This window comes from Manihot esculenta, chromosome 3, assembly GCF_001659605.2.
Source record: "Manihot esculenta cultivar AM560-2 chromosome 3, M.esculenta_v8, whole genome shotgun sequence".
Lineage (NCBI taxonomy): Eukaryota > Viridiplantae > Streptophyta > Magnoliopsida > Malpighiales > Euphorbiaceae > Manihot > Manihot esculenta.
Window position 1 is genome coordinate 816,123 of NC_035163.2, and position 125,282 is coordinate 941,404.

General features: G+C 32.6%; 10 protein-coding genes across 20 annotated transcripts; 4 read left to right on the forward strand and 6 right to left on the reverse strand.

The window, feature by feature from the left end:
• Positions 1 to 17,637: 17,637 nt before the first annotated feature.
• Positions 17,638 to 28,533, reverse strand: LOC110610911 (altered inheritance of mitochondria protein 21). Of its 5 annotated transcripts, XM_043954740.1 has the most exons (16): positions 28,337 to 28,532; positions 28,120 to 28,226; positions 25,631 to 25,834; positions 25,328 to 25,509; positions 23,458 to 23,647; positions 23,130 to 23,357; positions 22,405 to 22,452; positions 22,169 to 22,216; positions 21,146 to 22,096; positions 20,852 to 20,962; positions 20,287 to 20,360; positions 19,481 to 19,532; positions 19,102 to 19,188; positions 18,984 to 19,027; positions 18,664 to 18,741; positions 17,638 to 18,580 (listed from the first exon to the last, which is right to left on the reverse strand). In XM_043954740.1, exons 2-16 carry the CDS (start codon positions 28,219 to 28,221, stop codon positions 18,019 to 18,021), a joined length of 2,961 nt encoding a protein of 986 aa, XP_043810675.1. In that variant the 5' UTR covers positions 28,222 to 28,226; positions 28,337 to 28,532; the 3' UTR covers positions 17,638 to 18,018. The 5 variants fall into 5 exon arrangements, with proteins under 5 accessions (XP_043810675.1, XP_043810674.1, XP_043810677.1 ...); XM_043954739.1 differs by having other exon boundaries at positions 20,852 to 20,956; positions 28,120 to 28,533; XM_043954742.1 differs by having other exon boundaries at positions 23,458 to 23,584; positions 28,120 to 28,531.
• Positions 28,534 to 44,833: 16,300 nt separating this feature from the next.
• LOC110611981 (stromal cell-derived factor 2-like protein) lies at positions 44,834 to 49,060 on the forward strand. The gene is made up of 6 exons (XM_021752573.2): positions 44,834 to 45,218; positions 45,539 to 45,679; positions 46,037 to 46,177; positions 47,736 to 47,785; positions 47,906 to 48,035; positions 48,739 to 49,060. Exons 1-6 carry the CDS (start codon positions 45,108 to 45,110, stop codon positions 48,820 to 48,822), a joined length of 657 nt encoding a protein of 218 aa, XP_021608265.1. The 5' UTR covers positions 44,834 to 45,107; the 3' UTR covers positions 48,823 to 49,060.
• A 3,129-nt stretch (positions 49,061 to 52,189) lies between these two features.
• On the reverse strand, positions 52,190 to 55,443 carry LOC110610735 (U-box domain-containing protein 15). 3 transcript variants are annotated; one of them, XR_002487264.2, is made up of 3 exons: positions 54,687 to 55,443; positions 53,171 to 54,152; positions 52,190 to 52,411 (listed from the first exon to the last, which is right to left on the reverse strand). XR_002487264.2 is itself a non-coding variant. In XM_021750792.2 (2 exons), the coding sequence occupies exons 1-2, from the start codon at positions 55,289 to 55,291 to the stop codon at positions 53,222 to 53,224; spliced, it is 1,536 nt and encodes a 511-aa protein (XP_021606484.1). In that variant the 5' UTR covers positions 55,292 to 55,443; the 3' UTR covers positions 53,037 to 53,221. The 3 variants fall into 3 exon arrangements, 1 of the variants encoding a protein (XP_021606484.1); XR_006350114.1 differs by having other exon boundaries at positions 53,062 to 54,152; XM_021750792.2 differs by lacking the exon at positions 52,190 to 52,411 and having other exon boundaries at positions 53,037 to 54,152.
• A 6,609-nt stretch (positions 55,444 to 62,052) lies between these two features.
• Positions 62,053 to 69,639, reverse strand: LOC110611309 (chaperone protein ClpB4, mitochondrial). The gene is made up of 10 exons (XM_021751548.2): positions 69,203 to 69,639; positions 68,231 to 68,449; positions 67,905 to 68,142; positions 67,408 to 67,603; positions 66,701 to 66,755; positions 66,186 to 66,336; positions 65,588 to 65,896; positions 64,608 to 64,873; positions 63,594 to 64,523; positions 62,053 to 62,699 (listed from the first exon to the last, which is right to left on the reverse strand). The coding sequence occupies exons 1-10, from the start codon at positions 69,467 to 69,469 to the stop codon at positions 62,397 to 62,399; spliced, it is 2,934 nt and encodes a 977-aa protein (XP_021607240.1). The 5' UTR covers positions 69,470 to 69,639; the 3' UTR covers positions 62,053 to 62,396.
• Positions 69,640 to 72,460: 2,821 nt separating this feature from the next.
• Positions 72,461 to 93,515, forward strand: LOC110611943 (CHD3-type chromatin-remodeling factor PICKLE). Of its 3 annotated transcripts, none has more exons than XM_021752528.2 (31): positions 72,461 to 72,613; positions 73,834 to 73,983; positions 74,216 to 74,353; positions 74,447 to 74,601; positions 74,883 to 75,044; positions 75,891 to 76,132; positions 76,239 to 76,334; positions 76,422 to 76,558; positions 76,647 to 76,859; positions 76,932 to 77,039; positions 78,189 to 78,239; positions 78,324 to 78,423; positions 79,293 to 79,435; positions 79,522 to 79,625; positions 80,092 to 80,230; positions 80,351 to 80,520; positions 81,415 to 81,481; positions 81,565 to 81,687; positions 82,570 to 82,679; positions 82,768 to 82,849; positions 85,357 to 85,554; positions 86,007 to 86,157; positions 86,248 to 86,353; positions 87,284 to 87,358; positions 88,679 to 88,740; positions 88,842 to 88,918; positions 89,706 to 89,836; positions 90,920 to 91,298; positions 92,084 to 92,216; positions 92,513 to 92,586; positions 92,755 to 93,515. In XM_021752528.2, the coding sequence occupies exons 2-31, from the start codon at positions 73,837 to 73,839 to the stop codon at positions 93,292 to 93,294; spliced, it is 4,413 nt and encodes a 1,470-aa protein (XP_021608220.1). In that variant the 5' UTR covers positions 72,461 to 72,613; positions 73,834 to 73,836; the 3' UTR covers positions 93,295 to 93,515. The 3 variants fall into 3 exon arrangements, with proteins under 3 accessions (XP_021608220.1, XP_021608219.1, XP_021608218.1); XM_021752527.2 differs by having other exon boundaries at positions 72,490 to 72,738; XM_021752526.2 differs by having other exon boundaries at positions 72,491 to 72,734.
• A 1,251-nt stretch (positions 93,516 to 94,766) lies between these two features.
• LOC110611775 (two-component response regulator ARR12) lies at positions 94,767 to 99,133 on the reverse strand. Of its 3 annotated transcripts, XM_021752244.2 has the most exons (7): positions 99,039 to 99,133; positions 98,615 to 98,782; positions 97,780 to 97,932; positions 97,065 to 97,439; positions 96,760 to 96,836; positions 95,422 to 96,675; positions 94,767 to 95,077 (listed from the first exon to the last, which is right to left on the reverse strand). In XM_021752244.2, exons 2-7 carry the CDS (start codon positions 98,742 to 98,744, stop codon positions 95,009 to 95,011), a joined length of 2,058 nt encoding a protein of 685 aa, XP_021607936.1. In that variant the 5' UTR covers positions 98,745 to 98,782; positions 99,039 to 99,133; the 3' UTR covers positions 94,767 to 95,008. The 3 variants fall into 3 exon arrangements, with proteins under 3 accessions (XP_021607936.1, XP_021607937.1, XP_021607938.1); XM_021752245.2 differs by lacking the exon at positions 99,039 to 99,133 and having other exon boundaries at positions 94,767 to 95,139; positions 98,615 to 99,015; XM_021752246.2 differs by lacking the exon at positions 99,039 to 99,133 and having other exon boundaries at positions 97,065 to 97,493; positions 97,780 to 98,758.
• A 3,697-nt stretch (positions 99,134 to 102,830) lies between these two features.
• LOC110611024 (zinc finger protein 3) lies at positions 102,831 to 104,075 on the forward strand. Its single transcript, XM_021751123.2, has 2 exons — positions 102,831 to 103,842; positions 103,969 to 104,075. The coding sequence occupies exon 1, from the start codon at positions 103,093 to 103,095 to the stop codon at positions 103,840 to 103,842; it is 750 nt and encodes a 249-aa protein (XP_021606815.1). The 5' UTR covers positions 102,831 to 103,092; the 3' UTR covers positions 103,969 to 104,075.
• A 4,912-nt stretch (positions 104,076 to 108,987) lies between these two features.
• On the reverse strand, positions 108,988 to 110,152 carry LOC110611871 (uncharacterized protein At2g39795, mitochondrial). Its single transcript, XM_021752404.2, has 3 exons — positions 109,787 to 110,152; positions 109,370 to 109,698; positions 108,988 to 109,266 (listed from the first exon to the last, which is right to left on the reverse strand). The coding sequence occupies exons 1-3, from the start codon at positions 110,075 to 110,077 to the stop codon at positions 109,107 to 109,109; spliced, it is 780 nt and encodes a 259-aa protein (XP_021608096.1). The 5' UTR covers positions 110,078 to 110,152; the 3' UTR covers positions 108,988 to 109,106.
• A 1,095-nt stretch (positions 110,153 to 111,247) lies between these two features.
• On the forward strand, positions 111,248 to 113,994 carry LOC110611872 (deSI-like protein At4g17486). Its single transcript, XM_021752405.2, has 3 exons — positions 111,248 to 111,738; positions 112,406 to 112,693; positions 113,488 to 113,994. Exons 1-3 carry the CDS (start codon positions 111,600 to 111,602, stop codon positions 113,745 to 113,747), a joined length of 687 nt encoding a protein of 228 aa, XP_021608097.1. The 5' UTR covers positions 111,248 to 111,599; the 3' UTR covers positions 113,748 to 113,994.
• Positions 113,995 to 120,759: 6,765 nt separating this feature from the next.
• LOC110611142 (ethylene-responsive transcription factor ERF003) lies at positions 120,760 to 121,850 on the reverse strand. Its single transcript, XM_021751285.2, has 2 exons — positions 121,628 to 121,850; positions 120,760 to 121,524 (listed from the first exon to the last, which is right to left on the reverse strand). Exons 1-2 carry the CDS (start codon positions 121,708 to 121,710, stop codon positions 121,002 to 121,004), a joined length of 606 nt encoding a protein of 201 aa, XP_021606977.1. The 5' UTR covers positions 121,711 to 121,850; the 3' UTR covers positions 120,760 to 121,001.
• Positions 121,851 to 125,282: the final 3,432 nt, after the last annotated feature.

Genomic DNA, 125,282 nt, shown 5'->3' on the forward strand with positions numbered 1-125,282 from the left:
CTTTGAAGCTGAGGATGAAGCATAGCAAGCAACGGTCAGAAATCTGCACAAAAATTTTCTGCAGTTAGAAATTTGTTGCATCTAAAGGTACTTAAATTTACTGCTTTAAGCTGCCAAGTAGCTACTGCTGTGTGATGTAGTTGGTGCCATGAACCCTAGACAACATGCCCTATTTAGTTTGATTTAACAAGACACAGTTTAGTTATATGGTTAGCGGAGGATTGATGTCTGAAATTACTATGGAGTTGTACTTTTCATTTGTTGTCTGGGTGTGCTTGGAAGTGACTCCTCAACTTGACACTAATTTGAACTGTCAACTGTGTTTGGATAGATAGACAGTACTGTACCTGAAGATGGTGATGGCATCAAAACCCCACTTTGGATTGCTTGATTGTCGTAGGAATAATTTCCTGAATCTAGTCGAAAATATCAAACTACATATATCAAGTCCATAACCAATTGAAATCTACAAGCTCACTGCACATATGGCCTGAAATCAAGTCTCTCTCTCTCTCTCCACCTCTCTTAAATTCAGAATTTTTTAAAGAAAAATATGACCTTTTCAGACCAACCAAACAACAAGGTTTTCTTCATGTCAGAGCATTGTCTCAGGCTGAAATGAACCGTGACAGGAAACATGAGACTTATAATTGATGTCCTATATTAATTTCTACATACAATAATACTACCAGTGCAAAACATCAAATTGCATTCTAGCCATCTGATCAATGCAAAACTAAGAGAAGGAATTAATTATTTCTTTTATTTCAGAGAAAATTAGAAGAGCACAGTTCATATTACTACCACGAAGATGTTCCTAGTCTAAATTGCTCAATTAAGCTGGCTAAGGTAAATACGATTATTCAAGTGGTAATTTTTTGTGTTTGCCTAATCAAAACCCTTAGGCATTCCTAAAACATGGCTGCTAAGGATATGATTTGTTAAACATAAACAAGCAATTTATTGAAATATATTATTGTGAATCTAAAAATCTCATTAATGACCGCCGGACTTCCTCTATCTAGGGCGAGGCCGGGTCCAAGAGAAGGATGCTAGCCCAAAGCCCATCAAGCTTTCCTTAAGCAGACCGACCCAGTATCTCAAGCCCTGATCCGAACATGCGGGGCAGGCTAAGCTCATCATAAACCCGGGACCAACGAGAAGTAATCTAGCCCAATGATGTGACGTGAAGGAGAATAGTTGGCCCAGTCACTTCGCAGCCTGTCCGCATGCGTGCTGGAAAAATTAAATGCGGAGAAATTAAATGGCCGCCTAACGTAGAGAGGGGTCTGACACACCCGTACGTACGGACCTGAGTGACAGAGACAAGTGGCACTGTAGCAGATAAACGGTTAGACGTCACTAGCTGACAAAAGGAAAAGGGGAAAAACGTCTTCCTCTTCATCTAAGCTTACACAACCGGAAAAGGAATAGGAAGAACGTCTTCCTCTCCATCTAAGCTTACACAACCACTGTAAATTCTATTTTCTGGATCTTAGAACATCACCATCACCCCATAGACAGACCACCCCCATAGACAGACATCCCCCTCTCATTTCAACTTTGGATCCTTAACTCAACATTCCTCAATTGATTCTACAAGTACCAAATTCTACTAATGTTGTCATTCTCCTCCAATCCTTTTTATTACTCCTCCTCACAACTTGTGGTGCATTGGAGTTTTGGTGCTATTGGCGTCAAAATCTGTGGAGATTGCCATCCTCCAAGTAAATTTACATATTGTCCCTCAACTTAAGGCATCGTAGCAACATGATTTTTGAACTTCAATTTGTAAGATAATTTCTTTTTACATAGTAAATTGCTTGCCTATAATGGTTGATTTACAGGTTACAAGCTGACATGGCTTGTCCTCTCTCTCTTCATCTTCATCTTCCTCAATTTCAATATTGTTTTCCTCATCTTCCTCACAAACAACAAAATAGCAAGCTTGATTTATCAAAGTATATACCCTATTCCACCAGCTTCAAAAACTTGTCATTGTTTCCCGACTTCTTAGCAACTAAAATCTCATTGAGGAGAGAGAAGAAAAAAGAAAAGGGACGGCAAGCACAAGATATAGAAGTTGATCAATTGATTCTTATGTTTATCAATGAGCATTGCCTTAGGTAACTTGACCATTAACCTACCAAAAACCAAAACAAATGGAAAAAAATCCATAATTCTATTGGAAAATCCTCAAAATATCATAAATAGGATTCTCAATCAAAAAGTGAACCAACAATGCAAAACCACCATTTGAAGATAAAATCCTTGAGAGCATCAATTCTCCTACGCAATATATCATTCAAATGGGATATATTCGAGGATCTTGCATATTAGATGTTTAAACCAAATGAATGCATCAATTCATTTTGATCTTTCTAGTTCAATTTGATTCTCAATTTCTCATACAAGCACCATATAAGTGTTCCAAATTGTTGTAATATCATTTGAAAAATCCATTTTAGAGGAAAAATGCAAATGAATTGTTGTAGAAATTGTATATTAGGTCAATAAATATGTGCAAACATAGTTGAGGAACTCGATGAAATTATAAGGGCAGTACCATAAGTTCCTACCGGAATAGCCTCCCCCCCTCCATCGATGCGAGTTAGTTTCACAATATACATTCTCTCTATTAATTTTAGATTGGACTTCTCTATTACAAATTGTTCACTTTAATTAGACATGTCTATAAATTAATCAAATATTTTGAAATTCAAAACAAAATTATATTTGGCTTGTAGATCCACATACCCAACATGGAAAATTGTTGACTTGAACAAAGGATTTATCAACAGGCTTGACATGAACCAACTCAATTAAATCTTGCTTGCAAGATGGGCTGAACTTGGGATTTATTTAGTAATAAGGCTGGGTATGGTGTGTTATGGTTATCAATTAATCAACTTTCATGTACTTGATAATAGACTTATACATGGATTTGTCAAGCCACCAGCTTGACTTAAATTATCAAGTTTTTGGATTTCTTTTCCTCTCCTTAAGACTCAACTTGATCCTATTGTCTGAAGCTTGCTAAGCGTGGTGTTACAGATTCACGTTTAATTAAGGCTTTGACAAACCCAATCCAGTTTGATAGAAAGTCATATATAACTTTTATAATTTATGATGACAATGATTTCCACCATTAAATTAGAGATCATCAATTTATCTAATGATAGTTATTGAATATTTACCTAAATGAACCTTAGAGTACTAGAAATAAAAAAATAACAATGAAGTTTTTTAAAAATTAAAATAAAATAAAATAAAATAAAACAAAACTACCATGATCCTTTCCTATCTTCCCCTAGGGAAATAGGAATAAAGTACTAGTAGCATGGCTTATGCCCATAGGAATACTTTGGAACATTATTTGAACCACTTTTTTTGCATATAATATTGGTAAATTTTCAATACTTTGTCTAATTCACATATCTACAGAATAACTACGCCATGCAATGCATCAAATAAGCACAAAGGGAGAACGGAACAAAGAAAACAATATTCACAATACTCGCATCTAGATAAGAAATCATGCCAATTTGCTTTGATCTCCAAAAGAGTTGTATCGCTTCAGCAATGTTGTGCATTTCATACTTAAGAAGCATATGCCATAGGATGATCTTATTAATTCATAAAGTAACATTTAAGTAGTTGTTGAAGTGCTAGAAACCTTAGATATCACTATCATCCTTGAACAACAAGAAACCAAGTGAAGAGCATTATTAAAGCAAACTAATTCATAAGGTGTTCAATGGTTATTAATTAATCAACTATGATGCACATGATAATAGATTTATCCAATGCATTTGGAGACCCCAATTGATTTAATTGAGGCTTGCTCCCATACTAGCAAAACTCATGCCTTAAACAACTTGTATTGATAGTAACAAAACAAATTAGTAAAAGAATAAAGATATTCTTTCATAGAAATTAGTGCATAAAATAGGACATAGGTAGATACTAAATAAGAATGTTTAGTTTAATATCTCCCATAAACAACATGAAACCAACCTTGATTCTTGAAGCAAGCCTTGCATCCCTTGTCAAACAAGGGACTATTGAAAACTCCATGGACTTGAATTGAAGTTTTTTTTTATTTTTTTATTAGAAGTCAAAATTTCATGTGGATTGTTGATTAATTGTTAAAAGTCAAAATTTCATGTGGAGAAGTATTGTCAAAGCCATCCACTTGCTGCTCAAACCACCAAGTACATTGACTGAATTAGATGAGGAAGCAATTAATGCTGCTATAATTTCTTCATAAACAACTCCAAACATTACTATAATACAACCGGTTTTATTAAGATAGAGGCCAATGATAAAAGAATTAAGGTATATCCTCCATTAAACAAAGAGACAAAATGGAAGGAAAATCCATGAAATAAATAATAAAAGAGAGAGTTGTTTATTAATGCAAAACAAAAGATGTGTTCTTGAAGTAGTTTCTGACCTGCTCGATTAGATATTTCTTGTGGGAATCTTTCGCAATGAGCTAACTTTTCCTCAATCAAATCCCACCTGCAAAAGCTCAAAACACAGGAGCAAAAATAGAAAAGAAAAAGTTGCAGCTAACTTCCCATATGAAGAAATAAACATTCCTTGTTTTACTTAATCTATGGAGTCCCCAACTACTTTGAACAAAAAATACAGAAAATCAAGAAAAGAAAAATAGAATCTTTTCAGAACCCACTTGAGCTAATGTGAAAGTGAATAGATAATGAAGAATGATCAGAGCAAAAAGAAGCCAAACAAGTAAAAGCAACCCTATTTAGATAGGATAGGGTTTTTGAAACCCCACAAAAGGGGGAAATCATTATGAAACCAGTAGATTCAGGTGAATACAAAAGTCCAAAATCAGAAGAAAAAATCTCGAACTTGGTACATGACTGATGACCATGCGCATGAATAAAGAAAAAGAGAATTCAAGTGCAGAGAAATATGAAAATGGAGAGAAGGTTTTGCAAGTGAGGACCATGCTACAAACTTAGATGACGTGAATTCCCTCGTGCTATTACATTATAAATTGCCGCTAAATCTGCACAGTAATCACGCCTACCTCTTAATCTAAAAATCATCAAAAGCCACGCTTTTCAAGCTATTAAAATATATAATTTAATGCTTAAAAAACTTAAATAAATTCAAACCAAGACAAATACATACAATCTGATATACCCTTCTGGTATTAATTAATGGGGTGACACTTGGCATCGTTTTTTCTCTGTTTGCTCAACCGTCATCTTCATCTTCATCTTCGAAAGAGAAACAAAAAGAAATAAGGGAGAGGTATCAATCTGGAACAAAACAGACCAGGAATTTAGGTGACCTGAGAGAGATCCAATTCCGGCGGCTGGAAGCTGACAGAAAGAGAAGTGAGCACGCAAAAGCAAGGGTATAGATTTATACAAATGCCTCTGTGTGCTCACTCTCTTCTGTCAATTTCTATGTCCCAGAAGATAAAGAGGAGACCAAAGAAGAAAGTAAAGACAAGCTAAGCTACCCAGAAATGGAAAAAAATATATAGAAAAGAAAGGAAAAAAAGAGAAGCATAAAATGTACAAAAGAATGGAGTCAGATCTGAGAATATAGTGAGACCCATTTAAGGAAAGTTACCAAAAATCCACAAATCACACTGCTTTATCTACAAGAATGAAACGGCTTTAATGACAGATTTAGGGTTTTGTTTGGGACCAAGAAAAGAAACTGTAGCCACCATAAAGTAAAGAACCCCTTCTCTCTTTCTCGACTCTCGAAAAACCCTTGTGTGTTTCTCTCTCATGCAAGACGTACAGGTGTCGGTAACAAGTAGCAGGTGTCCTCTCCTTATCTGAAACAAAACCTAACAGCGATGACTGACGACGCTTAACACTCAGCCATTGACTATGAATATAAATATGAACGGCGGGATCATGGGTTGGCTTCCCAAAGATTGAAAAACCAAAAAAGAAAGAAGAAAACGAGTGCAGAGAAGCAAACGATAAAAAGAAGAAGAAGAAGATGATGATCAAGAAGAAGAATCAGTACTCTGTTTTTTTCTTATCTGAGTGTGTTGAATATGTACTCTGTCGGGATGTGATTGGTTTGGCGGAGATAGTTGAGGGTACGTGTTGGTTTCATTCTGCTGTCACTTCCGATTGATCTCTTGCCGTCTGATTTAGAGTTTTTATTTTTTAAACTCGTAATCCCTGCCGTTGGATTGTGGTGATTGTGGGATCAGGACATTTTTGGTTCCCAAGTGGTCTCTGGTCTTGGGAATTGGGTCTGATGCGACTGCGTCTCTCTGGGAAACAAGCCTACTTCTCTTTCGCTCTTCTCCTTTCTTCTACATCCCGTTTTCTTTTATATTACCTGCATCCGCTGACACGTGGCATCTCTTTTCTCATTTATTATTATTATTAACATAATCGTGGATTAGTTGACTACGTGCACTTCAAATTGTTCTTTCAATTAATACATTTTTTAATACACAAATATATAAAAATAAAAAAGAAAAAGAAAAGAAATTTATTTTTAAAGAACAGAATATTATTTATTATTTTACTTATTACTATTATTATAATAATAGAGATGCAGAAAGGGGCAGAAGCAGAGGATCATAGCCCTCAAGTTCAAAGGTCCCTTTAAGCCTGCTAAAGGTGGGTGTATTCATTACAGTACAGCCTAGTGGGGCGGGGACCGTCTGTACCCTAATCTCGCTTCTCTATATTACAAACAGCTTGAATTTCCATTTTAGTAGAGGAATAAACAAACAGAAAGTTTTAAAGATTTTAAATTTAATTTGTTAAATTTTTTTTAAATTTAAATTAAATTTGAATTTTATTATTTTAAATTTAAATAAAATATTAAAAAATTTAAATTTAACTTGTTTAATAAATAAATTTAAATTAATTAAATTTTTATTAAATTTAATTTTAAATAGTTAAGTTTAAATTATTTACATATATAATAATTTTTACTTTAAAATTAATAAATTTAAAATTAAAAAAATTTAATTAAATAAATATATTTATAAATTAACTCGTAAACTCATAAAAATGAGCTTTTAAATTTTAATAATCTAAATATTTAATTCATGAAAATATATGTAGGATTTGAGTTTATATCTGTTATAATAATAATATCAGCTTACTTAATGTGATTATTTACGAGTTTATTCGTGAGTTTGCTCATAAACTCAAAAATGAGCCGAGCTCATGAGCTGAATACTACGGAGTTCAAACCTAAAAATTAAGTTTGAATTTGACTCGTTTAGAAATTTTGTCAAACTCGATCGGGATTTTATTGAACCGAATTTTGAATAGTTTATGAATTATTTAATTCATTTACATCCCAACTTATTCATATTTTTCAGTTTTATTATTTATTTATTAATATACTATTATTTATTTAATTGAGTTTGTTAATTAATAAAATTATTTCAAAATTGTTGACATGTTTATTTAATAAAATATATACCTTTAAAACCAAATACAAATAAAATCAATTGATTTTATGTGGCAAATTCTTAATGATTTGTTAAATTTGATTATTCTCATATTAGCTCCAATTTTTTTTTATTCATCACAAATTATGTCACTTTTCTTTTTTGAGGTGATAAAGCATTCATTAACTTCATAATATAATCCTATTTAATAATGCATCAAAAAAACAAAATTTATTAGTTTTAAAAATAATTTAATAATTAAGTAATTTAAGTAGAGATTATATTTAAAAAAATAATCTTATATTTTCATTTTAAAATTTAGGAAAAATTACTTTTTAGTTCCTGAGATTTAACGTAATTAACCCTTATATCCCTCTATTTTGGCGACACAACATTTAAGTCCCTTACTTTATTTTTCGTTCAAATTCATAGTTTTTCATCCATTTAAAGCCGTTTATTTGGTGAAAGAGTTATAGGTGAAAAGTGATAATTTTTTTCAAAAATACCCTCCTCTCAATCTTTCTTCTTTTTTATATTCCATTATTATTGAATATATTAATTAAATCTTTTTAACATATGTGCAAATAATTGTATAAATATTTTTAGACAATTTTTTGATATTTCAAAATAATTTTAGCGATTAAGAATTATTGCTAAATAAAAATAAAAAAAAGAAATGGAAGGAGTGGTTTTACGGGGAGCAGAGACCACGCCATTAAAAGGCCTAAAGGCACATCTAACTTCTCTTTCATATCAATTAAAACCTTGAAAGGTTCCAACTTTAGGATATAGGGAAGGGTGGTCATATGTCTAATGGACCACTTCTTCTTCCCAACCCAACCACACATTCTCCCACCTTTACATAACTTTGATAGTTACCCCTCATTCACTTATGGATAATATTTTTAATTTGATAGATACCCTCATTCACTTATGGATAATATTTTTAAAAAAGGCCACATATATATTTACACTTATAAAATACTAGATAATAAGTTCTCAAGAAATATTCTTGAGATTATTCACTTTTCAACATATAACTGTATTAAGAAATAGCGAAATTTAATTATAATCTTATCGACTACATGGTTAAATTAGATCATCAGCATAGTAATTTAATTGGTCGACCGATCTGTTGTCTATTTCAAGTGGACTAACTAGTCTTCTCAATAGACTCTTACATTTACTTGTTTAATTAAACATTATTAAAAGTAATTTTTTTATAATCAATTCTCTCAATTATTAAATATTACTGTTTTGACTGAATTTTAAAATTGTTATTAAATAAATATTTATTTTATTAAAAAATTTATATTATTTTCAAATTTTGAATATATTTCACAAATTATTTGAATCAGCAAGTAATATGTGTACATTCTAAGATCAATTTGAATTGAAGGAGAAGATTTTTTTCAAATATAAAAAATATAGAGTGGGTTTTAGTTTTAAATTTTGTATATTATATATTATTATTATTAGGGTATTGATTATTAATAGTGAATTATATAATATTTTATAATTCATGCTAATTTTTTATTAAGATTGTGAATTTATTTTAATATTAAGATATTTATATAAAAATTTATTAATAAAATTTATTTTTTAAATTAAGATTAAACTATAAAAATAAATTATCTTATTAGAAAATATTTTTTAATAAAAATATTTTACACAGTAAATATTTTTTAAATACAAATTATTTTTCATAAACAAATGAAACTTAATTATTTTTTTTCAAAAATTTTTGCAATTTAATTAAACCTACCTTATCACTTCTCTTTTGTTATTTTTCTAATGATAGATTCATTTAGAAAAATTATAGAGATTTGAAGTAATTAGACGAGGAGGGTAATTTCATCAAATTCAGGATTTCTTTATTATATTTTTAATGATTTAATTTATTTTTTAATCTCTGCTTGTTTGCAAAAAATAATTTCTATTTAAAAAATATTTTTTATGAACAATATTTTTAAAAAATATTTTTTAATGAGTTAACTTATTTTTTATTATTATTATATATAATTAATATTTATTTAATGTCTATTTTATTATCATATATATAATTAAAATAAATTATTTTCTGTCTTATTAGTTAAACAATATAATAATTATGATTGATTAAGAAGCAAGAAAATAATAAAAAAAAAGAAGTAAATACTTGTTATTTAATAAAATAAAGATATTAACTGATGTAAAATGACTGATATTAACATTTCTCTCAACAGTATAAACGAACCGGTAATGCAGTTAACTCTAAAATGATTAGTTTAAAGATAATAAAATTAGGAAAAAGAAAGGAGAGTTGATGTTACAGTTGGAAGGACAAGATTCGTTACTGGTTTGTGACCTATCCCGACACTCCATGTCAGCAGGAATCACGACAAGACAACTACTGGATCGCAGCCCCCATGTGCGAATTGTCACTTTACTCCGTGTTCCATCTACTTATGAAGTCATCTTTAATAACAATAAGGTTAATTAACTGAAAAATCTTATTTCTTATTTTAATATAAATATTTAAATTTTAAAATTTTAATTTAATCTTTATATTTAAATGTAATTTTAATTTATTTTTAAAAATTAAAATGTGAGATTTCAAATCTCATATTATAGGTAATATTTTACTATTTCTAAATATAAATTAGTTACATATATAAATAATATTAACTCATATTTATTAGAATTAATTAAAATATTTAATTTTAAAAATAATAATAATTTAATTATTAAATATGCAATTTACATATTCAATAATAAATAAATTCTATTTTCAATAATAATTATAAATATTTTATATCAGATATATTATTTTTAATTATTTTATACAAATTATTATTTTAAATTAAAATATTTATTATTTAGTTTATAAATATTATCAATGAGTCAATTTTTACATTTTTAAAAATTTATTAAAATATTTTTATCTATTTTTTCTATAATAAATCAGTTTTCCATATATTTGTCCCGTTAAAAATATAATAGAAGGCCAAATTCCATCTCTTATTCTCCTCCTTTTTATTTTTCTTTTTCTTCTTTTACCTTCTATTTTTTAGGATGAGAGATTATTTTATTAATGGAAAGAAACGATAAGAATATTTTAAAAGATTTAAGAAAAAATAAAAGACGTTTTAATAGATTTAAAAAAAATAATATTTTAATATATTTATGAAAATATAAAAACTGATTCGTTAATAATGACAATATCCTGAAACCAAATAAGGGGTTTTATTTGAGAAAATTTGAGTTTAAAAAATTTTCTCTCATTATTCATCTATTTTTAATAAAAGAGACAACTGAAGATTATTTTGTCGATAAAAAGAAAAAAAAAGAATATTTTAATAAAATTTTGAAAATATGAAGACTAACTTAGTAATAATGATAATATTTAGAGATTAAATAGTATTTACTATAAAACTTTTACAATTATATTACAAAATAAAACCTATCACTTATGAAAATGCAAATGATAAATTTAACAATTAAATTACTTATTTTTATTTTTAATTTTAAAAATTAGTTAAAATTAATTATATTTAAATAAAATATAATATTATTTAAAATTAAAATATAAAATAAAGTAAACATTTGAAATTCTGTAATGATAGTTGTATAAAAATAAAAAAAAAAATATTCTTAACACATATAATTATAAATTCCAAATTACAGATTATATAGTTTAAAAAAACATAACAACTACAATTAAAATACAGACAAATGAGAAAAGTTGTTATAAATTTTAATAATTTTTCACTTAAATCTTCATTTTTTTTCTTCTAGTTTTATAACATTCAAATTGAAATTAATTATTATTATTATTATATTTTTATTTTTATCAATAATTTAGAGATGTCCATTTCTTACTTAATCCATTTCTTCTAAGGTTCTTTTTCTTTGTATCATGCACAGGGACGGATTTAGGCTTTGGAGTAGTAAAGTAGTTTTTTCATATATTTAAATAATTAAAAAAATTATCATTAGATATCTAATTTTTAAAAAATTTATTAATTCTTATAAATTTAATTTTTTATAAAAAATCCATTAAAATATCTTAAATATTTATTATTTACTTTATAAATCATTTAGTTTTTATAAATTTAAATATATATAGACTATTTAGTCTTTGTGATCAAAAGATAAATAAGTTAGATAACAATTTAGTTGATAAATATATATAAATTTTCTAAACACTCAAAATTACTAAGTGGTTATTTTAATTTTTTTATATACATTATTTTTATTCATCTCTATTTATATGATTGAAATTATATATTTTAAATTATTTAAATATAAAAATAAATTTAAAAAAAATTAATTTAATAGATAATTTATTATATTATTTAAAAATTGAAAATCTTACATGATAAAATAAAAAAATATTTTTATATATATATAGTTTAGACTACTCATTATAAAAATAAAAATTCATGTTTTATATTATATGAGAAAATTAATTTAACTTGAAAAAAAGTTCACTGTATACAAATTTTTTTTTTGTTAATTTATTTAACTATGATTTTCAATTTAACTATTTTTTTTAAACAATTTAAAAAAAATTTGATATTTTACTTAAAAAAATAACATTGAATTGAGCTCAATTTTTATGACTAAAATTAATTTAGGTTATTATGATTATGTTTTTATTTTAATGAATAATTTAAAGATAATCATTTCTCTTATCAATTTTTTCAAAATTCACTCTCATTGTTATTATAATTTAGAAAAGTGTTTGATTGGAATTATAATTGAGGGAAAAAAGTATAGAAAAATTATTTTTTAAAAAAAATTAAAAATATGTTTTATTATTTATAATTTTAAAATTTTATTATTGTCTTTACCGAATATTTCTTTTATTTGGATTCATAAGCAAGTTAATAGTAAAACTCCATTCCTCCATTTTTAACTGAGTATTATTATTTTTAATTTATTTTTTTAAAAAAAATTATTTTATTATTTAAAAAAATATTATTCAGTCTTAATAATATGAATTTTTGGTTTGAATTTTTGTTTAGCTAGTAATGATTTTGTCAAGACTGCAATAATAATGAAAGCAATGATGTTGATATTGAAGATAATCAACCCCAGTAATAGTAATTAATAATAGTTTATGAGATCATAACTAATAACTAATATTAATAATAAAATAATAAATAATAGAGTAAAATATTTCATTAATCAATTTTTTTTTATTTCAATCTTTCAACCTTTTAGAAAAATTACATTGTTCTTCCTCAGTTTATTGTTTAAAAAATTAATTTTATTATAACTAGGGACTATTTATATATATTAGAAAAAAAATTACTGTTAGTTCTTGTACTGTAAAGAAATTCATTAATTAATTAAAAATATTAAAATATTTTTAAATTTTTAAATTTTATTAATTAATTTTTTATTAATTTTAACAGTTAAATATTAAAAAAATGACTAATTAATAAATATTTTTATAAATTTGAGAACTCCGTAACTAATATTATATTATAAAAATTAAATAATAAAATATTTATTGATTAAGATTAAACAACTATGAAATTGTGAGAATTCTATTATATATTGTATTTAATATTGATACACTATTTATATGTGTAGATAGTTACAAATGATAACAATAAATAAATTTATAAGGCTAAGAACGTATTTTGTGATTTTTGTCATACCTCCTCAATTCAAACATCCGTAGAAAAAGATTGAATTGTCAAATGAAACATAAGTATCCGATAATGAGTCTTAGGGAGCGGCTTTGTCATGATGTCTGCCGATTGGTGTTTGGAACAAATAAATTTAACCTTAAACTCTTTCTTTTGAACTTTGTTAAGAATAAAATGAAAATTAACTTCTAAGTATTTGGCCACCAATATTATCACAATACATATTCGATGTTTGAGCTTAATGAAATCCACTGTTACACAAATATGTAGCACCAATATTATCAAGTGGCTTTCATTCCAAGAAAGTATTATAACTTTTTAAGATCTTTCGACATGAATTCTTTCTGAAAAGATTGTTGTATCATATTTGTATTTGTACTGTCAAGATGATATCATCAATGTACACTAACGCAAAGATTGTAACTTTATCTTTAGCATAGTAAAATAAGGACGAATCTACTGGTGAAGCCCGAAAACCATGGGAAAGTAAAGTAGAAATAGACGATTGTACCATTGCCTTGGTGCCCGACGAAGGCCATAGAGAGAACACTGAAATCTACAAACATGATCAGGTTTCATTTGGTCTTAAAAGTCTGGTGGTTGTTCCATAAAGACTTCATCTTCTCGAAGTCACCATGCAAGAATTCATTTGAAATATCTAGTTGTTTAATCAACCAACCATGGGAAACAGCCAAAGATAGAATTACACGAATAGTAACAGGTTTTACCATAGGGGAAAATGTTGTAAAATTAATTTAGATTTTAAAAAGATTTTATGGTCATTAAAATTTGATGATAGTTGAAGATTTCATGGTAATTAGAGATTTTATGGTAATAAAGATTTTATAATCATTAAATATTTTATTTATGAGATTTAAATATAATATTAAATATGACTATTATAATTTTATTTCATGAATTTTATGACCATATATAGCGGTCAGTTTTTCCACGATAAAAAGCTTTTGTCTTTACAAAATAGTGACTCCCAATTTTTCTACTTTATTCTTTTTTTTCTCTGTATTTTCTGTTGGGTTATAAATCAGAGATGAATTATTGTTGTTCTGATCCTGAGAATTAAATCTCAGAAGAACTTATTTAATCCTGGAGAATTACAAAATAAATCTTTAAGGTCAATGTCCAATACGACTCAAGTTTTATTGTTTTACCCTATTTTTACAACAGAAAATGTCTCAAAATAATCGATACCCAGATGTTGATGAAAGCCTTTTGCGACTAGCCGTGCTTTATAATGGTCAATACTACCATCGGTCTTTTATTTAACTCGAAATATCCACTTGCACCCAACAACATTTTGTGCTTTGCAACGCGGAACTAATTCCCATATACCAGTCTGAATTAATACATTTAGTTCATGTGTCATTGCATCTCGCCAAAGTGAGTTTTTAATAGCCTCAATGTAACAAGTTGGAAGCATAAAGGGTGTAATAGTAGTATTTTTGGACTGTGGAGACCAAGAGATATCTGGTGATAAAAGTTCATGATGTAAAAGAGCATGTTCTAACTCAACAATATATCTGTGTTTTCTGACTGCACAATCATTCTATTTAGATGTGTGAGGACAGAAAACACGTTAAGTAATCCCGTTATCTTTTAGATATTTGATTAAAGACCAAAATTCACCCCCAATTAGATTGAAAACTTTTAATTGGAAGGCCAAAATATTTTTCAACAAGACTTTGAAATTGAACAAAGACATGAAAGACATCAGGTTTTTGCTTTAGAAAATACAACCAACAGTATTTATTAAAGTGATCATAGAAAATGACGTAATATCAAAAACCATCAATAAAAGCAACAGGTGAGGGTCCGTATATCCAAATAAATTAATTCAAGAGGTTTCTTAGCACGATAAAAATGAATCAGAAAATGGCAATTTATGTGATTTACTCACATTACAAACATGAGATAAATCAAATTGTTTATTGGAATCAAATGAAATTTTATTGGATTTAAGGAGATGCTTAACAACATGAATATTAGCATGACCCAAACGTTCATGCCATATCAATACTGTTGCGGAAAAGCTTGTGGAGCAAAAGACTGAACGGATTGCACGGGAAACAGGTACAGTGATGGGCATTACCTTGCAACATGTCCGTTACCATTACAATTGTAACACTGGAAGCCACAGCCACTGTTGAACCAGAAGGGTAATTGTTTGGGCTGGAAATATAAGAATTCCCATAACCACGTCCCTGACCTCCACGACCACGATTGTTACAGCCACCGCATCCAGTATTGCCATAGTGGGCTGTTGGTGGAACGACAGAGGTGATTTGCAAAGAATCAAATCGAAGCTGAGTCTCTTCACTGAGTAGTAATGCATACAGCTCATCAAATCCAATAGGGGAATTTTGAGGTTCAGTTGCTAGTGTAAAAGGTCTATATTTTGATCTAAGTCCCGCAAGAACATCACAGACCAAAGCTTCGTCAGAAATGGGGCTTTCTATTGCGCATAACTGATCAGAAATAAAACGGGATTTACGCATATAGGTATCAATGTTGTCAGTCCCACGAGACAGATGTTTCAATTGCTTTCTTAATTATTGAATCTTTGTATTTGAACCGGTAGAGTAGATGACTGCCAATTTGTCCCAAGCATCTTTTGCTGTCGGGCACCGTACAATCTGGTACATAATCGACTTAAAAACAAAACAATTTATCCAACTCTTGATTATTTGATCTTGGCAAAATCAATTAACAAAGGCTGGATTTGGTTTGTCAATTGGTAAGTTCTGTGGAAGAGCAATAACAGATCCATCATATGACCAGATAAACGGTAACCATATAAAAGATGTAGGGTTTCCGCTTGTCACAATAAATAGTTGGCTGAAGAATCATATCACCAAAGTATTTTCAGCCACCTCTTTCAAATTAAGATGCGTAGAATAAATTATTTGCTTTGCAGTAACCTTTGACCAATTGGATCCACAACCCACCACTCCTTTTTATTTAAAATATAAAAATTAATTATTTTTTTTATGAGAATAAATAATATAATGTGAAAATTGAGGTAACAAGGCCACTAATGGGTGCCCAAGTGGGGGGCAAGCAGAATAGTTGCATGTGGAGATTGGGACCAACCACCCATTTTCACATATCATTACTACAATATGCAAAGTCTATGATGTTGGGGAGAGAGAGCAAATCAATTATTACAGGAAAAAAAACAAATAAAAATAAAATCAATAACTAGTGGCCAACACACAACAATTAAAAGAATATTTTGGCTACCCAAATATGTCAATATAAAGTTGCTATCTACATATCTGGACACAGTCTGGTCAAATCTTAAATTGAAATTAAACCGATCAAATTCGAGATAAAAATTTAGTTAAATGGGTTTGATTTATAAACCGAATCTTTTTCAGAAGCAAAATGCTGAGCACTTGCTGCAATAACTTATAAGTTGCAATGGTTACTATCTATTTTGACAATCAATCTATTTTGTATATTATTGTAAATTACATTTTTTTATAAACGAATCGAATTTAATTATCATATAATTTATTAAAAAATATTAATCGATTTTATTTATTTATTACATGTTGCATCTCTATTTGATTTGTTAACATGTACACAAAATCACTTGGTATTTCTCCTTTTAAGGATGCAACGCTTAAGCTAAATCGGTTTTATTCATTTTCTATTTATGTGAGGATATTTAACTATAATCAAGTAAATGGTTAATTTTTACATTTTTTTTCTTCTAGACAGTGTTAACTGCTAAGTTTCCAAAACAGCTAATGGTTGAAAAATAAATAAAAGAAACATTCAATGTATTGCTGAAATTATTTGTGATGACATGAATCTGGGAGTGGTAATCCTACATTAACACCTGTTTGTAATGCAGGTGAGGTTTCCTGTTTTCACATCTCTTAATAAAATAAAATTAAGAAATTGAGTTTTTTTAATTTTGGGTCATATCAGGAAAATTAGCTCAAATTTTAATTGAGGTAAATTAAACTTTAATAAATACTTCTGAATTAGTTAATTTAAATAAGATGTTAAAAAATAAATAAATTTGTAAGACTAAATGGGCTTGATTTATAATGGTGTCTGATTGGGCTTTCGTAAAATCACGGAGGTCGACTCCAAACATCCCATTCCTTTTTGAATTGACAACTGCATCTTAGATTTAGATCCTCTCTATATTTTAATAATTTAGAAAATTTACATTGCTTACTGATTTTAGGTTATTTTAATATCACTTTTAAATATGCACAAGCTTTTCTGATAAAATTGAAAGACAAACATATATTCTGCCTTTTAAATTTACTTTTAATTTTACAAACTCGTAAATAAAGCAGTATTTCCTTTTCCATGCCAGAAAATAAACAATTTCCACAGCGCAGCGGCCCCTGGTTTCAAGAGAGGGTTTGTGATTCTGATTTCAATTTTGATTCTTAAAAATGATTAAAATCCAGCTCACAAACTCGTTTAAACATAGAAAAGAGAATGTGGATTAGTTTAAATCAAAGATTTAAAATAATATTATTTGAACTTTTATCCGGAATAATACTGTAATTAGAAGGCCAGAACAGCGAATTCAAGTAGACGACATTGCTCACAGCATGATCATTAAACTGTGACATTATCTATAAAAGCAGCACCTATTTAACATAAACTAACCCAATGTATTCTACTTTCGCTCCCAAACGACATAAAAATTTCCATCTACAAACAGCAGTAGAAGGAAAAACTACCCCTACGACCACTACAACTACTACTAAGAACACTGTTCGACATGGCCACACCCTAGCAATTATGTCAAAGATGACACCAACTACACAAACAGTGGCTTCCTGTGTTAATGTGGCGCTCACACATCCAAGCTGCTGCTAAAGGCCCTAAGGTTCATAATCATATGCCCAGAAACGACTCCGCTTTGCTCCAGTAAGTAGCACTTATGATAGACCCGTAAATTTAAACTCTTCGCCGCTTTTTCCCGCTCTTCGCCTCACTTCCCTGTCCTTTGGATGCGGTTACAGATTTCCCCTTTGTGCTTTCTTGTGCCTTTTCTGAATCGGATGAGTTCTCCTTGTCCTCGACGTTTTTCACCTTTGATGAACCAGATTTCAACTTTCCAGTACCATTAACACTAGATTTGCCACCACTCCTTGGGGATTTCCCCTTGGCATTAGAGCTAACCTTTGGGGTCTCTTGCTTGGATCTACCAGTCTTTGTGGCTTCTTGCTTGGACTTGGAGGTGTTAGGTGTCCTCATCCCATCGTCCTTGAACTTGCCAGTCTTGGTTGTTGTGATGTCATCATTTTTTGATTTGCTGGCTGTTTTTGAAGTAACCTCAGCAGATTTACTTCCACTTTTATTGGTATTATCCTTAGTCTTGCCAACATTATCATCCTCCTGCTTTTTAACAATTTTTGAATCATCCGTTGATTTGCCATCTGTTTTACCCACTTCCTTCGATCTTCGTCCAGATTTTGTTGCTGCACTCTTGGTTTTGCTAGAGGAACCTCCCCCAGCCCTTCCGATTAAGTATACACAGCTATCAGAAATCCATGTCCAAAAACAGACACAATTTCAGAACCAACAAAAAAAAATACTCACCTCAATGGAGAAGCATCCACCTTTCCTTGCTTAGTAGACTGATCAGGATTTGTTTTCAGTTTCTTCTTTGGGGGGGGCCTAGTTATAATCATCAGTCAAGTAAATGCTAATAGTACTCCAATATCAATTCAAAGCAGGGAGCACGACAAGTGTGAGATTTGGACTTGCAGATATGATTTTAATATACAATTTTAATATACACTTGTAACACGAGCCAACTAGAAACTCTGTGAACTAGCTATTTCCTCCAAGTTACATGCCCACAGGTAAAAGACAAAGAATTATAAAGAAAAAAGCATTAGTAAACAATACACACACACCTTTCAGATGGAACATCTGGACTTTGGGGATCAGTTGATTCTCCCTGTCAAAAAAATGAAATGTCAGCCAAAATCTCAAAAAGTCAGTAGAGTGCCAGTCAGGTAGGTAATCACTCACCTCATCGGGTGCAGACTCATCTTCAATAATTTCCCACTTTTCCCTCTTAAGATTTAATATTTCTGTATCACCATCGTCGTAGGCAACCTACACAAGTGAATATAAAGAGTCAGTTGTGTCTATGTGTGCATGCAAGTGTTTGCACATATGTTCGACTCCATTATGGGATAGATGTGAATCATGCATGCATATACAAATGAAAGATGGTGCTTTTCGTACATACAAAAATAAGCACACAATTGGAATTAACTGTTAGCTAAATATGTGTATGCATGGCATACGAAACAGAAAGAATACTTTCAGAAAGAATACAAAGCCCAAATAAAGCAGGAAAAAAATAGAACCCGTTTAAGAACAAAATGGAGATCAGTCTTTTCACCTCATGCTTCTTTTTAACAGCATCATAAGAACTTATCACACCTTCATAAAATCTGCAAAAAAATATAATGAACACAAGGATAATGAACATAAGGAATATAGCAACTTGTTTCATGAGGATAGAAATAGCAGGCAGCTAGAAAGGACCATGAGAAACAAATATTACTAAAAGAACTATAGCAAACTGCAGAAAGACCTTTGAGCCTTGCTCAATCCTGTAAAGGATGAGATGCAGTCACAATACATCTTTGCTGCATAATTTACTGACCTTCGTACACGGGGAAAAAAGGCGGGGGGGGGGGGGGAGAGATAACAGGGAAATTGGTGTAACGTGGTAAGCATATTAATAAACTTAAGTGCAAGCTCACTTGTGGGACAGCCCCGACTGGAAATTTATATTTGGCACAAGAAACAAAATTATTTGCAAGGACTTGATCTTACCACATAAGAAAACTAGTTAAAAAAAAATCTGGTAAGAACACGCAGTAAAAAATCATCATTCCCTACTAACACCATAGGTATCAAGATGAAACATCAGAGGCGCCATGCCAGGACTAAAGATAATGGAGTAAAATTTAACTTCTACATCAAAACATGGGCATAAAACCAACATATTGGCTGCTCCAAGACAAATTGAAACCAACATCAAGTCTGAAGAGATTAAACTCTTCCAAACTCAAAACAAAAATACCACACTTGCATACACATCCACATTAACATACATGCATTCACAAAGAGTCAATAATCAGCTCTAGCAATGACTAGTGGAACAAGATTGGAAAGAAAAAAAAAAAGGTCAATACTCACGTGCGATCTTTTGGCCACCAAACTTTAACTCTCAAACCAACCAGGCTAGCATCATATTCTCTAGTCCCGGATGCCTGACAAAACAATTGCTTAAATGAGAAATTCACTAGGAAAATCCAAGAGATTTCAAGCCAAGCCAAAAAAGTACCATTTAAACGTTAATTAAGACTAATTAAGACTGTCTTATGAACAGAGAGCATTAAGAAACTAAACAAAAGAAAAAGTTGCAAACATGAAACTCGTGTCCAATATTTCCTGAGACAAAAATAAAAATAGATGTCTTGCATCAGATTAAACAGTAAATGACAGGTTGTTATTTATTCATTTATTTTGGTGTTTGGGGGAGATCTTGGATGTTCACCCAAAGTGGTAATTTAGCCCATATTACCACATGAAGCACAACAGCATGCAGCAGGAGGCAAATTTCTAGAGAGCAACATAAGGCAGTGGCATCACCATTCCTGACTCAGCTATGCTAGAATATATGCAACCCTCACTAATAAGTGATCCACAAAAATCTAACAAGCCACAAAATCACAGGAGTTTAGGTTTTATAGATGCACACCTTTTCATTGCCCGATGCATGCTTCCTCTTGCTGTCAACCTTAGGCATCTCCTCCAATTGATGCTCATGTTTTGCTAGTTTTGCAGCCAACTTTGGCGAAGAGACCTTTTCCTATTTAAAAAAAAAAATCAGAATAGCAACAATAACTACCAATAACTACAATTGACTTCTTAATTGATGGTTCAGCAAAAAAAAAATTTAGATGCAACTGCATCTAAGAAAAACTGCAACGCATAATTGAAGGCAAACAAGAGAGGTTTTTTTTTTTTGGGGGGGGTGGGGGGGGGGAGGGACCTTGTCATCATCTTTAGTTGAACTTCGGGTCACATTCTTTTCTGGAATAGATTTTCCACGGCTGCGATGTTTCTTATCCTCAGTTTGATTTAAAGAGGATTCATCACCATCGTTACTGGTTGCATCCACCATCTTTGATGACTGCTTCAGTGGTTTTGCCTCTGATTCACTTACAGTGCCACTTTCCTTCTTGGATGCATCTGTCACGATTGATGACTTTTCCTCATTGGAAACCTTAGCAGGTGCCTTTCTTGCTGATCGTTTATTTGGTTTTGCTTCAGTGTCACTAATTCCTTCAGATGCCTTTTTGAGGACAGCATCAGAAGATGGTTCAGAATCTTTGGTAAAACTCTCTTTCTTCTTTGATTGCGCAGCCTTCTTGGGAAGACTTTCATCTAGAAGGCCTCCGCTTCCAGATGGAGAAGCAACAGTCATGGACTCAACCTCTAGAGCCTTGGGAGAGGAAGGCTGACTACTGCCAGCCTCTTTTTTATTTTCAGAAGACACAGTTGCCTCAACAGATGGTTCCTCACAAGGTGAACCAGGAACATTCTTGCTGTGTGTTCCATCATCCAATATTTTCTCAGCTTCCTTTTCAGCTCCGATATGAGAACTCTCAGATGGTTCTGTCAACTTTACCGATGTATTAAGTTTCCTCCCTCTCTTTCTGATTGCTCGTTCTGGCTTGCTTTCCTCGTTAGCTGGCTTGCTTTCCTCATTTGCTGGCTTCTCAGTATCCAAAATATTAGTCTCAACATTGCATGACATGTCAATGCTTTTCAACTGATCAGCATGATTACCATCATCTTGCTTCTTTAAGGAACCTAAATCTGCCAAGGAGTCTTCACCAGTCTGCACAACACCATTGCTCACAACTGATTTTGGGGAATTTTCATTTACAGGATCAGCTTGTTTAGGTGAACCAGCTTCAGCTGCTAACTCTTTATCAGTCTGGATGTAGATATAAATTAGAAAATAAATGTAAATAAATAATTTAAAAAAGGACAAGTAAAAATATCATGCCTGGCCAGCCTCATCCAATGATTCCCCAGCTGGATTGCCTTCTTCAACCTGCAGAAAGTTAACAAAGCTAAGCTGCCAGAACAATTGGAATTGAGCTGCATGATGCAGAGTTAGGCCAGTAAATAAGAGCCTACATAAACCATGTATACTTCAGCAAACTCTTCCAATAACATGGATGTAAATCAGAAAATAAATGTAAATAAACAATTTAAAAAGGACAAGTAAAAATATCATGCCTGGGCAGCCTCATTCAATGATTCCCCAGCTGGATTGCTTTCTTCAACCTGCAGAAAGTTAACAAAGCTAAGTTGCCAGAACAATTGGAATTGAGCTGTGTGACGCTGAGTTAGGCCAGTAAATAAGAGCCTACATAAACAATGTATACTTCAGCAAACACTTTCAATAACATGTAATCCATAATAAACTGTATAAGATACCTTGTACAACTACTAAGAAAACAAATATGATTATAAATAAAACAAACTTCGTAATCTAATCCCCAGAGAGTATTGTGGCCAAAGCTTTGCTAAGAGTTGCACGCTTGAGAAACAGGACCTCTGCCACCAGACCACAAACTAGGAATAAAGCAAATAAGACAAACAAATAGGACATCTTTTCAAATGTATAAGTTCTATAAATGATTACTTTAAAATAGCAAACATTATTATCTACCAAGATTTCATAGACCCATAATCAGTTGTGTCAAATAAATATTTCCTGTCACTAAATTGGCAAAATAACAAATCAGAAATAATGCAAAAAATATTCAACAGCTTTCATCAATCAACTTATACAAAGAAAACAAAATCATACAGCTTGGCATATCAAGTAATGTATAATTTACTTACTATTAGTAAAAAACATCACAAGTTCACAACATGATACTCTATATTTTCCATTAAATAAAATCACAACATCACAACATCATGCAATAAAATGTTATCTTCAGAAGGACGTTTACTTGATTTTCATCAGCAGCATGGGCATCATTTTGAACTTCATCAGTAGCATGGACATCAGTTTGCTCCACAGTACCAGAAATCTCTTGGCATATAGAGAAAACTATTTCATTGTACTCATCTAAAGAAATACCCAAAGATTTCACAGCATGTTGCAAGTATGGCTTAACCTTTGTAGCACAATTTTCAAGTACTTTCTCTCCCAATTTACGAGCAACAGGGAGAACTTCCTGTAAAACAGTGAATGCGAATAGCAAATTCATTAATAACTAAATTTTAAAAAATAATAATAATAAAAAAGAGACAAGTAAACAAAGAAATGGTGTTGACCTCATTGCCCCTTTTCACACTAGCTAAAAGAGGAGAAAGTAGTTCTGGAGAGATATCTTCACTTTCTTCTAAGACGAGGGTCATAATGGTCTCCATGGATGAAAAGATATTCTCTGGATGATCATCCCTGGGAGAAAAAAAGAATTGAGCACTTGATGCATAATGTTTTACAACACCCGAGTGCAATGAACTGTCATTTAAAAATAGTACCGAACATCAACATAGCAGAAATGTGCTTATGAAACTATGCTACATTAAACAAAGGGAACCAACTTTAATCAAGCAGATGTAGATCCTTGTTTTTCTCCTTTAAACAGGTAATGTTATTGTTCTCCCAAGTTCATCCAGCATACCTCCAATTGGGGCAATGCACCATATTGAGCACAAACTTCTTCCACAAATACAGTATGAAACAGTAACTAACATGATTTATCAATTTGAGACATACTTCATATAACTAACTCAAGAATCCAGACTCCAGACCTTCCACCTCACCAATCAAATGTATATAATGGAAACATAAACATATTAACATGCATCCAAAAGCATGAAGAATTCTAGCCTAGGGGTGAGAAAAGCGTCAGTTCAATCCCAAAAAAAAAAAAAAGCCAAAGAACCAAACTGATATATTTCAATGACTTCGATTCAAACTATTTCATTCCTGCAATTTTACCCAAATAGGGAAAAAAAATTGATATCCACACCCATTCTGATTCAACGCAATGCACACAGAAATTGAAATCAATACCATATACAAAATTATTACATCAATTAAAAAAAGTTACAAATTGAAAAGAATGCAATGAGAAATACCTATATACAAAATCACCCACAAGATTTTGTATTCAACACCATGTATGTACAAAATCACCATAAGATTTTATATTCAAACCCAATATGAAAGAAACGAGTTGAGATTTGGCCACAAAATCAATCACCCACAAGAGTTCAGAGTTGCAGAGTTGACCACAAGACATTCAACTACTGATGCGGACCGTACAACAGCAAGAAAGATGCCATTGAAGTTGTTTCTTGAATGTTTGGTAAGTATGGGGCTTTAGAAGAAGGTTTGGAGGAGTTTAGCTATATAGAATAAGTAAATAAAGAAAATGACATTGATAGGAAGAATGATGATGAAGAAGAAGAAGGGGAATTAATTCACAGGTAGAAGAAGAAGTTGCACACATGAAGGGGAAAAAGGGAAGAAAACTTCCTTAGTGGCATCTACTTTAGAGAAATAAGGGAGGCTAGGGTTTCAAGGGGAATAAGATTAATTTATATTACGGTTTCAAGGGTGAGGAGCTGAGGCTGACTTTAATTAAGAGTTAAAGAAGTTATAATAATAAAAAAAAAGAATAACAAAAGGCAAGTCAACCTTCATAAATTTCATTGTGAACGTGAATTGCTTATATTACAAAAGTGGCGCACTGGGTGGTTAGCTCAGACAGTTATGAAGGATCCACTTTAACCATTAAGTTGCAACTGGCTTACAGATGAAGACATCTTTTAAATTATATTTATTCAGTTTGACAACCAAACCAATTAAAAAATTTCAAAAAATTAAAATTGCATTGAACTGAATTATTTAATAAACCAAACCAACTTCTACTTCAGTTCACTTTGCTCAGTTTTATCCGAATTATTCTCCCCATTTCTCATCAAGCACTAAGAATCAGGTTACTTAGATCATGACGTCAAACACGGATGAAAAGTAAAAGACATTAACGTAATTGTCCTTGTGAAAATGACAGTATTTTAAGGATAAAATTCAGAGTCCGCAAAGATAAAAAAAACCAATGTGATAGCAAAAGTATATGACAAAATATCACCAAATGAAGTGATTATTTCGCTAAAGATATTTAGTTCATACCTTATAGCATTAAGGAAATGCTGGAACATCTCAATTATCAAAGCATCACACTCAAGATCCAACATCACCACACATGACCTAATTTTTGCAACAGTTTCAAGAATTGAAGTCCTTCTATTATATGATCGACTAGACTGATCAGCTAGATTTTCAAATGATGATACGATCAGCTGAAAAACATCCTGCATACACATGAAATAAAGATAGAAAAACATAAATCAGATGATTCAAAACAACCACAAGAGCAGATAAACCTTAAATTTATGGAAGTTTTAAGATGTCAAAACCACAACTCCAAGATACCTTCATCTGATCATCATCATAAGGTGCATCTGGAGCAGTTATTCTGGTTATCTCACTAATGCAAGATGCAACTGCTACTTTAACATCAACATCCGAATGCCTAAAAAGTTGTTCAGCAACCAGTGCTGTCAGAGATGGGGCAAGTGCACTTTGCATTGATTTTGTAGGAGACTGCTCCACCTTTGCTAAACAATTCTCGACTTGCTACAATTACCCAAAAGGAAAGAAAGCAAAGGATAAGCAAATGCAGCTGCTGCTTGAAACAAGTACATTTAGACACAACAGCATGCACAATAAATTCTGCTCCATAGACACTAGCTTAATGATAATCATAATTATTAAAGGCTCAAAGCTCACTAAAGCACAAAGCAGTCTGGATGCAGCAGGCATGCATGAATAAAATAAGGCACAAAAAATAAAAAAGCAATTTTAGATAACCAAGAAAAAGAGGACCTAAATAACATCATGTCATTTCTTTTCTTTAGAATAAGGCATATAATCTGAAATAAATTACTTAAATAGCATAGATCGCAATAATATAATAAATGACTCGCATTGCATTACCAGTCGTATTTGATAAGGACAATTTCAGATAAACTAGAAATAATGGATTAAAACAACGTACAAAGAGAGAGACTAAAAGTGACAAGTTATCACTAGCGATGCCAAGTCCAAAAACTTCTTAGTCATTAATATTGGATTCTGGTAGATCGCAAATCTCAAGTCATAGAAGCTTTTTTTGTCAACGGAAATACTAGTCGATGTTGGAAATAAGGTATGCCTACTTGGAGCCTTGCACCTAGAGCAAGGCACACACAAAGTCACTTAAGGCATTAGGGATGGAGCCTAGTGAGCTTTGCGAATAAGGTGCACCTTCAATAACTATGACCATAGTGAATGTTAACATTATCAAACCAAAATCTCAGCTGAAAGTCTGAAAACGATTTAGAAGGCACGTAAGTACATTATTCCAAAAATATGCAAATGAAGCAACATTATTTGGCAAGTAATACAAAATTCTGTAGTAAAAATCAACAGTTTTATGTTTCTATATCTAAAAAGTGCTCAAAAACATGCATATTGACATCCATAAAAAATGGATCTTCTGGATTTTCCATCGCCTTCATAACCGATATGGCAAGGAAAGAAAGACCACTCTAGCAGAACAACACCAAAGAAGTACATACCACATTTTGGACATAAAGCTTCCACGAGAGAAGATGGTGTGGGAGGCAATTGATAAAACAAGTCGAGCTATACCCAAGGATTAGTTCTTTCACATCATTAGACTCAGAATGATGCAGGTAGTCATGTTCATTGTACATATAGAAAATTCATTGATAAAATAACTAACCAAATGTTGTCTCATAAGGATATAATATGAAGGGGGAAAATGAAAGGGGAAAAAAGGCTAATCTAATTCCACACGAAAGGGAAATAGACACACACATACAAAATGATATATAAACGACGGATATTACTGCTTTAAGATTCAAAGGGCTACATATGGAAACAAGAAATGCTCAATTAATATAATCACCCTGTTTAGAGAGAGAGAAATTAATATAAAAACCGGCACCAATGATACTCTCTCCAGAATATCCTTCCGGACAAATATAAAGGTACGATCTTAAAACGCTTTCTTCTCTTTCTCCATTTGCAGCTTCACTTACCATACATAATATTAAATGAAGTTCTAGTTATCAACCAACACTCGAGTTTTGAATGATCATGTTTCCCATTAAGAAACTATAATATTAATAGCAAATTGCACGGGATAGTTATCTATGCTTTGTTTAGGTTTCTTCTTCAATCACATGATTCACTAAGATCTCCAGAAGTTACTGATATGGGCTTGTTTTTAATGCCAAATCCAATTTACACTCCATTATGGGGAAAGAACCGCTCATAACCACATTTACAAAATAAGGGCGAACTTATAGACATGCTCCTTATTTAATGCATATGCAAGATATAGTATACGTGAAAAATATAAGATAGGAACTGGCTTGCTTTTAATCTTCTCCATTAGAACAACTTCATAGTTTCATGGGTTCCCTTTCCTTCATGTCTACTGCATAACACAGTTTTCCCTTCAAAAAGTTATAAACGTTAATCTCTGAGCAGTAAACTGGTGAATTATTCAGTTCCCCTCCCCATAACATAATTCCCACCAATTCAAGAAACATCAGTAACAGTAATTTTTTATACGACACCTGTAGTAGTATTCTATACGTGTTATATAGCATCGTTAAACCCAATAGTCCAAATACACGAATATCAAAGAGAAACAAGAAAAAGGAAAAAGGAAAATAGTATAGACAAAAAAATACAAAACACAAATCCCTTTAAGAACGAAATCTTCAAGCATCCTGATGCAAAAGCTGTAGCTCATAAAAAAGAATGAATAATACCCCAGTAATTACGTTCAAACAGCAAAATAAAAGAATAGAATAACCCTGTTATACAAAAAAAAAATTAGGGCTTACGTTGAGAAGAGGAAGAAGTTCATCAACCGAAGAAGGAGGGTTAACAAGCTTAGTTCCAGCTTCCATAAGCTGTTGCTCAAGCTCTTTATCCGAAGACGCCATTGTCACTGTCATTTGTATGTAAATATAAAAAGAAAATAACTTATATTATCTACAGATCCTCGGAAATCTGAGACTCAGGCTTGAATCTCACACCATTGAAACCCTAGAAACCCACCTGAAAAAGAAGGAATCGAAGAAGGCAAAAACAAAAGATTTGGATAGCGAGATTTGGGGATTTAAGAGGGAGATAGAGAGTGTGTTTTAGGGTTTTTTTTTTCTTTTTCAATTAGAGGGGGGAGAGAGAGAGAGAGAGAGAGAGAGAGAGAGAGAGGAGAATAGAAGGGAAGGGAAGGGGAGAGTCTGAAGTGATGAGTTCGTTCGTAAAAGTTTGAAGAGAAATTTTAAAAGAAGCGTAAGGATTTATTATTTTATTATATGGAAAGTTATTTCTTTAAGGTAATTTTCTTTTGAAAAATCTTTATTTGGAGCAGGTAAAATGGGTTACAGTTTAATAATACATGCATGCATTTTAATAGAAATTATCGAATTTCCACGTTATATATTATACAAATTAAATTAATAATTATTTAATTTTATAACTTACGTTATTAAAGTTGAATAGGTTTTTTTTTTTATTGGATATTTTACAATCTCATTTAAAAATATAATTATTATTAATTATTTCAGTTCAATTAATTTAAAGTAAATTTAATAAATAATTTGATTGTTCATAATTATTTTATTTGTTAATTTTTGATATTTTTATTAGTAATAAATACTTTTCCTTTTTTAATTATTTCATTATCAAAATAAATTATTTATATCACTCAAATAAAACTATAAATTTATTAAATATTTTAAAAAATAAATCTAAAATAGTTATTTACCTACCTGTAATGTATAATTTATTTTAAAAAATACCATTGATTTTTTCAAAATATTTACAATATTATGAAATCTTGTAAAAAATAACTAAAATATAAAAAATTAAAACACATTATATATATTTATTTGAACAGGGACGGAGCTAGTGGCCAAGGGGCATTGATCTCCTGAAAAATTACAAATTATTTAGAAATATTTATATGTAGTAAAAAAAATTACTTTTGGTTTCTATGTATTTAAAAAATTTATTAATTAATTTTTATTTCAAAATTATTCAATTAAAATATTTTTATTTTATAAAATTAAATTTTTTTATTTTTTATTAAATAAATTTTCAATATTATTTAATTCATTTAATTTTAATTTTTTATTTTATTTTATTCTACTTATTTTCTATTTTTCTAATTTAAAAAATTTAGTTTTTATTTTTAAAATTTCATCTTCAATAGGTTCATTCATTGCGTAATTTAAGTCGGAATTATTTCACTTAATTAATTTCTAATCTATTTATATAATTAAATTATTTATTAAATTATTTAAGTTTAGAGAAATAAATTTTAAATTTTTATAAATAAATTTTAAATTTTTATAAATAAATGTGTTTTATAATTAATTTTTTATTAATTAATGAAATTCATTGACTATTTAAATTTAAAAAAATAATTTAATTTTAAAAATATAAATGTAATGAGTAATAGATTACATAATTTGAACTTAAAAATACTTAAATATAAATCAAGTATTATATTTTATAAATTGTAGGTTAGATTATTTAAATTTTAAAAAATAAAATAAAAATATTGTTCCTATAACCAATGCGTTAAATAATTTAATTTAAAAAATAAAATTTATAATATTTATTATGTTACTTTAACGATATTATCTTTTATGGATTTACATGTTATATTTATAATAAAAAAAATTATATCATAAATATTATTAAAAGTTATTTTCATAATATAACGATAAATAAACTATTCATCGGTTCATTATTAATTTATATTGAAAGAAAATATATTTATAAATATTAAAAAACAAAATTGTTATTAGAATATTTTATAGATAAATTATAATTTAATTATAATAATTTATTATTTTTTATAAATATTTTGAATAGATATTATAAAAAATGAGTTGTTCGGTGTGTATAAACAATAATTCTGACGCTCAAATTAATAAATAAATAAGATAGGCGAATGTAATAAATTATTTTGAATTTAGAATGAGTTTATAATAATACTACTTTGATCTCGTTCATATTATATTTTATACCGTAATGGGATTGAGTTAGTTATCAAATTTTCTAAAAATTTGATTAGTAGATAAGATATTTCACATTCATAGACGTAACGAAAATTTATTAGATTGTATTGTGCTAATGGTAACTTTCCATGAATACTTATTATATTTTAAAGAGAGCGAGTTTTGATAAAATATGAAATGTTACAATATTATGATATTCTCTTTTATGGGTGAAACTAGCACTAAACAGTTTTAGGTTTTAATTGATTTGATTTTTAATTAAATTGATGCAGTTTAATTAATTAAAAAATTAGGCATCGATACAATTCAATTTTTTTGAGAAAATAAAAAAAAAATTGATCCGATGTTACAAGAAACTATATCATTTTGACACTTTGTTATATTTCCCATTTCCCTAATCTTAAGCCTTATCCTCTTCGGTTTTCAGATTATCCATCAATAGAGACTCTATAGTATGATCTCTTTTTTTTCTTTTTCTTTCTATTTATTTGTTCTTACCCTGTTATTATTTTCTTTTTATCTTTTTTTTTTTGCAAATACAACATCATCTCTTCTCGAAAATCTCTTACTGTTATTATTTTTTTATTTTTTTTTGCAAATATAACGTCATCCCTTCTCGAAGATCTCTTTATTATTCTAATGGTAGACTTATCACAACTTTGACTTCAAGTTCCATATCGTTGTCGTTGATGCTGGATCATTGATCCAGGTGTGGAGTTATGTCAAAACCACAAAATGTTGCTGCAATCACCTCCTTGTCCTTTTCTTCTTCTGCATGCTTCATTTTGTCAATTTGGGTACTGAAGTATAAAATATTTGTTGATAGAATCTGTTGAATTTTTTCTCAATACTATATGGATGGTAGATTGATTAGATTTGTTAGGATCATATTATTTTAATTTGAGATTTTTATTAATTAAATTTAAAATTATTGATTTATTTATGACTGAAATTTATATTTATAGCCATATTAGAAATTTGTAATTTGGATATCGAAAATCTTTAGAAATTAGATCAGAGATTCTCATGATTTGAGTTAGGAAATCTCTGAAAATTTTATATCGAATCAAATGGTTGCTGAATTAGAGATTTGATTCTGAATCTGAATTTAAAATTAGACCGAACCGAATCGATTCAGTTTTATTCAATTTCTCTCTATTTCGATTAGATTTTAGTTGATATTTTTTATAAGTTTGATTCAAAATTAAACCGACTGAATGCCTAAATGAAATTTTTGTAATCCTGTGTGAGTTAAACTCTTGCCACATGTACTCGTACTCATAAAGCACTCTTAACTTATTTTAGGTGATTATCGCATCAATTATTATTATTATTATTCGTAATGATTTAAATTATTAATTATTTATATATAAATATAATAAATATAGTATTTTAAAGTTATAATTAATACTAAATATACCTTTTAGACAATAATCTAATAAAAATAGAATAAAAATTATAAAACTTATAAAAACTGGAAAAAAATTGAATGCTAAAAATAGTGAAAACTGCATGTATATTCTTAAAACATTATTATTGAGGAGGATATAATAAATTAATATTATTTTTTATACTCAAAAAACCATTTTAATTCAATTAAATTAAAAAAAAAGCTTACCCAAACTTAAAGTATTTACCTTTTAATAATTTATTTAAAAGTATTATTAATATTGATAATAGACTTAATAACTATTTAATTAATTATTGTAGGTGGACTTGGGGACAAGTTTCATAAAGCAGAAAATATGAAAAAGAAGGTCAAACTTCATCATTTTCATTTCCCCATCCTAGTCCACATTTGTCGTTATAAGGTATCATTGTTTTTTTCCATATAAAAAATAAATAAAAAAATTATAAACTAAACCCATTTATTAAAAATTATATATATATATATATATATTTTTTTTCTCAAAGGTGATTAAGGAGATTCATTAATTGAAAAGCCTTGTACAATCCAGAACGGAAAGGCTGAACACAAGTTACAAAACGAAGCCCAGTACAAACAAGGAGTTAAAAAAAAGCTCATTAGCCTGAACCCACAGGATCCAAACACACAAATAGGAATAAAATAAAATAAATATTTTTTTTAAATGAAAAAAATATAAATTTGTATATTCATTTTGGTACCTCTTAAAAATTGTGATTAAGAGATTAAAAATCAAAATTTTAAAGTAACAGCATTGTAAATATTATTAAAAATTTAATTTAAACAATCATCTATTTGTTTTGAAAAAATTATGATTAGATTTTAGGGTAAATTATATTTCTGGTTTTTAACGTAATTATTTTTATATTTTTTTAAAATTAAACACTTAAATTCTTATATAATTAATTCATTTAAATTTATATTATTTCGATTCATAATTCTATTAGTCAATCAGCTAAAAAAAAAAATCATTTCAAATACCTATACTCTCATGAACACTTAAGAATTTTATATTTTCTAAACTACACTTTAATTCCTAATTTTTTAACATAATTAACATGTCAATTTTTATATTTTTAAAAAATTTAATAGCAAAAAAATATTTACTTTTGATTTTGTTATAATTACACTCTTTTTTTTACCAATTAAAATCTAACTTTTTAAAATTATTCCAATTGTACTCTGCCGTTACTTATATCATTAAAACCTAATGAAATTAGTCACTCGCCACATCAATGTCATATTAGTATATCACCTCAATAAATTTTAAAGTAAAATTTATAATAATTTAAAAATTTATAGTATAATTACAATAAAATTAAAAATATAAATTTTTTTTGATAAATTATTTATTTTATTAATTTTTTTAAATTCACTCAAAATATTAATATAATTTAAAAAAACAATTGATTAATATTATATTTGAGAGTTAAAAAAATAATTATAAAATTATTTTAAAAAATTATTTTATTATTTTTAATATTTTTAAACTAAATCATGTTAAATATTATTTTAAATTATTTTTTAATTTTTTATAACTAATGTATTTAATAAAATTATTTTCTTAATGATATTTTGAAAATAATGTTAAATAATAAAAATATTAAACAGATTCAAGAAAAATCCGTTGATAATGATTTTAATTAAATTAATATAAAAGATAAATTAATATTATTATAAAATTATTAATAAAAATTTAAAAAATAATAATAATAATAATTTTTAAATATATTTAATAGTAAAATGAAGTAATTTGATAATTTTATAAATTTATAACTATACAAATAACGATATGTACATTTGGTCAGACATTAAAAATGTAGAATTTATTTGATTAAAAAATAAAAATATAGATTGAAATTGCAATAAATATAAAATACAGGATTTTTTAACAATTAATCATAAATTTTACTGATATGATATAGTGATATGACATTGACGTAATAATTTGGCTATTTTTTTAATGACACAGATAAGCAAAAACAAAAAATGCGTAATTATAACCAAATCAAAAGTATATGTTTTTTTTTATTAGTTATTTCATCTATATTTAATACGTTTAAAACTATTATTTTTTCATTTATTATAGATATTAGTTTAAAATTAGTGAATAGTTAAATTTCTTTTAAAAGTATAATTTTTTTAAAAAATTATTTTTTATAAAAATTTATAATTTATTTAAAAATTAATTGATACCATTTAAAAAAAAATTAAAGTTGTAATAAAAGTTATTTAAGTATTCTTTAAAATAAAAAATAAAAAAATTATAATTATAAAAAATTAAAATATTAAATTATAATAAATGAGAATATATTAATTATAAAAAAATTTAAATATATGTGTAACAGCCCGGAAACCGAACTGTCACCGGCACTAGGATCCAGATCGACTTAAGGTCGCCGGGACCAGTAGTAAGCCTGCTATCCTGACTGTGAACCTGTGACAGCCCATACATGATCATATATTTTCTGTAAAAAACATAAAACTTTTCTTCATTCCAAGGCTTAACCTGTGCATGCACTATCTCTGTTCTCTACCAATCCCTACTAGAGCTCCTCATTGCTCTAGGCGGATAAAACTCATAAGGTTAAGCCTGGTTTTCTCATAAACATACAACAATATATAAACATAAACTGATCATGTGAAAACACAAAAAGGGATTACAACTCTTATAATCAAGCACCATTTTATACACTGTACACATACATTATCTCTTTACATTTACATGTCCACACTGACTAACTATTACAAACTATATACTCTTCCTGTATCCTGCTGACTTCCCTCTGAATTATGAACCTGCACAACTGGAGTTAGGGGAGAGGGATGAGCTACTATAGCCCAGTGAGTAGAACAGTAATAAAGTACAGGTGCTAAAACATGCTCTCATGCAATGTATCACATCACAAGTAATCACATCTCAGCATGGACGGATCAACACTCCCTCTATACCATATGCCTGGTCCCCGTAGGACTGTTCCAGGTCTTTGTGCCTGGTCCCCGTAGGGCTGTTCCAGGTCTTTCCTCTGAGGGCTATTGAATCCTTACTATGTCCATAAAGTCATAGAATCAAGGATAAATGCAATGCATCATATTCGTGGACACTAATGCAATCACCCTATAGCATATTCATGATGCATGAAGCATGATAAAATACTCGTTTCTCATATTAAAATACTAAGTTCAGTTCCACTCACCTCGGGTTGACTCCGAACTGACTCTGCAGGTTCTGAAACTGGACTCACTGCTGACCTCCCTGATTCCTCTGGTCCGTACCTACACAGGTGGACTCAAATGAGGGACCAAACTAACTCAAGAACCTCTCGAAGACACTCCCCAAAAACCCTCTACAAGATCCCCAGACAATCACATAAAACATGCAAAAGAAAGCTGGACAGGGCACTTTCGGCGGCAGGTTCGGCGGCCGAAACCCCTCTCCAGAGACGAAACTCATGCATGTTCGGCGGCACCTTCGGCGGCCGAAAGTCTCATCCAGAGACGAAACTCAACCTTCGGCGGCACTTTCGGCGGCCGAACCTTGCCTCCAGAGACGAAAGTCCCAAGTTTCGGGGGCAAGCTTTGGCAGCCGAAACTGCCTCCTCAAGGGGTTCGGCGGCCGAACCTTCCTTCGGCGGCCGAACCTTCCTTCGGCGGCCGAACCTTCCTTCGGCGGCCGAACCTTCCTTCGGCGGCCGAACCTGGTTTTGCCCGATGGGCAGAACCCTGCTCTGTTTCATGCAAACTTTGCCCAAAAACCTACAACATGCATATCAACTACTCCCAACTAGCACATACACATTATATGCACAAACTATCCTAAAACCCCAAACAAACATAGCACATAACACTTAAACATGCTTGAACACCAAAGACCACCAAAAACCTCATCTCAACCTAATCATGCATACTACCCATCACCCTTTCATAAAACCTTGAAAAAACACCAAAGAAGGTCAGGATCCACCCTTACCTCCTTAAGAACTTGAGGATGAGTGATCCTAATGTGGAGATATGAAGAAAAGCTATGCAGACATCCGTAGGAAACAGATAGAGTTCCAGGAGGGGGATATGGTATTGTTAAAGGTGTCTCAAATGAAGGGAGTGGTTCGCTTTGAAAAGAAGGGTAAACTGACCCCACGGTACATTGGTCCCTTTGAGATTTTGCAAAGGATCGAAAATGTGTCGTATAAGCTGGATTTACCTACCTCTATGGAAAGAATTCACCCGGTATTCCATGTTTCTATGTTGAAGAAGTTTGTGTCAGATCCAGAGAAGGTTCTGAGTGAACCTGAGGTGGAAATCTTAAGTGATCTCACCTATGTAGAGCAGCCAGTGCGAATCTTAGACACCCAGATCAGAAAGCTGAGAAACAAGGAGATACCAATGGTGAAAGTCCTATGGAACCACCATAATCTAGAAGAGTGCACCTGGGAGACACGGGAGTCTATGCTCCAACAGTACCCATATCTGTTTTAAGGTTAGTTTTTCCCCTTTTCTATGTGTTTTATGTTGTGTTAGGGACATTCGGGGACGAATGTACTTAAGGGGGGGAGAATGTAATATCCGGCTCGAGTCCAGCCTCGGAATTCCTGTCGTCTGGTGGAATCTCGGGTGTCGGAACCCTCGAGAAGGGTAGGACCTATGTGTTCATGTGTATTTTAAGAGTTTTGAATGGTTTAAAGTGTTAAAGGAAATGAGTTTTGAAAGAAGAGCAATAAGAGAGAAATGCAAAGGTTCGGCCGCCGAAGGTCACTTTCGGCTGCCGAACATTGCATGGTTTCGGATTCACGTTCGGCTGCCGAAGGTGGTCTGGCCAGCCACCTATAAAAGGGCCAAGGGTCGGTGGAAGGAGGATATTTCTCCTCCACTTGCAGCCAGAGGTGAGTTCAAGCCTCTCCCACGTTGACTTTCATGTTTTTCATGTTTTTCACCAAATCTTTCAAGGGTTTTAAGCGTTTTGGTGTGTTTTGAAGGTTTTGAGCAAACATAGCAAGTTTGGAAGTTTGGAGCTTTCTTGATCCTCTCTCTGATGATAGGCACTAACTTGCTGGTAATCTCAACTAGCTCTGGCCCTGCAAGAGCCTTCTCTCCTACCTCTTCCCAGCAAACAGGTGTTCGGCACTTCCTCTCATACAAAGCTTCATAAGGGGCCATCCCTATGCTAGCATGATGGCTGTTGTTGTAGGCAAACTCCACCAGAGGTAGATGCTGCCTCCAAGAACCGCCAAAGTCTAACACACACATTCTCAGCATATCTTCTATGCTCTGGATGGTCTTCTCTGACTGACCGTCTGTCTGTGGATGGAAAGCAGTGCTGAAATCCAATCTTGTACCCATAGCAGCTTGCAGACTCCGCCAAAACCTGGAGGTGAACTGCGGTCCTCTATCTGATACTATTGACACTGGAACTCCATGCAGCTTAACTATCTCTTCTATATAGACCTGCGCTAACTTGTCCACAGAATAGTTGCTCCTGACTGGAATGAAGTGAGCAGATTTCGTCAGTCTGTCCACAATCACCCATATGGAGTCTAGCCTGTTGGACGTCGCCGGTAACCCCACTACAAAATCCATAGCTATGTTTTCTCATTTCCACTCTGGAATTGGCAGTGGGTTAAGCATTCCAGCCGGCTTCTGGTGTTCTAGCTTCACCCTTTGACATGTTTCGCAGGCGGACACAAATTGTGCCACTTCCCTCTTCATCGCTGGCCACCAATATACTCTTCTCAGGTCTTGATACATCTTGGTGGCGCCAGGGTGAACGCTATACCTTGCACTATGAGCTTCCCTCATAATGTCTTCCTTCAAACTGCTATCATCTGGTACACATAATCTCTTACCGTGACGAAGAATTCCCTCACTGTCAAATCTAAACTCTGCACTGTTGCCAGACTGAACAGTCCTGGCAATCTTCACTAACTCAGGGTCTTCGTGCTGTTTCAGAGCCACTTGCTCTAGAAACACTGGTGTAACTCTCATCTGTGCAAGCAAAGCACCTGTACCAGATAACTGCAACTGTAGTCCTTCATTCATGAGTCTATAAAAGTCCTTCACCACCGGTCTTCTCTCTACTGCAATGTGGGATAAACTGCCAAGTGATTTCCGGCTTAAGGCATCAGCTACAACATTAGCCTTACCCGGATGATACTGGATCTTACAATAGTAATCACTGAGCAATTCTACCCACCGTCTCTGCCTCAAGTTTAACTCTCTTTGACTCAAGATGTGCTGCAGGCTTTTATGATCCGTATAGATCTCACACTTTACCCCATAGAGGTAATGCCTCCACATCTTAAGTGCAAAGATAACAGCTGCCATCTCAAGATCGTGTGTCGGGTAGTTTAGCTCGTGCTTCTTCAACTGTCTAGAAGCATAAGCTATCACTTTGTCATTCTGCATTAACACACAACCTAATCCCACTCGGGATGCATCACAGAATACTGTGAAGTCTTCATCATTAATCGGCAGAGCTAACACCGGTGCTGAAGTCAACCGTCTCTTCAACTCTTCAAAACTCACATCACAATCCTCTGACCATACAAATTTCTGATTCTTTCTGGTCAGTCTGGTCATAGGAGCAGCTATTTTTGAAAAATCCTGAACGAACCTCCGATAGTAGCCTGCCAAACCCAGAAAACTCTTGATCTCGGTCACTGTCGTGGGTGTAGGCCAATTGGCTACTGCCTCTACCTTCTTGGGATCTACTGCTATTCCTTTCTCTTAGACTACATGTCCCAAAAAGGCAATGCTCCTTAGCCAGAACTCACACTTGGAGAACTTGGCATACAAGCCATGCTCTCTCAACGTTTGCAAAACTATCCTCAGATGCTGGGCATGCTCCTCTGCATTCCTGGAGTACACCAAGATATCATCTATAAAGACGATCACAAAACGATCCAAGTACTCCCTGAAAACCCTGTTCATGAGATCCATGAATGCTGCAGGGGCATTAGTCAACCCGAACGGCATTACTAGGAACTCATAATGCCCATATCTGGTCCTAAAAGCAGTTTTGGATACATCTCCTTCCCTGATCTTCAACTGGTGGTATCCGGATCTCAGATCTATTTTAGAAAAACAACCTGCTCCTGCCAGCTGGTCGAATAGATCATCGATCCTGGGTAAAGGATACTTGTTTTTGATAGTGACTTTGTTCAACTGTCTGTAGTCGACACAAAGTCTAAGTGGTCCATCCTTCTTTCTGACAAATAAGACTGGAGCACCCCAAGGGGAGGTACTCGGGCGGATGAAACCTTTTGCTACCAAATCCTGTAACTGTTCTTTCAACTCTCTCAACTCTGTTGGCACCATCCTGTAGGGAGGAATAGAGATCGGTCTGGCACCGGGCATCAACTCTATCTCGAACTCTATTTCCCTATCAGGTGGTAGTCCTGGAAGCTCTTCAGGAAACACATCTGGGAACTCTCTAACAACTGGTACTGCGGATGGTTCCCTAACCTGACTGTCTAGCTCTCTCACATAAGCTAGGAACCCCTGACACCCCTTCCGTAACATCCTACGAGCCTGGAGTGCTGATATCAAACCCCTAGGTGTCCCTCTCTTGTCTCCTCTGAAGACACACTCTGACCCATCCTGGTCTCTGAGACTCACTACCTTGTCCCTGCAGTGCAAGGTAGCACTATAGGTAGATAACCAATCCATCCCTAGAATGACATCAAAATCTGTCAACTCTAGAACCACAAGGTCAGCTGGAAGGCATCTATCCTCTATAAACACTGGACTGAACTGACAGACTGACTCTGCCAATGATGGGTCACATCTAGGTCCACTGACCCAGAGAGGACACGCTAACTCGGATACAATCAACCCCAATCTCTCTGCGGCTCTAGAAGAAATGAAAGAGTGAGAAGCACCGGGGTCCATCAAAGCATACACCTCTGAACACCCAATGATGAGATTACCTGACACCACTGTGTTAGACGTGTCTGCCTCCTGTTGCGTCATGGTGAAAATCCGTGCTGGAGCTGACGGACCTGCACCTCGGGAACCCATCCCTGATGAAGAGGCTGCCCCTCTTCCTCTACCTCTGCCACTGCTTGGTGGACGGACTGAAGCTGCTGACTGTACAACACTACCTGAGGTCATCTGCTGGGATGGTGCAACCAAAGTCGCCTGAGGACATTCCTGTGCATAATGTCCCTCCTGCCCACATCTATAGTAGGCTGAAGATCCCAACATACAAGCTCCTCTGTGCGGTCTCCCACACCGATTACAAACTGGAAGATCTGTGCCAGAGCTGGAGCCGCTACTCATTCCCAGACCCGTCTTCATCCTGCTCCAGAACTTACCTCTCTTTCCTCTAAATTTATCCCATCTCTTCTTACTCGCACTTACTGTACTCTGTGAGGAGGAACCTGGTTTAGTACCAGAAGACTGTGCCTTTGGTTGATTGACTACTCCTTGACTTATGGCACTGGCCTCCATCTTTCTAGCAGCATCCACAATGGAGTGGAAACTCTCCTTCTCCGCGTGGAGAATCAAAGAGAAATACCGGGGATGAAGCCTTGTGGCATATCTCTTTGCCTTCTTCTGATCTGTATCATACGCCTGACCCACGTATGGTAACAATTCCAGGAACTTATCTGTATATTCATCAACACTCATCTCCTCCGTCTGTCTCAACTGCTCAAACTCCACAACCTTTAGCTCCCTGGAACTGTCAGGGAAAGCCCACCCAGCAAATTTGTTGGCGAACTCTTCCCATGTCATACTGTCAATTCTGGGGTCCACATAGTTCTTGAACCATTCTCTGGCTTTCTTGCACTTTAATGTGAACCCTGCCATCTCAATGGCCCTGCTATCATCTGCTCCCAACTCGCTTGTTATCATTCTGACTGCACTGAGATACTCAAAGGGATCATCTCCCGTATTGAATTTAGGAGCATCCAACTTTAAGTACTCAGTCATCTTCACCTTAGTTCCCCCTGAAGAACTGGGTTGTGCTTCAACAACAGGGGCTACTGGTTCAGGTGGTGGTGGTGGAGGTACTGTTTCTCTGGATTCAGGCGATGCTGAACTTGGCTGAAAAGGTGGGGGTGGATACATATGATATGGTGGATAGAAGGAAGGATAGGGCATATATGGCATGTAGGGTGGATATGGGGCAAAGCTGGAGTAATCCGACGTGCCTCCCATCGGATACTCTGGGCCCTGAGGAAAGGGTGGATAGCCAAACCCTGAGGCATATGCGCCTCCCTGGGACTCCCCCATACCTTCTTCTGACCTTCCTACACCCATACTTACATCTCTACTCTGAGCTTCCTCCACAGCCACTCTCTCTTCTTCTGATCTTCCCCCTCTGCCTATTCCTCTTCTGCTTTCGTCAGAAGACCTTTGAGGGTCTCTTGACGTTCCCTCCCTGCTTGACCTAGGAGTCCTTGCCCTTGGCAAGGCAGGTGGACGAGCAGCTGTACCCTCACTTACAGGTGGGACTCCAGTCAATCTCGCGGATCGACGAGTTCCTCGCATCTTAACTCTCTTTGGAAAACAACACATCACAGAGCACATAAGCAACACATATCAGCATACATCACATATAAACTAATGCACATGTATGACTCATGGCATTGCACATCAGCATATAGCGACAGGACTGACATCCTATCCTAGTGGACATGTTTCCCTATGGTGCCTGACCTGCTAAAACCTCTATAGGCCCAACTCTGTCTATATAGGTCCGACCATGTGAACCTAATGCTCTGATACCAATCTGTAACAGCCCGAAAACCGAACTGCCACCGGCACTAGGATCCAGATAGACTTAAGGTCGCCGGGACCCGTAGTAAGTCTGCTATCCTGACTGTGAACCTGTGACAGCCCATACATGATCATATATTTTCTGTAAAAAACATAAAACTTTTCTTCATTCCAAGGCTTAACCTGTGCATGCACTATCTCTGTTCTCTACCAATCCCTACTAGAGCTCCTCATTGCTCTAGGCGGATAAAACTCATAAGGTTAAGCCTGGTTTTCTCATAAACATACAACAATATATAAACATAAACTGATCATGTGAAAACACAAAAAGGGATTACAACTCTTATAATCAAGCACCATTCTATACACTGTACACATACATTATCTCTTTGCATTTACATGTCCACACTGACTAACTATTACAAACTATATACTCTTCCTGTACCCTGCTGACTTCCCTCTGAATTCTGAACCTGCACAACTGGAGTTAGGGGAGAGGGATGAGCTACTATAGCCCAGTGAGTAGAACAGTAATAAAGTACAGGTGCTAAAACATGCTCTCATGCAATGTATCACATCACAAGTAATCACATCTCAGCATGGACGGATCAACACTCCCTCTATACCATATGCCTGGTCCCCGTAGGGCTGTTCCAGGTCTTTGTGCCTGGTCCCCGTAGGGCTGTTCCAGGTCTTTCCTCTGAGGGCTATTGAATCCTTACTATGTCCATACAGTCATAGAATCAAGGATAAATGCAATGCATCATATTCGTGGACACTAATGCACTCACCCTATAGCATATTCATGATGCATGAAGCATGATAAAATACTCGTTTCTCATATTAAAATACTAAGTTCAGTTCCACTCACCTCGGGTTGACTCCGAACTGACTCTGCAGGTTATGAAACTGGACTCACTGCTGACCTCCCTGATTCCTCTGGTCCGTACCTACACAGGTGGACTCAAATGAGGGACCAAACTAACTCAAGAACCTCTCGAAGACACTCTCCAAAAACCCTCTACAAGATCCCCAAACAATCACATAAAACATGCAAAAGAAAGCTGGACAGGGCACTTTCGGCGGCAGGTTCGGCGGCCGAAACCCCTCTCCAGAGACGAAACTCATGCATGTTCGGCGGCACCTTCGGCGGCCGAAAGTCTCATCCAGAGACGAAACTCAACCTTCGGCGGCTGAACCTTGCCTCTAGAGACGAAAGTCCCAAGTTTCGGGGGCAAGCTTTGGCAGCCGAAACTGCCTCCTCAAGGGGTTCGGCGGCCGAACCTTCCTTCGGCGGCCGAACCTGGTTTTGCCCGATGGACAGAACCCTGCTCTGTTTCATGCAAACTTTGCCCAAAAACCTACAACATGCATATCAACTACTCCTAACTAGCACGTACACATTATATGCACAAACTATCCTAAAACCCCAAACAAACATAGCACATAACACTTAAACATGCTTGAACACCAAAGACCATCAAAAACCTCATCTCAACCTAATCATGCATACTACCCATCACCCTTTCATAAAACCTTGAAAAAACACCAAAGAAGGTCAGGATCCACCCTTACCTCCTTAAGAACTTGAGGATGAGTGATCCTAACGTGGAGATATGAAGAAATCCTCTTCCAAAGCTCCAAACTTCCAAACTTGCTATGTTTGCTCAAAACCTTCAAAACACACCAAAACGCTTAAAACCCTTGAAAGATTTGGTGAAAAACATGAAAAACATGAAAGTCAACGTGGGAGAGGCTTGAACTCACCTCTGGCTGCAAGTGGAGGAGAAATATCCTCCTTCCACCGACCCTTGGCCCTTTTATAGGTGGCTGGCCAGACCACCTTCGGCAGCCGAACGTGAATCCGAAACCATGCAATGTTCGGCGGCCGAAAGTGACATTCGGCGGCCGAACCTTTGCATTTCTCTCTTATTGCTTTTTTTTCAAAACTCATTTCCTTTAACACTTTAAACCATTCAAAACTCTTAAAATACACATGAACACATAGGTCCTACCCTTCTCGAGGGTTCCGACACCCGAGATTCCACCAGACGACAGGAATTCCGAGGCTGGACTCGAGCCGGATATTACAATATGTTTTTAAAATTATTGAGACCAGTATATTAATCATGTTAAAATTTAAGGATTTAAATATAGTTTATTCATTTAAAAATGGTAATAAAAATATTTTCACACGTTTAACTATAAAAATAGATGAAGTGAATTTTAATTTAGACGGACGGATTATAAATAAATTTTAGTATTCGATTTTAAAAATACAGGGATTAATTTATTAATTATGTTAAAATTAAAAAATACATACAATTTACCTTAATTTTAATATTTTTATTTGAATAAATTATATTTTAACCCATAAATTTTAATATAATTAATAAATTTATCTTTACATTCTTAAAATTGAACAATTAAATTTTAATATAATCAATCTGTTAAAACTAGAAAATTTTCTATTCATAATTCTAAATTTTAATGTAATCAATATGTTAAATTAAAATTTTTTCTATTCATAATTTTATTATCGTTTAAAGATAAAATAAATATTATAAATATTTAAAATATTTTCGTGTACCTTTAAATTAGAGAGAAAATTTTTTGTTATGTAAATTATATTTTAATCATCAAGATAATTAATGAATTAATTTTTATATTTTTAAAATTAAAATTTTAAATTTAATTATATTTAATCTATTTAAAATCTATTATCGATATTAATGTGAAAGATGAAAATTTTTCTAAACGTATAATTTATTTATAAAAAATATAAAATACTTTTTATAAAAATAGTTTATAATATATTTAAAATTATTTAGTACCACTGAAATGTAGTTAAAATTATAAATATTTTTCTTAAAAATTTTAAAATTATAAGTATTAAAATATTTTAATAAATAAAAATTAAATAATAAAAATATTAAAAATTAATTAAATGAAATATTATAATTAAAAATTAATAGAAATTTAAGTTTTTTTTAAATAAAAAATAAAAAATTATAATAAATAAAAATAAATAGATTATGAAAAAATTTAATTATATTATTTTAAAAATATAAAAATTTAATTTATTAATTATATTAAAATTTAAAAATTTAAATATAATTCATGACGAATTATAAAAAAATTTAAATAGCTGATTTTGAAAATATAAGATTTATTAATTATATTAAAACTGTGACTTTTTATTTGAACAGCAAAGTTCTTACCCATTTCCTTAATCCAAACACAACCTTGTTTGAAGTTCTAAAGCGAGTCTTGTGAAATAGAAAACTGCCACGTCATAATAAGCACAGCTGTAGGCCTCCTATTGGTCATAACCGTGTCACTGAGCGTGTCCCGTTCCATTCTCATAAATTCGGTTGCTCTCTCTCCTTCATCGTCTCCGAACCAAACTGAACGCAGAATTCACAGATCCACAGAAAGGACACGATTCTCATCTACACGTATTTGATTGATAATTCATCTAACCGTGGCTCCCTCAGCTTCGCAAGCCCTTTCTCGAAGGAAACCCTCTTCTGCTTCTGCTTCTTCTTCGCAATCGCAATCGCAATCGCAATCTTCTATTGCTCCTACTAGAATCGTGTATAGAGAACCTATACCTTTCTGGCAGCAGAATTGGTTCATTGGATTGCTTTTCGCCATGGCGATTGCCTTTTTTTCTCTTTCAATCTTCCTCTTCCTCAACCTTGATATCGAATACGGCTCCTTTTCCCCTGCCTCTGCCGCTTCCTCTTCCTCTGAGGGCCCCGAGGTTCGTTTCTTATCAGCTGAGTACACTATTTCCTTTAAATAATTTGATTGATATATTATTTTTGTTTGTCTAGTTTTTAACTGATGCTTGGTGTACTTAGATTCCTATAGAGGAGAGAAATTTAATTGGACATCAAAGGCATTGCTAGGTTTTTGCAACCCTTTAATGTTAGACATCCATTTTTGGTGGGATAGTGTAAAAATCCTGAAATTGGATATGGGCAGAAATACCAACTTTCATATTTGTTGACGTTAAAAAAGTGATCTTTAGATCTCAAGTGACGTGCTTTGTCTTTGTTTTTTAATTTTTTATTTTTTCAGATTACATACGGAACCGTTCTCAAGCTGATGCATGAGAGGACAAAATTTCGACTGCATTCCCATGATGTGCCGTATGGCACTGGCAGTGGGCAGCAATCTGTTACGGGATTTCCTGATGTTGATGATGCCAATAGTTACTGGGTAACTCTCTTCTCTACCCGTTTACATGTTTTTTTTTTCTCTAATCATTTTATTTATTTATTTATTTATCAACATCTTAGCTGGAAATAGATTGAATTCAAATTAGTGATTTATTAGTAAGATAATGGCGGTTCAAATTTGAGTAGGTTGTGATCAGTGCTGCTCTTATTAGTAAGTTAATAAGTTCAGGATATGGTTGGTTGGCACGCAAATCTTATCTTCGTAAAATTTAATTGCATTCTGGTGAAATGTGTAGTTCACTGAATTTCATTGAAATGTTTCTTTTTAGTTCTTCCAAAAAGACTGGTTACCATTTGAAAATTGCGATAGATTTTGAAATGGCATTTCTTTTTTTAGATTGTTAGGCCTCAACTAGGTTCAGATGCCAAACAAGGTGATCGCATCGAAACTGGGACAGTTATTCGCCTGCAACACATGAAGACTAGAAAATGGCTGCACAGCCATTTGCATTTATCACCAATATCAGGCAATCTTGAGGTTAGTGTGAGTTTTAATTTTCTGTTCCTATTTCATCCGCATAATGTGTTCAATATAGGATATATCTTTATTGTCTAAGTTGACAGAGAATAAAATCGTTGAATGCTTTCCTAAGATATAATATATCTTTAGTGACCTAGAAGAAACAATGAAATGTTTATTCATGACCAAAAATTATTATACAAATAAATGCAATGGATGTCATAAGTCATTTTTTGCATTCTTATCAAGAAAAGATTTCATTGATCTTTAGGTGTTAAAGATTTGTTGAGTTTCCTAGAATTCTCCTGTTGGGAATCTGCACTTAATGTGGTGAAACTATGTACAGACCAATCATCACAATAGCTTGAAACTCCCATCTTTGGTGAAATGTGAAACGGCTTTGTAAACAAGGTAGCTAGTTTGTTGTTGATGCTAATCGGATACCGTGCAATAAAACCTCACTTCAATGACCTTAAAGCTATATTTTCATGGGCTTTGGAAGTTGTTGATTGTCTAATAAGCTCTGCTATTTTGTATTGAGTGATGTTTGGTGAAATGTGAAATGGCTTTGTAAACAAGGTAGCTTGATTGTTTTTGATGCTAATCAGTGTACCGTGCAATAATATCTTACTCTCGTTGATGAGGTGAGATCGAGCGGAGTGTCTAGATGCGGACATCTAGGTAGAGGACCTGATATTGAGGAAGAGGACTTGTAAAATATGAGTAGACGGGCAGAGATGAGGGACCTGTGTCCAGGGAAATAAAACAAATAGAGGAGAAGAGAAGAGAAAAGAAAGCTCTCTAGAGAGGGAGGGGTTTTAGGGTTTCTCTTTGTGTGTCGACGAGAAAGAGAGTCCATTCTGTTGGTTAGTTCAGATGTATATATATACCTCTTATCGCTTTTATGCCCCTAGTACCTGTCCCCATCAGACGGTGTCAGGTGGTATACTAATGATGGGCGACATGATAATAAATACAATGTCAACTAGTTTGTACGTTTTGCACGCGCATTTACAATCCTGTTGTTGTATCAAGGAGACCAATGCTTAGGAGGTCGGACATCAGATTGTGCTTGGCTTGCTCAGCTTCTACTGAGATCGGTGATCTCCATATTTGATTCCCATTTGCGTTACATGCCTTGGAGTGGACAGCCTGTCCGTTCCGGACTTTGGTAAAATCAGGACCGTTGATGGTCGGATTTTTGTACTTTATGGATCGGGCTTCTTACCATCCAATCCGACCAGATGGAAAGTTTCACACGACACTTCTGAATTTTGTGTACACTTGTCATGATCTTAAAAGGTCCTATTTTCTATATGTTATCACTCGTGACTTAAAAGCTATTTCTCATGGGCTTTGGCAGCTGTTGATTTTCTAATAAACCCTACCATTTTGTATTGAGTAATCTTTGGTGAAATGTGAAATGGCCTTGTAATCAAGGTAGCTAGTTTGTTTTTATGCTAATCAGCAGTCTATGCAATGAAATCTTACTTCAATGACCTAAAAGCTATGTTTCATGGGCTTAGGAAGCTGTAGATTGTCTAATGACACCAGCCAAACACTTTTCTGGGTGTAGGTTAGCTGCTTTGGAGGAGAGACTGAATCTGACACAGGGGATTACTGGAGGTCAGACTTTAGCACTCCATCTCTCTCTCTCTCTCTCTCATGAGCACCTTCAGTTTTTGCTTTAGCTTCATGTTTCCATCTTATTCTTGCATGGCAATTCATGCTGGGTTATTTTTTCAGGCTTCTGATTGAAGGCAGTGGGAAGACTTGGAAGCAAGATCAAAGGATTCGGCTGCAACATATTGACACTGGTGGCTACCTTCATAGTCATGACAAGAAATACCAAAGGATAGCTGGGGGGCAGCAAGAGGTGAACTACTGATCTTAGAACTAGAAAAAAAAATAGAAAAAAAAAATAGAAAAATAGGCTTGGCTTACTCCACAATTGAACAAAACATCAATCTACGTTTGAATTTTGTTCAAAAAATCCGAAAAAAAAAAATTTGATTTTCGTGTCGTAAGAAAAAACGAATTGGGGAAGAAGAAAGTTTGTTTATTATTTCTTTTCGAAAAAAAATGTTTTTGCTCAGTTTGACTACTTTACTTGATCATATTATCATTCTATTTTATCATACTAATTTCTATTCTACCTTCCCCGAAATCATTCTTCGCACACTGCTTTCCTGTTAATAATGTCGAGGAATTTTGAAGTTTGAAAAAGAAAGGTGTTAGCACCAATTTATTTGTCTCCAATGCTTTCTGGTTGGCATGTCATGTCTTTTCTTTGCATTATTATTATTTATTACCAGAGTTAGGAGTACAAGGCATGTTAATTCTACTGAAGCTGGTTAAACCCAAAATACATTGGAAATGCAAAATAATGAAATATAAAGCTAAACTAACAATGTTGGGATTTGAACATGGGACCTCTTGGTCTCGAGGTGTTGACCCTGTTTAGCGTGGCATAAGTCACTGGCATTATGTGTGTCTATCATACTTTGCTTAAAATCCTCTGACCTAGCTGACCTGGGGTGGTTTGTAAATTATACTTACTGATATCGGTGGTTATACAGGTTTGTACTTACCAAGAAAAGCGAGCTGATAATGTTTGGCTGGCAGCAGAAGGTGTGTACCTCCCAGTTACCCAGAGTAAGTAGAACATAGTTATACTGTTGGGCTTTACATGGTAAAACCGGGTGCATGGGTTTTGAATTTTGGGGGTGGCTGGTGCCTGTTATTACTTGTTATAATAGCTGTAGATGTTTTATAAAATGAAGAAATATGTTTCAGAGATCGGTTTGCAACATTGTTTATTATTGTTTCTTTTTCATGCATTATATGCAAAACTTCATTTGCCGGAAGAAAAAAATAACACTTGGGATTAACAGTGAGCTACTTCATTCTTATTCTGAGACACTTTCAGGTAATAAAGTAAAAAAATCCGTGTTATCATTTTAGTTATATAATGTATCACTCTCATCTACAACATGAAGATTCAACAAAGTGTGTGTGATCCTCAGTTAAGGCATGAGGCATTTGTTCAGTTAATGGTAACAAAAAAAATTATTGTGAGTTCTTCTCTACTTCTAATATTCTCGTCATCACACACGGACTTTACAAAACTTTCTCAAATAGATTGGATTCTCATATACGTTCTTCATCGTGTCTTTGAACCGTTATTAATTTACTTTTTTTTTTAAATGTTAATTATAGGGTGTTAAAACTTAAATTTGGCATGTTTTAGTTATAAAATTAAAAAACTCTTAAATAATTTTCAAGCTTTTTAGTTGTAACTTTTTTTTTTCCAAGAAATGTTCTTTTTCCTCCACACGAGGCTCAATTTGTTAAAAAAAAAAAATCTCTAATAGTTTTATGTTTTATTTAACTTATTTACTATTATTTAATGAGTTATTAGTAACCCTTGTAACTAAGAGAAAAAAATGTAACTTGAAAGACTATCGGTGCGTGATTCAGCAGACGAATCGGTACGGTTTCAAAATACAACGCGAAATAGCAAAGAAACCTCCCCAAATCAGAAAAGACAAGCCACCCAACCCCCCTCAAACGCAGATCTAAAAAAACAACCTCCATAGTCGACCATAAAGGACCTGCGCAAATTAAAGAAAACAAACCCAAAAAGAAGCCATCACCGCTAACCTGGGCGAAGGAGACCCAGAGGCGGAGATGGCTCCCCTACCCAAAAGCAGGGGAAAAGGCAAGAAAATAAAAAAGAACCAAACAAAGAACTGCAAACTCAAAAAACGGCAAGCACAAGCAGTACAGATCCTATCTTCTTTCTACTTTCTCCTTTCTCTTTCCGGTCGCCTTTCTCTCTCTCTTCTCCATTCTCTATCTGATGCAAGTTTATCAATTATTACAATATATCTTAATTAATTAGTTAATTTCATTACAGTTAAATCAGCCCATATAAGCATGTTTTAGAGATAAAATGATAAAAATAATAAAAAGATGAGGTCATTGCTTGTCGTTGGTGAACACGGGGGCGTTGCCGATGGGATGATGCCATGGTCGCCTACCTAAGAACAGCAGAGGCCACACCACCATTCACTACACGTGGACGGCTAGGAAAAAAAGAATAGTAAGCTTCTCAAAACATAGATAAACGATAGGCCCATCAATTTGAACCGTTAGATCAGAGAATTGACGTATCACGTGTACTTCACACGAGAATACCGGTGCTTATTTATGTAGACACTTTGTACTAGAATAAATATATAACCATGTGATCTTATTTTTATGTGAAATATATTTTTAATAATTTATAAAATGACCATATATATATGTATATATATAAGTTTTTAGTCTTTCAAAATACAGAATAATTATTTGAGGAACAGAGATAAAACTGAATAAAGATACATGTATCATTTTATTTAAATTTTGATTTGATTAAAATTATTCTATATGAAGTTAAATTCTACTAATATTTTCGGTATAGATCTGTTTCAAATGAAAATCAAACACATTATAGATTTGGACCCTATTTGATATTACCATTCAACTTTTATTTATATTTGACATATTTCAATAGTAACAATATTAAAATAAAAAAAAATTCAACAGCTAAAAATGATTTTTTTTTCTTGAAAAATACTTTTAAATAGAGTTTTTATTTTTTTTCTTTTTTTATAAAAAATTCTTACTTAAACAGAATTTTAATCTACATGAAATCTCGGACATATATTATGGGTTTATATGTTAACTTTTCCAGTAGGCTTGAAAGCATTCATTGAAATCCTCAAAAGCAGGGGAAAAAAAAAGAAATATTTCTTTTATATCTCACATTTTTTCATGAGGGCAAACTGATCTTTCCTTAAAATACAGGCCATGGAAAGTGAAGACACAACTAGACCTGCTCCTCTTTACTCTCTCCAAGAGTCCATAACTAAAGAAGCCATTGTAGTAGTGAGAATTATCAAGAGAGGTGTCTTGTCGCTTATGACTTATAGTTTAATTTGATTTATTTATCTAACTAATAGAGAACTACCATATTATAATTCTATATAAGATTTATTGTAATTTTTAACAGATTTATAGCAAGAAAAAGAAATCTAATAAATTAAATGAGCAAGCACAATCCGCAATGGATTATCATTTATTATTAATTTGCATAGACTTTTTCCTTTTTTCTTTTGGTGTATTTATTAATTAGTCAATAGTGTGGCTCAACTAATTTGTTCCCGTCTCATAAAGTATCCTACAAAATGGTAGTTCCTGCAAAGTTCCATTGATTCTACAAGGCATCAAATTCTGTTTTCATCAGGCAGTTGGGAGATTATCTATAGCCTATAGGTAGAGGGAGAGCCCTGAACTTTTAATCTAGGCCTCTGTTGTTCTGTTTCAGAGAGCTACCTATAAGTTGATTAAAGTAATAAATATGAGACTGGAACTTCACCTATATGTAGATTAAAGTAATAAATAAGAGACTGCAACTGGAACAATATGGATTAAAGTAATAAATATGAGACTGCAACTGGAACAAGATGGATTAAAGTAATAAATATGAGACTGGAACTGGAACTAATAACTTACCTGTAGACCTGCCACCATTATCGTCTCTCTTTTCACATGCTTCAGAAGTGCGTTATAGCTTGCCTCAGCATTAGGTGGAAGCCCCATTTTCTATTGGTCATGTAGAATGAAGAACTGCAATAACAGTAACAGTCATTTTATAATAAAAATAAACCTGCTGGCTACAGTATGAATGATTTTTATTGTCTTAGACTTAACCTTGCTCCAAGCAATGGATAAGGACGTTTCATATCTCATGATGCAAAAATAATCCAGCTTGAAGTTGCTTAAGACCATTTCCGGAGTTGTGAAGAATCCATCAAATGCTCCAACAATTGGCGGGATTTGTTAATTTAAGTTCCAAGTAGGAACTGTATACTGAACTAGATAAACCAAATTTGGATCTAAAATAATTCCCCATAACATCTTACTTCCATCTCTGATGGATGTTTAGTGTTTAGATTCTATTGCATAAACAGAAGTGACGCAATATTGCAAAAATGAGAATTATATTACAACAAAATATTTACATTAGAACACGCAACAGTGAAGTAGAAAAAGAACAAGAGGTAACAGGGAAATGATAAGCTTAAAAATTACAAAAGGACCCCACCACGTATTCGTCACTTAAAATTATAAAGCTCGTGGAGAGAAAAGGTGTATAATTTTTATCAGCACACAGCTCATCTCATATTCTTCTTCCTCTCTCCTCACCTGTAGATAGATAATAAAGAAGAAAACAGATCAGTAAACAAGGTCAATGCACATGTTATACAGAGATTTCAAATTAATCAAATAAAATTATGAAAGAGGTTAAAGTTAATTATCCACTTTCCTAATAAAAATAGAAACCATATACAATTCAACTAGTAAATCCAGCGGTTCCAGATGAAATCTGAGATTTTAATAGAAAATTAACAAAGTGAAAGATTCCATAGATTGAATATAAGGACTAACTGGTCCCCATTTTTATACAGTAGAAAACGACTTTCATAAACAGACATGGGGTATGGTGGAAAATTAAAAATAATCAAGCAAGGGCTAGAGGTAGACAAGAATGTACTAATAGGTTGAAAATGACCAATTAATTTATGGGGAATTTTGGGATACCCTACAGCTATATGACACAAATGAAAAAAATAAAAATAAAATTCAACCCTCGGAATTTTCCAAATTCGCAGTGCACACTACTGACGGAGAAGCACCCCAAGGAACAGGTTTCATCATTTTACATAAGTTTTCAACTGTGATCGTGTCACCTTTCAGCCATTCTATGGATGTAGCCAGATTCAAGCAAGAATAAACATCACCAGAATCATGCAACTCATTCACGCACAAATTAGACGAAAATTAAAAATATTTACCGTAAGATTCTGAAATTATACAAGATCAAACACAAGATGGCTATTTCATAAGCTAACAATGCTACTAAAGGACCAAAGTGGCAATCAGAACAATGATAAGAAGACTAACTTCGAGATGCTCCCTTCAATCGCCACACCTTTATAGCACCATTGAATCTCCTCAAAACGGTAAACTCTTGGAGGTTGAACTTGATGTGAGGGCCTTAAAATGTTCTGATGGCACAAAATCTTGCGGCAAATTAGCCCTCTTGACAATTTTCCTCATATTGTGCTGCAAGCTCTGTTGGACTAATTGTTTCACTGCTTTCTTTTCCTCGCTCATCATACCTTCCGCCTCCTCCAAAGACTCCCTTGAAACCCCATTTGGGTTTGTGGAAGATGATGAAGACCCATAAATAGGAGCAGATACTGCTGCACACAAATTCCCACCATAATTCTCCGAAACTTGCTTCCCCTTATCTACTCTTAAGAATTCCAGGATCCTTGAAGCCCTTTTCTGAGCTAATGTGCTACCCAAAAGCGTTAACTCAAGCAATGATGATACAATTCCAGCCTCAATCATCGCCTGTCTATCCCCATAGGCTTTGTGCGCCATCACCATCAATATGTAAGATGCTTTCTCTTGGCATCCAGGTGAGTCATTCCAATTCAAAACATCTATCAAAATTGAAAAAGCATCTGGCATACTGCTAATGGCCTTTCTACCTTCTGGAGTCGATGCTACATTGCTCAAAATTGAAAGAATTCTTTCACTTATTTCCATGTCCCCCAGCATATTCATAAGAAATGGGATCAAGTTTGTTTCTAACATAAATGAAACATTGGATGAGAATATTGAAAGATTGTACAGAGCTCTAAGAGCATCTTGTTTCGATTGAAGGCTACTTTTATGGTCCAAATCCTCAAGTGCATTTACCAAGAATGGGATTGCACCTGAAGAACCTATAATGGGTTTATTTGCATCCAAAGCGCTCAAGCCAAGAAAATTTGCCACTATTGCTTCAGATACAGATGGGTTAGGAGGACTTGGAGATTCTATGATCTTCAGCATTTTATGAACAGCCCCTGCTTTAACAATTGCAGCTTTGTTTCTGCAAAAGGTTCCAAAACGAAATTAATTCCATTTTCGATAACAGAACAGTATTTAAGAAAAACACAATTTGCCACGACAAGAAATGTAAATGGATTAACCATAGCAGACTAAATGCAACGCAACTGTTTCAAGAAGATAGCATGCGAAAACATTGAAAGTGACTTGTGGAAACAAATTATATAGTGAATATTGAAAGGAAAATGTTATTATCTAATAATAAAGGAGCAGGAAACCACCAAGGAAGAAAATGACGCCACATTCTCGATCTAGAAGCAAAACCAGTCCGCAAAAACTCAGTCATGTATAATTGAAGGGAACAACACCTTCCAAATTATACTCCAAGACTAGCATGACAAACGACTCCCCCTTGGGGGAATTACATCATAAACAAACAAGATTTCAAAATCACGAAATTAACGTGAAAAAAAAAGAATGTAAACATGAGGAAATTACTAACGTCTATAACCGATTTTTTTTTTAAGAAAAAAAAAAAGAATGACAAATGGAGAAAAAAAAAAGGGAGAAAACTCACGCATCATTGCCGATCCCAAGATTGAGCAAGGCATAGAGAGAAGCGATCTGAGACTCAACGTCTTCCGCATCAAGCATTCCAACTAAAGGAGGAATGGCTCCGAGCAGAGCCAGATTGGCTCTCGCACTCGCGTCTTCCTTAGAAAGTAACCTTACTCGACAAGCAGCTTCTTTTCTCTTTGTTTCACTCTCAACCTGCAGTTCCTTCACTACTAGTTTCAGCTCCTCCAACGCCTCGACTTTCTTCTTCATCTCGATTTCAGACTCAGCCTCGGCAATACTCAACAGATCCGATAACTTCCCCGACTTTACATTTCTCGCTTTCCCTGGCTTTTTCTCACTCACATTAATGTTACCGGACTTCACCGTGGCACTAGTAGTGATGTTACTCGTGTCGGAGCTGGCTGTAATGGAAGAGGAAAATTCATCCTCATGGTTGCGGTAGCGGGAGCTTCCACCACAGCTGACAGCATCAAAGATTTTACGGCGGAATGCAGAGGCAGAGAAGGCAGTCCAGAGTCGGAAATGGCTGCCGCCGGAGGAATTAGTAGAGGGGGAGTGATCAAGGATTAAAGATCCGATGCTATTCCGGTGACACTTGGCCATTTCGCAGCAGATTTTTGTCGTGGAGCTACATTGCTGAGGCGAAAATGCCAAAGTGGATGCAAGTTCTAGAGAGAGAGAGAGAGAGAGAGAGGTGAGCGTTTATTGAACTTCTTCTCCTGTGTATCTGTGGGGAGAGAAGGAGAGAGAGAGAGAGAGAGAGAGAGGGGTAATGTATATTTTGGGTTTTTTCTTGTTTTATTTATAAGAAGACGACAGTTGCTTCAGAGATGCTCAGCGAAATTCGAGAGCTCAGCGACTTCAGTCACTGTAATTTAAGGCTCTGTTTGGATGCTTTCTTTTGTCAACTTCTATCCTAAACATCAATTTTCGCTTTGGATATTCTAAATATGGATGTAGAAGAAACGAGTGAGCTGAAATTGACTCGTTTCAAATTTAAGCACAACATTAATAAGTTTAAATTTATTCATTTAGAAAATAAGTGTAATTTATATTTAGTCAAGTTTTAAATGATTCACAAGTTATTGAAATTATTTTTTTATTTAAAAATAATTCATATTTAAAAAATATTTTTTTAAAAAAAAATTATCTCTACAAAAAAAAATTTCTAAAAAACAATCTATTTTCATCTTTTTCATTGTGATTTTAAAAAGAAAGTATATTAATAAATTAATATATAGTGGTGCAAATAAAAATTTTAAAATTAAAAAAATGATTTTATTTTTAAAAAATAGCAAGTTGTTTTTTAATGACATAATTTTTATTTTTAATCATAAAAATATTTTTTATTATTTAAAATTTAAATTTTAACTTAATTTATTTAAAAAAACAAATTAAATCAAGTGAGTTTTCATCAAACTAAAAATCACTTACGATTCCGAATATAAAAGAATCAAACTATTTGTGAGTTATTTAAAATTTAACTCAATAAAATCTCTATCAATCTCAATTCGTTTTTTAAACGACTTGAACTCGAGCACAATTTTTAAACTCATTTAATCAACGAGTCAAATTTGAGTTTAACAGTATTCGATTCGTTTAAATTCGCGAGTTCGTCTCGTTTTCAAATTTATGAAAAGCTCATGAGCTACATATGATTAGACTCGCGAACAAGCTCGTGAGTAAACTCGTTTGCCAACACCAATCTCACGTCGAAAATTTAAATGCCATGGAGTATTATGTAGGGGTGAACAGTATTCGTTTCAAATCGAAAAATCGACCGAACCGAATTAATTTCAAAATTTAATTCGGTTTTTTATTTAATTCGGTTCGGTTTGATTTTTAATTTTAAAAATTGCAGTTATTTCGGTTCGATTCAATTTTGATCAGAAAAAATCGAAAAAACTGAACCGAACCGATTAGTATAATAATATATTATTTTCAATAATATAGAGAAATTAAATTATACTAAAATTAAAATATTTTAATTAAAATTTAAAATATTAAAAATAAAGTGTAAAAAATAAAAAATTTATTAAAAATCGAAACCGATCAAATTGAACCGAATCGAACCGAATCAGATCAATTCAGTTCGGTTTTTTATCAAAATCAGTTCGATTCGATTTATATAAATACTAAAATTTTGATTTTCGGTTTATTCAGTTCGGTTCGATTTTAAATCGAACCGACCGAATGCTCACCCTAGTATTATGATTTCTCTATAAAATTCTATATTATTTTTCATTAGTTTTGAATTTAAGAAATTTTAATTAAATAAAAAAATTTAATTTAAAAATCTCTTAATAACCTTATAATTTAAATTTTATTTTTAATTTAAAATTATTTATAATTTAAATAAATTTGAATTATATTAAACTCCTTTATAATATAATCGAACTTAAATTCGAGTATAAATAAAATTATATGCTTTTGGAATTTGAATTAGTTAATTAATGTGATAAATGAATTTATTATGAATTAAACTCAAATTAAATTTGAATTTAATATTTATTTTACAAATCAAACTCGAGTTTATAAATAAAATTTAATTAGATAATTTTTTTTTTTTTGAAATAGGGGTTGGGGGAGTCGAACCTTAGACCTTTCAAGGTTACAGGATGCACTTTCCACCAGCCCAAGTCTTGGAGTGCTCAATTAGATAAATTTTTAAATTTATTTTCTAATAAATTTAAATTTATCAAAATTTAACTCAAATCGATTTGATTACACCACAACTCTATTTTGTTTACAAATCAACGTTATTTATTTTTTTAGTTTATTTTCTTAATTTTATAAGTTCACGTGGGCTATCAATCAGGTGCTTAATTTGGCTAGCTTTATTTAATTTTAATTTAAGAATAAGGAAATTAATTATTTAATAAAATTAATTAAAATATTTTTTATGCACTCTAACTATGTGATTAAAAGTTTTTAAAGGTACTTTAATTTATCAAAATAACTTAAAACCCGTAATTAAGTATTATATTTATTAAAATTAGGATAATGTTTATATTTAAAAAAAAATATTAGGATGATATAATTTTTTTACTCAATCAAATATTAGTTTTAATTCATTTTAAATAGTTATAGTACTCGTTATTATGTTATAAAAAATTATGTATATGAACGACAAATAATTATATTTTAAAAATTATATTTTTAATTATTATATAGTAAATTAATATATAATTTTATTAGAAATTTTACATATTAACAAAAACATATAGATATAATTTTCTAAACCCTTTAAATATATTTTTATAGAATCAGTTATCAGCTCTACCTTATAATTAATACTCAATTACCAACAATTCTTTTGTATTCAATTTCTCAATTATATTGTGCGAATTTGATATGCTAGGTTATTTGTGAACTTTATAAACAAAGTAAAGCTTTAGTTGCTAAAATTCAATCGATAGTATTTTTCTAGAGAAAGGGAAAGAGACGGAAAAAGCGAGAGAGAGGATCAGCGTCAATAGTATCAGGCTTGTCTTCCTTTGGATTGATGATGCTCATCCAGATCAGTCTGTACAGTTTGTATAGTTTATTTTGATTGTTTTCTATATCGCTTTTTGTTTGTTTTTATTTTCAATTAGGAGATTGGACGATGGATTTTAGTGTTCTCTTACGTTAATTTTGCAAATAGAATGCTTTTATAATTTATAGACCGCTTTTATAATTTGGATATGTTGTGATTCACACAAAGTTAATTTATTATTCAAATAGAGATTTTTATTAAATTTAACTTGATATCTCAAAAGTTATATCACTGCGTCCAATGATTAACGATCTCATTGATCTTTATATGGATATGAGTTTGTCGAGTCACTTCTCTATATTTAGTTTGTTATTATTCAAATACTTTTTGCTTTTTGATGTTGGATTTTGATTTGTGCACGATTTTTAATTTGATATTTATAACCATCGGACTTTTGACATTCAGACTGAAATTGAGTATTGGAAAAGGTAATAAACCTAAAGTCAATTAGAGTTTATTTATCATACCGACTCATCAACACACCATTCAACATGCGATAAGAGTAGGCCGAGCTAACGAGACATACTTGAAAAGAGCTTATTTGTTGTGATGTAAAAGAAAATATGAGAGCAGGTCTATGCCGCGATCCGGTCGTCTGACGAGATAACAAAATAGGTACACTTGTACATACGGCTCTACATGACAGAGATAAGTAACACTGTAGCAAAATAGCGATTATGCGTAACTAAAAAATAAAAAAAATAAATAAAGAAGAAAATATTACCTCTCAAACTAAATTTACACACACTCAAAAAATTCTATTTTATTTGAATCTCGTAACATTAAAAAACATCAATATTCATATATCATTTCTTTTAATTTTTATTAATTTTATATGATATTTTTTTCGTGCGCTATTTTTGAAACATGTAATGAACTTCTAAGCCGTCGAAATTGAAAATGTTCGTTCTTTCTTCTGTATGTGATGCTATGGGTAGCAATGGTTTAATGAATTAGGTTTTAAAAGTCATCGAGTTGGGCATAGTGACTTTGGATGGTATGTTAGTTGGACAAATTTATCTTGGATTACCCTATATTTAGTTGCCAGACTTTTAATACAAGCTACTTAATTTTAAAAAAATTAAGTGAGAAATAAAATTACTAGTTAATTTGCTGAAGTTATTAAAATTGTATTAATGCAAGGTTAAAAAAATTAAGTGTGAAATAAAACTACTAGCTTGGTAAAATTATTAAAATTGTATTTTACCAAACAAGCCGCACAATAATTGTGTGAGGGTATCATAAGGCGGAGGCTTATTGAAGAAGCTAGGGACATTGTTAGGCATAGGGAAATGTGATATTGTGTGACTACAGTACATTGCATTGTACTGACCCCTCGTGGTCCTCGTTTTGTCCGTGCCGTCCAGCTAATCAATCAATCAAGGAAACTTCATGTGGGGCCTATCTACCATGCTGATCCTTTGGGCCCACTCGATTTCAGATTGGATGGAACATGTTAATCCGGTGGAGCAGAGCTGTATACTATCATAGTATTTCTGACTTCAATGAAGATGGATGGATGGATGGATGGATGGATGGATGGATAACCGTGCTCACCGCCTCTCTATGCGGCCTTCGTTTTCAGTATAATTACTATTTTGCCACCGTAATCAATTACGTCACCAATCCCTAATTAATTTTATCCCATAAATGCTTGAAAATGTATTTTACATAGTAATATACCTCTCCCACAATAATTCCCGTTTGAAATTTATAATTTAAAATTAATTACTCTAATTGATAAAAAAATGATAAAAATATTTTTAAAATTATTTAAAGTAAATAAAATTAATTTTGATAACGTTTATAATATGAGTTATTATAACACTCTTTAATTTTATTTTATTTTTAAAATATTTTTTAATATTTAATAAATTTTAAAATAAATATAATTATTTAATCCTTCGCTCCTGAGAACCAGCATCATTAACAAATAAAATTAACAAATAAATAAAGGAAATTTATGATATTTTGAAAAAATTCATTAATTAATTTTTTATTTTAAAAAAAATATTAAAATATTTATATATTTTAAAAAGTTTATTATTAACTTATCTATTAATTTTAATAGAATTATAATTATTTTGATTAATTTGGCTATCAAATCATAAGTTAATTAAACTGATAAAAGAAATAAAAAATTTAAAAAATTATTTTCTCATCTATTTAATTAAATTAAACTAATTAATAATTGACAAGTGTACTTCTTGCTCTTTGATTTAAATGAAAATTGCTAGAAATTGGTGAGCAAACGTCCCAAGCTTTTTCCGTACAGAAACCTGAAAACTCAAAAGAGTAACAAACATAATAAATGCATTAACCTAAGGTAGAGATTTTGTAGGCAGGAAAGAGATTTGTGTCCCTCCCATAATTAAATAGTTAGTCTTTTTTTTATTTTATTTTAAAAAAATATATTAAATTATTTTTAAAATATTAATTAATTGTAATGTTTTGTATTTAGAAAAATTACATGATTTTTAAAAATATAAAAAATTAATATGTAATTATTGGTAAGAAATATGCAAATGAGTTAGATAGAGACAGCTCATAGTATTGATTATGGTTTCAATGGGGATTCAACTTAGCTCACCAAATAAAGAATGATTAAATAGAGAAAGAATGTGTTCAGCCGCTTAGATATCCAACTCCTATAAAAATGGTAGTGGGCCCAACGAATTCGAGAAGATATTAACTCCATGTAGTATTCGGACCCAAAAAATTAACTAAATCATATTAATTTAAAATTTTAATTTAATTTTTTATTTATTTTAATTTAATTTAATTTTTAATGTTAAAAATTTAAATTATTTCGATTCGGTTCAATTTTAATAAAAAATAAAAAAATTCAATCAAATTAAATTGATTAGTATATTATTTTTAATAATATAAAAAATTAAATTATATTAAAATTAAAATATTTTAATTAAATTTTAAAATATTAAAAATAAAGCGTAAAAAGTTGAAATTAATCAAATTGAATCAAATTAAATTAAATCGGTTCAATTTTTAATTAAAATTAATTCAATTTAATTTTTATAAATATTAAAATTTTAATTTATAATTTATTTAATTTGATTTAATTTTAAATCAAACACAACCACTTCCCACTTCCCGCTTATTTTAATGATGAGGGCCATCTTCTTTTTATGTTTCGATACAAATATAACAATCTAATAAAGAATTTAATTATTTGTTCTAATGATTTAGTGAATCTAAATATTTAATTTTTTTTTTATTTTAAATAATATTTATTTTTTTCTACCATTATTATTAATTTAACTTATTTTTATTTCAAAATTTAAATCATTAATTATTTAATCTTATTATCGACCTAAATTATTGATAATGCTTAAATGGATAAAGCACTCTTATTTATTATTAGTACAATATGACTTTAAACTATAATTATTTAATTTTTATAATTTTAAAATAATAATTATTTAATTTATGAAAATAATAAATAGTTAACGATACAAAAAACAAGAATTATTCACTGTATTTTCCAAAAATAAAATGAATACGATAATTAATTTTACTAAATTAAAGGAATTAAATAGTAATTTTATTAGTAATTTTATTAATCAGGAAAAAAAAATAGTTTATGGGCGCTTGAGAAATATTTTTTTTTATTGGAGAAAAATGGACTATCAATTTGATTTTAAAATAAAAATTAATAATTTAAATTAAATATTTATATCAAAATTCATATGAATTTGTACATATCGTTAAAATAATAAAAATGTAAATCTCAATACAAACAATATCCAATTCCAAAATCAGTAACCAAGCTTATTATAACCAACTCCTTTTTCGCAAAACAAACAAATAGCTAAATGCTTCAATTTATATTATTCAAGAAAGAAAAGTAACTTCACCAATTAAGAGAACATGGGAATCTTCAGCCCTATCTATTCCTCCAAAAGTAAGGAGGGAAAGAAAAGGAAAAGAAAAAAAAAGGAGAGAAAAAGCCTAAACAAATACTTTTGCAAAAGCTTCCTAATGGAAAGCTGCAAGTCAGTACACATACATTGATGTTCTAATTTGATCACATCAGGAGCTGTCTGAAAATTGCAGGAAGAAAGCACAACCTCATCATTGTCTCTGCACTATAATATTTACAAATGCCAAAGTACAGCTTTTGTTGGAACCTTATTCACTACAACAGAAATATTAGTCATTGGCAACCATGGCTTCCATTGGAGAGGTGTTCTCTAGTTTCCTGACTCGCAATCTGCTCTGAGGAGGGAGGTCCGAGGATACATCCGCGTCGATGATGATTGAATCCTCATCCTTGAACTCTCCCCTCAGGACTCCCATTGCTATTTCATTCTCCACCAACTGCTGTATAACCCGCTTAACTGGCCTTGCTCCAAAATTTGGGTCAAATCCTAATGTTGCTAAAAGTTCTATGGCTTGCTTGGTGTAATGAAGATCAATTTTCTTTTGCTTGAGTCTCTCTTTCACCCGGTTCATCTAGCAATAGACAATAACATGTTAAATTCACGAGGCATGAGGAAGAAAGTACTTAGTAAAAGAAAATTTCAAGGGGCTCAGATGGTTCTGGACTTGTAAAGAATTAGAAGTAATGACACTGCAAAAACATTCATTGGTTGAACACTAGAGACATCTTAAGCAGTGGATTCTCTGCTGCAGCCTAAAGGGGAACTAGACCAATAACTGAATGAAAAAGGCAGCAAAACATTAAAACTAATTCTCTCTTTGGTTATATTTAGGCAACAAAGCAGTTTCACACATATAACAACAGAAACGTACTATTGACTACCTTCCATTTCTTTTCACTAAACATAAATGTAAAAAGCTGCAGAGCAAGAAAGATGCAACAATCAACCAAAAACTAATTCGACATAAGTAAATTCCAAAGAAATAACCTGTAGCTAAACATGAGAAGCAAATCAAATATTATATGAAAACAAGGCAGATTTCTTTTTTTGCAATAGAAGGCAATTTTTACAATAAGCAATTTATTTTCTTAAAGTACTTTAATGAGAAGAAAATGATCTAGACTAGGCATGACAAGGTTAAGATCTATGCCCTAACAGCACCTCTGATTTTGGTCATCTTATCATTGTTTCCGAGTTATTTGAGATTAACACCTAAGCCAGCTGACATCTCTATCAATCAGCACCACATGAGAGGATGATCAAAATTTTATTATTAAAAAAATTAATATTTTAATATAATAGGATCTAATATTGGCCTTTAATGTAAAGTTGTGGGCTTATTTGGCCAAAAAAATTAAAATGGGCTTATTTGGTTCTTGTTGAAAAGAATACGGGTGAATATGGACTTAGTGCCAAAACTTATTGAAACAACAAAGTAGAAAATAATCCAAGGGAATGTTAATACCTGTATCTCAACGATTTTACTGATTTCTTTGGAGTCCAAAGGCTGGAAAACAATATATTCATCAATCCGATTCATGAACTCTGGCCGGAAAGTTTGCCTAGCCAACTCAACAACTTGCCATTTCATCGTATCATACACAATTTCCTTGCTGTCTTGTGTATTGCGAAGAGTTTCAAGAATAAGATGTGAACCAATGTTTGATGTCATAATCACAACACAGTTGGTAAAACTAACAGTCCTTCCTTGAGAATCAGTTATCCTTCCATCATCCAACAACTGTAACAGAATGTTGAAGACATCATGATGTGCTTTCTCAATTTCATCGAACAGGACTACAGAATATGGTCTACGACGAACCACTTCAGTGAGCTGCCCTCCTTCTTCATATCCAACATAACCTGGTGGGGCCCCAACCAATCGTGAAACGGCATGCTTTTCCATATATTCACTCATGTCTATTCTTACCATGGCATTTTCTGTGTTAAAGAGGTAAGCAGCTAAAGCCTTTGCAAGCTCAGTTTTGCCAACACCAGTTGGACCCATGAACATGAAGCTAGCTATTGGACGATTTGGGTCTGACAATCCTGCCCTTGAGCGTCGGATTGCATCAGCCACTGATTTTACAGCAATATCTTGACCAACTACCCTCTTGTGGAGTACCTCTTCTAGGAAGACTAGCTTCTCCCTCTCTGATTGTTGAAGGTTTGATACAGGTATGCCAGTCCATTTGCTAACAATTTCAGCAATATCAAGATCTGAGACCTCTTCTCGAAGCAAAGATTTTCCAGACTTCCGGAAGTCAGCTAGGTTTTTCTCAGCCTCTTCTAACTGGCGTTGAAGGGACATAAGAGTTCCATATTTGAGCTCAGCAGCACGATTCAGGTTATACTCACGCTCAGCAGCTTCCATCTCTAGGTTGACTCTGTCAATCTACAAGCAACTTATGCATGTTCATCAACACAATATAGATAACAATATAACAACTCAATATACCACAAATAAAGGAAAATATACCTCTTCCTTAATTGATCTTATCCGAGTCATGAGTGCCTTTTCACGATCCCACTGGTCATTTACTTCTTTTTGTTTCTGTTTAAGCTCACTTAAATCACTTTCAAGCTTACTTAACCTCTCTTTGGATGCTTTATCAGTATCATTCTTCAGAGAGAGTTTCTCCATCTCCAGCTTTAAAACAGCCCTGTCTATCTCATCCAACTCTGTAGGCTTCGAAGTAATCTCCATTTTCAGCTTTGCAGCGGCTTCATCAACAAGATCAATAGCTGAAAATAAAGTGCTAATTAGAAATTTTAAAGCAGCAGTAAGAGTATCTAATTTTAATAGCAAACATCTATTTTTAAGAAATATATGCCCATGCTTGAATAATCTAATCCAACATGCACGATCCATCTAGAAAAACTACATTTGACAAGAGTGAAGAAAAAGGTATATTGTTTGTTATTCCTTCCTCCCAAATGCCCCCCTTCCCCTTTTCACTGCTTTTGGAGATAACTATAGAGTGAGCTTGTTTTCTTATTTATCAAGAACTATCTCAACAACTGAAAGGCACACAGCAAATACCATGTTTTAGCATATTATCACTATAGATCTAAAAAATTGCAACGCACCAAATAAGAACCAATGTGCAATAAGGATAAAACAAACAAGGGTAAAAGGACTAGAAAATGAAGAATTGGTCTACAAACCCATCCATGGCACAGTGATATATAATCCTTACTTCAACAAACCGAAACTCTTAAGAGACTCCAATTTCAATGAATTAGATGAACTTCCTAATTGTTTTACATCATGGATGACAAATGAGAATTTGAAATGGTAAAAATCTCAGGCTTGCAGCCCTAAAGTGCAATGCTAGTCCTGAGAGCAACCACTTGACTTCATGCTAAATGCCACTGAATATTGACTTATTAAACAAGCAGACAAGAGACCCTAAAGCAAAAAAATTTAGTAATAGTGCAAAAGAAAATTATTTAAACCTTTGTCAGGCAAAAATCGTTCTGTGATATATCTGTCAGCAAGGATTGCTGCTGACACAAGAGCGCTGTCTGATATTTTAACACCATGATGCAGCTCATAACGCTCACGCAGACCACGGAGAATGGATATAGTGTCTTCGACAGATGGCTGATCACAAAACACTTGTTGAAATCTGCGCTCAAGGGCTGGGTCCTTCTCTATGTATTTCCTGTACTCATTCAATGTAGTTGCGCCTATACATCGGAGCTCACCTCGCCCAAGCATTGGTTTCAATAAGTTCCCAGCATCCATTGCTCCAGTTGTAGCACCTACTCATCAAAAAGGCTTCCATATTAAAAATAAATGAATTTCACAATTACTATAACTCAACAGAACCTATTGAGAAATCTTGTAGCATGCCTAAGCCCAGTAACATATGATTACCCATACATGCATGCACCCATCCACCCATACACATGAGCTCATGGACACACCACACATGTTGCATGGGAAGTGTATATAATCAGCATTTCTAGTAGTGCATTCTTATAACTGTTATTTTAGGTATAGAAAGCAATTAATCAATTATGAAAAAAAGCAGCAGAAACATTGTATAACCTGCACCAACAACAGTATGGATCTCGTCAATGAATAAAATGATTTGCCCATTTGAAGCAGTAACTTCCTTTAGCACAGCTTTTAACCTTTCCTCAAAATCCCCACGATACTTGGCTCCAGCTACCAGTGAACCCATATCCAGGGAGATTAACTGTAGGTACAAGATACATTGTGAAACATAATATATTCCAAATGTTAAATACACAAAGAAAAGTAACTAAAGAGAAGTCTTAGGTAAGCTAATGTAGGCAAGTACAGAAAAAAATATATCAATCACTTGTAATCCAAATTCAACTCTAATATCTAATTCTATATCAGAATACTAGAGTTTGATACATTTCAGATCTCCCACTCCGGATCACAGGCCAATTGGAAATCTAAATAAATCCATTATAGAAGAGGATGGATGCATTGCATTATAACAACTTATAGAACAAACTATCTCAGAATCCTATTAAACAGTTCTTTTTTCCATAAAGGTATAATTGAGGACAAATGCAAAACGTAAATTCAACCTTCCGGTTCAATAGTGGTTCTGGCACGTCACCACGCACAATCCTCTGGGCTAGCCTACAAAATAACACACAATTTTCATTAAAGAAAACCACAAAGGAAAGGACAATAATTAAACTTGCCATTGGAACTTGGAAGTCTCCACCTTCACAGCAACATGTAAGGCATTCCTAAAGCCAGACACGTTAGCTGAGCTAATTGTATTAAAGTAGTGAGTGTCATCACCAGATTATTATAAATAAACTTTTTGAATGGCTAATGGAATAGATATGGACTTGGAATTCACTAGGAATATATTAATAGTGAGGCATAAGCTTTGATCCAGCATAGAATTCATAGTCCCCACACCAACATGTGCTAGAATTTCTCAAATTAATGTGATATTATTATCAAACATATTTCTGTATAAACAGTTATTTACAGGTTAAGGTTAAGGTGCATTCCTTATTTTATTTTTCCTTCTCTCTCTGTCTCTCTCTCTCTCTCTATACTTTTTATATCAAAGACTAATAATCAATTATTCAATTCTAATATATGCAAGATCATATTTTCTCCTTAACTAATGGTGTGGGGTGGCAATACCCATTCAATTGAGCTTCTATGTATAGATATATAATGCATAATGTCCATCAATAAATAAAATATCAAAAATCTCTAAGCACTTCTTGAAAGCCAAGGTGAGGCTTGAACTCCTCAGATATGAACATACCCCTCAGCAATTGCAGTCTTTCCAACACCAGGCTCACCAATGATCACAGGATTATTTTTTGTTCTCCTAGATAATATTTGGATACATCGTCGAATTTCATCATCACGACCGATTACAGGATCAAGTTTACCACGCCTAGCAAGCTCAGTCAAGTCATTCCCATATTTGTCCAATGCCTCGTACTTCCCTTCAGGATCTGTGCATTTTGAGAAATCAACATCATAATGGTTAGAAACCATAAAAGAAACGTTAACAATGCCAATTAGAAAAAATTTTCATCAAAAGCATATTCCTAGATTCAGAAATGGATTGTAAATTTCTAGAAGGGCATGCCTTATACAATTGACAAACAACAGAATTTCTCAAGAAGCTTAACATACTAGTTATAGTCCAAATATAACTTCGTGTCTTTACAATGTCTATCACATGAGCTTGAATGCCATTAATTATAGAACAATTGAATGTTTTGAGCAGAATATGGAAAAGCAAACTCATACTTTGATCAATTACTCTTTGACTTCCACGAACAGCTTGGATGGCATCCCGCATATCCTTCTCACTGAGTTGGAGGCTCCTCAGTAACTGCTGCCCAAACCTCTTGTCCAAATGGAAGGCTAACACAAAATGCTCCACTGACACAAAATCATCTCCCATTTCTTTCTTATGCTTTCGAGCATTGTCTAATAAGACACCAAGATATGGACCCATTATAGGACCACTAGTGTCACCCATCACCTGTGAAAAGAATATAGATGCTCATATTGTATGCATGCATACAAACTGGCATGTGTGTGCAAATGTTTCCAGGAAATAAAATAAGCACCTTTGGTTGTTGGGAAATGAAGTTATCCGTAGCCTGCAAAACTGATGTGTTATCAACCCCAGATTTTGTGAATATTCTCCTCGCCAATCCATCCTTTTGCTCTAAAAGGGATTTCATCAAATGCTCAGTTTCCACCACTTGCTGCTTGCTATTTCGTGCTGCATCAACAGCACCAACAATTCCCTCCCATGCCATCTCAGTGAATTCTGATGGATTAGCCTGCAGAGAAAATAAGATTAGGAACACATGACATGAAGCATAAAACGTAAAAAAAAAAAAAAAAGTAAGTAAATAAATAAACGAGAGAGCAGATGATGGTGAGGGTGGGAGAGGTAAGTTACCATGCAGATTAGATTTGAAGAAACACAATGGATGAAAGTTTTTTTTTTCTTTAAAAAAAAACACTTTAGACGAGCTGCAATTTTACGAAACATCAAATTAATTTATTATCAAGCTGAATGCAAGTCCCAGAATCTTAATTCCTATACGCAGATAAATCATGAGCAGAAGTCCACACTGACAAAAACTAAAACTACAAATAAAGTACAATATATTCACACAAAAAAAAAAGCAATAAAATGTCAATTGGTCGCTTCTATTCTCCGAATTTGCAATTCACTGAACTTCCACAGTGCATTCAATAAATTAAACAAATAAATACTTATAAATATATACACTGTAAAGTTACCATGGGCACCAAGATGAAGTTAAACTAACTGAATCACAAATTATTCATCAAACAGCAAAAGAGCAAAGCTCTTTACAGGAATAGTAAATTAAAATAAATGTAAAAAAAAAAAAAACAAATGGATTCCCCAATAAAATATTACTAATTGGATCAAAATATCACCACATAAACGAAAAAAAGAACAACGGAAATGATGCATAATTAGCTCAAACAAAAACGCAAACAAATTGAATGCGGAAACAAAAATTTAATAGAGCAGCATCCTGCTTGTGAGTTAAAGAGACCTGTGAAGAGCTAGTTGCAGCGGAGAAACGCGGAGTGGAAGAATGGAAGCATCGACTGAGAGCGGCAGTAGCAAAGTTGGCCAAAACGGCATTGTCGTTGGCTGCAACTTTCTGACCATTGGCAGAATTACCAAACAAAGAAGCGGAAGAAGAGATTGCACGACCACGCGAGAGCAAACAAGGAGATTGATAGAGAGAAGCTCTCGATGCTCTTGCAGATGATTTTATGGCTGCAAAAGCGGATTTTGTAAGCCTCCTTGAGGCCATATTCGTTGAGATTGAGACTGTAACTACGAGACCACAAAGAGATGAAAAGAGAGGTGTGTATATATTTGAGGGGTGCCTTCGACGTAGAAGCTTGGGGAAGAGGCAAGCCGAAGGTTGTAGAATGGCAGAGGAGTTTCGATCGATTCTCCTTTTGAACAATGAACGACGTCGTTTATTTGTGACCATGGGTTAAGCTGATTGTAATGATTTATATTAGGAAAAAAATATTTTTTCTCTCATCAGTACTTCAGTTTAATTCTATTAAAATCCCAAATCATTTCATGCATATCTATTAAGTCAATAATTTAAATTTAGTTAAAAAAAATTAAAATATAATTCCCATCTTTAAATTCTCAAACCATCTTCAAATTTTAATGGCTCGTCAAAAGTGATGGAGGAGAGGAGGGCGACAGTAAGTAGCAAGCAACAACCATTGGCGAGAAGCATGAGATGGCGGGCAGTTTGATGGCAAGCAATGCAAGCCACGCGTCCAGAGATGCTTGCCGAATGTGAGTGGCGAGCAACAATAATTGACACAAGCGACGGACAACAACCATCGACTAGGGATGCGAGTGGCAGGCGGCAAGCAACAGTGATCAACGGTGATGTAACCAGCAGGGTGATAGTGAATTATGCAAATAATAAGGAGAACTTCTATTGAATTTTGATTTTATTTTTAATGATTTATATTTATTTATTTTGGTTTTTTTAGATTTGTTGAATTTAAATTTTAAATCTTTAATTTATTTAAATTTTTATTTGTGTTGGGGAGATTAAAATTGAAATTTTAATTATTGATTTTGATTATAAATAGAATTTTAAACAATAAATAGATAATTTGTATTGGGAGTAAATAAAAAAAATAAGAATAATAATTTAGTCATTTCTTTATACACTAACTGTATATTTTGATAAAAAGACCATTATTTTTTATGAAATTAAATTTCATAATTGAAGTGTTGGGAGCTAGAGAATAAATTCATTAATTATATTATATTTTATAAATAAAAAATAATTTTTTAAATAATTTTACCATTAAATTTAAACTAATAATAAATTAATCTATTTAATATTTAAGTTAAATCCATAATTAATTTAATATTTAAACTCATGAATTATTAAATTCAGATCGGATGTATTCAGTGACTACCACTCTTATAAAGTTTATATTTGGCTAAATTTATTACGTCGTCTTTTCATTATTGTTGTTGGTGATTTTTTTTAATGCGCTAAAAAAAAATTATTTTTGATGTTTTCTTATTTGACTGATTGTTCTTTTATTGTATTGGTTGTTATTTTTTTGCTCAATTTGGATTGTCTTTTGTCCTGGATATGCTATACCGTCTACTGGATGATTGCTGAAGCAATGTGTCGATGTGGTTGAAGTGTGGTGGCTATTGTGGTTGGTTTGATTTAATTGTTTTTATAATTTGATTTGGGTGATTTATATTTCGGATTGGGTAATTTGATTTTGGTTTCTGTTACTTTTATTTAGTTGTGCTTCTATGGTTTATGAAGCTTTGGTATACTTGTGTAGCCCTTCTTCTTTATTTACCTCATGCACCATGAAAATGCAATGTTATTATATGTTAAAAAAATTATTATAATTAAATATAAATTGATTATATTATCAATGAATTATTAAAAAAATAAGATAATCTCACTTATTATCCACACTATTCTCTGTTTTAATAATGTGCAATGAATTTCAAAATATAACAATCTTATTTTAATTTGATTGAAGCTAACTTTGTTATTACCTAAAGACTTATTGTGCAATTATTAATTAAAGTTGAATCAATATAATTGGAAAATAAAATTTATAAATTGGTGCGTTTAATGCATTATAATTTAAATTTAAATATTTAATTAAAAAATATTTTAAATATTTAATAGTTTAATAACAAAAAAGTGTTACTATGTGTTTTAACCCTCAATTTTCATTTGACTCTTTTTAAACCTTGATTTCTCATTTTATGAATATAATTATAATTCAATCATTAATTAAAATTTAGTATATTCAATAATTAAAAAATAATTTTAATATATATGATGATTTCTTTGTTTTCTAATTTTTTTTTTTTGAAGATAAATAATGAATCATTATAAAAATGTTAGACTTCTTAATCTTTGTATATGGATGGTGAAAAAATCAAATTTGATTATTGATGATCTAAAATTTAAAAGAATACTCAGTAGTTTTTTTTTTATGTTTCTTTAATAAGTTTAGATCCGATTAGAATTGCGCACTAATGAATCAGTTTGTATAGTGAATTCTGATAGTTTTCTGGTCTGACTCTCGTATAAATATTTGACTACGATTTAGGTGTTAATAGTCCAATAATCATTAATTATATACTTTGAATATAGATTATGAATAAATGAACTTGACAATTTTTTAATTTAAATAATAAACATCAACTATTTAAATTTAAACACATTAAAAAAATTAATAAACTGATGAATTACATATAAAAAAGTTTACTAAGCAAATAATGCACCACTTTGCAAACTAGACGCAACAAACAAAAGGTAAAAAAACACTAGGCTTGAAAAAGAGAAACCGCAACTAATAAGGTAGCTAATAATATATACAACAAATAAGCACAAGTCTCACTTCCCCAAGATCTAAGGAAACAAAGAATGCTGGCTATGGTCGAGATGAAGGGAACTGCCAGATGAGAAAATAGAGAAAAATGCTGTTTTTTTGGGTTATAAAAATTATTAATTTCATAGGTTTACACTAGTCCCACTCAAATTAAAATATAAAATTTTAATTTATAAAAAGATCTAAATCTAAACCTAAACCTTATGTTAGGACCTTTGCCAACGTAATAAATATTTTAATGAGTTATGATTTTATAACGCCAAAATGACCATATTAACCCTAAAAGAGAAAAACCCCATTGTACACGAGGGTATTTCATAAATTTCTTGCAATTATATTCTCTATTTTTTCGCCATATGAACATCAACAACTGCTTTTATAAACAGTGGATTGGTTTCAGTAATAATAAAAATAAAAAATAAATTTAAAATCTCACGCCTTCGTCAGATTAGTATTAAAAGTCTGAGCTCCGATTTTAGATTCGGGTCCAGGAGGATTTTCGTCAAAAGTCGGTGCCCCAGATCCGTCTATCTCCGGTAATTCCCATCCCCGTCTCTCTCCACGCTGGTCAATCACCGTCAGCAAGAATTCACGCCATTTCTATCGCTTTTAGAGCTATCCCACACTTCACTTCACCAGCCACTGAAACCAACTCTTGTAGGTCGTCGATTTATTTATCTTTAGTGAATACGTGTTTAAGAGTGTCGTGAAAATGGTGACAGATTGTGATTTTTGTGCGCTATTATTGTGAAAATGGATTTTTTCTTTTTACCCTTTTGGTTTTGGTTTTGAGTTTGTGCTTGTAGTGTTGCTTTTTTGTTGTTTCAGTTTGAGTTTTAGCTTTCGTGGGCTTTTTCTTCTTCTCCTCCTCCTGGTTTTGTCTTTTTTAATTGTAGACGACGAAAAATGTAGACATATTGCTATGTAACATGTTAATAATGAGTTGCTTGAAGGTCAGCACAGGTTAAATTCACAGTTGTTCAGTTAAAGCTAGGGGTGTGTGGTTGGGACTGGCTTTGGTTTCCTTTGGGTTTTGGTGTTTAAGTTTGGTTTGAAATGAGGAGCAGAGGTGGAGTTTAGTGAAGATTAATTCTGATATAATACAAAATAGCAGTTATCAGAACTGGGCTAACAGAGATTTGGGTTGCAAAATTTGTGGTACCAGTTTCCTAATTTGCAAAATTTATGGCTCTTAATTTTGATATCAAATATAGGTTGTAAGCCAATTGTAATGTAATGATTGCCTTTGGGAATTTTTACTGCAGGGGCTTTTCCATTTGTTTCAATAGTCGAAAATTTATCAGATTTTTTATTTATTTGTTGTTTGGCATCCAGAAAAAGATTCTCTCCCTTGTTTTTCTTTTTTAGTACTAAAGCAATTAGAAGATCCCATGTTATAATATATCAAGACCCTAGAACATGTTAATTTTGAGACCTAAATTGGTTTCTGTAATTATGAGATACTGTGTGTAATTAGCAAATATATAAAACATGTATTATAAGAGCTCTTAATTACGGTAAAACGTTTTCAAGTGAATGTGTTGAAGAGAGAAAAAAATCGTGGTTTAATTTGGCTTTGTTCTATTTTGGGTCATATTATATATAGTAGATCAGATGAGCCAAATTAAAAAAAAAATGGCAGATAGTATTCTATCACTTTTCTTTTAGAAGTTTAAACCATATGGGTCCTTTTTCTCTATTGTTGGCATTCCATTGTTTTTTGCGTACATTATGCATGAAACATCTTGTCTTGTAGGCTATGAGTAGCTTGGTCGAGAGACTCCGTGTTCGATCAGAGCGACGGCCAATTTATATCTTAGATGAGTCAGATGATGATGCTGATTTTGTGTTGGGAAAACCTGGGAAATCTCCGGAAAAGTTCGAAAGGATAGTGAGGCCTGATGCGGTTTGTTTTCTCTTATTTCTCCTTCTTTCTGCTTTCCCAATATTTGTACTGATTAGTACTCTTTCTCTTATATCCTTTATCATGTTTAACTTGCACATTGTCTTATAATTTTGGTCATATCATCATTTTGTTCTTAATTTGACAAATTTCAGATACTTTATGGTTCTTACATTAGGTCTATTGTTTTGATGTCGTCAAATTCCTTTTTCTCTTATTTATCTCTTGTTTTCAGAAAGAAGACTGCTGTCAATCTTGTGGAGAAAATAGGGATCTTCTGAGCTGTGAAACTTGCACTTATGCTTACCATGCCAAGTGTCTACTTCCGCCGCTAAAAGCTACTCCTCCTAGCAACTGGAGATGTCCTGAATGTGTAAGATTTCTTGACACTTCGAGAATAATGGTTATGCATTACAATCACCATCACTTCATTACCGTTATGCTTTCCAATCCTAAATCTATGCAGGTTAGCCCCCTGAATGATATTGATAAGATATTGGACTGTGAAATGCGTCCTACTGTAGCTGGTGACAATGATGTGTCCAAGTTGGGCTCCAAGCAAATTTTTGTGAAACAGTATCTTGTGAAATGGAAGGGATTATCTTATCTGCATTGCACTTGGTAACTTCAGTGCATTTATTTTCTTACTAACTTTGATATATAGGGTTGCTAATTCTCTTATAGAGAATAGTAATTTGCGCTACACTGGCTAATTTTGCTAAACCATTTTTTGAAACTTTGAACTTGTCCCATGTGCTAACTTGTCAAATGATTGACAGTGTTATTGCTAGCACAACTGAGCTTGATTTTCCTATGATTTTCTTTTTGATCAATTCATTTTTCTTATCTCCATATTTATCTGTCAATGTTAATTCACCTGCTGGCTTTCCCTCACCCCAAAGGGTACCGGAGAAAGAGTTCCTAAAAGCATTCAAGTCAAATCCTCGCCTGAGGACTAAAGTCAACAACTTCCATCGTCAAATGGCCTCAAATAATAACTCTGAGGATGACTTTGTTGCTATTCGGCCTGAGTGGACTACTGTTGACCGAATTCTTGCTTGCAGGTTGAGCCATTTGAAACCTTTACCGTATATGCATGCATTTATATTTACGTTTAGACATGAAAGGAACCTGTGCAACCAACCCCAATCCTTTTGTGATTATGACTTGGTTAAGTGTGTATTCGTCAATGCTTTTTATTTTTGATGCTTGTGTTTTATCTTTCCTTTGAAGTTATGCATTTAAGATGCCGTTTGAGTTAATATTTATTGGATTTGTATTTTCAATTAGTTTGTGAAGGTTCAAGTGCAAACCTTATTTTTGGGAATGCTACTCTCTCTCTCGGGTAAATTGGTTTTAACTCCATAATTGATTGAGTTAAAGCTTACTTTATTCTAGTCAAAACCAAAACCAAGTAGGTTTTTATCTCAAACGGTGCAGCTATGTTAATTTCTTAGCAGATAGAGGTATTTTATTTATCTACAGGGGTTTTTTCTTGGTCTTGAAATCATGATTTATATTTTTCAAGCATTAGTATTCTACATATTTATAATCCTAGATTAGATGATGTGCTGTGGGTTGCTCCTGCATATGTCATCAATCTACTTAAAAGTTCAACTTTTGAAGGGATAGACATGTTTATGTGCTATCTTGTCCTTCTGTTTTGGAACTTCATAATTTTATTGTTTGAGTTGTAGTATTGTCCTGTAGAGAATTGTCAAGGTTGGTTTATTGATTTCAGAAGGTGTTGCTCTTGTACATTACTGCCTTTGCATGCACAAAAGTAGCAGTATGAAATTTTGCCATTTGTAGTGACATGTTGTGCACCATATTTGTTATTAGTACTTCTTTTAAATGATTTGATTGCCATCACAAGATTCTGAAAGTAAAACTCCCATTAAATGCTGCAGAGGAGATGAGAATGAGAAAGAATATTTTGTGAAGTATAAAGAACTTTCCTATGATGAATGCTATTGGGAATTTGAGTCAGATATATCTGCATTTCAGCCTGAAATAGAAAGATTTAATAGGATTCATTCTAGATCTCGCAAACTAAGCAAGCAGAAGAGCAGTCTTAGAGATGCTACTGATTCCAAGAAGAAATCAAAAGAATTTCAACAGTATGATCATAGTCCTGAATTTCTAACTGGAGGTATATTATTTTATCTTCTATTTGCAATCTGTATTGTTCTGTAGTTTTGATACTTTTCCTAGTTATCATGAAACCCTGAGGGCCTTCATTGTTACTTTATTTAAAGGCTCACTACATCCATATCAACTAGAAGGGTTGAACTTCTTACGTTTCTCATGGTCCAAACAGACACATGTGATACTTGCTGATGAGATGGGCCTTGGTGAGTCTTGTTAGTTTTGCTTTCCTTTTCTCTTATTGTTTGCATTTATCACTTCATTCATTTAGTCCCTATTTGCTTTTATGTCAGGGAAAACTATACAGAGTATTGCATTTTTAGCTTCTCTTTTTGAAGAAAGCATCTCACCACACTTGGTAGTAGCTCCGCTTTCAACATTGCGTAACTGGGAGCGTGAGTTTGCTACATGGGCACCTCAAATGAATGTTGTAAGTATACATGCTCTTGATTGATCTCATCGATTTAAGTAAAAAAATTGCTCAAGTGCAATTATATTATTATTATCTTTTTCTGCAGGTCATGTATGTTGGCTCTGCACAAGCTCGTGCTATTATAAGGGAATATGAGTTTTATTATCCCAAGAACCACAAGAAGATCAAGAAAAAGAAATCTGGTTTAGTTGTTGGTGAAAAAAAACAAGATAGGATAAAATTTGATGTGCTCTTAACTTCTTATGAAATGGTAAACTTGGACTCAACATCATTGAAACCGATAAAGTGGGAGAGCATGGTAACATTCTACAGCTCAATCTGTGCTTTGGTATTTTCCAATGTATGATTGCTGACTGACATCTGCATGTAGATTGTTGATGAAGGTCATCGTCTCAAAAATAAGGATTCAAAATTATTTCTTTCACTGAAGCAGTATTCTAGCAATCATCGGGTGCTTTTGACTGGAACTCCTCTTCAGGTTTGTAACCAGAGAATGATAACAGTCTAAAAATTATCAAGAGTTGAGATTGTTTAGTTTCTTGACAATAGTAGGAGTCATATAGGATAATGTAGCTGGAAAAAAAAGCTCAGTTGCAGATACTGTTTTGCAATACCACATGGTCCAAATTCATTAACTTCAATGGCAGTTCAAAAACTTGTCAATTATTCTTCTCTCTATCTCTGACTCTGTCTCTCTCTCCCTCTCTCATACGAAATTAGTCTGTTCATCAACAAATTAAGTACATGCTTGTAGGTTAAAGTATTTCGCCTTAGATTATTCTCTGCTGCTGTGGATTCTGAGGCTGAATTCTCTGATATTGAAGATTTGATGTCTTTCTGTTGCCTCTTTAGTTCATTTTTATTAGTGTATTGAAAACTTGATCCTGTTTTACTTTGAAATGTAATTTTAGCATGGTTTAGAATTAGCTTCTGAACTGTTGAGGTTAAGAGATGGCGATTTTGCTTGCTTCACTAGATACCCGACCCAACCTTAATGGTCTTTGAAAAAAATATCCCAACAGCCTTGAGCCAGACCTGATATATATATTACATGGATAATTCATATTTTTAATATTTAGACTCTACGGTTAATGATATTTTGTAAATATTTTATCTCTTCTCATTTATAAATTATATATTTATGAAAAGGGATGTAATTTTAATGATCACATTTTTTCATGCAACACGAATATATGCATTCTGCCCTTTGTGGGGTGGGTGGTAGGTATAGGAAATGAAAATCCATCCTGTGCCAATCCGTAGTTGTAGAAGGTGAATGGAGTAAATGGGAGCAAGTATTCTATTTGATAAACAAAGACTAGCCCCTCTATAACTTATAAATCTGAGCATTGCATTCTTTCTTCTTCCCTTTGTGTTCTTTTGACTTCTCGTGATATTATCTTAAGTTAGATGAGGTACATCTTTTATGTAATTCTCTAGGTGAGATTGGTTAACTTTTTGCGGGGTGTGCATGCTAATTGTTTTTACATGTAGACTTGTAATAGTTTAGCTTAATGACAGCTGTTCTGTGCTTATTGTGATTAGTTGATTCAGTTTATATGTTCATTTAAATATATATGTAATATTAACTTGCAAAGTTACTGACTTTTGTCTCATACTTTCCCAGAACAATCTGGATGAACTTTTCATGCTTATGCACTTCCTTGATGCTGGGAAGGTTAGTATCATGGCAACTCAAAAAAGGTTGTAGTTAAGAGGAATATGTGTTATAGGAATCCGTTTGATGTATAAATACCTGCAGTTTGCTAGTTTGGAGGAGTTCCAGGAGGAGTTTAAGGATATAAATCAAGAGGAACAAATTTCGAGACTTCATAAAATGTTGGCTCCCCATCTCCTTAGAAGTAAAAATCTCAAACTTCTTTGTCTAATACAATCATGCTTCATTAGGATTGCCAATTTGCCATTGCCAGTGCTATTGAGAATATAGGTTATTTCTGGTGTTTTTATTGAAATGACCGATTTAATTTTTGTCTTTTCTATTTCTTTATATTGTCATGACTTGTGATATATATATATATATTTTTTGGAATATTTTGTTGATGTTATTCAGTAAACTTAATGAATTTCTGATAATTGGCTGGGAAACTTATCTAACATTTGGAACTCCTCTACCTCTCACAGAGAAGATGCCAGATTCTGCTGGACTGATTCTTACCTTTCTATTTCCTCTGTATGCACCTGATTCTGTTTTAGTATTTTGCTGTATATTGGGTCTCACTTCCCTGATGCTCTTGACTTTTCCCTTATTTCCAAAATCCAGTTCTGGTTTCATTTGGGGGGCTAAACAATGGAGTGGATGGGAGAGTAGCTCATTTTTTGTAATCCCTCATCCCACCGTAACCACAGTGAGTCTCCTAGTGAAAATTCAAAGCTTAACTGCCAGGGTGCTCCCTTGTGAGGTCATATCAGAAACACGTTTTGTAGACATATGTTTGACATTATTTGCTTCCTAGATGGATTCAGTTTAGTTCTTTTCTTTTCTCCTATTTTAAAATAACCGGTGATTGAAATGTTACATCTTCGCCCGATTTTTAATTGGTGGGCTGGATTATTTGGGGTTGGTTGCTTACGCCATTATTATTATTATTATTTAATTTTGGTTTGCTCTTTTATGCTGATTGTTGCTTCATCTCATATATTTGACATTTTATTTTTATTAAATCATAGCTATGAGATAAATTGTGGCTGGAATTTTCTGATGCTTATGTAGGAGTGAAGAAGGATGTCATGACAGAGCTCCCTCCCAAAAAGGAACTCATTTTACGTGTTGAACTTAGTAGCAAGCAAAAAGAATATTACAAGGCCATTCTGACTCGTAATTATCAAATATTAACTCGACGTGGTGGTCCACAGGTGTGCTTTCTTACTTAAGTGAAATGATGTTCTTTTACTGTACTCTAAATTAACTTCATTATTATGATTGGATATGCCTGTACCAGATTTCTCTTATCAATGTGGTTATGGAGCTGCGCAAGCTGTGCTGTCATGCTTATATGTTAGAAGGAGTTGAACCAGATATTGAAGATGCCAGTGAATCTTACAAGTACTTGGTTTTATTCTTTTATATTAGTATTGCTGTGTGAGTGAGCAAGAGTGCATACATGTGTGTATTTACATCATGTGTAGAAAATATGCTTATCTTCTACATTGGTTATGAGGATATTTTTTTTTATCTTTCACATTTGTATTTTATGGATCTTAGGGAGCATGGGCTACTGATTCAATGAAAGCAGACAAACTTTTCATATTTTTAGGTTTCTTTATACTTGCAGATCTTGAAAGGAATCTCTCTGTTTTGTTGTGTTAAACGTCTTTTTTAGGGGGGCAAAAATTTCTGTGACATCATTCATTCAGCTGTTAGGTTCTTCTATATTTATCATATTATCTGTATTGAATGATATCTATAATCTCCTGGAGATCACAACTATAGAAAACAATTTATTAGAAAATACTTTCAACTAGGATAAATTACACTCTGCATTATTTATCTATTTGTGCTTCTTTGACAGACAGCTTGTTGAATCTTCTGGGAAACTGCAATTATTGGACAAAATGATGGTGAAGCTTAAAGAGCAGGGACATAGAGTTCTTATTTATTCACAATTTCAGCACATGCTAGACTTGCTAGAAGATTACTGCACTTATAAGGTATAAATGTGCTGATGATTTGCTACATCCTTCAATTTTAGCTTGGCATTTACTTTCTGTTTGATATTGATTTCTAAATGGATTTAGTACTATTTGGATATGTATGTATTTTTCTATCAGAAATGGCAATATGAACGGATAGATGGAAGGGTTGGTGGAGCTGAGAGACAAATACGCATAGATCGATTTAATGCCAAAAATTCTTCAAGATTTTGTTTTCTGCTTTCTACTAGGGCTGGAGGATTGGGAATAAACCTTGCAACTGCTGATACAGTTATTATATATGACAGGTGAAATTTTACTTGCATTTTTTTTCTCTGTTCTCTTATCATTCACAGGTGTTGCAAAAATAGACCTGGAATTGATGTAGTTTCATGGTAGGGTAACTGGAATAAAGATAAAGTAGATGGGATAATCTATAAACCAGTTGGCATGCTAATAGATCCAGGAACTGAAGACGTATCACTAAATGACTGCGTATACAGAGCTATATGAAACTAGGAATGACTTTGATCCCATTTTGGTAAGAGGAATAAGAGAATGGCCTGCTATTTCTAAGACCAGAACTCCATGTGAGAGTGAAAATTAAGTAATGGAGGCATTGTATTCTTTCTTGCCTTTCTCCTTTCCTCAATAATGAGCTATTAAAATGATTATATTCCCATTCCTAGCAACCAGTGGAACCTAAAATGAGAGTTCTTATATGGTGGATGTTTGATGATTGTATTAACGTGCATTTTCAGCATCAACATGAGTTGTATTTGAGTGAGCTGAATTATTTAACTTCTGGGTAAAATTGTAATAAAATAATGGCTCATGGCATTGGAATTTCTTTTGCAAATGATTTCGATGTTATTTTATCCTATGCGTAGCATCATCCATTATTTAAATAATTCTTTTTGTTTTCCCACTTACAGTGGAACCATATGATAATTCAAATTTCTATCGGTATTCTTTTTGTTCCCCCTGTTATAATCTTATATTAATGTTTTTAGGATTTTATACCCATATACACGTCAACTTTCTGCTAATGTGCTGACATCTCTGATGGCTGTCTTTTAATATATAAATTTACTTCTACTGTGTGGATATGGTTGGAAGCTGAATTTTCTGAATTTATAGCATATCTATTGGTTGGTTGTCATTTTCTATTGATATGCTGACCTTGTTCTTGGCTTGTTTAGTGATTGGAATCCTCATGCTGATCTTCAAGCAATGGCTAGAGCTCATCGACTTGGTCAAACCAACAAGGTTTAAATTTATTCTTTAATGATAGAATATACATTTTTTTATTTGTTGATTATTTAAATATGAGATATGTTTGGGTCTTGCAGGTAATGATTTATAGGCTCATTACACGGGGAACTATTGAGGAACGGATGATGCAGATGACTAAGAAGAAAATGGTTTTAGAACATCTTGTTGTCGGGAGGTTAAAGGCTCAAAACATTAACCAGGTAAACATTTTCTTGTTGATTAAGGTTTTTGCGCATACATGTGGGAGTAGAGCCTGTCTTGCTTGGTTTTCTGTTTTGTGAAATTATTGTTATTGATGGATTTGGTGTATGAATTCCTGAATCTTTGTCTAATTTTTAGTTGTAATATATTGTGTTTTTTTGGGGCCATTTCTTTGTGCAATTATGAAGGCTTTGGACTTGCAACTATGGGGTGCTAGACTTAGGCATTGAGCAATGTAAACATGTGAAGGATTGGGCTACCACTCTGTTTAGGAGGAGGTAGAGTAAACCTTCATAATTTTCTATTCTTCGGGACGAAATTGAGACTTTTTTAAGGTGTATGGAGGTTTTAAAGAGACCTTCATAACTTACCAATTTGGTGGGCTAGAAAATAGAGGTTTTTGGAGGTAGTATTTAAAATCCTTACTTAAATAGATTCTCCCAAACACAAAATGAAGGTTTGTACACCTTAAAATCCCATCCATTACCTTAGGGAACCTCCTCCTGGATAGAGGGTAACTCTCCCACTTACAATTCCCGTGTTATTGTAGTCATTACTCGGTGATGAACATTGTCAGTGTCAAAATTTTAGGATTGAATCATTTGGAATTTTATCCTAAGACCACACACACACAAAAAAAACATATTAAATTTTTGTTGCATATATCTTTTTAGTCCTTTGCTGAATGACAATTGGTGGTTTTGTTATGCTCTATATCTTCTTTAATGTATCTAATGATATATGTTTCATTAGTTACTTGGTGTTATTTTGACAGTTAATATATGTGGATCCTATGCAAAAGAACGCTATTTAATGACATTAACTGTTTTGAGAATACAAAAGAAATTACTGTGAGACTGAATTTCCTTATTTTACTGTAGGAAGAACTAGATGACATCATTAGGTATGGTTCAAAGGAGCTATTTGCTGATGAGAATGATGAAGTAGGAAAATCACGTCAAATTCATTATGATGATGCTGCTATAGACCGGTAAATATTTTTGAACTGCATGTGGTTTTGATGGTTTATGGGATTAAACCTCTGCTCAATGATTTTATTTGTATTGTTCTTTCCACAGATTACTTGACCGTGAACATGTTGGGGATGAAGAAGCTTCATTGGATGATGATGAGGAAGATGGATTTTTGAAGGCCTTTAAGGTTTTATTGTTCTATATTCTTGATTGTTATGCAGTTGCTTCTGGTGATTTATTTATATTAAATCTCCTTGTTCTTCATAGCATCCCCTCCAAAAAAGCAAGAAACATGGAATTTTCCCATTTTTTAAGTAAATTTAGAAAACATTTTTAGTAATCAAAACATGCTTGATTGTTTGATTTAATATATTGTGCACAGGATGTTCATTGATTTCATCAAAATAGAAAATTTATGGTTGCTAATGGAATTTGCCTTTCCTAAGTTGTGCTGGGGCTTTTTGCCCATGAAGGGTAAAAAAGAAAGGAAAAATTCCCTAACCCGGGGTTTGGGACAATATCGCATCTATATAGATGCGGTAGAAAAGTTTGCAATTCTACCCTATACGTTAAAAATGACTCATTAAACCCTATACTTTAGAGATGTAACCAATTAAACCCTACCTTCACTTGAACTGTTAATACACCAATGGTAAAGCCATGTCACTGCCATATATGCGTGTAAGCATATAAAAATCCTCAAATTGTCCCTTACTTACCTCTTAAATTTAATAATCCATAAAATTAGCCTTGTATCCCTAAATAATTTCTTCTCATTCTACACTATTTCTTCAAAGACATCCTTAACAATCTTTGTCTTCTGCTTACAGGAAAGGTGTAAAATACCTAGACTGTCCAACACATTTGGGGACATAGCCACTGTATGCAGAGTATATCTCTGTCATTTTTTCCCTAGATCTGGAAAAAGACAGGAAAAGACCACTGCCAAACAAAATGGAAATCTCTGCTGGATTATTTAAGGATTTGAAATTAGTTCGCATTGCCAATTATGTTTTATACATGAGATGAAAAGGTTAATTTTAAGGTTTAGTTAATTAAGAGTTGAGGGATAATTTGGGGATTTCTGATGTGTTTACATGGAAAGACTATGGCAGTGATGTGGTAATGATGTGGCTTTGCCATTAGTTTGTTGACGGTTTAAGTGACGGTAGGGTAAAATTGATTGAATATCTAAAGTATAGAGTTCAATTAGTAATTTTTAAAGTATTAGAGTAGAATTGCAAAGTTTTGTAAAATATAGGGTTAAATTGACAATTACATGTTTTGAAAATATAAGATCTGATAACCCCGTTATAAATAATTGATTGAATCGGTTGAAAACTCGGTCGATTCATACTGATTCCCTATCAGTTCGTTCGATTTAGTTACATTTAAAGTATATTTGCAATTTATCCTATAGATTTGAATCGGTATGATGTTGAATTGAATCGAGAAGATTCAAATAAAAATCATTAGATTCTGGTACATTTAAGATTCACCTATAGATTTGAATCGAGAATCGTAAGATTCTAGCAATAGTGGTTAAAATAGGCAATATAAATGGGTGCGAGAAAAGGTCTAAGATGAAGCTCAAGTCGTTTGGTTTGGTTTCCTCTCTTCATAATTTGGTAAGATTTGCTCTAGTAAAAATTTCAGTTTATTCGGGTTTTTTGATTTTATAAACTGAATTGAACCGGACGACTGATGCTCACCCTTGTTCCTGGCAATCAATTGGCATGGGTTACATGTTCCTTGCACCCCCCCTCCCCTGTTTTGCATAATGACCATATATGGCAATCAGGATATAGTCGAGTCATAAGTGATAAAGATGATAACAATACTATTATTTTAATTTCCTTTACAACTCATTTTTGGATACGTCCATGAATCATCCAGCGTATGCCTGACCATTGCTAATCTTTCTAATTAATGACTTACCAAATTGTGAGGATTTAAAATTAAAGCTTGGATACTACCTATTTTACATAAGATTTATGATCTAGTATATCCTCGTTATATATGTTAAAATAATCAATCTTGAATTATTTGCAATTGTTCTTCCTCTCGTCAGAAATTTTTCTTTTCTCTTAAATGGTAAATAGTTATGATCTATTTTTTAGTTTGCTTTTGAATATCTGCCATCTCCATGCAATTTGCTAGAAAGTACTATAGTCACAGCACTAGTGAATCATTAGGTGTCATATAGGAACTGTCTGAACCATATGGAAGAGAATTCTTGATTTTATGAATTCATTTGATGGTGTTTAGACTTGTGAGGCTTTTCCCCCGGGCAAAATTTTTTCTCTTTTTGTTGCATCTATTAAAAATTAAATATTGGGAAAGGCACTAGATGCTTGATCTTTTTAGTCAATTTTAGTTGCCTTTACTGTCTAGAACTCTAGATCAACATCTCAATTGCCTGTTTATCTGGTGTTGATGGAAATGAAAAAAGATCTAATTCTAGTGCAAATAATTAACTTCATGGTGAAGGATGGTGTTTCTTTCCAGAACCAGTCTTTAAGTTTTGTGCTAAATATTAAGCATGTTTAAAGTTTTTATTTGGGAAGTTCCTTATTAGTCGTTTAACAAGCAATTATGTTAATGGAATAATCGTCTCTTTATTTTTCATGTTCTGTGATTTTTACTTCTTGATATCAGTTTCTGAGAGGAATGAATTTGTTTTATGTGCTTTAGGTTGCAAACTTTGAGTATATTGATGAAGCAGAGGCTGCAGCTGAAGAGGAAGCTCGAAGGGCAGCTGCAGAAGCAAGATCTGCAATGAGCAATTCTGAAAGAGCAAATTACTGGGAAGAGTTGTTAAAAGACCAGTATGAAGTGCATAAGGTCAAGGAGTTCAATGCCTTGGGGAAGGGGAAAAGAAGTCGTAAGCAGGTATTGCTTTATGCACCCTTGACATATTTGACACAGCACACTTGGTTCTATTGGTGTCAAGTATTCTAGTTTACTTGGGATGAGAGAGGGAGTAACTTCATTTTTCAGTTCTTTGAGATGGAAAGTATTGTGGAAATGTTACACTATGGAATTTAGTATCTTCATCCTTATACTGCTTTATTCTTTAGCAACACCCATCATGAAGCTGTTCAACTTATGAGAGTTTTCTATTGAAACCAACAAATACAATATTGGCTGATTACCATAATGGTTTATGAGTCCCATACCTATGCGTAATCCTTGCATTAACAAATGCAGATACTTTTTTGCTTAAAAAATATAAATATCATGTATTCTATTCCCAATTCTGGGAACATATTCTAGGCGTAAACATGCCCAGCTCATGGATTCCTGTATCAGTTAAACTTACACTTTTTTAATGAATTCATCAGATGGTGTCTGTTGAAGAAGATGATCTAGCTGGTTTGGAAGATGTAAGCACTGAAGGCGAGGATGATAATTATGAAGCCGACTTAACCGATAGTGAAACAGCTTCTTCTGGAGCTCAAACTGGGAGAAAGCCTTACAGAAAGAGAGCTCGCTGTACCTTTTCCCTTTATATTTTGTTTGCGTAGTAGTTACAAGAGTGTAGAATGTAGTTATGGTATTGATTTCTGAAATGTCATTTGGCAGTGGATAATATGGAGCAACTTCCTCTGATGGAAGGTGAGGGAAGATCATTCAGGGTATTGGGTTTCAATCAAAATCAGAGGGCTGCATTTGTACAAATTTTGATGAGGTTAGATCTTCTATATATGAATATGTACAATTCTATTACTGTGGTCATAAAATTTAACCTCTAATTGGCACTTGTATGTTGGAACCTAGTCCCACATTATGACATGTTAACTTCATCTATTAATTTAGTTATTCTGTTCTTTACAACAAAAAAAAGAAAAAAAAGTTTTCTCTGTTCCTTCAAATACATTTTGGTTTTTTATATTTCAAAATTAAGCATTTTATCTAGGATTTGCCCAAGATGATATGTGCAGAGGATGGAGCATTAATTTTCAACAATTTGATTGCATTCTTGATCTGGGGTTCAGCATCACAAGAGTTGAGAGTTGAGACACAACACTTTAGTCCGGTTAGTCTGCCACTAGGGTCTGGCGCAGTGAGATGTCCCAAGTTCTTACGTCTTTATGCACAATATTGCCTCTTTATCCCAAATGCAAATCTCTCTTGTTTTAATGAAAGTCTGGTTTCCAGAAATTCTCCAAGTCAAAATCCTTGTTAATGACTTAGCCAAACAGCCTGAAAAACAATTATAGCATAGACTATGGCTATTATTGTAGTGAGTGAGAGACAAAGATAATGCATTTGGGGGGTAGGAAAATGGTGCGATCTAGGGAAGGGAGACCAGAAAGAAAAAAGAGGGTGAGATGGGTGTGTGTGTGTGAAGGGGAGAGGGGGGAGTTGGAGATCAAGGTCTGATATAAATTGACTGATTTATTTGGTACTTGTGTCATTTCACTCGTACTTGACTAATTTGTTAACAGAATTCTTAGCGTGGGGTTAAAATTGCTAATTTTGAAACAATAGGGAACAAAGCGTATATTATGGCAAACCTTAGGGAGTATTTTTTGTAGTGAACCCTTATTGATTTTTTGGTCTGAAGAATAGGTAAATGTTTTGTTGAAGTTTGTCTAACTCGAGATTGTGTTTGCAGGTTTGGGGTGGGGGAATATGATTGGAAGGAGTTTGCATCTCGCATGAAACAGAAGACATATGAAGAAATAAGAGAGTATTGAAATGACCTTTTCCTCTTATTTTGCTAAATTTTTGCTATAGACTTGCATTTTAAATGTCCAGTACTTCTTTTGCTAATCAGCATACGCCACTTAATTGGAATATAAACTTTAAGAAACCCCACTGCCATTCCGGAAAAAAAAGAAAAAGAAAAAGTATGCAATAAGTTGTGGCATTTTAAATTTTCAATGAGCAGAACATGTCAGTGAAATAAATAAATAAAGAGTATGCTGTAACTTATCTTTACACTTCACTGACAATAATTCCAGACTTTGAAAAAACTGCAAATGTTAAAGGAATGGCTTCTTAAATTTCTTTCCTCTAGCTCTACAAAAAGAATCTCTTCAAGCATTGGTCAGTAGTAACATACAGCCAATACATCGTTCTTATTCACAGTGAGAGCTTTTTGGTAGACTGTTCTGGAAGGTGATGGTACCAATTTATCTGTGTTCTTGCTTGTTTCTTTCATTATGCTCCTAAAATACCCAATGGCCACTAAATGATGCTCAAATGTCCCTTCTTGCAAATAAAACATATATTGTCATAGCAATTCTTGAGAGTGATAGTGGTAATATTAAGTTAACTCTATTTCTGGTCATGGGTTCAAGCCATGAAAACAGTCTCCTCACAAAGCATGTGTAAGGCTGCGACACAACAGTCCACAGATACCACAAGTTTGGGATACTGGGTCACCCTTTTCCTTAACATTTCCGTTTCTTTAAATCAAATTACTATCTGTGTCCAGTGTTGTGGCAATGAGTTCATCTTATTTCTTTCTTGGTTGAGCCCTCACATGCATGTGGCACTAATTGCTTGAAGATACATTTGCTTTGTTTTGAAGCAATTATTACTTCTTTTTATTAAGAAATTAATTAAAGCATCTATTTTTCAACTTGTTTATGCAAATATTGGAAGCTCATCTGCAAAGTATACAACTAAGATGTTGATCTATGTGCCTACATCTTTGTGAGAGGTCAGAAATATCATTGTGATTATTATATGAACACTCTTCAAAGACATAATTTGAGCTTCTCATGGATCTATAGTCTTTCCTGATTGATCTATAACTTCATTGAGGCACCTTGTACCCATCAGTGCTGCACCAAGAATTTGTGGCTGGAATCATCTTGTCTTTGTTCTTAATCTAATTTTCCCCATATCGCTCTTGCAAAGATTTGCTCATTTCTCAATGAGTCCTTGTACCTTCATAATTTTTCCTACCAGTTTTAATATTTTATGAATTTGCCTTTTGTTTTTGAACTGGATGCTTTGAATATTTTAGCTGCTAATCTGTGGTGTATTTTCCCTATTTCAGTTATGGGGTACTTTTCTTGTCTCACATTGTTGAAGATATAAATGACTCGCCAAACTTTGCAGGTGACTGATCCTCACATCATAATATTTATATTTCTCTTGTTATGAATTCTTTGATGCTGTGTTTGTTGTACTGCTAATATGTTGTTACAATCTGATTGTAGATGGTGTTCCTAAAGAAGGACTTAGAATACTAGATGTACTTGTTAGGATCGCTGTCCTGCTTCTGATCAGGGATAAGGTGAGTATGAAAGTTCTCTCAAGAGTCTTCATCTATCCACAATTGTTAATTAGCTCAGGGAAAGAATACAAACTTGATTACCTATTTGTCATTTGGGAGTGTAAGGAGATTGGAGGGTTGTCTGTAGCATACTTCTCTTCCAGTTTTGGGGAGTTAGGAAAGGAAGAGGAATGATTTACAATTTTTATTAGTGTTAGTTTTTTAACCAAAATAAAGGAGTTAAAACTTATATACCATTTTTAATGACTTTACATTTTCTCCCTTTTCCATTCCTCTCTCATTCTAATCAAATTGGGGAATATAATTGTCATTTTCCCTTCACCTTTTAATCTAACTAACCAAGAAGCCCTTCTCGCCTCTCTCCACTTCCTTATCCCTTATTAAGCTCATAAATGTTCAAGCATGCATCTGTTAGCATTTGTTTAACAGCCCACCTAGGCAAGATAAGATTATTCTTTCATTTTTTGTTTCTCTTATTGCATTATTGTTCAGCCTGGTGAAGGTGATAAATAAAGCCTGGATTTTGAATCCGTGCTTATGTTGTTTTAGTTAATTAATTCACATGATATATGATGATAATAATACTAAAGTTGATTTTGTTGAATTAATGGCTTAAAATTCAAGGATAATCCTGATAGACAGTAGTATTTATTTTTTATTTTTTTCCGTTAAATATTATTGAAGAAAAATTGACTTTTTGGTTATAGCACATGTATAACTAAAAGAAAAGTTCATTGTCCTGTTGTCTTGTAACATTCTATCAATAATTATGTTTTTGGAATGATAGGTGAAGTTTGTATTAGAGAAGCCAGGCACTCCACTTTTCACAGATGATATTGTATTGCGCTATCCAGGACTGAAGAGTGGAAAATTTTGGAAAGAAGAACATGATCTATTGTTGCTTCGTGCAGTACTGAAGTATGTTAAGTTACTTTTTTCTGTTGACATATGCGTGCTATCAATTTATTTTTATTTTGTTTACTCATAGTTATATGTGTTATGATAACTCTTGCATTATATTAAACTTGCCTGCCTCTGAGAGTTGTTTGGTGGTAGTAATTGTGAAAATTGTATCAACAATATAAGTTCTAGTTAGAACTTGGTGGAAAGGAAATTTCAAGATGTCGCTTCTGAAGTTTTTTTAATGTTGACATATCCTCCCCACCCCCCACTCTCACCTCCCACTCTTTCTCTACGGAGATATATCACTATTATTTTGTTGTGGTTGTTGTTGTTATTATTATTTTCTGGCAAAAGGTTTGTTTCACATGCATCTGTGCTCTTGTACTTAAAGGGAGTCATGTCCACGCTGATGTTGTTGAGCTTGTACCCAGTTTTGGGACTTCAATAATAAATTCTAGATGCTTTTGTATAGATTGGAAATCAGACATTATCAAGCTTAAACCAGCAAAAAATGTATTAACAGCAATGATACTGTTGCCTTAAATAGGAGAAGCAATGTAACTGCTTGATATTTTGTTTGATACGTCTTCATTTTGGCTGTATCATAAGGAGTTTTACTTTTAGCATGCGTAGTTAGGGTGACATTACAGCAGTTTGGAGATTTTGTGCATAACACATGGATTTTATGTGCGTCGTATTGTCAGGAACATATTACGTCTAGCCTTGATCTTTTAGTGATGTCTCCATAATAAGTAATCCTTGGGACCCGATTTGCCTTCCTGTGCATCTCTATTTAAAAAAAGTTCCAGCTGATTGTTATGTAGGTTCCAGCATTTTGGAAATTCAATTTTTTGTTGTAATTTTGCTAATTGATGCAAGAGACTTTGTAAATTGCATCACAGTTGATAGTGAAACAATACGTTAATTTAGGGTGCATAACTGCATATCAGTAAAAGAGATAAGGTTTTACAACCAGGTCTTGTTTGGCCCTTCTTTTTGTAATTTGTTAACAACCATATTTGCATACTGAATCTCTCATTGAGTTGGTTTACTGGAGTGCTTGCTTTGTTTTGTTAATTATTGTTTTTTGAACTCAAGGCATGGATATGGAAGGTGGCAAGCTATTGTTGATGACAAAGACTTGAGGATTCAGGAGCTCATTTGTCAAGAGTTGAATCTTCCTTTTATAAATCTACCTGTGCCAGGACAAGTTAGTTCTCAAACTCAAAACGGTGTTAATACAGTTACGACGGAAGCTCCTAGTACCCAGGTGCAGGGAAATGGTACTAGCAATTATTTGGGAGCTGATGTTGCACAGGGGACAACAGATGTTGCTAACCAATCACAGTTATATCCAGATCCTTCTATACTTTATCATTTTAGAGACATGCAGAGGCGACAGGTTGAGTTCATTAAGAAGAGAGTGCTGCTTTTGGAGAAGGGCCTTAATGCCGAGTACCAGAAAGAATACTTTGCTGTAAGTTGTTATATCTAGCCAAGCACATGTCCATTGGTTCTATTTTGTATTCCCATTAAATTTTATTTGCATGTAGTCGTAAATTTTGAGCAGCTAATTCTATGAGGGGAATTTAAGAAAACTAATGCAAATTGCAATATTTTTCAAGGCACTGTTGACCCTGCTAGGCCTAGGATTTGCATTAGAAAAAAGGAACTGAAATTAAAGGCAGAGCATCTATCTTCAATTATGAATTTGGGTTGAATTGGTGAAATGGAATATCTTACAATTCAGAGACACACTGGTCCACAGAGACAATAGCAAGGTCGGTAGGGAAGATGGAACAAAAATAAAGGGGTTTAGATAGAGAGAGGGGAGAGGAAGAGAGGAAGAAAGGAAAAAACTTTAGTTGGATAGCTCTGATCTTATTTATCTTCTTAATTTGAGACATCAATTGGTGTGTTTTATGAAGTGAAGAAAGGAAAAACTTTAGTTGGATAGCTCTGATCTAATTTATCCTCTTAATTTTAGACATCAACTAGTGTGTTTTATAAAGTTACTTTTGCGAAGTCATGGTAATTCAAGAACTGAATTTGCGGCCTTCTATTGCTAAGTCATTTGTCAACACCGACTCACTTAAGGATGCAAACTTTCTAGTAACAGTAAGAATTCCATATTTTGACTCCTTACAGCAACTGCTACTGGCCTGCTGTGCTCTTATATATATATATATATATATTAGACTTGTTATTAATGGTATTGACCGACTTAGACTTATATAGTTCCTTTCTCCTTTATGATTTCAGGATGATCCAAAATCAAATGAGATTACAGGTGAAGAGCCTGAAGGTGACATAAAGGCTGCAGATGGATCAAATTCAAGCTCCATAGAGATTGATGCTCAAATTATTGATCAGTTGCCTCAAATGGAACCAATTTGTAAGTTTGGTAGTACTTTTATTTCATTAAGCCTAGAGATTTCTACAGATCTATGATGAGGAGATCCCCCCCCCCTTCTTTCTCTTTTTTTCTCTTTTTTTCTTCTTATTGTAGAGTTGCAGGTTAGGGTGTTACATATTTGGTTCATATCGTGTATTTTGTATCTTCATCACTACAAAATGGTTTAGATTATCTGGTTTATACCATTAGCTAATGCCCCTTGATCAAAAGAAGTTTAGTTGATTGAGGAGAAAAAAAAAAAGAAATTTAGTTGATGACTGCTACTTCCTTTGCAGCATCCGAAGAAATTTCTCCAGCTGCTTGTGATGATGATCCGGATAGATTAGAACTGCCACAACTATATAACAAGGTAAATGCTTTGTTAACACATTTGAATTCAACCATATAGTAGAGGGAATAGCATTTGTATTGGACAAAACTGAATAGAATAAAATAAAATAAAAGACATGTCTTGGAAGAGACTAGCATGAACAAGGAATTCATGAATTTAACATTTCTTGTCTAATTTTCGTGTTAGATGTGCAATGTATTGGAGCAAAACGTTCATGAATCGATTCAGACATCCTTAATCGACAAGCCAGCCAGTCTTAAGTTGAAGCAGGACCTTCTTCCATTGGAGACCATTTGTGAACAGATGAATCAAATCCTTTCCCCTCTGAAACAGAAGTATTCTTCTGAACAGCATGTTCTTGATCCAAATCAACCACAATCCGAGTTAAAGGACAATCTACCAGAATCATATTCACCTTCTATCCAGCATAATAATGATAAGCCTTCTTCTATGGAAGATACTGAGATGAAGGATGTAATGACAGAGTCTGAAATGCAAAAAGAAGGCAGTGTGGCCATCGACCAGGAGCTCGTTAAAGAGCCAATCAAATCTCTGCGTTCATTTCCGAAGGAAATGACCAATGATGAAGTTGAAATTCAAGAAGTTCAAAACAATGCTGTCTGTTCACGAGGGATGGATGAAAATGATATGGAAGTTGAGGAAACAAAAAATACTACAGAGACCAAAGCTGAAGCTATCTCAAATGAAGATGAAATTGCCAATTAATTAAAATCGGAATCATTATTTTAGAAGACTGATACCACACAAATGACAATCTCATTACATCTTTTATAATTGTGTTGCTGTATCATTTAGTTTTACAGGCTTTAGCAAAAAGTGACTGTCAATTTGCTGCAACTCTTCAATATCTATAGATACCCTTTTCTTTGGTGTTTCATGTAGATTGAAACTTCAACTTGGAAAGCAAGATATAAGATTATGTTGAAGGCATAAAGCCTCATTAGGGTTTTTGTAGTAATAAGCAAATAGATCATCTGGAAATCTGAAATCATGAAAGCATGAGACAAAGAAAAGGTTTACTATTAATTTATATAAAAAATGAATTTACAACTTTGAAGTTTGATTTTATTTTAATCATTTTAACTATTAAATTTTAATTTCAATCACTATAAATCAAATAAGCATGAAAAACACTATATTTATAATGAATATTAGAATTAAAAATAATATATTTTTACTAAAACTATCTATAAGGTTTACTTTTGCTTATTAATAGATGTATCGTAACAGTTTAATTTATTTTCTATTAAATTATATATATTATATGTCTGCAAAAAAATAAATAATAAATTTATAAATAAAATTAATAAATAGAATTCTAATATGGTGCTTAAAAAGTCTCTGAATTTCCTTCTTAATGATCTAATGACATATCTTATACCTCAACTCTTAATTAAATAATTTAATTAAAATTGTGGCATAAAAAGAGCAGAACTGCGCAGGATATTACCCTTTCTGCTGTCTAAATACTCAATAATCCGCGGTGTGCTAATACAGGTGTAAATTTTTTCCACCGAATTGGCACGTAATTTAAACTTAAAAAAGAAATATTACCTTTAGTTCTGATAAATTTTAAAATAATCATATGCTCTTAATAAATTTTTTTAATTCAAAAAAATCTTCTACAATTAGATTAAATCATATTTATAAATAAATTAAATTAATTAAGACATTTTATTAGTCACCTGAATTACATGTGTTTAAAATGTTAAATTTATGTTATCAGCGTCGTCATCATTCCAATATCTCATTCTCTCCCTCTCGCATAAATTTTCGATGGCTTCTCCTTCTTCTTGTAATTAGAGCAACCAATAATAATCTTGTAATTATAAATAGAACAATGGCGGTCGAAGACAAAGCAATCAACATCAGCTACGTACATGTCAAGAATTTGAGATGGAGATCCATTTAAGTGACAAGCGGCTTAAACCAGTGCAAGGACGACTATGTAATGTGGACTCCGTCCCCGATATGTTGTGCCTTGGTTTGAAATTCTAACGGGTCGTTTCTCGCAAGTAATACTTGGTTTGTTGCTGAGGATCCTCTGTATTCAATTTAGAGACAAACCAATGAACCTGTTTATAGCTTAAATTATATGTTAGTTCCACTTTTTGTGTTTAGCAAGTATTCAATTTACTTGATAATCATTCTTTTGTGTTTAGCAGCAGGAGGAGAACTAAAAACAAGCAAAATGCTACTCTGGGTTCATGATCAAGAATATACATTTCCCAGTGTTCAAGAACAAACATGTTCTTAAGAAATTTTTACAAGTTGTATGACTGTTCAACCAGCTAGAAAAATTTTCTAAGCTGAAAATAGAAACTACTGCTAGTAAAGTTGCCTAAATCACATGAGGGAAAAACATGATTCTCTGGCAATCCTTCTCTCTTGGGGATTTAGGCAGCTAATAAAATATACTTTACATGCTCATCCTCAGAGAATAAGCACCGTAAGCAAATTCTCCTACTGTTGCTGTCACCTTATTTTCCTGATGCATCACCAAATTCATGTTAGCAGATGCTCATCCTCAGTATGCTTCGCTACTAATGCCTAGAAATTGTGAAGAAAACCCAAAAATTGCACAAGTATTCATTACAATAACTCTAAAAAAGCAGCAACTAAATGTAATAACACCAGCTACAGGTAAGGGACAGATGTTGCAGTCATCCTAAATTGAAGTAGAACATATGCAGATATGAATTTCTTTGAATTAGTCAGAAGTGAACATTAATCCATGGGTATCATTGTTTTGGAATGTAAGCTTAACCAATCAATGATAGGAAATAATGGTTCACATTGAATACACAGTTGCATATGGATATGGTGACATACCTGTTTCACCATTACACATGCTAAATCTTCCAAGGAGCCGAAATTATTGGAAACATGACTGCCCTGTTGGTTCTGTTGGCCTACCGCATATCCTTCGTTGGACCTCATTAGTGACTCCATAGTCAAATTTTCAACCTCATCATGTTTCATGGGAGATGGATCAACAATATTTGGTTGTCTTGTTGAATTGAAGTTCTTGGTTCTATCCAAAATTACATCATTTGGGTCCAAACTCTGACCCATTGGATTCCCAGTACCATGAATAGGAACTCCAGAGTTTATTGAACAACAAACTGCATTTGAGCGGCAAGAAGCATCTTGCCTCCGGTCATCCCACCTTTGTGGGGCATTGTTAATCATTTGTCTAGCATTACTCGTAATTGAAGCTATTTGGCAATGTACATCTGCCTTGGAGTCCTGCAAGTGAATTGGCATTGAAGAAATAGAAGAGACATGAGAAGCATTATTCCCACTTTGTGAAGCCATTGTTGACACGCAATCTCTGATGTTACTAGGATGCATAGTAGCTTGCTGAAAGCATTCATTTAAGGCAAAAGAATTTGATTGGATGCCTGTCGAATGAACAGAACTTGACCAGCTGTCGTTACAGCTGCCATTATCCAGAAAATTGGAAGAAAACCCTGAATCTAAAGATAAAGAAGCCACAGCAAGGGAAGATTGTTTTCCAAACTTTTGGCCATCTTGTGCCTCTAGAGCATTCCCTTCTAACATCAAGGATTTGTTTGAAACACCGAGAAGAGGACCGTTTGAGCTGCCAGCCATTATTTTTGCATCTAGGAAGCCACTAGAAACAGAGGGAGTAGTTGTATCATTAACATCAGTATCTCTAATGTAGGTAACAACCTTGTTAGAATGTACTTGATCAAATTCTAATGACATTGGCATCCCTTGAAGCACATTCCCACCGTTTCTCGGATGAATAATTGACTGGAATTGGCTCTGACTGCTAGTCAATTGGCCTGTGGTTGGTAAATGACCTATCTGAATCACTCCAGCAGAAGGAAGACCACGCATACCAAGAGCAGCAGGAGAATTTAACCTGCCAAGCATACCACTAGGTGGGAAAGATCTGAAAGTTGCATTATGAAACTGCCCAGTTCCAGCCAAGTTGGGGAAACCAAGTCCATTCACAGGACCCATTTGCAAATAGGAAGCGTCTGGGCTGCCTAAAGCTGCCATAGTAGCTTGCTGATTTGCCACAGCGCTGATCCTTTTAAGGTAAAGCCTATATTTCTGCAATCACAAAAAAATATAATTAGCTACCAGGAGTAAACTATTACTTTATACTGAATTGAGGCAGGAGGGTTAAGTACATGCCTGGAGATGGCTTGCGACATTTTCTCTTGTAAGCTTTTCAACATTCATTAAATCAAGAATCTTTTTAGGCACAGCTTCTGCATGAAAACAAGAAAAATTGAAAATATACAACTATGTCAATGATAGCAAGAAAAAAGGCTTCATCCATGAATAGATTATTCATCATGACAAGTTATAGCTCTAAGATTTAGTTATAACTAGTAAGATTGTGGTTGAATTAGTTATAATTTCAAGTGCACACATGCAAGCATGCACAACATAATTGAGCTCTAACACTCATTGTCAGATGAAGGTTTGGGACATACTGTCAAGGCCTAACTGATTAACAGCTGCGACAAACTTGCGATGCAGCTCTACAGACCAAACAACCCGAGGTTTCTTTTGGGTTGTTGGATCCTCATTTTCATGTCCATTATCATCACGGTCCTCATCCTCATCTTCATTCTGGTCCTTCCTTTTTTTATTAAGCTTGTGGTCAGCTGTGGTTTCATCACTTCCATGATGAAGCTTGTCTTGGTTGTCAAAGTTATTCCAATCCTTGTTATCAAATTTTCTTCTCCTAATTACATGTTGCCATATGTTCTTCAACTCCTCCATTCGAACAGGCTTCAGCAAATAATCGCAAGCTCCATGAGTAATCCCCTTCATCACAAGCTTTGGATCACTATATGCTGACAACACTACATAATATCAACAATTGAATTAGCATCACGACCTGGTCGAACAACCTCATTCTGCAAAATGTTTGTATAGTTAAAATAACAATATAAAATTATGTTCCCCAAATTACAGAATAGAACAGGACAAGGTTCTAATGTTCAGCTTCAGAATCAACTTAAAATGTGGGTTTACTCAAACTAATAGAAAAATCACCAAAATTTGAACTATATTGCAAATTTGGAAATGAAAAAAAATTGAAAATTTTCAATTGTTTTCTAAAAATTTAATGATAAAATGTAGGATCTACAACACATTTCAATAAAAAAAAAACCAAGACTAAGTATACTGTTTTTGGCTCACTTATGACAGGTAGGTCCATCTCAAGCCCCACGAGCTCCAGCAATTTAAAACCATCCATGTCTGGCATATGCACATCACTGATAACCAGGTCAAACTTGTTCTTATTTTCCCTTAACATCTTCAATGCAGCAATTGCCTGACTTGTTGTGGTAACTGCACAGATCAAAATCCATTTTGAATAAAACTGAGTAGTCAAAATCCAGAAACACCACAATCAGTTAAAACATATAAAAGCAGTGAATAGTACATAACCAATGCGAAGGGAAAAAAAATCCAGTAATGAGTCACACCCAATAAATCACAAGATATTGGAAACTTAAGCAAAGAACATAAAAATCTAACTCCAGAGAACTAGAACCAAAGGTACATAAGCAATCAACTCGGTGGATCCTACAGTTCCAATAATTATAAAACACTTAAATTAAAATCATATAAAGCTGGTGGAGACGGTAAAGATTCAAAAGCGAAACTGTAAACTCTATCACAATAATAAAGCATAAAGTAGATGCACATCTAAGGGCCCATCTCGCGAAAGAAAGATATGAAATAGAGACACACACTTCAAGAAAAAATTAAGGGAGTAAAAAATACAACAGAGAAGTTCAATTAAGCCAACAATTGGCGCAGATTTCGTATTCCACGCAGATATATAAATAAATTGCGAAACAAAGAACAAAATGAAATAAACTGAAACACCAAATGGACATGAACACCCAAATTAGCCAATCAGCAAACCAACATCAAAATCATAACAAGGAAGTACGAATCCAAAAACCCAACTCGGAAAACCCATAAACGAGTGAATGAAAAAACACAAGGACGAGGATATTAAGACCATTGTATTGGCAACGACGAAGCAGAGTCTCTAGCAGCAAGAGGCAAGTAGGGTCATCGTCAACGGCTAAGACCCTCATGCCAATGGGAAACTGGTCTCTGGGTTCTCCAATTCCTTGCTCTACAGTCATTTTCTGTTTTCTCTCTTCACTCTTGAGTGGAATGGAAGCTAGACAAAACAATAAAAGAGATTAAAGAGGTTGTATTTGGGCTTCAAAACTCCCAGAAGTTAAAATCAAAAGCATAGATTAAAACGTGAGAAATTTTGAGAGAGAAAGTTATTAAAGAAGGTCGAATATGGATTAAAGAGAGAAATATATATAAAAGAGTTTCTTTCTATTGAGAGGGCAAGACAAGAGAGAGGAGCTCTGAATGAACAACTTCACTGTGAAGTGTGAAGCTTAAAACATCTCCTTGCTTCTTACCAATTCTGGTTACTTGCGCGTATTTCCCACGCGATGTTATTTCGCTTTCAAGCTTTTGGCTTTTTTGCAGGGAAACAAACAAAACCAGAGATTTTGACGATTTATTACTTACTTCCATTTTCAGATAAACTACAATTTACTCCTTATACTTTAATAAAACTTACAGATCAATCCCTATAATTTAATAAGCCAACTTTTTTTAAAAAAAAATAAAAACATAAAAGCCAACTATTAAATTCTAATAATTTGAAATTAGCCCTTATACAATTATAATTTATTTCCTCTATTCACAATTTAATATTATAATTTTAAATAATTTCAATAATGGTACTGGGAGAAGCAATTAGTAAAGGAAAAGTTTTACTATTGATGAGTTTTATTTTAATAATATTTAAATTACACTTTTTTCGTCTTGATAATTTTTTTAATTAGTCTCAAATTATATATTTTTAAAAAATAATAATTATATATTAACTTTTTAATATATTTGTATTTAATATGGATTAAAAAATAAAATATATTAATTTTAATTATAATATAATAATAAAGTAATACGAGAGGAAGACAAATCATAAACTAGACTCAGTAAACAAATCAACCCAGTAAAGACCACCCGATAAAGCAACCAAACCATTTAATCTAATACCCAACTTAAAGTGAACAGTGCAATTGATAATTAGATAGCATCATATTTAACATGTAAAACCGAATCAAACTTTAATCGAGGGGTGAATAATATTTTGTTTAAATTGAAAAAATTAATTAAATTGAATTAATTTAATAATTCATTTTAATTTTTTATTCATTTCGACTCGGTACGATTTTTAATTTCAAAAATTTTAATTATTTTGATTCGGTTTAATTTTAATAAAAAAAATTTTAAAAATCAAATCGATTAGCGATAATAGTATATTATTTTTAATAATATAAAGAGATTATATTATATTAAAATTAAAATATTTTTTAATTAAATTTTTAAATAATAAAATTAAAGTGTAAAAGATAAAAAATTATTAAAAATTTAAATTAATTAAATCAAATTAAATTAATTCGATTCAATTTAATTTATAATTAAAATTAATTTAATTTAAATTTTATAAATATTATAATTTTAATTCTCAATTGATTTAATTTAATTCAATTTGAGTGGCGACGGCTCAATCAAGCATACTGCCACAGAAACATTCGTTAATTACTTTGGGATCTGCGGATGATTGGCTTGAGAGCACACGCGGAAGACCAAATCGAAGAGGACAACCTCATTGAGATGTCAATTAGATAGCAGCTTTAAAAAATCCATAATTTTCCCGCATGGAGGAAATTGTACGTGACAATTATAAACTAGGAATTGAATTGTGATCCATCTTTTTCAATTATTTTATTGGTTATTACAGTTTTATATTATTGGAGAAGGACATTGATTTTTGCAGACTTCACATATAATTCATATTTTGTTAGAATTACAAGTCATTTTCAATTCATCGTTTTGAGAACTACACTTCCCTTGTAATTATTATATGAATTATTTTGTGCCGCCGAAATTTTCACTTCTCTATTCCGCATGTGTTCAATATTCATGCATCTTCAACGGACAATAGCATCTTAGCACTTAAAAAAAAATTAATTTGTTTATTATTTGTAATAATATATTTTAATAAATTTAATTATAAAAAAACATATTTTAATAAATTTGGTTAGTTTTATATTTAATAAAATTATAATTTTAATAATATTTTTTATCTATTATAAAAATATTAGTTTTTAGTTTTTATGTCATGAAAAAATTGTCCACCAAAGTCACTTTCCAAAAGGCTGGTGGAGAGAAATGGAAATAATGAGAAAGAGAGAGGAAGTGAAAGAAAAGTGAGCAAATCACAAGGCACTTGAATGCGCACTTCCATGAATGTGGTTTCTCAGTGGAGAAGACTAGGGAAGAAGGTGGGTTCCAGATAAGGAACTCCCATGGCATTAGCTGATGTGATTTGTGATATTTTTTTTAATGTATAAACTATAATTTATTCCATATAATTTAATGAATTAGTATATTAATTTTTTATGTTAAAATGTATTATTTAGTTTTTATTTAAAATAAGTTAATTTTCGCCATGAAAATTATAATTAAATTATAATTATTTTATTATTTGTAAGAACTAATGTCTTATATTTAAGTTATAAAAATTAAAGAAAAATTTATTATTTAATATATGAATATTGTCATTATTAATAAATTAATTTATGTAGTTTTAGAGACATATTAAAATATTTTTATTTTTTTTTCCGTTAACGAAATAATTTTTCTATCATTTTATTCGTTAAAAATAGATAAAAAAATGAGAATTTTTTTTAAATCTAATTTTGTCTCAAAATAAAATATCTTATTTAGTTTTTAAATATTACTATTATTAATAAGTCAGTCATTATATTTCTAAAAATTTATTAAAATATTTTTATCTTTTCTCATATCTATTAAAATATTCTTATTATTTTTTTCTGTCAACAAAATAGTTCATTCTCCCAACAAAAAAAAAAAGAGAAGAAGAAGGGAAGAAAAAAAAAGAATAATTTGATCTTTTACTATATTTTTAACGGTAAAAATAGACAGAAAAATTATTTTATTAACAGAAAAAAAAGATAAAAACGTTTTAATAGATTTTTAAAAATAAAAGGACTAACTTGTTAATAATAATAATATTTAAGGATTAAATTATAAATTTCTCAAAACTAAATTACTGAAACGTATAAAATTATAAGATTAAATTATAAATAGACTAAATTATGAATGGAGTAAAAGAATCATGTGACGTACTAATTTATTGGTTTTGGAAAATTATAATGACTAAATAAATTGACTTTTAAAGATATATGGGTTAATGTGTAGATTTTACTAATTAAGGGATTAAATTGCAATTCAATTTTTTGAGTGACTTTCTTTCTTATCACTTGGCCTCCTCTAAGTACCTTCTAATTCTATTTTTAATTTCCACTTGAAATCATTCGCTCTCGTTTCCAATGCTCAATCACTGTTTAATTTAACTTCTCAAAAATTAGTTTATAAGTAATTACTAAAATATTTAAAACTTATAATCCTTTAAAATATTTACAGTTAATCACAAAAAAGAATTATCCTTTTTATGTAAAAAATCACAAAAATATATTTTATTAAAATATTGAATAAAAGAATTTAGCAGCTAGAGCTGATACATGAGGAAACAAAACAGGCCCGAGAGCTTTAATGAGTCCAGTAAACAAGACCCACTTGAGATTAATAAATGGGCTGGCTAATATTTGGTCTTTAATTTTATTAATTATCATTTAAAATATAAACGTTGTATATCTTAATCAACAATCTATATAGTAAGATATATACTCAGTTATTTTTAGCAATTTCAATAATTTTATAAAATATGAGAATTTTTTTTTTTTAAAATGGGACTGATAAAATTTAAAATTTATCAGATTTATTTAAATATATTTTACCACCGGATTAAGCATATATTTACTATACAGTAGGACAAAAGTCAATATGAATGTTATGATTACAAATAAACGTAAGATTTATGCATACCCTAAGGGTTTAATTTGGGATTTGCTCATATCAACTAATCATACTCAATGTTTAGTACTAATAAAGTCTATCATTACATACACAGTGCTCCACGTCACCTTCACATTTATCTGTCGGCCATCTGTCACTGTACCCACCAATCACAGCACATAGGACAAACCAGGAAGTGCAATGGAAGGGGGCCCTTCCAATGTGGCAACTTTTTAGTACTAAAATCTCCTATGTGTCTGGATAATTATTATTATTATTAAAAATAAAATATTTCCAATTTAATCATCAGTCTCTTCTAAATTCAGAATTTGCGGCTAAACGTGTCGGTCAGCGAGTAAACATGGTTATTTATATATCTTCAAATCACAATGTGTATAATTACATATCTACAAATATTTTATAGCTTGATGGAACGAGTATTCTATTCAAATTCTTTTTCTCTTTTGCAAATCAAGAAAAATTTTCTCAGCAACAAGCTCAAAAAGCTCTATATTACCCATGGAATCACAAAGGAAAGAACAAAGTCTCTCTGAAGCTTCTGTCATAGATTCTGCAGCAGAGGCCTCTCCACTGTTGAACTCAAATGAGAACAGACAACAACTATTTGAAGAAGAAGAAGTTCAGTTGAATCTACAGCTCACTAGAAATGAAACCAATGATGAGTGCAATCAAGAACTTAACCTTATAGATTGCTTCACTACGGATTCATCCAGAACTTCATCAGAAACTCCTCAAGCAACTCATGATGATGAACAAAGACTCTACTCATGCAACTATTGTCAAAGGAAATTTTACAGCTCACAGGCTCTTGGAGGACACCAAAATGCTCATAAAAGAGAGAGGACGCTGGCCAAGAGAAACAAAACATGGACTCATAACGTCGCCAGAGCTTTTGAGCACCACCATTATTATTCAAACAGTGGATCTCTTGGGATTCAAGTGCACTCGACCATCCACAAGCCTTATCACGTATCTAATTCTGCTAATGGGTTCGCAAATATTTATGGAAATGGCAGCTGGTCTCGGCCCCTTATTGACCAGCAACCAGCCATAGGAAGGCTGTTCACGGATAGTTATCGTATAAATGCATCGTCATTGCCAACGGTGACTTCACGTGCTGGCGTCGGTAGGTTTAACTTAGAGAAGAGTAGTTTCGTGGGCTCCCCTGCCGACCAGGGAATTGTCGATTGGTGGCTACCAACTGATCAGGATGAGTTGCAAAAGCTTGACTTGTCCCTCAAGCTCTAAGTACTGGATTTTTTTTAAAAAATCTTTTCTCATGATTTAATTTCTGAATTATTAATACTTTTGTATGTTTCTAAGGGAACTTTGATATGTAAATCTCATTATAGATTGCTTGATTTGTTGTTTTAGGTAATGTTAAGTCACCTTTGAATCGATAACATGAGTTGGTAGTGGGATAAACTTCATGAAGATAGATTTCTTAATAAATGGAAGAAACTGTTTATTAGTCTTCAGAAGACATGTGCGAGAGCAAAATCAGGATTAAGACATTCTGAATTATCTAACAGACTGTTGGTTTGTCGATTTCGAAGTGGCGTGTAAAATGTCTCTTTCACTTTCAGCAACTCATGGGTAAATCTAAGCCAAGATTTTATCGTATTTAATAATAGGTCCCATTGTCAGCTTTCATTACATCACATTTAACACAGTTTCCTTATGCATTATATTTTAAGCCTTTACAAGTTTGAACCTGGCTGGAACCCTCCTTCCGGCGATTAGGGTTTACACTGAGGTCATATTGCCATGCACAAATCTAATGCATCAATATGATACTTTTAAGTAATTTATTTGAAAAATTTACCCTACTTCGTCTAATAATATTTATTGTTAAAATTTATTTACTCAAATCCAATAAAATTAATTAATGATCTTAATTTTATAAAAATTTATAATACTTTCTAAAATACCATTTTAAATAGTTATATTTTTTTATGTGATTATAAAAATATATATGAAAAATAAAAATTAATCACTTTAAAATAAACTTTTTTACCATGTCTGATAGGGCAGTTTCAAGAAAACTGTTTAATTGCACTAATTTGTTTTAATTAAAACATGTCAAATTTAATATAAAAGTAATTTTTAATGGCCTCTACCAAGAAAAACAAATTTAAGGTAGTGGTTTTCATAACTTTAACAGTAATAGTAATATCAAGTTCAAAACTGAAGAAGAGAATATGCAAATCATCAAAAGCTCAATTTGGGGATCAACTCATGCATGCCCCCCCCCCCCCCCCCCCCCCTTACTACTATACAAGTTTAAGCCTAAATGTATAGGTTAAAAAAAAGGCTATCAGCCAAAAGCAAGGCAAGCACCAAACACAGAATTATGTCAAATCGAATAAAAGGTGGATCAAAGGATTAGATGGTTGCAATTATTTGGCACATTCAATTATTCAAAGGAAGAAGATTTCACTAATAATCAACAATAAAGAAGAAACAACAGTTATCAGAGAACTATTGGTGCTAAGGTAAACCATTGGATTAGAGGCCCTGACTGATAGGGACTTTTCTAGACTTATTTGCAAAGACATCTACTCAGAAAAGTTTACTGTAACATAATAAAAATCATCGTGCATATATAAAATGCACAATCAGCAACGCTGTACAAGAAAATGATATATAAGAGAAGGGCACATTGGGGCATACTGCTAACAGAATTTGCAGAAGAAAAAAAATTTTATTATTTAGCGTCTATGAAATAAAAAAAATTATTAATTAATATTTTAAAAAATACATTATAAAATCTCGCTAGTTAATTTTTAACTATGAAATATTGTAAAAAAATTTAAAATGCTTTCAGAGATTAATTAGTAGGTATTTTTTAAAAAATTAAATATTAACTAATGAATTTTTTTATAGTATAAAGGCTAAACAAATTTAAAAATAAAAAAATAAAATAAAAAAAAAGCATATAGGGGTTATCACTAACGATGGTTGAACTCGATCTTTGCAAGGATGATTCCTTTACAAAGATTTTAAAATCTTTATGACTCCTTTAATCCAATTGAGACCACAGCAACTCCTTCCCCCTTCTCACAAGGGCAGATACATTTATTTAGTGAATCTGAACAAATGCCAACATCATCACTATCTCATAATTGCTGGTTTATCACAATCAAATTCATTCAATCTGATTCTCCATATATAGAAAGATACCAGAAGAATTTCTGAACATTCATGTTTTCTGGAAAACTAAAACCACATCCAATTTTTGATATTTCACGACTACAAATAAAGCTTTTCTTTCTCATCAAAGATTTGCAAGTAAAGAAAAAGATGACCATCTGATGTCTCAGTAGGCATGACCATACAATTAGCAAAAGGAAATAAGAGTAACAAGTTCCACCAGTAGCCTAAATTTTGAATTTATAAGTCGCGTCCAACTGCAAAAATTAAACTTGATGATCACACAACTCTAGTATATACTTTTATTATATCAGGATTCAGAACTCAATCTGCTAGCACCACTAGCATGCTTAACCCAATATTGGCCATATTTTTTCCTGCTAGAGGTCAAACATTATTGCACTTCATGAAATGGAATTAGTCCATTGAAGATACTAGATCACTTAAATCTGCTTGAGCTATCCAGTAAAATGGCATCATTTGAGCAAGACAGCAATCATATCAGCAAGTGATGAATGATGAAGTATCAACATGGGCTATTTGAAGATTCTAAATGAGCAGTATTAAGACATCACATCCAATGATACACATGCATCTCTATTGATGTAAAAGACATATCATCAGTGATTCATCATGTTTAAATCAACCTAAAACCCATTCTGCAACCGAATCCTGTAATTACATAGATCTTTGCAACACTCGAGATGGACAGGGTTCTATTCCTTATGGATAAGTAAGGATAAGAGGTCCAAAGCAAAAATGCTCATGTAAAAGGAAGACATGAATTAGAGGACAAACAATGGACATAAAAGAAAAGATAGCAATCCATTTGAGAATTGAGCTAAGCTCATTATGCTAACAAGCAAGTTAGACATTGCACTGAAAGTAACATTCGGTGGACCATGAACAAAACAAGGGATCTAATTCATCCTAACACAAAATGTCAACACACAATGGTTAGCAATCCAGCCAAACATGTGGATATAACTTCACCACAAGCATGTTACAAGATATCAAAATGATGTCACATGCAAATTGTAAATGTTCTCTCCAGTAAGCATCTAAGATGAAGAGAATAGGCCATGAGAAGAAGCAAAGTCTGAAGAATTGACTTGTTATCCCTGGTTACTGCATACTGACCTCTGCTTTGCATCATTCTAAGGGCCTCTCTAGGTCATCATGAACACAAAATATAGCAAGAACGGTCCACAGACATCCATTTGATATATAGGTTCCATTTCCTTGATCTCTACACCTTTGAATGACAAAACTCAAAACCACCCAGTTTCAAACAGCCTGAATTAGTCAAAGGATAATTTATTCAGCCCACATTGCAGGGAAGAGAATTTCTATAAGACATTCTTCACAATGATGCTACATTGATGTCTGAGAATCTGCAATATAATGCTGATATTCCATCATTCAAAGTGTCAATCTGGACCGAGGCAACCTTCAACTATTCAAATGATGCATCAATCTTTATGAAAATTCATCCCTCTCTCTCTATTTTAATTTTCTTTTTTTCAGGTTGAGTGCTCCTTGCTGTAGCATATTGTCATGTTTAATCTCTTGATTTCCATATTGAAAAGGACATTAACCAGTAAATGGGATCTTCCTAACCAAAATTTTGGAGATAACATACCCTGCCATAATTTTTGCATAAAGAAGCGCTCACAAGAAACTTGTACTTTGTCACCACTACATGTTGAAGATATTTATGGTTGCAAGTTGAAAACTTCCATTGCACCAGTTGATCTTCTATCTCAAATATTCAATTATAGCTCACAGTTAAAACTGTATTCTCTACCTTTCTGTTTACAAGTGGCCATGCATCATTAATTTTGTGGTTCTGCATTTTCCGGTGTTAAAAAAAGTTGACCTAATAGCTTGATTGGCCTGATCATTGGATATCAATCATTTTTTTAAAAGTGGAGGATTTATCACCTTATTGAGACACTTTTGAGTCTCATACTTTCCTTTTGGTATCCTTGGAGGTCAACACGGGCAAAAATCACTATTTCTTCCACAACAAAAAGTGGAAGTCAAAGTTGTGTTGGCAAAGACGTTATTGCTTCTTGTCTAGGTAGTGTCAAAGATTTCTAGTCAAGTGGTGTTGTAATCCTAATTATCATTCTACATGGATTCATGAAGAGGAAACTGAAACATTGGATTCCACTCGTGGAATTGTATTTCTATGTACTTTAGCAAGGAGTTCAGAAAATAGTTTATTCCTATTATGTTAATTCTTTGAGATATTTTTGGTAGTTTAATTTGGATCTTAAAAGCTAAATTCAGAGCATTGTATCCTTTCTTTTGTACTTTCAGTTGTTTCCATGGTTCTACCATCTATATCTCAGAGTTTCCAACCTAAAACAGAATGTTGTGTCAAGTAGTGTCAAGTACTGTCAACAAGTCATGCAGATAGATATATGTTCTACCAATATTCTAGGGATCCTACAAAGTTATAATCACTAATTAGTCCGACTGAACATGCAAAGGAATTGCAACATGTGAATATCAAAGAGGAATCAGCTTTAAGTCCTGAACCATGAGAGATGCTCAACTCCTATAAGGTTAATTTATTTTGTCCATATCAATTTAATGCCAGGGAAGTGACTAGCCATATTGCAACCTTATTTATGTATAAGTTTCAAGGGAGCAAATAGAATAAAATTAATTAACCATGCTGCGTAGTATTTTAAAATTATTTTCTGATTCACAATCAGTCGAGTTCAGCATGTTCCCCTAATCTTAAGGGCATATTAAGTGGTTCATAGGCAAGGCCAAAGCTTGCCAACTTGCATACGCACACTATAATTTGTAGACAAATTTTAGTAATAATTTCAAACCAGCAAAAGATCTTTCTTCGATATCTATATGTTAATTATTTTGAAATAGTAATTTCAAACATGCAGAATATATCGTAAAACAGATAATATTTTTAAAATTAATTACAAACCATTATGAAGCTATTAAATGCTATGTATAATTATGTCAAATTGATATCTTTGCGCTAAATGGTGGTGCCACATTTAGTATGAGATCATTGATTACCCCTTAACTCTTTTCCATATAATTTTCTGAGAACTTATCAAATCTATTTCTGAAATCCAGAATGGATGTCATTGCCAATCAGCACCATGGTAACACCCTTGAAAACATGCAGACTCTTAACATTAAAAGTTTTTGTTCCCCACAGCTTATAAGCTGCAAGACCCAGCAATAATTAGCAAAACATGCTCAAAGATTCAATAATTAGCATATTATAATTCGATTTGAGTAGCTATACATTGCATAGTCCCTAGAATCATAAAATCAAACCTACATTAGTCTCATAGAAGGGACTGCCAAAAAAAAACCTATTGTTCTATGAACGATTTAACCTTTCCAAACCATTGGATAAGTTCAACTCTATCCTTATTCATCATATACTCATGCAAGAAAACAGCAAGTTTATCATTTACCCCCCTTGCCTCCAAAATCTCCCGAAGTCTCTGCTGCAGCTGAGAACTCAAATTCCTAAAATAACAAATATTCAAGCCAAAGACCAGTCAGTAAAATCACAACCAAAGCCAAACTCGCAAAATAACGAAACAAAGGAAATAGAAAACATAAACCACACCTAAAATGAGGTCCCAAGTAAGGCCTAGACGCCATACTGTTAGGACTAAACAAGTAAAGTTTGTGAATCTCTAAACAATCACGCCATGCTGAGCACACAAACTCCAATGCGTCGTCTCCACTCCTCTTAGAGATATCCACAAGCACGCTAATGTGAAGGCGGACATCTTCCCCTGAACTATCATCTCCTAATTTTGGAACGGATTCATACCCATCAAACATTGTAACTTCAAGTTTAATTTCTTCAGAATCATTATATGTGCCCTTCATTGTCATCCACTGCCCTCCTGGTCGATCTTGAACCACAAACGAATTGAATTTCGTGGCGTGCTATATGATTCCAACATTAGGGGAGATTAAGTTACACATGAAAACTCAACATATCCAAACCGACAAAAAAGTTGGAAGTTGTACGTACCTGGTGTGGAGGAGCATACTCGACCTGGTACTCGATCTCGTTATGGAGGATTCGGAGAATGTTAGCTTCGAAAGGCGATTTGGTGTTCGTATGAGTTGCGTAGGGTCTGGATTGGTGGAGAAGAGATGAAATAGAATTTCGGCATTGGAAATGGGAACTGAAATGATTGTATCCCTTGAATCCATTAGCAAGGAATGCATCAGAAGTAGAGGAAGAAGAAGAAGAGCCGAGGGTTCTCCAAGCACTCCGAATTAAGCGAGACATTGAAGTGGGGTGGTGAAAGACTGACATTCGTTGCGGGTGATGAATGATGAAGAGGGGTTTGGGGTTTTGGGGTTAGAACGTCGATAAGAGTAACGGCAGCTGTGACAGAGGAATCAGACAGCTTTATTATTGTTTTACACGTGTTAGTCCGTTTCCTCTAAACGGATAAATTATGCGTTCCACAAATAATTGGTGGATTGCATAATTTTTCACCTTTCGTAAAAAAAATTAAAAGAAAAAAATTTTCAACCACTAATTTTTTTCTCTATTTTATTTATTTATTCAACTTTCAAATGGTAAATAATTTAACCTATACAAGGTAAAGGCTTTTGAGTATACATGGTAAATAATTAATTAATTATATTAGGCACTCACAGCTTGTCCTGTACAGCCGAAGCAAACCACTGCCACACCGGCCTCCGTTGGCCGTCGTCGGTCAGAATTTTCCACAAAACGGTAAAATCTATCTGTGGTGTGGGCAATTTTACTGTGCAACGGACGCTTCCCTGTATTCCAAAATAGCAAACGCAAACATCAAAAGCAGCTTTGAAATTGTATTTGGCAATTTCCAGCAAGCATTTTGCTAAGGAAACAAAAAAACAAAAACAAAACAAATTTTAAAAAATAATAATAAAATATTTTCATAATTACTTGCACTTTATTATTATTTCATAAATATTTAATTTTTATAAAAAAATTAAATATCAAAGTACCATGTTTTGTTTCATATTTCAAATCAGATATTATTTAAAATGATTATAGCATGATTATAATTACTAAATTTTAATCTAATAATAGTGAATGAAATATTAAAATTTGAGTATTAATTAAAATAAATTATAATTGTTATATTATTTATTCAAAAGTAATTATATTTTGGTGTATGTATTTTCATTATTAACAGCAAAAATTTGAGAATTTTAATTTATTTTTTAAATGTATTCTATTATCACTTTAATCATTTTAACTATAAAATAAATTAAAATATTTCCATAAATGCTGATTTAAATATTTTTGAAGTGACCTATTAAAAAGAATAAAAATAGACAAAATATAAAGTGTTTTTTTTTTTAAAAAGTGTTTTTTAAAAAAAAGGTTTTTATGATTTTTTTTTTAATTTTTAAAATAGGTTGAGAAGAACAACCACAACAATAATAATAACAATAAAGAAAAATGGGCCAGAAAAGCAATTTACCCTTCCGTCCGTATAAATAACGAAAATGGAAGGCCAAGCGACAATGCGGACGCTTTTGGCCGCCGGTGGAACCTAAGCTGAAGATTCTTCTCCTCTATTAAATTTACGCCAATACCGGAAAAGAGGAGAAAAGCAAAGAAAACAGAAGAAAAGCAGAGAATCTAGATTCCCAATCTGCCCCCTGAAATTCCTCGAATTTTCTGGAATCCGTCAAAAGTTGTCGGTCCGGTGGCGTTTCGCTGAAGCGAAGTTTCTCCGGATCAAATTTCTACTGTCATGTAAAAGGAATTTCCATATTTTGGAACTTTTGCTGAGATTCTGAAGCCGAGGAATACCATCGGAAAACATTAAAAAATGTTGTGGAGGATGGTTATGATGCCACGGAAGAAGAAGACCGGTACCGTACCGGTTTACTTGAATGTCTACGATTTGACTCCGATGAATGGTTATGCTTATTGGTTTGGTCTCGGGATATACCATTCGGGTGTACAAGGTTTGGATTTTTTTCTGCCTTTGTTGTTCTTCAGTTCTATTTTTACATTTCATCTTCCAATTTAAATTCGTCGTTTCGTCCCTTTTTTGTTATTTTTATTTCATGAATTTTGTTATGGTGATATTTTAGCTCAGATCTGCGTCTGAAACGATCTTATTTGGCTTTGTAGAAAATGGGAGGAAGTGCAATTTTCATTTTGAGGAATAATTATTAGTAGCAATTTTTATTTGCCTCTTTTTTCTGTATTTAGATTATTTAATGGCTCAGTGCAGAAAATTCTTCGAACAATGGAGACGTAATCTATTGATTCTATATCTAATCTCACATAATATAGTTTTTAAATAGGAGGAGAAATTCGCTGTTGTCAAATGTCAAATGATAGTTTGCTAATTTATTTTGTATAATTTAATTATTTTGATCTCAGCAGTCGAGAGCTGGTAAAACTTGGTTTGGTTGTTGAGATTTGGTGGCAGAAGAATTGTGATTAGGCCAACGAGTGTGGCTTTTACTATAAATTATTGGTCTTTTTTAATTGTTTTAGCCGGTTGCGAATCTAAACAGACATAGTGAGACTTTGTTTTCATTGGTTTTCTCGTTGGCTTCTTCTGAATTAACCAAAGTTGGGTTTTTGGCTGAGATGATTTCTATGATTCTACGCTTTCTGCAGTTCATGGTGTGGAATATGGTTTTGGAGCACATGACCACTCGAGTGGAGGGATCTTTGAGGTGGAACCAAGGAAATGCCCTGGTTTCACTTTCAGAAAATCAATATTGATTGGAAGAACCGATCTTGGTCCTAAAGAAGTTCGTTCATTCATGGAGAAGCTGGCTCAAGACTATACTGGAAACAGTTACCATCTTATTACCAAGAACTGCAACCACTTCTGCAATGATGTGTGCATCAAGCTGACTGGGAAAGCAATCCCTAGTTGGGTTAATCGTCTTGCTCGATTAGGTAAGAACTTCTAAAGATTACCTTGATCATTAAAAACTCGTTATCTTTTCTGACATTGCAAATAATTGCCATGAAGTCTGAATATGAATAATTAAACAATTAACTATTAAGCATGTGGAGTGATACAAGGGCTGTGATGGCTCCTGATCAGGAGAAGTATTGTGTTGCAACTTTTACTCCATTGCAGTTTGCTCTGATGCAGCCTCTGTTTCTAGAAAAAGGTTTATTGTGACATTGATCTAAAATGTTAATGCAGCCACAAAAGATGTCCAAATGTTTCTGTTGTAGTACAGTTCCCTCCAAAAGGCTGCTTGCAAGAGATGGATTTGTCTATAATATGCACTTTCACTTCATCTGGTGGTTTTTTATTTTTTTCTCTGGTGTCACCTTTTAGTAGGGTTGTCTAGTTTGCCAACCCCGCAACTTAGTTTTCCTCTTCTTCTTCTGTCGTACCCAAGTATGCTAATTTTAAATAGGAAATGAAACGTACGTGTTGCTGGATTGAGTTGTCCACATAGGTTAAGGCATTCTCATCACATTGATTTGCATAATATACATTCCAAAGTTGGTTGCTTTATTAAGTTGGTTTATGCCCAGAGGTGTTATAGGCCACCTTCAACTCTTAGGGAGGGGATTGAGAATTATAGCTAGACATTATTGGGAAGCCCTGCAACAATGCTTGAAGCATTATTTTTTTTGCTTTTTCTCCAAAGTTCTGTGTTGGAAATCGCTTTTTTCCTGACAAGTGAACTCTTAACATAATTTGCTTTAATCTTTGTTTGATGAATTTACAGGTTTTTTTTGCAACTGCGTTCTGCCTGCGGAGTTGAGTGAAACCAAAGTTCGTCAAGTTAGATCACAAACAAATGTGCAAGAGAGAGATAAGAAGAAATTGAGAAGCCGTTCAAGTAGGGTAAAATCTACACCTGCCACCATACCTTCCCCTTCATTGACACCACGCTCCTCCAGTTCTGGTAGCAGTAGACAAAGATGCCGCCCTCCCCAGACAACAGTTCATGATACTTCTACCTCAACATTGAGCTTGAAGCTTTAATGGGATCCAGTTATTTCAAACTTCTTTAGGGTTATAGATTTTCCTTTTTTATAGATCGAGCAAAATTGCAAATTTGATTTCTGCTCTATCTTATATGTGTACTTTTTATTTCATCTGCTGATCCCTAAACAGCTGCTTGGAGCTTAAGTTGACAAGTTGTTGCAGCAGCCTACTTGTAAAGATACTTGTTTTTAAGGAGTGGAAGTGTTGTATGATATGTATGATATTCCCATCATGGTTCCTTTCACTTTATGCATCATATCATGCTTCTCAAATAGGTAACCTGTGAACCTTAAAAGACATGACAGCATTTATTAGTCTATGGTCAATGTGAATGATTAAGGAACACTAAAGAAAGTGAATGATTAAAGGCACACCCTGTCCTAGCCGTTGGTTCAGGACCTCGGTGGGCTTATCACTATGGAGTTGGAGTTTGACGCAGGCAAGGCCCGAATTGGCCCGATTCATTAAATCGGGACTGAATTTTATTGGTTTGATTTATATAGTCTTAGTTTTGAGAATGTCACTTCGGTGATTTAAAAAAAAAAAAGATATCTGCAGTTTGGGTTCGATCTAATATAAAGAAATATCCGACTCAAGATTTGCCCTATATTGTCGCGGGTTTAATCCAATTCCATTTCAAAAACTATTAATCAATTTTAATTCGTTCGGATGTACTGCTGTTGGAAAATTTTTTTTATAAAATATATTAATTCGAAGTAATTAAAATTATTTTAAATATAATCTAAAAACACACAGATAACATAACTTTTTTTTAAAATTAGTTTAATCAACAGGATTTAAAATATTGATTTTCTAAAACCTTTAACGTCAAACATACTCTTTAATTTTATTTTATTAGATCCAGTGATATTTAATTGGAGGTGATGAATTGTCTAACCTTGCACGGATCATATTTATTATGTCAATGACTTAATTTAAAATTTATGAACTAATTAAATTAAATTAACAACATAAATTTAAAAAATATAATTTTTTTCTGGTTTAGTGTTTCCTAAAATTGAATAACCATAGATAATTTATATGGTTTAGTGTTTCCTAAAAAATATAAATTAACAACACTAAGTAAAACACCCTCTTCTCCAAATGGGATTTGAAATCTTGTGAAGCTAATGTGGAAGGGAATCTATGACTATGGGGTTGTGGATCTTAGATGGTTGATGGGGCCGGGAGGGGACCTCCTTAGGCCCCACTATCACTAGGTGTGGGCCACCACATTAATTAGTCCAGTCTACTTGTTAAAAAAAGAAGGGGACAAGTATAATTAATGAAGTATAATAATGATGTTTATGGCATTTTTGTAATTTGCCAAGTGTACTTTAGTATATTTTTATCCTTTTACGCAAATTAAATTACAACTTCAATTTAAACTCAACTTAGTCGAAAAGATTAAAATTAAATATAAATTTTTTAATTAATTTAGATAAAAAGTTAAAAATGGATAACATCAAACTTTCCTTATATTAAATATAGTAGTGGAATTTTATATATATATGATAATTATTTTTTAAATTAAATTTATATAAATGGTAGTATAAATATATAAAATTTTATATATGTTTCACTGTTATTTTAAAATATTAAATTTATATATATTCAATTTAAATAAATTTTTATATTTTTATTAAAAAATTAAATAAGTCATTATCTAATATAATATTATTTATTTTATAATAAAATAATTTTTAATATAATAATTTTTATAATTTTAAAAATTATTTATTATTTTATATATTTTTAAATTTTAGTCTAATTAAAATATTGTTTTTATATTTTAAATTAAAAAATAATATTATATTGTATCATAATTTATTTAATTTGATTGGAGTTAATTTTAAATTAGTATTGAGCAGTCAAAAGGGTTGCTTCGTGGGCTTCATTTGGGTGTGGGCCTTTATGTCTCTTTTTCTCAAGTGTAATTGACCAGTGTAAGGTTTTAGTTTGAAATTCAAATTTAAATTGATTTAATTTAAAATTAAAATTTTTTTAAATTAAATCAGATTTAAGCAATTCAGTTCAATTTTAAATATTTAATTTAATTAAAATTGAATTGAAACTATAAAGATATCTATTTAATTTTGACTCTAATTAAATATTTAATTTAATTTAATTAGAATCGAGATAAATGTAGTAAGTCAAATTTATAAACGTTATTTTTTTAAATTAGTATTTACGAAACACTAAATTTAGAATATTTTATATTTATGAGATAGGTATTGAATTGAATATCTATAGTTTATTTTTATGCACAATCAATTATTCAATGATTGGTTGAATAATTAAGAAGAGAAATTATTGAGCTAAAATTATTAGACAATGATAGAAGATTCATATAACATCCAACATGAAAAAATTTGTCATCTTGTTTTAGCATTGAAACATAACATGTGCTATGTGTATGTGTATATGAAATTGAACAGCCAAATCAATCTATTGCCTCTACCAAACTCATCCTATTCTCTTCAAGTTTCATTACTTAGGGCTTAAATTTCAATTTTTATTTAATATTCGATGCGGCTAAAATATAATTATATTGTGATTGATCAATTTATAAAATTAAAACATATGAGGTCTTATTGCAGTTATTCTAAGAGGGAAACCGTTTATAAAAATATGACCTACAAAAATTTAAGTATTTAACAGTAGCTTCTCATGCAGTTAAAATGAAAAAAAAAAAAAAACCTTAATACTGTTGAAGCATTAGGGATTTAGATAGGTCAATTGATTCCTGAGTTACTTAAATTCAAGTTGGGTTGGGTTCAGACACAGTTCACTTCATAAACTTGGTCCGGTTTGATTTGCAATATTTGAAACCCAAGTCCATTAATTGCTATTTGGGCTTTGTTCAATTCGATTGCTATGTATGTGCAAAGTCCAATTGATTGACAGAATTGAGAGGCACTGGTAAATCCCTAAGTTTTTAAAAAATTTAGGGATTTATCTCTATTTCAAAATCACTCAAATAAAATATTTTTATATTTTATATAATTAAACTCTTTAATCATTTTATCAAATAAACCTTAGTTAATTTAGAGTATGAATCTTTAAAATCATAAGAGCAAAATAATATATAAACACTAAACAATTAACAGTTTTTTAATAGAAGAAAAAAAATTTTTTACATAAATATAAGTTAAGTGACTTTAAGACAGATAAATAAATTAATTTAATAAAAATTAATAATTTATATACTGATTAATTGGGTGGAGGAAGATAAGGTGAGCCCTCAATTATGATAGAGTGTTTAAAAAAAATTAAAAAAAATTTAAGTTCATACCCACATAATTTAAAATTCAATATATAAATTTAGATTTTTTTTAATGTTACGAGATTTAGAAAGAAAATAGGGTTTACAATGGCCGGAAAAACTTAGTTCCCAACTTTCCTCTTTTTTCTCCATATATCTCTCCTTTTTAGTATTTTAGCGATGTGTCTCCATATATCTCTCATCTTTTGTATTCTAGCGATGTGTCTCCATTATTAAAGATCCTACGTACTGACATCCCCTTTTTTCATTGTGAGATGGTTATTTAATTCTTTTTCCGATTCTGAATACATAAAAGTCTGTAACCCTGCTGAACCATCCAATTGAGTAAGCTAGGCTTCGACGTCTCTGACCATGACCGTGCTCCGTTATACTAAGTTGTCATGAGACTCCTCTCTTATGGGCTTAATAAGGACCGAAGTGTTTGAAATCCAACGGTTATTAAGAGTTCCAGATCAACTCCAATTGTGGGCGGAATTGTGTGCTAATGAGCCAATATGCATAGTGGACTCTAATAGGTCATGGGCAGAATTATGTGCTAAAGGGCCAACATGTATAATGAATTTTAATAGATATTGAGTTTGGCTTTTTTCGCAAAACTCAACTGCAATTCGAGTGGTAATGACCCAATGGTCATCATTTTTAAAGATTGAATTAAGTGGGTTATTAACATCCCAGCTAGTATTTAAAGTCTAATAAGGAGAATTGGAAAGAAATCGATTTCTGCAATTCAAGATAGTGAAATGTTTTTAATGGAGTGAACTAAACGTTTACAGTTATTACTATTTTATATGAATAAAATATTAAATATCATTGAGTAAATAAATAAATAAATAAATGATATTTATATTTAAATATTTTATACTGATATATATGTAATAAATATTCATTCTTTTATTGTGTTCTTTTTGAGTGGTTGAGTTCCACTAAAAAAAAGAGGTTATGGGTTGAAAGTATTTTGGCTTTTCAGGGAGTAGGCCACCTATCTTTTTTTAATCTTTCAATCTTGAACAGAGTTTTTTTTTTTATATTTTTTTATATATATATATATTTTTTGGCCTTTTGGATCTTTTGTTGCATCTTGATCCAAAAGCATCTAAAACAAATGATAAACCTCATTACAAAACCCAATTAATTGCCACAGTATATACATATAATAAAAGTAGAAATTAAGGCCTTATGATTGTCTTCTCCCCCAACATTCCTCATGAGATTCTGTAGGCTATGATTGGCTTTGACTACTTTTCTTCTTAGGAAGATCTCACCTTTTGACTCCTCACTAGTCACTTCTCTCTCTCTTGCACCATAAGCTGTTGCAATAGAACCGGTGCTTTTGCTGTACACACAAAGTTCTGCAAAAAAGAAAGAAAAAAAAAATTATCTTATATGCTTTGTGCTAGTTCCACTAGCAATCATATTTCACCTGCTATGTCACCACAGCAACTCCTTTTTTATTTTTATGAACTGGGTTTTTGAGAAAAATGCAAAATAAGAAATGGGTATGTGAGATAATGAATCCTTTTTTATTATTCTCAAAGATAAATCAAAATCCAGTTGCTAATATAGAATGATAATTGGAGAGCCAAAACATGTCAAGTCCATTGTCTGTTATGTTATCAGTTCATTTCACCAGTAAATTTTATTTCATCTCCAAGCTTTTACTCAACTTACCCAGAAGAAAAAGTAAATTAACCAATATATCTTGGCGTTTGTAATTGTAATACGTGAAGATGCAATTGAAAATGCTTCTTGATATAAGAAAAAAGTGGTTGGTCAGGTGAAATATCAAGTGCCCCCCAAGGCTACAAAGTTCAAACTTTTAATGATGGTAACTCACTAACATGCTATGATTTAATCTCCTTTGCTGAATCAAAAGTAAAACAATGTAATGGGACTAAACAACTTTAATTTGTTTGATGGTTGTGGGGAGCAAAATCAATTTCCAAACAGGTGAACAATGATGAAGTTCCATTGATAAGGACTGGTCACCAACACCCATAAAGCAGACAATTCTTATTTCCCCCCTTCAATTCTTGAAATGATAAATTACATGATTTAAACAGTAATACACTGCATCAAAAAAAAAAACAACCAATTCAACCTATTACTTTTGCTAAGTTTAGCTGTTGTTCTCACTGGTTTTACCTATGTTGTCTAATTAGTTTATGTAAAAAAGATGAAGACTCGGAAATGGAAATGACAGTTAACTGAAAATGCAACCCTCTAGTTCTGCAAAATCTCATACCATTCAAAGGAAATAATCATCAAGCAGATGCTGCAGATAAAAATGGCCAAGACAAGTTTAAAGTTCATTATCTTGTCTCATTAACTGTTGCATAATTGACAAATTATGCAAACTAAAGAGGCAATTTTCTTTTCAAAGTTATGTCATTGTGACACTAATCAATGGGTTCTAATCATCCAGTTCTTTGTAAATATCAAGTGCTAATTACTTTCTCTTTATGCCTTTCTTTTTTTCCATAGGTGGTTTAAAACCAATAGTGCTGGCAAAATTTGACAGAGATGCTTAAATGTCATAATAATAAAAATGATTGGTATTTACTTGTCTTTTGTTTATATATCTCTTGGCTTGAACCTTGATCTATGATTAGTTAAACAAATGATGCTGCTGCAGCCAATTATGTCTTATTTTGCCAAACTCTTTCTGTTTTGTTTATGCCTCTGTAAGAAGAAATGAAAGGGAAGGGATTATTAGCATTTCAAGAATTCTAGTCATAGTGGGTGAAATTTTGAAGTTCCAAACCAAATTCTAACTAGACATAATAATTAGTAGCTAATTCAAGTCAAGATGAAAACACTGAAGTGATAGCCCATTTTGACTTAACTATCATTATGAACTGTTAGAACACTAATCAACAACTCTACTTGTCTCTAGCAAGCTACATACTTGAAAATTAAGAGAGAGAAGGTTGAAGTGAGGGGACCTCTATAATATTTAAAACACCCACTAAGTCACCTTCACTGTAACTTTTCATCAAGTGCAGCAATCCCAAGTCCCAACCTGGAGCCTGTCTCAGCTGAAATGGATCCAAAATCCCTTTCAATCACCAACAATTCAAAACAGGATTTCAATTTTTTCAAACAACATAGAAAATTGGTCACCTATCTTTCTGACAGGCAAAGAAAATGGTATATATTTCCATGTTCTATGGAAACAATATTGTCAAAATAATCTGATTAGTCTGTTTTAGTTTTACATATGCTATTGTATGCAAGATAATTAGCTCCACAAGTTGCAGCAATTTTCAAGATTTATGTAAAGAAAACTGACAAGATATCAGAATTCTGTTCCCTTAATTCTTCCCCCTGTCAGAAAATGCAAAAACCTTTCCAGTTCCTTTGCCTCAACTTTTAGCAAAAGTGGCTTCAAGCCCTTTGCTTTCCACTGAAAAATTGTTCTTTCCGTGAACTACAGTGTTCATGTCAATACCTTGTGGGTTTTTGTAGTATTCCCTTTCAACTGGAGAAACTGTCGCAAAGACACACAAGTGAAGAAGTTGCTTATAGCAATAAAATCTGCACAACATTGTTGCATCGCCCTTCCAATTTTATATCCAAGAACAGCTTGTTAGAAATATTAAAAGTATCCTTGGATATTATACATTTGAGCTTGAGCTTTTGAATTTAGCAGTTCTTAATGCTGCTAGCTTTCAACAAGAAGCAAGATCCAGTGAATTATTCTTGAACTGAGACATATAATGCATAGGGCAACATGATATATATTCATGAAATTCTCTACTGTACATTAATCATCATCAAATGAGTCACTTAAGGGGATACTTCTAAGGACCAGACAAGAGTGGGGTCTAAACTCTAAAACACTAAAACACCTGAAGAAGCGATGGAAAGGTGATAAAAATTGGGGTTAAATTAGCAAATGAAAGAGTGGCAGTGCAAATGATTACTAGACTAAGGATGGTGTTTTTGTGACACTTGTGGATTGCACATTACATAGACTGAAATGGCACAGTAGAGCATAGCTCAAGAGACCCATAATCAAGCAACTCCTCGATCATTTGCTCTATGTGATGGTCTTCAAGAGTTTTAAACTGCTGCTGGATGCTGTCAACCTGAACTTTCCTGACAACCCAGTTCGCCTCTGTTTCTTGAACTTGCAATGGACATTTCTCCGGCAACCGGGTACCCAATTCCTCACTTTTTATAGCAACGCCATTAGTGGTGGTGGTGGTGGTGGTGGTGGACGTGGTGGAGTAAGCGTGTGAAGTTGGTGCTTTTTGTTGTTCAATAAGTGATGCTTGTTTGGTCATTTGCAGCGAGGCCATATAGCACCTATGCAATTTAGCTGTCAAAGTTGCCGAGAGAAGTTTTGATGGCGATGATTGTGATGCATTGGGGTTATAAGGGAAATTGGTCCTAGCCCTTGGTCCGCACATAAGCCTCGCAGCTTCATCATAGGCTCGAGCAGCATCTTCAGCCGTTTCGAATGTGCCTAGCCAAATTCTAGTCTTCCTGCCAAAAAACGAAACATTTCGTTAAACACTTAATATAACACATACACACAACACAAGCATATGCTCCCAGTTTGGTTTTTTCCATGTTAAGGTAATCTTACAATAGAGGGTGGCGAATTTCGGATACCCAAGAGCCCCAATGCCTTTGTCGGACGCCTCGATAACGCTGTTGTGGTCTGGCCATGTTAGTGAAAAGAAACGATTTTCTTTTTGGGAAATTGTTTGTGGAAATGCCAGAAAGAAAAATAGAATGAGGCAAGGCAAGAGAGTGATCGATGGTCTAGTGCTTGGTTGGGGTGAGAAGTGGGTTTTTGTAGTTGGGTTTGGTCACAGACACAAGGGCAACTGGTCTCTTTTTCTTGGCCTGCTCTGTAAACCAATTTAAGCAATGGGTCCCATTTTGGGGGGATTTTGAGGCTTTCTTTTTTCTTTGAAAAAAAAGAAAATGAGTTTATGAATATTCAAATTTAAATCCGTCAAATAAGTAAAATATTTTTAATTATTAGATCAAGTCAGGTTAAATTTACTTGTTGCTTCCTAAAGTCATGAAATTTCAAACTGACCAAATTCAATTCACATGATGAACCCCAATAATAGGCTTTGTTTTTGTAAAGAAAACAACAAAAATCAGAGAGCATTCATTCAACTGCTGCTTTATTTAGCTTTCTTTCTTCAATAAAATCCAAGGTCATTTTCTCATAGATTCTTCATGTGAGTGTTTTATAAGAGAAGATTATGACTCCACTATAACTCTCTTTCTCATGTGTGAGTTAAAAGAAACCTCAAATACATCAAAAAAAGTTTTTGATAATCTGCAGTTTCAAACACTAAAATCGCGGTCATCAAAGTATTTGATTCATTCTAAGAAGAGATCGATGCAGGACTCATATCAACGGGTCTAATTGGATAGGACATAAATTAAGCCCACGAAACAGCAGATTTCACACATTTTGAAATTATGCTAAAATAGATGCTGAAAGAAATTAAATAGCTACATAAAAAATTAAATAACCGTCTGACAGTAAAAATAAAGACAGCATGTTCGTACGGCACAAAAGTAAAAGGGTACGTAGAAACAATAAAAATCAAGTTTACATATTCTAACCCTACTCTCTTTTAGATCTCAAATCATCAGTTTTTATAATAAATTTTAATTAAGTTTGATTTTAATACTCACGATATTAAAAACGATTTCAATATCATTGAATTAAATATGATGTTGGATAAATATGATGTTGGATTACGAATATGATGTTGGATTCTTGCAGTAATTACTTCTAATTACTCCAATAAAAAAACCAAGTAATTGCCATTTATATATATATATATATATATATATCTTGAACATGGTCACCATGATTAGATGACCAAAAAATGGGTGTATATTCTGTTCAATGGTAAGATGTACAGTTCTTCACATCTTTTACATTCTGGAGTTGGTCCACCAGAAAAGAAAAATTCCATGCAAGAATTTGATGCAAAAACATAATTAAATCAATCCTAAGTTGGGACACAAATCTTAAAAGATTCCTAAACCATATAATGAGTATTACTAATTAACAATCAAGATCTTATTGATTATATCAATATGCAATTGGAATCATATGAGGATCATTAGAAATCAATGTGTAATGAAGCTATATGCAACTGGGTTTTGTTTTTTTCTATTAAAAAAATAACTTTTATTAAATTTTAAATTTTATTATTTTTAAAAATAAATAATTACCTTTAACACTAATTTACTTGTAAGTGAATATCTACTCTGATAACCGTCGGACTTTCTCTATTTAGAACGAGATCGGGTCTGAAAGAAGAAGATAGGACCGAGACCCATCAAGGTCTTCTCAAGGAGAATCAGCCTCGTGATCCGCGTTTGTCAGGAAAATTAGGCTGGAGATACCTCATACGCAGACTCATCTGAAAGAAGTCTGGTTGAATGACGTGACAAGAAAAAAGAGAGCAGGCCAAATCAAACAAGAGAAAAAATAGCAGGTTAAGTCACCTCACAGTCCTACCCGCTTACGCGCCGAGAAAATTAAATGATCGTTTAGCGTAGAGAGTGGTCCTGACACATCCATATTTGAGTGACAGAAACAGGTGGCACTGTAATAGATAAACGTTTAAAGTCACTAGCACATAAAAAAAAAGATAAAAAAAAAAAAAATTTCTCTATCCAAACTCATACAATTAAGATAAATCCTATTTTATAAATTTTAGAACATCATACCGTAGTGTATAGGTAAGATAAGCTCTATGAACTCATGCCATGAAATAAGAATAAGGAGTTAAAGAGTGGAGTATTTTAAAAAAGAAAGGTAGCATAAATTATAATTTTTGGTATAAAAAAAAAAGAAAATATATATATATATATATCTTTTTTTTTTCATTTTAAGGCTAAAGGTAAAAGAGGGGATGAAGTGGACAAGAATAAGCACATAGTGATAGAGATGAGATTAGATTGGAAGATTTTGAAAAGGTTTGTCTGAATCTTGGATTACAGCTATAAACATATAGTATAAGGCTGATGATTATGAATTAGAAATCAGGTAATTTGAGATGGACCCACATAATTAACGCGTAAGGTGGGACCATGGCTGATGCTGCCTAGAGTTTTTCTTTTTAATCATATGATGCTAGTTTAATAGGTTTGTAGAAATTAAAATGCCTCTTCTAATGATCATATGTTGCTTCAAAGTTATTTAACTAATTATTTTTAATTATTCTAATTAAAAAATTAAACTTATTCTATTTAATTATAAAAGTTCTAAAACAATTAAATTATTTTTAATTACATTTGTAATAAATATTTTAATATATATATATCTGGAAGGTCACATGCATATACTCAAATTCATTGAATAAATAAGAAAAAGTTAAGAAAATTGTGGGTATTGGATAAGGACAATTGAGTATGAATCACAATATATAGCAGTACATGTGAGATGAAGCTATTCTTAATTTAATTAATTTTCTTTTTTTTTTAAATTATAAAAATAATAAAATATCAAGTTTTAATCTCATTATCTACTTGTTATAAAATAATCACCTATGAATCAATTCTACTCGAATTTTATTACTATTTTTTTTAAATAATTTTAAAATGTTAAAAAAAATTACATTCAATTTACATTGTAAGCTTTGCATACTCTTCATTACAAATCATAGTAAAACTCATATGATAATTGATTTGAGTAATCAAGTCATACTAAATATAATTAATTTGCAATCTACGTTAAAGATATGATAGTAATTTAGTGTGATATTGTAAATAAATTAAGGAAATATTTTTTCTAAATATTTTTAATACAAACGTACAATGACCGTTAGTCCATTAATATTCAAGTCTTGAAAGAAAGGACATACTCAAAACCCATCAGCGTCCATTACATAAACTGACCCATCAACACACCACTTAACTCGCGGTTGAAGCAAGCTTGATCGAGTATCCAGACTCATCAAGAAGAACCCAATTAAAGTAGGAGAGCAAACTCAGTTATACCACAACCCTATAGGATGGAACCAAAAAAGAATTAAATAACTATCTGACGAAAATAAATACACCCGTACATATAACTCTACGTGACAGCGACATGTGGCACTATAACATAATAGCGTTTATGCGTCACTAAAAAATAAATAAAAAAAAAATAAAAAAGAAAAATATGAATACATACTAAATTTTTTTATACACACAAAAACTCTATTTCTAAACCTCATTTCTTTCTTAATCTCATATCATCAATGTATTATACTTAA

What these genes read in the sequence shown, in the direction of transcription:
- LOC110610911 (XM_043954738.1), bottom strand. Translation starts at nt 28,233, where the DNA reads ATGACAGTGACAATGGCGTCTTCGGATAAAGAGCTTGAGCAACAGCTT. An exon ending in CATTTCCTTAATGCTATAAG is followed by an intron (nt 23,648 to 25,327) that starts GTATGAACTAAA and finishes TTTAAATGACAG; the next exon opens with TTCATTGCACTCGGGTGTTG. An exon ending in CAACTAAAGATGATGACAAG is followed by an intron (nt 20,963 to 21,145) that starts GTCCCTCCCCCC and finishes TTTTTTAAATAG; the next exon opens with GAAAAGGTCTCTTCGCCAAA.
- LOC110611981 (XM_021752573.2), top strand. Translation starts at nt 45,108, where the DNA reads ATGGCGATTGCCTTTTTTTCTCTTTCAATCTTCCTCTTCCTCAACCTT. An exon ending in CTTCCTCTGAGGGCCCCGAG is followed by an intron (nt 45,219 to 45,538) that starts GTTCGTTTCTTA and finishes TTATTTTTTCAG; the next exon opens with ATTACATACGGAACCGTTCT. An exon ending in ATGATGCCAATAGTTACTGG is followed by an intron (nt 45,680 to 46,036) that starts GTAACTCTCTTC and finishes TTCTTTTTTTAG; the next exon opens with ATTGTTAGGCCTCAACTAGG.
- LOC110610735 (XM_021750792.2), bottom strand. Translation starts at nt 55,291, where the DNA reads ATGGCCAAGTGTCACCGGAATAGCATCGGATCTTTAATCCTTGATCAC. An exon ending in CTTGGGATCGGCAATGATGC is followed by an intron (nt 54,153 to 54,686) that starts GTGAGTTTTCTC and finishes AACCTTTTGCAG; the next exon opens with AAACAAAGCTGCAATTGTTA.
- LOC110611309 (XM_021751548.2), bottom strand. Translation starts at nt 69,469, where the DNA reads ATGGCCTCAAGGAGGCTTACAAAATCCGCTTTTGCAGCCATAAAATCA. An exon ending in CCATACTGTTGTTGGTGCAG is followed by an intron (nt 65,897 to 66,185) that starts GTTATACAATGT and finishes TTTGATGAGTAG; the next exon opens with GTGCTACAACTGGAGCAATG. An exon ending in GTAAAATCGTTGAGATACAG is followed by an intron (nt 62,700 to 63,593) that starts GTATTAACATTC and finishes GTCTATTGCTAG; the next exon opens with ATGAACCGGGTGAAAGAGAG.
- LOC110611943 (XM_021752528.2), top strand. Translation starts at nt 73,837, where the DNA reads ATGAGTAGCTTGGTCGAGAGACTCCGTGTTCGATCAGAGCGACGGCCA. An exon ending in GATGATGCTGCTATAGACCG is followed by an intron (nt 82,680 to 82,767) that starts GTAAATATTTTT and finishes TTCTTTCCACAG; the next exon opens with ATTACTTGACCGTGAACATG. An exon ending in TGACTCGCCAAACTTTGCAG is followed by an intron (nt 88,741 to 88,841) that starts GTGACTGATCCT and finishes ATCTGATTGTAG; the next exon opens with ATGGTGTTCCTAAAGAAGGA.
- LOC110611775 (XM_021752244.2), bottom strand. Translation starts at nt 98,744, where the DNA reads ATGACTGTAGAGCAAGGAATTGGAGAACCCAGAGACCAGTTTCCCATT. An exon ending in ATGTCGCAAGCCATCTCCAG is followed by an intron (nt 96,676 to 96,759) that starts GCATGTACTTAA and finishes TTGTGATTGCAG; the next exon opens with AAATATAGGCTTTACCTTAA. An exon ending in CATGTGTAATGGTGAAACAG is followed by an intron (nt 95,078 to 95,421) that starts GTATGTCACCAT and finishes GTGATGCATCAG; the next exon opens with GAAAATAAGGTGACAGCAAC.
- LOC110611024 (XM_021751123.2), top strand. Translation starts at nt 103,093, where the DNA reads ATGGAATCACAAAGGAAAGAACAAAGTCTCTCTGAAGCTTCTGTCATA.
- LOC110611871 (XM_021752404.2), bottom strand. Translation starts at nt 110,077, where the DNA reads ATGTCAGTCTTTCACCACCCCACTTCAATGTCTCGCTTAATTCGGAGT. An exon ending in AGTATGCTCCTCCACACCAG is followed by an intron (nt 109,699 to 109,786) that starts GTACGTACAACT and finishes GGAATCATATAG; the next exon opens with CACGCCACGAAATTCAATTC. An exon ending in TACTTGGGACCTCATTTTAG is followed by an intron (nt 109,267 to 109,369) that starts GTGTGGTTTATG and finishes TTGTTATTTTAG; the next exon opens with GAATTTGAGTTCTCAGCTGC.
- LOC110611872 (XM_021752405.2), top strand. Translation starts at nt 111,600, where the DNA reads ATGTTGTGGAGGATGGTTATGATGCCACGGAAGAAGAAGACCGGTACC. An exon ending in ATACCATTCGGGTGTACAAG is followed by an intron (nt 111,739 to 112,405) that starts GTTTGGATTTTT and finishes CGCTTTCTGCAG; the next exon opens with TTCATGGTGTGGAATATGGT. An exon ending in TAATCGTCTTGCTCGATTAG is followed by an intron (nt 112,694 to 113,487) that starts GTAAGAACTTCT and finishes ATGAATTTACAG; the next exon opens with GTTTTTTTTGCAACTGCGTT.
- LOC110611142 (XM_021751285.2), bottom strand. Translation starts at nt 121,710, where the DNA reads ATGGCCAGACCACAACAGCGTTATCGAGGCGTCCGACAAAGGCATTGG. An exon ending in GAAATTCGCCACCCTCTATT is followed by an intron (nt 121,525 to 121,627) that starts GTAAGATTACCT and finishes GTTTTTTGGCAG; the next exon opens with GAAGACTAGAATTTGGCTAG.